Source organism: Eulemur rufifrons, chromosome 1, assembly GCF_041146395.1.
Source record: "Eulemur rufifrons isolate Redbay chromosome 1, OSU_ERuf_1, whole genome shotgun sequence".
Lineage (NCBI taxonomy): Eukaryota > Metazoa > Chordata > Mammalia > Primates > Lemuridae > Eulemur > Eulemur rufifrons.
In genome coordinates this window covers 203,769-347,947 of record NC_090983.1, presented here as the reverse complement: position 1 = coordinate 347,947, position 144,179 = coordinate 203,769, and the positions used below count along the sequence as shown (strand labels likewise).

The window sequence follows — 144,179 nt, the reverse complement described above, 5'->3', positions numbered from 1 at the left end:
CACAGTGGAGCTGCGGGATGCCTGTCCCCGCGGAGTCACACCTGCCTCCCTGCTGGCAGCACGGCTCTGTCCCCACCTGCACCGTTTCTTCATCTCGACAGAGGCGTCACACGGATGGCAGGGCTGTGTCCTCTCGGACCGACCGTTCCACGAATTGTGGTGCCCTGGAAATTTCCATGTTTCAGGCCTGCTCCCGGTCACCGCTGAGCCGCGTGGCCTGCGGTGTGGACAGGCACGGGTGACGCAGCCCCCCTTCTCTTCAAGTCATGCGGCCTTCACTGTAAGTGACGGCCACAGGAGTTCTCTGTAGGGCAGGGCACCCCGGAGGCCGTGGGGGGCAGGCTGGAGCTCTGAGGCCGCGGCCTGGGACACGCTCTTGCCCTCAGGATGCCGCGGAGGGTCCCCCTGGCCGGCACCCCAGCCGCTGGTCCGAGAAGAGGAGCTGTTGTTTCCAAGGCGTTGGCCTGGAGGTCACGACACGACACTGGCACCTGGCAGCTGCCGAGCGAGGGCGGCGTGTGCGGGAACATGAGCCAGCACAGATGGAAAGTTGGGGACGGGGGATTCCCCGCGCTCTCTCGAGGCAGGGGGATGTTTCCGTCCACACGCGGACAGGTCCCCGGGAAGCACAGGAAGCAGAAGGATCATCCGGAAACCGCTGCCACAGCGCAGGCGGAGGGCACCAGCGCCGGTGCCACAGCGACGTCCGCCGTGGCCGCCCTGGGCGAGGGCTTGGTGGCCAGGAGGCAGCAGCCCGGTTCTCAGCTGCTTCTGAGGTTGAACAGGAAATGGTTAATTGTGTTTGCAAATAAAAACTTTCTGTTCTGTCCTGTTTTTGAAACGTTTCCCAGAAGTCAAAATAGAACGCTTGATTTATCTGCCCAGTTTAAGAACAAAATGTTTAAGAACCGAATGAGATAGTTCCACAATTTATCATACACAAGAATGAAGCTAGATGGGCTGTGTGTTAAGGTGGGGTGTCACAGGTGATTGCTACCCTCCCCGGTATTTTGTAAACTTTCTAGAATGTGGTTACCAGTTTAACTGTGAGTATTTTACATCTCCCAATGTGTGTGCGTGTTTGTGTGTGTAGGAGTGTGCAGGTGTATGTGTTCATGTGTATTGCGTGTGTTGTCTGTACTATGTTTTCGTGTGGTATGTGTGCATAGTGTGTACAGTGTGTTTGTATGTTGCGTGTAGCTGTGTATCTGTGGTCATGTGTACAGTGTGTGTTGTGTACAGTGTGTGTTGTGTGTAGTGTGTATGCTTGTATGTTGTGTGTACCTGTGGTCACGTGTACAGTGTGTGTGGTGTGTGTGGCACTTTCCTGCCCTCTCACCCCACTGCCATGAGTATCACTCAGGCTCCTGCTGGTGACCCAGGTGGCCGAGGTGCATCCCCGCCTGAGCTCTGACATGCAGCCATGCCCTGCGAATGCAGAATGCCCCCCAAAAGGCTGCCGTCCCCACCCAGACATGCAGAAGGGCCCCTGTCCTGTTGCTGCTGGGGAGGCTTCCCCAGCTCTCAGGGCCACCGGCTCAGCTGGATGCAGGGCAAGGGCCCCCGGGTGCAGAGCTGGCTGGACAGAAGCTGCTCCCCAGCTGTGGGCTCTGGGACCCCCCTGCCTGGGGCAGCCAGCGGCAGCAGCCACACAGCACGCTGGACCAAGAACACGCACCTGCCCACGGTGGGCCACCAGCCTGGGCCCAGGCAAGGTGGCCCGGGTGTTTCTGCAGCTGCACCCCTCTGCTGAGGTTCGCGGAGCAAGGGCTCGGTGCATGCTGAACTGCCATCGTGCCCCTGGCCTCGACCCTCCTTGCTGTGCTGCCTCACCACACGCAGGCCCAGGGGGACGGGCCCCTGCAGGGACTGGCCAGACACAGCTCGCTGCGGCCCAGTAGGGAGAGCTGACCCGCCTGCCAGTGGCACCCAAACCCAGAGGAGCGGGCGGAGCTCTGGTGGGTGAGGTTCTCTGTCTTCCTCTGGGTCTGCGGTCCCCAGTGCCCAGGCTGTGGACTGGCACTGGGCCATGCCTGTCAGGGACTGGGCCTGGAGCTCCGCTGCCACCCAGCCGCCCTCACCCCTGTCCGTCGAAAAATTGTCTTCCATGAAACTGGTCTCTGGTGCCAAAAAGGTTGGGGACCACTGCCCTAGGTGACCCAATTTTTATAATAATTTGTGAAGCTGCGCATTCATGGTTTAGGCATTTTTATGTAAATGTTATATATTTCCCACTAATAAAAAGTTTAAAAGGAAAAACCACGGGAACATGTGCAGTGATACATGTTCCATGAAGCTCTTCACAGCTTTGTCTGCAGTGGCGAGAACAAGCGTGGCCGGGCGCGGGCAGAGCCGCGTGGATCACAGCACAGCCGTGACCCGGACAAGCTCCAGACGTTCCGGAAGGGCTGAGCACGGAACACGCGTCGTGATACGCTGTACAGTCAGAAAAACAGGCTATAGCGTGATGTGTTTAGCATGATCTCTACTTCTGAAGACAGACGCGACTCTTCACGTGCTCTGTGCTTGGAGACACACGGATGTCAGTAGGCGGGCTGCATGTCGCATGACTGCAGACATGGGTGTGGGATCAGGGGAGGTTTCACTGGACTGTGTTTTCCTTGCCGCTTCCCGTTCTCTGAGACAAACCGGTTGCCATGGAGACCGTGCTGTTGTCAAGGCGCTGATTGGCCAGCATGCAGGATGCAGGGGTGCTTCCTCGGATGCCCCGGTGGGCAGCCCTCGCGGGCACTGCAGAGCACCGCAGCATGGACCGGGCCGGGGCTGACGTGTGGGCCCGCACCTTTGCCCAGCTGATGGCTGAGACGAAGCCCCAGGACGTCTGGGCTCTGCTCCCCCAGGACAGCCTGGTTGCCAGGCGCCTGGACAGCGGTGGGCTCCAGTACCGGCTGAAGGGGCTCTCCAGGTGCGGCCGGGGCCCGAGGGGCCTGGGAGAGGGAGGGGCCGAAGGTGCTTGTCCGCCGGCCCTCGGGTGGTCCCAGAGGGCCAGGCTGGGCTGGCTGGGAGTGGAGGGCTGTCTGCCAACTGGAGCACCCGTCTGGCCAGTCTGGGCCCCCAGGTGGGTGGGGGGGTGGTTCCAGGCGCTCAGCACCGTGGAGCCGAGCCCCTGCCTGGCAGTGCTGACCACATGGCTGCCAGCCGGGGCCCTGGTGGGGTGACCTGGCAGTGCCCACGGAAGGGTTGGTTTCACTCACGCTGGCTCTGTTGGCCAGGCTGTCCTCGGACACGGCTCATCTCCTGTTTCCATGGCACTGCCACTGCTTCACGACCGTCAGTGCTGAGGCGGGGGCGCTGCATTCGCAGGTGCCGTGGGCACTGTGTGGCCGTGTGCTGCGGACAGGCCTGACAGGCGGAGGCCGAGGGGTGTGAGGAGCAGGGCACGCGACCCGAGAGATGGGGTGCTCTCCCCGGCCTGGGCTGCAAGGTGGGGGCCTGGGTGGGAGCCCCGGGGTGGCCGTGGGTCACTAGTGAGCCTCACAGCCATTGTCACGACAAGAGCCACAGGCTGCCCCACCCAGGGAGGCCTCCCAGCTGTGTGGGGCCCGGCTAGGAGGGGACGTGGAAGCTGCAGGGGCCCATCTAGCCCTCGGGCGCTGGCCTGTCGGTCACTCTGCAGGGACATCTCGGACAGAGGGGAGTTGTTCCGCCCTCTGACACGACGCCACAGCTCCCCGTGCCCGGAGCCCCTGGGGTCAGGTGTGTGGGGGAGCCCGGCTTCCTCGGGTGCCGGGAAAGAAAGAACCCACGGCGGGGTCTGCAAAGCCCGGGAGGCCGTCACCATCCCCTGCCCGAGGCAGCGAGCTCTGAACAGCTGGTGCGGTTTCAGGGGGAGGGGATGGCTCTGGGGGGACAGACCGTGAGGGGGCCTGCCCCAGCGACCACCCACCAGTGCCAGGTGGCTTCAACGTGCTTGTCAATCACCCTTAAATAAAGTTAGAGGTTCGGTTCCTCGGGCATGCTCCATGTCCACGGGCTCTGTGGCCACCATGGCTGGAGGCTGCCTGCTGGGCTGTGCGGATGTAGAACATTCCGTCATCTGGAAAGTTCCACTGGACGGTGCTGAAGCAAAGTCTCACTGAGCTCATAGCTGTGCGTCTGCCCAGCAAGTGGTTGCCCCTCTGGTGACCCGTGTTGGCGGGCCACCCCGTCCCCAGCGCTCTCCCCAGGTCTCCCCCCTGCGACGCATGCAGGTGTCCTGGGCAGGGCTCCCATCTCTGTTCCGCTTCAGCTGACAGGTGATGGCGGTGTCACCTCTTCCTCCTTGGGGATGGGGACCCGCCAGGGCTCATCCTGCCGCACCCCACTGGCTGAGCCCTCACAGACGCTTGCCCTCCTCATCGGGAGCGCTGTGCACAGGGTGCCGGTGACACTCGTCAAGCCCCGATGACAAAACAGCAGGAAAGCCACAGAAAGCAGGAGGCAGCTGATACCTTGCAGAGGTCGGGCTGGAGTGAGTTTTGGTGCCAAACTGGTGGGACGGTGTTTGCTTTTCACCTTTCAGATCATGGGGCTGCAGGCAGAGGAGTGGACCTGCTCTCTGTCCCTGTGTGCGCGAGGGGCTTGGGGTGGGCCGCGAGCTCAGGCAGGAGGAGGCTGTGGCGGCCGCAGCCCTGGCCAGCCGGCTGGAGGCTGAGGTTTGAGGTTTGGGGTTTGAGTGTGGGCTGTGGGGTGGGTAAGAGGGCCTCAGCGTGTGCCCCTCACCGGCGTCTCCCCACCCCCGCAGACTGCAGTGCAGCCGCTGCCGCTGGGCCTGGTCCTCGGCCCACGTGCACATGCTCTTCCACCTGTGCTGGGACGGGGACAGCCGCTGGGGGCTGGTGAGGATGCGTGGGGCCAGCGGGGCGGCTGTGTGCCCCGCCCTGCGGCGATTGCCACGGGAGCCCTCTCAACGTCCACATCTTCCTCAGCAGGCTGGTCCTGCACAGCCTCAGCCCAGACCAGTGCCCCGAGATGTGCTTTGGGGACCACTGTGAGGCCTGCGACCTGGGGGTCTGCTTCCTCCAGGGGGCCCCAGACCCCGCCTGTGGGCCGGCGGCCAGGAGCCCCACCATGGCTGAGGGCAGGCGTGCTGGAATGACGGTCACCTCCCCGTTGCCGCCCTGGGCAGCAGCAGCTGCGTCGCCAGGGCCACGGCCCCGCCCACGCCCACGCCCAGCAGCGGCCCCACGGCCGAGTGCGCCAGGGGCCTCGTCACCATCTCGCCCTCTGTGTGCGAGTCCCAGAGTCCCCTCTCTGAGACCCACGACTTCCTCAGCGAGGGTGACGGCATCGTCGCTGTCCCCTTCTCCCTGGTGGACACGGACATGGACCAGGGGCTGGTCGCCCACGGCTGTGCCTCCCCTGGGGGCAGCTCCCTCCCTGCAGCTGGCAGCGGGGGGCCGCGCGTCCTTGGCAAGGGTTCCACAGCCTCGCCTGAGGGCAAAGGCATGGCGGTGGATGTCAGAGACCCCATCTTCAGGGGCAGAGGCCGCCTCAGTGAAGTCAAGACGACCTTCGAGCTCCGGGGCTTCCTCTTCAAAGCCGGGGGCACCTCCTTCCGCCCTGTCAGTGTGGCCAGAGGCCAGGGCCCCGTCTCCTGCAGCCACGGTCTCGGGGTCCTGCCGACAGCCCTGCCAACAGGGTCCTACGTTGTCAGCCTCGGGCCCGATGGGGAGAGCTCCCTCACCTTCCCCCTGTCCTTTGCCAGGGCCACTGGGGACAAGGATGCCTTCACCTGCTGCACAGAGGGCCAAGGGCAGAAGGGTGGCCGCCAGGGCCCTGCCAGCGGAGGAAACACCCCCCTCCCGGAGACTGCTGTGGACAGCCCCACGGCCAGCGGGGAGCACTCGGTCACACTCCCCTCCACCTTTGCTGAGGACGCAGATGCCTTTGCTGGTGTTGCCCAAAGCAACGGGAAGGAGGGTGGCCACCAGGGCCTCGTCACTGCTGGTCGTGACCCCTGTCCAGAGACCAACGCCAGTGGCCTCACTTCCAAGGATAAGGGCTCCCTGGCCGCCTCGTCCTTTCCTGATGACATTAGAGGCAGAGACTCTTTCATTGACGTCACCGAAGGCAGAGAGAAGGAAGATGGCAGCCAGGGCCCTGTGGGCCACGAGTCCCGCCCTCCAGCCAGTGCCCACGGCCCCATCCGCGTCAGTGAGGGCTCCAACACCATCCCCTTCTCAGTCCTGGATGTAATTCGCGAGGGCCCCGGCCACATCGCCCACGGCCCCCAAAACCATGGCTTGGTCACCTACGGCTATTACAGGAAGGGACGGCTGAGGTCCAGGCTCGGCAAGTCCAGCCGTGGCAGCCGCAGAGAGGCAGACCTCTGCTCTGGCCGCGCCTGCCGAAGGCCACGTGCTGAGCCCTACGAAGACGTGTGGATCTGGGTTTCCATGACCCTCTGCATCCTCTGGCTGCTGTGCATGTGCAGACTGAACCCCAGCATCTTCTCCCGGCAGGTGTGACACCTCCAGCTGTGCCTGCCCTCTGCCCCCCAGCAGGTGCTGCTGAGCCAAGCCACCTCTAAGCGCCCCTACCCCGCCAGCAAGCCCGGGCCCCAGCCCCCTCCTCCCACCTCTTGCCTTATGGTGGTTTTGTGGGTGTCTGTTGTGATTGTTCTTTGAGCTGCACGTGTGTGTTCCGTGTTCGGAGAGCTTTTCTGTGTGTGTGTTTAACCCCAATAAAACAAAACAGAACCAAATGCATAGCTCTCCATCCAAGGGGACTGCGGCCACCGCCTGAGCTGGGAGGAGCGTCATGGGCTCATCCTCCCCATCTCTGGTGCATCTTCCCTCAGTCCCTGCAGGGAGCCCCCCATGCCCAGCACTTCTTCCCCCCAAGAGAGCTTCCCCTTGGGGAGTTCTGAATTCCTGGTCACATGTACGTCCTGGGACGGGACAGGACGCTCTGGCTGGCAGGTGCAAGTTAACATCCTTTCTGTGTTGACCCATGGGGTTATCCGGGACAGGCCACCTGCCCCGCTCTGGGAATGATTAACGTCCCGAGCCGAGATGTGGTTGGTAAGCCTTTCCCTGCTCCCTCCAGCTTTCGGGGAAGGAGCCACAGGAGGGCCCAGAGACATCTGGGTTTCAGAAATGCCACACAGTGCAGAGGACACATATCTAAGAGCCCAGTTTCCATCTCCAAGGAGCAGGGAGCTGTGGGGAAACATACTGTCTCAGCCAGGCAGGGACCTGACCAGAGCCACAGCCGTGGCCTGCCACCCTGTCCCTTCTCTCCCGGGGCAGGGCTGGCCCCAAGGCTCAGACCCTGGGTCCGAGATGTGGGTGGCCTTGAGGTCTGCTGAGGGACTTGGGAAGCCTCGCTCTGCAGAGGGAAACCTTCATCCTTTGTCGAGAGCAGAGAAGATTCTCCCTGTTGGGCTGGCCTGAACCGCACAGATGTGTGCTGAGTCATAGCGGGGAGGGGGTGGCTCAGACGGGGTGGGGCACTGGGCAGATGGGCTGGAGAGGGTCCCCAGGAAGGAGCCTACGTCCCCGCCCTCTCACCAGCCAGTGCAGTGTGGCAGCAGCTGCCCTCACCCTGGGGTAGGTTTGGGAATCTGCCCTGAGCCACGGACCCAGCGGGGTGTGGCTGGGCAGACAGCAGCGCACCATCTGCACCTGGCCAGGCGCTGGGCCTGGGAGGAGCACCTGGTGCCCGGCAGGGGCCACAGCACCCACGTCCTCCGCCTTCTGCGGCCCGCCAGGCCACCGCGCCACCTGAAGCCTTAAACACGGAGGAGGGAAAGGCCCCGCCTCCCGCTTCCCAGCGCTGCCTGGGCTTTCCCAGGTGGGCCCGGCGCCCGCAGCTGCACGCCCGGCTCTGGGACCCTCTGCCGGCGGCCCGGGGCGGAGCAGCCTTGGCAGGAGCTCCCGAGACCCCGCACCCCTTCCAGGGGGCCGTGGGGCCCAGCGCACCCCCAGCACTGGGAGGGTAAGGCCGCGGGCTGAAGGCTCCGCTCCCGGGGACCCCTCAGGGCTTCCCCCCAAGTTTCCCCCGAGGCCCGACCTCCTGGGCCCGCCTCCACCCCACCCTCACTCCCCGGCGCCGCCTTCCCCGCCCCTCCCCGCCTCTCCCCGCCCCTCCCCCGCTGCCCCTCCACAAGCCAGACCCCCCCCCTCCCCGGCGCCGCCTTCCCCGCCCCTCCCCGCCCCTCCCCGCCCCTCCCCGCCCCTCCCCGCCCCTCCCCGCCCCTCCCCATCGCGGTCCTCCCGCCCCGCCCGGCCCCGCCCGCTGTCCGGCTGCGCCTCCGTGTGGCCGCGGGGGGACGAGCGGAGACGCGGCGCGGGGCTGGGGTGGGGGGCGGACGGGGAGGGGAGGGGGCGGGGCCGGGGCGAACACGGAAGGGGAGGGGCGGGGCGGGGCGGGGCGGGGCGGGGCGGGGCGGGGCGGGGCGGGGACGGGGCACCACGCGGTCCCGGACCGGCCGGCGGCTTCTCCGCCCCGTGGGCGACTGGGCTGAAGCCTGACGCCACCCTGGCCGGCTGCACTGCGGGTCCCTTCCACTCCCGAAGCGCAGGGGGGCGCCCTCCACACTAGGATGGGGGTCCCGGCAGGCGGGAGACAGGGCTGGACCGAGCACCTGGGCCCGCCCCCGCCCGGCCGCAGGGGACCAGGCTGGACACAGCAGGCACAGGTGGATCCTTCTGGCTGGGGGCTGAGGCGGGACCAGCTGCGGGGCAGAGTCCCGGGTGCTGGGTGGTGCCGGCAGCCCAGTCCCACACGGTCCCAGAACCATCCTGAGTGGGCTGTTCCTCAGCTGAGGCGCTCAGGTGTCTCCAGGCCTTGCCGTGGCCGGAAGCAGGTGCCGCTTCCCGGCTCCCCTGCTCTGCCGGCCTGGCCTGCGGGTCTCAGCCTCGGACGGCAGGTGGGAGGACGGCTGCTTCCAGGACCCGGAACGCCGCTGCTGGAGGCTGCAAGCCGCCGCTGGGCTCTCCCCGGCCGGGGGCCAGTGGCCCCGTCAGCTCGGCTGGCCCTCTCCGCACACCGCCCCGGATCTGACCCCTCCTCCTCCACCCGCCGGGATCGCCCAGGGCCACGGGATCCCGCAGGGCCGCCAGAGCCTCCTTATTCCTGCTAAGGTCTACTTAGCGTTTGCAGGGGAGGGTGGTCCACACAAGACGCAATCCTAGCCTGCCCTGGAGAAGTTGTGTTTATTTTCCGCCAGGGAGCTGCGCTGGAAGCAGCTGCTCAGGAAATACGCAGAAGCCCCTCTGATCCAGACCCTGGCTCCCCACAGAGGCCCCCGCCCGCCTGCGACTGACCCGGTGCCGGAGCCGGAGCCGGAGCCTGTCAGCTGCAGTTTGCGTTTCCTCAGTGACCACTGAGTTGAATAGCTGTTCCTGAGCTGATCGGCCATTTGTATACTTTCCTTTTGCAGTCTCTTTTGTATTTCAAGTGACAAATCTTCCTTTCACATGATGCCACAAGTTTTATGTATTTTGACTAATATTTGAACTCTTTGCTAATTTTTCTTGTGATTTCTTCTTTGAAGAGGGGCATCCGGGCTGACTGGCCTCCTGGTCAGGCACGGAGCTAAGAAGAAACAAAGAATCAAAAGTCAGAAAAAGAATCCCCACCGCACGGCGGCCTCGTGGCCGGGCTGCCGCCACGGGCAGGTCTCTCTCCTGCTCCCGCTGCGTGTGGGGTCACACACACTCGCCCGTGCTGGGCAGCAGAGATAACAGGTCCCACAAATGCCTCCGTGTCCCCAAAACGCAGGTGATGCAAGAGCCACATCTGGTCGCTGATGGCATTTCATTACGCTGCCGTCTGAGGCCACCTCACGGCGATTCATGTGTCATTAAATAGCTCATGTTGAGCTTTGTTTAGTGAGCAGGAATTTTGACAAAATACCTGAAATTAAAGAGGGCAGATGGAGGAGGAAGCTCTAGATAGAATGTCATTTTAAAAAATAAATTTGACTTTAAGATCATAAGAAAAATGGTGTCTAATCTTTATTCTTTGGTATTTATTAGGCTGATATTTATTGAGCATCTGGCGTGATGGCAGAAGATCTACCCGGAAGGATTAGCAGTAACGAGCCAACGCTCACCAGGCAGACAGAGGAGAACACGTGATGCACAGCACTGCGGACATGCCTAGAAGACCCTGCCTGAGCGTGGAGACGATTAACCCCCCAGGGGAGGGCCCCACCTAACATATCGCAAAGGATCCAACTGTTTCCAAGAAGCCCAGCTGCATCCCAGAGCAAACTGAGGGGTCTTCGTAGCCTCATAAGAACACTTGGCACCCAACAAGGTAAAATTCACAAGGTCAGGCATCCAACGAAATGTCCTGCTTGTCAGTGCAGCTGAATCCTGATTGGTCAGTGTGGCTGAATCTGGTCAGTGCGGCTGAGTCCTGATTGGTCAATGTGGCTGACACTGATGGGTCAGTGCGGTTGAGTGTTGATTGGTCACTGCGGCTGAGTCCTGATTTGTCAGTGCAGCTGAATCCTGATTGCTCAATGTGGCTGAATCTGGACGGTGCTGCTGAATACTCATTGGTCAGGGTGGCTGAATCTGCTTGGTTAACGTGGCTGAGTCCTGGTTGGTCAACGCGGCTGAGTCTGATTGGTCAATTTGGCTGAAATTCATTGGTTAATTGGACTGAGACTGATTGGTCAGTGCGGCTGAATCAGATTGGTCAGTGCGGCTGCTTCCTGATTTGTCAGTGCAGCTGAATCCTGATTGGTGAGTGTGGCTGACTCTGGTCAGTACTGCTGAGTCCTGATTGGTCAGTGTGGCTGAATCTGATTGGTCAGGGCGGCTGAATCCTGATTGGTCAACGTGGCTGAGTCCTGATTGGTCAGTGTGGCTCAATCTGATTGGTCAGGACAGCTGAGTCCTGATTGGACAACGTGGCTGAGTCTGATTGGTCCATTTGGCTGAGACTGATTGGTCAGTGTGGCTGAAGCCTGATTGGTCAGTGCGGCTGAGTCCTGATTTGTCAGTGCAGCGGAATCCTGATTGGTCAGTGTGGCTGAATCTGATTGGTCAGGGTGGCTGTGTCCTGATTGGTCAATGTGGCTGAGTCCTGATTGGTCAGTGTGTCTGAATCCCACTGGTCAGGGCGGCTGAGTCCTGATTGGTCATTGTGGCTGAATCTGGACAGTGCGGCTGAGTCCTGATTGGTCAGTGTGGCTGAATCTGATTAGTCTGGGCGGGAGGAGTCCTGTTTGGCCAAGGTGGCTGAGTCTTGACTGGTTAACGTGGCTCAGTCCTGATTGGTCAGTGTGGCTGAATCTGATTGGTGAGGGCGGCTGAGTCCAGATTGGTCAACGTGGCTGAGTAGATTGGTCAATGGCGGTGGGGGCGGGGCGGGGGGCGGACACGGGAGGGGAGTGCGGGCGGGGACGGGGCACCGCGAGGTCCAGGGCGGGCTGCCGGCTTCTCTGCCCGATGGGCGACTCGGCTGAAGCCTGACACTCCCCGCGAGCAGCATCGTGACGGTCGTTGTAATGAGTCGCTGAACGTCGCTGGCCGAAACGGATCATGCAGCGCGTGCTCGTGGTCCACGGGGACAGCGCTAACACGCACTGGCTATTCTGGTCATCCTTGTGGGGAAACTGAGGCACAGAAACCAGTGAAAAGGCCAAAGCGGGCCTGTGCTCAAAGCCTGGACAGCATAAACCAAAGCTGGGCCTGAGCCCTCACCCAGCCCTCGCCTGACCCTCGTCCGGTCTGAATGTCAGGTTAGACCCATCTAAATGTGGCGCAGCAATAACTACTGTTGACGACTGAACGGACAGACTCTTGGAATGTCAAAGTCTCAGGTAAGAGTAAAGGCAGACACGTTTTTTAAACGCAATTACTATTAGTTTAGCCAACGTTGAGGGGACTCAAAGTGGTGAGCAAGTTCCTGATTTTAGGTCAATTTCCTAGTGACAGGGGATCAGCCTGCTCAGGGTCAGCCAAGTCCACCCAGAGCTTGAGACAGAGCCCGGGCTTTGGGTGCCTTGGACGCATCTGGCGAGAACTTCGATCATAGCTTCTGTCACTGCTGGGGACAAGAGCCAGTGCAGCCCTAAATGCCCACGTGTGTGCCCGTTGCAGGGCTGGAGTCAGGGCCAGGTTGGTAGCCCTGTACCCTGGGGATGGGATCCGTGCTGGCCCTGCGGTCATTCATGGGGTGAGGCAGGCAGTGGCCTGGGACAGTGCCCCCCACCTCCCGGGAGCGTGCAGCCCACCCTGGTAGGTAGGGGCTGCTCCATCTGCAGCGTTCGCTGAGGGGGACAGAGGCCAAAGAAGTCCTTGCGGGGAGCGAGGTGGGCAGAGCTTTGGCCTGATCCCTGCCACAGGCTGGCTGGAGGTCCGTTGCCTAAGAGAACTGAGGGTCACACCCCCTGGGCCAGAGGTCTGGCTGCAGCGGAGGTGCAGGGATTTCCTTCCCCGGGCTGCTTGGGGCCTGGAGACTCTGCACCTGTGTGCAGGAGACCAAGAGGGGCTGGGACTCGGGCGCCCCCAGCCTGCTTCCTTGGTCTTGGAGGAGTGTCTCCATCTGTTATGGCAACTGTCCCAGTTTGCCTGGGACCTTTGGTGCTAAACTGGGGGCTTTCCCCTGTTCCCCCAAGTTCTGCAACACGCTTAGAAGCAGCTACTGACCGCCTACACTTGACTACAGATGTAACTGTAGGTGACAATTTTAGTATTTTGCCACTATTTGCCAGTCCTGTGGGCAATGAGCACCCAGGACCTCGGGAAGCAGAGTGTGAATGCCCTGCAGGTCGGAGCAGAGAACCTATTCCAGACACCGAGAGGTGATTCAGAGAGCCTGTGCCTGGGGTCCTGCCCCAGGACCAGCCCTGTGTGTGTCCAGGTGCAGTCAGGGAGCGCAGCGAGGGGTGTGGATGTGGGGTTGGCACAGGACTTCCGCCCACAGGGTGGGGCAACTGCAGCCTTTACAGCAGGCTGGGGTTGCTGGGGTCACCAATGCTAACCAGGCCTGACCCTGCTTAGCGGCTGAGATCAGCCAAGACCGGGCGCGTTCAGGGTGGTACGGCCATGGACAAGGAAGAAAAGGTGGTGCAGTGCTGGGGAGAGTGAGGGCACCCTGGGGCCCACATCTGAGAGCAAAAGGACGTCACCGCTCTTCTGCCCGAGGTGGCCTTGGTGGGGGCAAGTGGAAAATGACTTTTTCACACCGAGTTGTAACCCAAGCTGATTTCCAGACCCAGAGCCCACCCAGGGAAGGGGGACCAGGGTCCCGCAGCAGTTCCTGCAAGGACAGCGCGAGGTGACTGGCAGACCCCGCCCCTGGCTCACCTGCGGACACCCGTGGGCCCTGGGCGAGTCTCTCTGCAGGAGAGCGACGGGAGGGGTGCTGCTCTGCTGTGGGGGCTCCTCTCACGGGTAGTATTTAAAATAGCAAATGGGCCGTGAACATGGGCACCCACGCCGCCTCCCCACGCCTGAAGGACCTGCCACCCCTTCTCAAGGCCCTGGCAGCCCCCTGGTGGGGGTCACACATTGTTAATAATGTGTCAGGCTGTTGACAGCCTGGTCTCTGGTCCCCGAAGTAAAAGGCGTTTGGAAATAAGACACCTTCCCCCGATTGTCTGACCCTGTCATCCTGGACACTTATGGCAGACCGTGTCCTGCAGTCCCAGGAGTCCCCATCATGTGCTCTGTGACATTGGAAGGATGACTCGCCTGTTCACCTCTGGCGTCACGTTTCTGCTCCTTTCCTTTGCAGCCTCGGTGACATAGGGGCGAAGGTCAGGGTATGGCAGGACCCCCCTGAGGCCTCCCCAGAGCCCACCTGGGTGCTGATGCCTCAGCCCGGTGCTCAGAGGCCACCCTGGCCAGCTGCACTGCGGGTCCCTTCCCCTCCCGGAGCGCAGGGGGGCGCCCTCCACACTAGGATGGGGGTCCCGGCAGGCGGGAGACAGGGCTGGACAGAGCACCTTGCCCTGCCCCTGCCCGGGCTGAATCCTCCTGAAGACGCGGGCCTGGTGTGGCCCTGCCTGTCCCGGGGCTTGGACAGCTCCAGTGCCAGGGGCTTCTCCCATCCGTTTGCTGACCACACAGCAGCTTCCGGTGCCTGTCAGCTCCGCCTGGGCCGTAGACGGGGAGGACACAGCAGGGACCCGCAGGCAGGTCTCAGCAGCCTGTGGGGGAACTCCTGGGTCACCTGGGGAGTTTCTCACCAGGTGTGCGCAGACTCCTCTTTACAAACAGGCACCTGAGGAGGTGAACCTCTCCCTGGCCTTTGAAGGTAACAGCACAGCAAACCTGCAGCTCAGCTGAGAGGCCGCTTTCTGGTCTGGAGGCGTCAGGCACAGGCGGAATCCGGGGCTCGTGGGACAGCCGTGTGTGACCGGCCGGCAGTGGCTGCTGAGAGGCTGTTGTCTCCTCTGCCCTCCTTGCAGTGCGGGTAACGTCTGCCCGATGGCGGGCAGTGGGGGGGGGCGAATGCCTTGGCCTGGCCATGAGGTGGCAGATGGCGCCAGGGTGGGGCCAGAGGGCGTTGCCTCTGGGGCCTCAGCTGCTGGACCACCAGGTCCCTGCCCTGGAGCTGTCCCCTGTGGCCGAGTGACCAGGGGCGGGCAGGGCCCTCCTTGGCTTCTGACTCAGTCTCCCTCTCTGCTTGGCATGGGGGGAGCAGTGTCCGGACGGTGCTCGGCTCTCAGGCTCTGTACACAGCGGGTGTGGCGTTCGCTTCCCAGAGGGCCAAAGCCAGAGCGTCTGGGAGGAGGCGGTACGGCTCAGCCGGCCTTGCCCGTGGCCCCGCGGGGGTGGGGACACACCGTGAAACCCTGATTCCCCCTGGGCTCCGGGGAGGTCGTGTTCTCGTGACCCGTGGGAAGGGCTGAGGCGCCCGGGCAGAGCTGCCGCCCCTGCCTTGACCCGCGACTGCCTAGTCTGTGTCGCCCCGTCGTGGGGGACCAGGCGGAGCCTTCACCAAGGTGGGCATTTGCGCGCGTTTGCGCGCGTGGACGAGCCGGTCCCCGCCTCTGGGAATCTGCGAGTCGGTCTGAAAACGCAGGATCGCTGGATGGGGACAGGGCGTCGTTCCTGGTCATCCTCGTTGTTTTGTGCAGATCCAGCTTTCCAGCTGGTAAATTTTTCTTTTGCTTGAAGAATTTCTTTTAATTTTTTTTTTTTTTTTTTTTTTTTTTTGGTAATGAGAATCTGGTGGTGATAATTTCTTTCATTTTTGGTCCAAAAAAGTTATTTTATTTTCTGTTTTGATGGTGTATCAGATATACCATCTGTTTGCTCCTGCCCTCTGGCGTCACACCCTTCGTGAGAGGACGTGGCTGCCCGTGAGTGAGGCCTTCCCATGCCCAGACCTGTGGCCCCGCAGGTGAGTGCGACGTTCCTGTCCCAGCCCCAGGGGCACCGCCTTCCTATCCGCAGCCGCCTGCTGGGGGGCGGCCGGTCCTCAGAGACCCGGGAGGGGCTCCGTGTGGACATGTGGAAACGGGGCACCCGCACTCTCCACCCCACCGAGGTCCCCCACGCCCAGGACGTGGTGGCCACGGGTGTGACATCCACGCGGTGGCCTCTCCGCCCCAATGGGGTAGCAGCCTCTGAGCTGGACATGGGTCTGGCTCAACCTCTGTAAGGGAGGTCGCTGTCCTCTCTGTGTCCCTGGCTGGGTGTTCAGGTTGTTCACAAACGCAGTTTCCTTACAGACATTTCGTCCTTCCAGGGAACCTGGCGTCACCGCGCACCGTCCTCTGTGTCCTGCCTTCAGAGTCTCTGGCGTCCTTGCCCTGTGAGGTCTGCGACTTCACTGTGAGTCCTCCCGTGTGTTTCACGGTGTGTTTTGTAGCAGCCACATGCTCCCAGCTCATCACCGTTAACCCCAAATTGGGAAACACACTTTTGTCCCCAACTGTCCCATCCCCCAGGCCCACTTCTCCGCCTTCCCCAACTGGGAGAAAAATGTGTCTTTCCCTCTGGTTCCAGTTTTCTTTTCCCGGAACCGTTTCTGAGACTGTCCCTCAGTTTCCCCGCCTTGGCAGATCTAAAGGGCAGAGATGACTCCAAGGTGGGTGTGGGCAGTGTTTCCTCCTGAGCAGACGCAGACCCCACATTCCCGGAACACCCACTGTTCGTGCCCTGCTCTCTCAGCACAGCCCCCCAGGGGGAGCGCAGATCCCCCCTCACTGAGGGTCCCAACCTGACAAAGGCAAGCAGCGCTTCACAGACTCAAGTCTCGTCATGTCGCTCTCCTGATTTATAACTTTGCCAGTGGTTTCCTACTGGCCTTGGAGAGACAACACAGGCCTGACCATGGCCTGCAGACCCTGAGCGGTCCTGCCTGCTCCCCTCTCCCACGCGGTCTACCCCAGCTGCCTGCAGTCTACCCTGCTCTCACTTTCAGGGACACAGCCGGGTTTTGGTGTCTCAGGGCTTTTATTCAGGTTCCTCAACGCATCCACCCAGTGGACACCCTTAGCAAATTTTCCAAGGGTTTGCCCAGCTAGAGCCTTAAAGTCACAGCAGTTTGTAGTATCCAACAGTAGAAAAGTTGATAATGTGATTTTTCAAAAGACAAAAAAATTCATTATTTAGTGTATCATTTGTGAGACTCAGCTTCGATTTATATGTAGACCAAGGAAACAGTAGCTAAAAACAGTTTATAGTTTAGATCATTAGCAAAGAAAAATTAAATCTCACTGCCAAATGAAAGGCAAGTGGCCTAATTGGTCACGGAAATTTCGTAAGAATTTACTGACCCACGTTACCTTGCTGTGTTCTCCAGCCGTGTGTGCACATGTGTGTCCACCGGTTGTGAGGTATCTCAGGTTTGCACACTTATGTTTACATCACCAATCAATATGACAAGGTCCTAGTCCATACTATGACGATGTATATAAATATTGGAAACCACCATTTAAAACTTCACCATTTTTACCATTTGTAAGTATATAATTCAATGGAATGTCGTACATTGGCCGTGTTGTGCAACCATCTATTTATTAATAGTACCGGATGTTTTTTTTCTTCCTCTGAAGGAAACTCAGAGCCCATTACAAAGTCACTTTCCTTTCCCGGTCCCCCAAGCCCCTGGCAAGCACTAATCTAGTTTTCATTGCCATGGATTGGCCTGCTCTGGACATTTCATACAAATGGATTCATATAATATGTGGCCTTTTGTGCCTGGTTTCTTTCACTTAGGACGTTTTCAAGGCTCATCCATGTTGCAATATACATCAGCGCTTCATTCCTTTTTTCTGTATGATTAAATACATACAGCATTCACCATTTTAACCATTTTTAAGTGCACACTTTAGTGGCTTTAACCACATACACGTTTTTGTGTAACCATCACCACCATCCATCTCCAGAATTTCTTTCATCTTCCCCAAGTGGAACCCTGTACTCATTAAACACCCACTTCATATTCTCTCTTTCCCCAGCCCTGGAAACTACTCCAGGTACCTCATAAGTAGAGCGTACTGTATTTGTCCTTGTGTGCCTGGGTTGTTACACTTAGCACGATGTTGTTACGTATGTCAGAATTTCCTCATTTTTAAGGGTGAATTATATTTCATTGTGTGGATGGACCACATTTTATTTATCTACTCATCTGTCAGTGGACACTTGTGTTGCTTCCACCTTTTGGCACAGTGAGTAATGCTGCCATGAACGTGGGTGTTCAAGTCCCTGTTTTTAGTTCTTTTCAGTATATGCCCAGAAGTGGAATCACTGTGTTGTAAGTGAATTCCATGCTGAATTTTTGAGGTACTGCCATATTGTGTTCCATAACAACTGCTCCATTTCAGTTTTCTCCTTCCTTTTTGTGGCTGAATAATATATCAGGTTTTGATATACCTAATTTTGCTTATGCCTCCATCTGTTGATGGACGTTTGGGTTGTTTGCACCTTTCAGCTATTGTGAACATGGCTGCTATAGATGTTCATGTACAAGGTCTCGTTTGAACCCTTGTTTTCTAATCTTTGGAGTATATACCTTGGAATGGAATTGTTGAGCTATGGAAATTCTGCATGTAAATTTTTGAGGGAAGATTCAACTAGTTTACACACAGCCTGTACCATTTTATATTTCTACAAGCAGCGTTTAAGGGTATCCAGGTTTTCTGTATCCTTGCCAACAGATATCTTTCATTTTTTTTTTTAACAATAGTCTTTCTAGTGTGTGTGAGTGAGTATGTCATTGTGGTTGGAATTTGAATTTCCATTATAACTAATAATGTGTAATATCTTCCTATGTGCTTGTTGGCCAATTGCTTTTCTGTGTGTGTGTGTGTACGTGTGCAGTATGTATTTTAAGCTGTTTATCCATTTTGTTATTTGGTTGTTTGTCTTTTTCCTGTTCAGGCTTAAAAGCTACTTATATATTCTGGATAGCAGACCCTCATCGGATATATAATGTGCCTCTGTGGGTTGTCATCTTACTTTCTTGGTGGTGTCTTTGGATTTCCAAAAGTTTTTAATTTTGAGGAAATTTTCTTTACTGGCTGTGCTTATGGTGTCAGTTCTAAGAAACCATTCTTACGCCCAATGTTATGAAGGTTTTTCTCCATGTTTTCTTCTAGGGTTTGTGTTTTTACCTCTTACATTTTGGCCTGTGGACCATTTTGAGTTCAATTTTTCTGTGTGGTATGATGTCAGGGTACAGTTTCATTCCTGTGCATGTGGATAGTTGTCTGACGTCACTTGTGGAATTTAGGGACCTTGGGGCTGGCACACAATCAATTGACCATAGAGGCATGAATTTATATCTGGACCCTCAGTTCAACTTCGTTGATCTACATGTTTACCTTCATGCCAGTATCATCCTGTTTTGATTGTTGTTGCTTTGTAGTAAAATTTAAGATTTAAAATTGGGAAGTGTGAACTTCCAAGTTTGTCTTTGTTTTTCAAGAAGGTTTTGGTTATTTGTGTTCCCTTAAAATTCCATTTGAAGGCCAGGTGCGGTGGCTCACGCCTGTAATCCTAGCACTCTGTGAGGCCGAGGCGGGTGGATCGCTCGAGGTCAGGAGTTCGAGACCAGCCTGAGCAAGAGTGAGACACCCTCTCTACTAAAAATAGAAAGAAATTATCTGGCCATCTAAAATATATAGAGAAAAAATTAGCCGGGCATGGTGGCGCATGCCTGTAGTCCCAGCTACTGGGGAGGCTGAGGCAGTAGGATTGCTTAAGCCTGGGAGTTTGAGGTTGCTGTGAGCTAGGCTGACGCCACGGCACTCACTCTAGCCAGGGCAACAAAGTGACACTCTATCTCAAAAAAAAAAAAAAAAAAAAAAAAAAATTCCATTTGAATGTTAGGATCAGTTTGCCCATATTCTGCCGAGAGGCCTTTTTGGATTTTTGTAGGGATTGCATTGGGTTTGAGATCACCTGTCTAGTACGGCCATCTTGAAACATATTAAGTCTCCAGTCGATGAATGTGGAGTGTCTCGACATTTGTTTAGATTTTCTTTAGCTTTTTTCAATATTGTTTTGTAATTTTCCACATACAGGTCTTGCACCTTTGTTAGTTTTTTTCCCAAGTGGGTTATTTTTATTGATATAATTCAAATGGAATTTTTGTCTTAATTTTATTTCCACGTTCTTGATTACCAGAGTACAGAAATAAAATGGATTTCTGTGTATTGAAATGTTGTTCTGTTACTTATCCGTTTTTGTTTGCTGGTTCAAATAATTTGTTTTTAATTCTTTGGGATTTTCTATATTTAAGGTGATGTGATTTGGAATCTGAATAGATTTACTTTCCTTTCAGATATGGATGTCTTTTATTTCCCGTTCTTCTCTAATTGTTCTGTATAGAACTTTCAGTGCAATCTTATTTTTTTCTTTCAAAATACTAATTAAGGTGGTACAAGTATTTTTGTTACATGGCTATCTTGTGTCGTGCTGAAGTCAGAGGTGTTGGTGTGTCCGTCATCAGAATATAGTGTTCATGTGGGCAAGTTTTTATCCTACACCCACTGTCCATTCCTCCCCTTCTAGGTTTTCATGTCCTTTATATTGCCATGTGCCTCTGTGTATCCATGTAGTAGCTCCCACTTATTTGTGAGAACATATGGTGTTTGGTTTTCCATTCCCAAGATAGTTCACTTAGGGAAATGGTCTCCAGTTCCCCCCACATTGCTGCAAATGACATTATTTCATTCCTTTTTGTTTTTAGAGACAGGGTCTCCCTCTGGTGGCCGGGGTAGAGTTCAGTGTCATGATCATAGCTCACTCCAACCTCACACTCTGGGCTCAAGTGGTCCTCCTGTCTCAGCCTCCTGAGTAGCTGGGACTACAGGTATGTGCCACCATGCCTGGCTAATTTTTTTATTTTTTTAGAGACTGGGTCTCGCTCTTGCTCAGGCTGCTATTTCATTCCTTTTTACGGCTGAGTAGTACACCGTGATATTTATACATGTATGTGTCTACACAGACACACACAGATTTTTGTCCCCTTATGAATTGAATGGCACTTAGGTTGATTCCACATCTTTGCAATTGTGAAGTCTGCTGTGCTAAACATTCGAGTGCAGGTGTCTTTTGGATAAAATGACTTCATTTCCTTTGGGTAGTTACCCAGGAGTGGGACTGCTGGATTGAATGGTAGGTCTACATTTCTTTCTTTGAGGATGGCCCATAATGTTTTCCATAGAGGTTCTACTAGTTTGCAGACCCAGCAGAGTATCAGCGTTCCTTTCTCTATGCTTCTGTGGCAGCATCTGTTGTTTTTTGTCTTTTTAATAATGGCTATTCTGATTGGGGTGAGATGGTACCTTACTGTAGTTTTAATTTGCATTTGTCTGTGATTAACGATGTTTAGCAGTTTTTCATGTTTTTTGGCAATTTGTCTATCTTCTTTTCAGAAACTTCTGTTCTGGTCTTTTGCCCACTTTTTGATGAGGGTGTTATTTTTTTCTTGCTGATTTGTTTGGATCTTTGCATATTCTGGATATCATCTTTTGTCAGATGCATAGTTGCAAATATTTTGTCCTATTCTGTAGGTTGTGTATTCACTGTGTTGATTATTTCCTTTGCTGTGCAGAAGTTTTCTAATTTAATTAGGTCCCATTGATTTATTTTTGTTGTTGCTATGTTTGTCTTTGGGGTCCTAGTCATAAATTCTTTGACTTGGCTGATGCCTAAAATGTTTTTCCTACTTTTTTTCTAGAATTTTTATGGTTTCATGCTTTTCATTTAAATCTTCAATCCATCTTGAATTGATTTTTGTATATAGTGAGAGAGCAATCCTGTTTCTCTCTCCTTCATATGAATATCCAATTTTTCCAGCACTACTTATTGAATAGGGCTTCCTTTCCTCAGTGTATGTTTTCTGCTTTGTCAAAAATCAGTTGGTGCTAGGTAGATGGTTTTATGTCTGGGTTCTCTATTTTGTTCCCTTGGATTAGTCACAGTTTTTTACACCAGGACCATGGTGTTTTGCTTACTATGGCCTTGTAGTATAATTTGACGTCAGGTAATGTCACACCTCCAGATTTGTTGTTCAGTATAATGTTGCATGCAGAGATGAAAGTGAGCATATTTGCTTTGTCCCTGATCTTAGTGGCAAAAGCTGCGGTTAGGGGTTAGGGTTTTTAGAGTTAGGGTTGCTGTTACAGTTGGGATTGGGTCCTGTTAATAATTATCTTGTGGTCACAAGGATTCTGGGTTTTTTTTTTGTTTTTTTTTTTTTTGAGACAGAGTCTGACTCTGTTGCCCAGGCTAGAGTGAGTGCCGTGGCGTCAGCCTAGCTCACAGCAACCTCAAACTCCTGAGCTCAAGGGATCCTCCTGTCTCAGCCTCCCGAGTAGTTGGGACTACAGGCATGCACCACCATGCCCGGCTAATTTTTTCTATATATATTTTTAGCTGTCCATATAATTTCTTTCTATTTTTTAGTAGAGATGGGGTCTCACTCTTGCTCAGGCTGGTCTCGAACTCCTGAGCTCAAACGATCCACCCACCTCGGCCTCCCAGAGTGCTAGGATTACAGGCGTGAGCCACCGCGCCCGGTCAATGATTCTGTTTTGTTAGTTTTATGATCTCTGGTTTTTTTTTTTTTTTTTTTTAAACATAGATACTTGTCAATTGTATCTAAACTCCTGGAACTCAGTTGTAAGGTTTCTCTGAGGTTTGCTTGGCTAAGAGGGGTCCATTCATTTGGCTTGGGGATTAGGGTTTTATTTTACTTTACTTTACCATGCTTTCACTAGTATAATTTAGTAATGCTTTCTTTATGTATGCATGGGAGGAAACAGCCAGGAAGAATAAGTAAATCTCCAAGAGGTGGCTCTGAGTTCAGGCTTACACACTATCTTCAAGTGAAACAAAGAAAGAATGGGTGTGGTTGGGGTCAGCAGTGGGGAAGTAACCAGGAAAAGCAAGGTAAGCAAGAGCAAGCATTGTTGTTCAGACTTAAGTGGTGCCTTCCGCATTGCTAAGAATCCCTCATGATTTAGTCATCCTTCTCGTCTTGCTATGAGAGGGAGACATGTTTACAAATGGAAGTAGGTCTCCTTCACAGACGTAAATTTCCCTGACAAAAAGGTAACTTCTGGCCTGTTTTCAGAGCTTCTCCTGTGTCTGCAGTGTCTCAAAATAATCAGCTCAAAATAATCCTTATGCTGGGCTGGGCATGTTGGCTCATGCCTGTGATCCCAACATTTTGGGTGGCCAAGGCAGGAGGCTCCCTGGAGCCCAGGGGTTCAAGACTAGCCGGGGCAATATAACAAGGACCCATCTGTACACACACATACAAAATTATTTGGCAGTGGTGGCTCATGCCTGTAGTCCCAGCTACTTGGGAGGCTGAGGATTGCTCCAGCCTGGAAGTTCAAGGTGGCAGTGATCTGTGTTTGTGTCACTGCACTACCACCTGAGATGACCAGCGCCTTGCCCTCGACCAGCCAGTGTACCTGGCGGACCGCCTCCTGGGCGCTCCTGTCTTTGAACCGCTTCTTGCCGAGCTCCTCCAGCGCCTCCTGGAACTGCTGCAAGGTGATGGTCTGGCAGGACTTCCCCTGCGGGCGGGGCCTGGAAGCTGACAGGGGACAGGAGGGGAACAGCCCCCAGCTAAGTCCAAAGCCAGCGGGCCCAGGGCAAGGGGAGGGCCTTCTGCTCACCGAGGCACCTGCCAGCCCCGCTTGGGCCACAGTGAGACCTGGGGACAGTGAAATGGAAAGACCACAGCAGTCTGGAGTCGGGGAAGGGAGGCTCCCTACTGCCCTTGGTGGGAGGAAGTGGCCGGCATCCCTGAAGAACTCGCCTCCCCGTGCTGCGTCCCGAGCCCAGCGCTTCCCGGGTCCCCAGGGCCCCAGTGAACAGGCCCAGCGGACAAAGGCCGTTCGGAGGCTGTGGGCGCCCCGGGCGGCACCAAGCTCCCCACACCGGGCATTCTCAGCTCTTCTGTCCAGTCCAGCTGAGCGCAGTGGCCCTGGGGCGATTGTTCGTGTTTCCATCACAGCAGGGCACTCCTCCGCCTCTCCTCGGGACACTCCATGTGAGTGGCCACTTGTCATGGCTACGGCCGCTGCCCCAGACAGGGAGAGCTTCCCAGGGCGGCACCAAGCCGCACTGGCTGTCTGTGCCTCCCCCGCACACCCAGCAGGAGCCACAGCGCTGTCCCCGCACCCTGCAGGCACAGGCCACCCAGGGGCCAGGCACAGCCGGGCTGCTGAGCTCTAGCCCAGCCCAGGGGCCCAGCCTCAGGCTGCTCGCTGGCCCAGAAGGTCGCTGGGATGGGGTCTCAGACCCCAGTGAGGCCCCAGCCCCGCGAGGGTGCCGGGTGTGCCGGCCCTTCTTCTGGGCAACCTGGAGGCTGGAAGGGACGAAGCCCCGCAGGTCTCCTTCACTGTTCCCGCGGAAGTGAGAGGGAAAGGGTGGAGCTGGTGTCCCGAGCAGGTGTCCCCAGGACATCTGCACACGCCCAAGGACAGCCCTCGCCAGGGAGCACACCCTGGGACCCCACTGCTCGCCAGAACCAGGTGTGGCCTCGGACCCGCTTGGAGACCAGGGGTGGGCAGTGAACGGGACAGGACAGGCGGGAGAGGGAAGTCCAGGCAAGGAGCCTTCCAGGAAGGGAAACTGAGGAAGGCAGGCAGGCAGGGCCTGCGGCAGGGGTGGCTGGTGGCCATCTTCCATCCCCAGCCCCTCGGAAGGAGATATGGATGCGCAGGGCTTCCCTGGCCCACAGAGGCCTCCCGGCACCCAGCCGCCTGGCGCCCTCAAGTCCCCAGGAACCGCACTTGGGGCTGAGAACAGGCTCACGGCAGGGGTGACCGCTGGAGCCACCTGCGCCCAGACCTAAGGTGAGAAAGCGAGGACAGCCGCTCCTTCTCAGGTTGTGGGGGCCGAGAGGAAACCCTGCCAGGTCACATGGCAATGCCCTGTCCCTGCGTGGGAGCATCAGGATGGGAAGGTGGAATGTTCCAGCACTCGAGTGACCCACCAAGGCTGTCCTCACTGGTCTGTTATCCAGCCCACAGATGCCCAGGCACCTGGGACGCCCAGGAGCACCAGTTACATCACTAGGCGGCCACAGAGAGGGGACAGAGCTGCGAGAGAGCGTGAAGACCTCTCTGCAGGTGGCACTATAGCCCAGGGCCTCGTGCTCGAGACCCACAAAGGCAGCAGAGGATGATCGGATGCTGAACCAGAAAAGGGGTGAGGGGTGCTGGCATCCAACAGGCCGTGCCACCTGCGAGGACCAGCACTGATGCCTCGGGAACCTGGGGGCAGCGTGGCCACCACAGCGGCCGGGCCTCAGCTTCCTCTCAGCCCCTCTGGGGTCTGCTTCTGCAGCCGCCGCCCAGACTGACCCTAACTCTTGCTGTTCTGAGAAGTCCCCTCCAGAGCGCAGGCAAGGCACAGAGCAGCAGAGCGCGAGTGGGTGGTGTCACACCGGGCCAGTCCTGTGACTCAGTTTCTTTTTACATCTGTTGTGGCTGGCTGCGCTTTCTTTATGGCCTACGGAGCCCTGGGCACCTGCCTTCTGGAAGTTAGTATTGACAATATAAACCAGGTAGTGAAAAGATCAACCCGGTTGCGTTCCTTTTACCATTTTAGTCAAAAGGTGACTCACTGGTCCGTTTTTCAAAACGAGTACGAGTGCTCTTGACATAAATTCAGTGATTTTATCAATAGAATCACAGCTAGAGGTGGCCTCGGCTTTGGGAGCAGAATTATTCCAGGACAAGCAGGCAGACAGTCGCTGTCCAGGGAGCTAAGCGAGTCCCCTGCCCAGAGGAGAACCAGGCCGGCCATGCAGCGCCCCCGAAAGCCCGGCCCCGCTCCCGGACAGGGCCCCGGTGTCACGCCAGGAGCAGCCAGCTCATGAAGACCATTCCTGACTCTCTGCGAATGGAATTGATTTTAGATGGCAGGTGTGTCATTTCCTAGCAGGCAGTCAGCTCAGTCTGCACTTAGAAAATCACCTAAAATAGTGGCATAGGGCCTTGCTCAGCTAGGAAAATTAGATCCTGGTTTGGGAATTAGTGGCCCTTCACCAGCCATGGCCACCTGACCAGTGCTCCCTTTGACCCTGCTCTGGGCTCTTGGTCCATTGACAAGACCTGGACAACGTCCACGGATTTACCTTCCAGTTTTTAAGGACCGATTCGCCATCAGTGAATGAACTTCTTCGCAGAAGTTGTGTTTGTAAAACGGGGTGGCTTAAACAACAGGAGCTTCCTGTCTTCCAGCCAGCAGGCCAGACGTCCAGGGCCATGTGCTCCCTGGAGGCTCCAGGGAAGGACCTTCCTTGTCTCCAGCATCTGGTGGCTCCCTGCATCCTGGGCTTGTGGCCGCCAGCTCCTCCTCTGCTCTGTCCTCATGGGGCCTCCTCCTGGGGTGTCTGTTAAAAGGACACTTGTCACTGGATTTAGGGGCCCCCATCTCAAGATCATTAACTTAATTACTTCTACAAAGATCCTATTTTAATATAAGTTCCTATTCTGAGGTTCCTGTGGACGCGAATTTGGGGGGCGCTATCACACCAGCTCTATCAGCGGCACGAGCAGTTGCCGGGGGTGTTCACCGGAGGGCCAGGTCCCCAATGGCCCTGCTCAGCTCCCTGCCCAGAGTTCCTGTGCACAGCTGGGAGCTCAGAGGTCCCTGCAGGAGGCCGGCTCTCAAGGGTGCCCATTCCCCTGCCCTCTGCTCACACCTGAGCTGGCTGGGCCAGACCCACTCCCTGCCTGTCAGGTTCTGGACTCTGCGGCTGGCCTTGCACCTCCTGAGAGAGACAGAGACAAGAGAGTGAGAGAGGCAGAGACGGAGAGAGAAGAGAGCAGGGGAGACAAAGAGGCGGAGATGGACACACAGGCAGAGGAGGGAGGGGGCAAGTAGGAGGTGTGGCCACCTGGGAGGCACAGTGACACCACATGACATCTTCGGAGTGCCACCTGCCCTGGAGCTCCGTGGATGGAACGGACTCAGTTTTACTAAAGGATGGTCACAGAGGCCCACTGTCCTCCCCAACCATGTGAACCTGGTAGAAAGTCCCAGGGCCTTCCTGAACCAGCGGAATCTACACAGCCAGGTGTGGGGCAGGCCCTGGTGGGACCAAGCCTCCCAGGGAAGCCCAGAGAGGGGAGCGGGGGGACCTGTGTCCACACCTGTCCTACCCCTCCGCCCTCTGCAGCAGTGTGGGGGGGGCAGCTCTCCCTCCTGGAAGCCTCTCTGGCTGACCAGGCCCTGGGCTACTGCTTTGGGCCAGGAGGGTGTCAGGACACTGACTTGGCAGCGGGGTGGGGTGTGGCTGTGGGGTGCAGGAGTCTCGGGGACACAGGGCTTCTGGGCAGCTCCCTGTGCCCAATCCACAGGTATGGGACTGTGCAGGGGCTAAGGGGCTTCTGCTCACCCCCCGGGCCCTGCAGGCCCCTCTCTGTCTCTCCTGCATGGTCTGACTCCCCCCTCAGCATTCACCCCCTCCCCCGCCGGGGTCTCCGGGGTTTGGAGTTTCATTGCAGGTGGCCTGGGGCTGCTGGCAGTGGGCAGTCGGTCATGCTCGGCCACAGCAATGCCTGGACGTCTGTTCAGCCTCTTCCTGGAGAGGCAGCACCATTCACACCCTCCCCCTCCGCAGAGCCAAGGCAGGACCAGCCCCGTCAGACAACACCCAGCCCACAGCACACCTGGCCCCTGGCCCTGGGGTTTGGCTGCCCGCAGCCTCGGGCCTGCTGAGCCCCTCCTGGGGACCTGGCCCAGGGCAGGCTCTGTCCTCAAGCGGCAGTGCCAGGGCCCTCTCACTGGAGTCACGTGGGGATCGAGCAGCTGGATGCCAGAACAGAGGCCTCTCGACCTGGTTCCTGTTTTGGGCACAGAACCACGCAGCTCAGCGCCTCGCCTGCCTGGTCCCAGCCCTGCCTGTGTTCCTGGTCCTCCCCAACGTGCCCCATCATTTTGTTTGGAGTGGGCAGCTGCTGGGGGTCAGGAGGCTGAGGTAATGTGGCAGCGATCAACAGCTCCTGCTTGTGAGCACTTGTGAGCACCTTGCGAAGCACCTCAAAATCCACCAGGGACACAAAAGCCAAACTCAGGAGATGCTTGAAACACACATGGGGGCCTCTGACCCTGGCAGGCGGGGACTTAGTGGGAATTGGCTGGCCGCAGGGCAGACAGCTGACCCTCGACATCGGACGTGCCGAGTACATGCAGTAGGCTCACAGCAGGCCAACAGCCCCCCACATGCCAGGGCTGCGAGCTGGCCCGACGCCTGCCAGCCTCAAGATGCCCAGGCCCCTGGAGAGGAAGCTACCTATGCTAGAGCACCGGCCTGGCCAAGCAGGATCCTGGCGGGAAGCAGCAGAGGTGTTGGGGAGCAAGGGGAAGTGGCCCCTGGGATGTTCCAAAGTCCAGCCAAGGACACCGGCAGGAGGCAGTGGGGAGCTGTGCGGGTTGCAGGCAGGGGCCCCACATGGCAGAGGAAGCTGGCACAGCTGGCAGCTTTCAAGCTGCATCGCAAAAGGTCACCAGCAGGGGTCCCAGTGGGGACTCAGGGTCTCTGGCCTTGAGCAAGGATTCTCAGCCGGGGTGCGGTGGCTCCCCAGTGTCCCAGGCGGCCAGAGGATGGGCCCTTTGATGAGCAGGAGCTGGGCAGCCTCTGCCAGGCACCGCGACCATTCAGTCCACTGCCGAGCAGGTGAGGTCCGTGCCCTCGGATCCAGTAGCTCCTGTGGGGCCCGGCCAAGGATGAGCTGCAGCCTGAGCGGGAGGTCTGGGGAGGGTGCAGGGCAGGGCTGGGCGGGCCCGCGGTTATGGATAGCTGGGGGGAAAGTATGCGGGACCCACGCGTGCCGGGAACAGAAGTTCTCTAAAAAGGAGTCTGGAGGAAAGAGACTCATTCCAGAGACCCCACCTTCCGTGTGATAGGGTGGCCATTCCCGAGACCAAAAGGAAGGCTCAGGTTACACAGTGGAAGTTCCAGCCCAGGCTCCAGTCAGGTTCATTATACAAATGAGGGATTCACTGGCTTGGTCTGATAGACTAGTGCAGATGAATCCTGATTGGTCAATACAGATGAGTCTGATTGGTCAATGCAGCTCAGTCTGAGTGGTCACTGTGGCTTACTTCTAATTGCTCAATGCAGCTGAGTCTGATTGGTCAATGCAGCTGAGTCTGATTTGTTAGTGTGACTGAATCCTGATTAGTCAATGAGCTGTGTCAGATTGGACAGTGAGGCTGAGTCCTGATTGGCTAGTGCAGCTGAGTTTGATTGGTCAGTGAGGCTGAGTTGTGATAGGTCAGTTCACCGGAGTCTGATTGGTCAATGTGGCTGAATCCTGATTGATCAATGTGGCTGAAGCTGATTGGTCAGTGGGGCTCAGTCCTGATTGGTTAGTCTGGCTGAATCTGATTGGTCAGAACAGCTGAGTCCTGATTGGTCAGTGGTGCTGAGTCTGATTGGACAATTTGGCTGAGTCCTGATTGGTCAATTTGGTAGTCTGCTCCATTAGTGTGGCTGAGTCTGATTGGTCAATGCGGCTGAATTCTGATTGTTCAGTGTGGCTGAATCTGATTGCTCAGTGTGGCTGAGTCCTGATTATTTACTGTGGCTGAATCTGATTGGTCAGTGTCACTGAGTGCCGACTGGTCAGTGTGGATGAATCTGATTGGTCAGTGCAGCTGAGTCCTGATTGGTCAAGGTGGCTGTGTTTGATTGCTCAATGCGGCTGAATCCTGATTAGTCAGTTTGGCTGAACCTGATTGGTTAGTGTCGGTGAGTCCTGGTAGTCAGTGTGACTGAATCTGATTGGTCAGGGCTGCTGAGTCCTGATTGGTCAACGTGGCTGAGTCTGAATGCTGAATGAAGCTGAGTCTGATTAGTCAGTGTGGTTGAATCTGATTGGTCAGTGTGGGACTCAGCCACACTGACCAATCAGCTTCAGTCACACTGACTAATCAGGACTCATCCACACTGACCAATCAGATTCAGTCACACTGACTAATCACAGGCAGCCGCATTGACCATTAACTCAGCCACGTTGACCAATCAGGACTCCGCAGCACTGACCAATGAGATTCAGTCGCATTGGTAAAGCAGGTTCAGCCGCACTGACCAATCAGTTTCAGGCACACTGACTTATCAGGACTCAGCCACAGTGACCAATCAGATTCAGCCACACTGACTAATGAGACGCAGACGCATTGAGCATTCAGACTCAGCCACGTTGACCAATGAGGACTCAGCAGCACTGACAAATCAGATTCATCCACACTGGCTAGTCAGGACTCAGCCACACTGACCAATCAGATTCAGCCACACTGACTAGTCGGGCTCAGCCACACTGACCAATCAGATTCAAACACACAGACTAATCAGACACAGCCGCATTGAGCATTCAGACTCAGCCACGTTGACCAATGAGGACTCAGCAACATTGACCAATCAGATTCAGCGACACTGACTAGTCATGACTCAGCCACACTGACCAATCAGATTCAGCCACACTGACTAGTCAGACGCAGCCACGTGGACCAATGCGGACTCAGCAGCACTGATCAATCAGACTCATCCACACTGACCAATCGGATTCAGCCACACTGACTAGTCAGACACAGCCGCATTGAGCAATCAGACTCAGCCACGTTGACCAATGAGAACTCAGCCACACGGCCCATTCAGATTCAGCCACACTGACTAGTCACAGACTAGTCAGTGTGGCTGAATCTCATTGGGCCGTGCGGCTGAGTCCTGATTGGTCAACGTGCTGAGTCTGAATGGTCAATGCCGCTGCCTGTGATTAGTCAGTGTTGGTGAATATGATTTCTCAGTGTGGCTGAGTCCTCAAGGGTCAGTGTGGCTGAATCTGATTGGTGGTGCTGCTGAGTCCTCATTGGTCAATGTGGCTGAGTCTGATTGCTCAATGCAGCTGCGTCTGACTAGTCAGTGTGGCTGAATCTGATTGGTCAGTGTGGCTGAGTCCTGACTAGTCAGTGTGGCTGAATATTATTGGTCAGAGCAGCTGAACTGCTAGCTCAATGAGGCTGAATCTGATTGGTCAGTGTTTCTGAGTCATGATTGGTCAATGTGGCTGAGTTTGATTGGACAATTTTGTTTAATCCTCATTGGTCAATTTGGCTTAGTCTGCTCCGTGAATGTGACTGAGTCTGAATGGTCAGTGTGGCTGAATTCTGATTGGTCAGTGGGGCTGAATCTGATTCGTCAATGTGGCTGAGTCCTGATTTGTCAGCATGGCTGAATCTGATTGGTCAGTGCTGCTTAGGCCTGATAGGCCAACCTGGCTGAGTCTGAATGCTCAATGCGGCTGCGTCTGATTAGTCAGTGTGGCTGAATCTAATTGGTCAGTGTGGCTGAATCTGATTGGTCAGTGCGGCTGAACGTGCTTTACCAATGCGGCTAAATCTGATTGGACAGTGCTGCTGAGTCCTGATTGGTCAATGTGGCTTAGTCTGATTCGTCAGTGTGGCTGAATATGATTGGTCAGTGCTGTTGAGTCCTGATTGGTCAGTGTGGCTGAGTCTGATTGGACAATTTGGTTTAGTCCTGATTGGTCAATTTGGCTGAGTCTGTTTCGTCAGTTTGGCTGAGTCTGATTAGTCAGTGTGGCTGAATCTAGTAGTGCGGGTGAGTCCTGATTCGTCAACGTCGCTGAGTCTGATTGGTCAATGTGGCTGGTCTGATTCATCAGTGTCGCTGAATCTGATTTGTCAGTGTGGCTGGGTCCTCACCAGTCAGTGTGGCTCAAACTGACTGGTCAGTGGTGCTGAGTCCTCATTGGTCAACGTGGCTGAGTCCGAATGCTCAATGAGGCTGCGTCTGATTAGTCAGTGTAGCTGAGTCTGATTGGTCAGTGTGGCATAGTCCTGTTTGGTCAATGCAGCTGAGTCTGATTGGTTAATGCAGTTGAATGTGATTGGTCAGTGGTTGAGTTTGATTGGTCAGTGCAGCTGCGTTCTAATTCCTTAATGCAGCTGAGCTCCAGACGTGCTAAAGCTGATCCGAGGCTCAGGTTTCTGGGGAACTCCAGTGCGGTGCAGGCGCGGCATGGGCGCGGCCTCCAGTCAGCAAATGGCCTCGGGGCTCCATGTTAAAATCAGACTCTGTGATGCTCGGGGTCCGTCTTGAAGGATGGGCTTTCAGGTACAAATTTGTCCCCATTCTCCCTCTGAGCCGGACCCGTCCGGGGCAGCGGCTGCAGCTGGCCCGGTCCCCCTAGTCCACGGGGGACCCCAGTGGCAGCGCAGGGGCTGGAGAGCGCCACCAGCCCTGTGCCTGGGAAGCGCGCAAGCGCCTGTGAAATACGGATCGGTTCCGGGTCGCATTGGCTGCGGGTCCGGCTGCGGAGAGTCGGCCGGCGCGGTCCGGGGCCTCCCGCAGAGGCCTGTGACAACGGCTGAGGCAGGGTGGGGAGGACGCCAAGCCCAGCCCAGATGTGAGGAGGCTCATTAGGGCCCGAGGGGTGGGGCGTCAACGGGACCTGGAAACAGCTGAGAGCGGGAAATTGAGTCCAGTGCGTCGGGCCTGGGCCGGGAGGCTTTCTGAAGACGCGTCTGTCAGAGCGTCGCTGCTGCAAGATCTTAGGTTTGTCACGCGACCCAGGTGCGGTGGGAGTGTGGGCAGCGGCAGCGACACCACCTGCGCGGTGGGGCTGGTCTAACGCAGGCAGCGGCTGGGCTGCAACGACTGGCGAGGGCGTCTGGGGACCCCGCTGCGCCCTGGTGGCTTCGGCAGCTCTGTTCACGGCATGGGAAAGGTTTCTGACCACACGGTCATCCCAAGCAGAACCTCGTCCAACGCAGGACCGCAGAAACCTTCCCCGTCTCGCTCCTTCACTGGGGTCGACTCCTGGGGTGAATCGCGTCCTCGGGAGTGTACACAACTGTCATCTTCACAACCTGAGGGTTATCATTGGTGTTGGATTGTGCGCAGACTCCCACCTAGCTCTTATGGAGCAGGGTGGGTAGTGGAGGCGAGGCTAACTGACTGGATGGGAATTTGGGTAAAAGCTGTTGTGTGGCAAAGTCTCCTGGTGAAAATAACTCAAGCATTATTTCCCCTAGTTGGGAGAAGGACGTATGGGCCTGGTAGGTTTTTAAGAAGTCCCTGTCCAGGAGATGTATGGGGGCTGACGGGACAAGCAAAAGGCCACGGCTGTCACGAGGGGTCCTAGTTGGAGGATAGGTAGAGATTTAGGAACTGTCATAGATTCGTTGGCCACTCCAACCATCTAGATGAATTCAGAACCCCAGGGAGGGCACAGAGACAGTGTGCCGGGGATAAGGATAGACAGCGTAGCCCCAGTGTCACCCACATCTCCAGTCTTCATATCTAACTCCTCTCCAATCTTAATATTTAATTCTGTTAGTTGGTTAATCATGATAGGGGTTGTGTTCCATGAATGGCCCTGGAGTATCCCTGCTTTGCTGCTGGGAGAGGTCCCGGGGACTTTAGCAGGATTTAATTGTAGCCAAATATTGGAGGAAATCAGGGGATTTAGGATCCATTCCAGGCCACAGGTAGATAACAAGGACTCGAACACAGTGCACAGGGCTTCAATCTACTAGCAGGTGTGCTTTAGTTTTCCTTAGAAGCATGATTTTCTCTGTCCACGTGATCATATAGGAATTTCAGATTTTAGAACTTCTTGAACCATGCTTGGCTAATTTTTTTTTTAACTTTTTGTAAAGATGGGATCTCACTGTTGCAAAGGCTAGTCTTGAACTCCCACCTGGGCTTCCCAAAGTGCTGAGATTACAGGTGTGAGCCACTGAATGCGGGAAATCAACAACTTTTTAATTAATGCCTTAGTGTTCTAGCTGAGAAATCTTTGCCCACCCCAAAATCATAAGTATATTCTCCTATGTTTTCAGAAATGTGATAGGTTTGTTTTTCACATTTAGAAACATGACTCATCTTGCTTTTATTATTGGGTGTGGTATGAGATACAGGTCTAGGCATTTATTTTCCTCTAGAAAAAAAAAAAAAACTACATTGTAAAATCTAGGTGTGCCAGTACCATTTATTGAATATACCTTATGCTTTCTTTTCCACATTGAATTGAAATAGTGACCGTCTCAAAAACAAAGTGACCATACACATGTTGCTCTCTTTCTGGACTCATAATTTGTTCCATTAATCTTTTAATCTGACATACTATACTGTCAATAGCTATAGCTTTACAATTCTTGAAATATATGTCATCTAACTTCTAGATTGTTTTCATTATTGTAGGTTCATTGCATTTCCGTATTAACTTGCAATAAATTTGTCAACTTCTAAAAAAATTCTTCTGCAATTTCGATTGTAACTGTGTTGAATCTACAGCTCCGTTTGTGGAGAACAGATCTCAGCGGCGTTAAGTCTCTTGGTCTGTGAACATGGTATAGCTCTTCCTTTATTTTAGTTCCTCCTTAATTTCATCAATGTTTTATAATTTTTAATATAGAAGTCTTGCACATATTTTATTACCTTTAATCACCAAATATTTTATGTTTTTATAAATGGTAGGTATTATTTTACATTTTCATTTTACAATTGTTGCTAGAATATAGAAATATAGTTGATTTTTTTGTATATTGACCTTTGTATCCTTCATCCTTACTAAATTGACTTATTCTTTCCAATAGTTTCTTTGTATGTCTCCGTTTTTTCTCTGTACATTATAATGTGACCTGTGAATAAAGGCAGTTTTACCTCTTTTCCATTGTTGCACTGGCCAGGACCTCTGATATAATAAATATAAGGGGTAAGAGAACAAATTTATTGTTTTTGACAGAAATTATTCAGTATTTCAGTACCCAGTGTGATGTTGGCTATAGGTTTTGGGGTTTTTCTTGTAGATAGCCATCATTAGATTGAGGAAGTTTCCTACTATTCATGATTTGCTGAGAGTTTTTTGTCATGAATTGGTTTTGAGTTTTAACAAATGTTATCAAAATTCTTTTTCTCCATCTGTTGAAATGATCATGTGATTTTTTTCTCCATTATTCTTTTACTGTCGTGAATAACATCAATTGATTTACAAATTTTGGACTGCCCTCATCTTCCTGGGGTAAACTCCACTTGATCTGGACGTACTAGCCTTTTTTTGCTTTGTAAAAAAATTAGCATATAATAGTCTGTGTATAAAAGGTATTGCTTTTTTTTTTTTTTTTTGGAGTGTTCTTTTCAGGTTTTGGTATCAACATTATGCTGGCCCTGTGAAACAAACATACTGAGAAGTCTTCCCTCTTCCTCACTTCACTAATGGAGTTAGTTAAGATTGAATTCCTGCTTTATTTCTACATTAATTGGTAGATGGAATTCAATGAAACCATCTATGCCTGCCATTTTCCTTGAGGGGGAAATTTTTAATTACAGATTTAATTTCCTTAAGAGACAGGACTGTTCATATGATTTATTTCTTCTTGTATCCATTTTCGAAGGTTGTGGTTTTCAATGAGCTTATGTCCATCTGAGTTATAGAATTTATCAGATGAAGTTGTTTATTATACCTCCTTATTTTAATGTCTATATGTTCTGTAGTAATGTTCCCTTTATTGTTCATGACATTCATAATTTGTGTTTTCTCTTTTTCTTAGATAAGTTTTGGGAAGTGTTTATAAATTTTATTAATCGTTTTAAAGAAACAACTTTTGGTTTTGTTTATTTTCATCTATTCATGTACTTTTGTGTACTTCTCCTTTTTCTATTCCCATCCTACTTTTCTGGGCTTAATTTTTCTGCTTTTTCTAGTTTCTTAAGATAGAACCTAAGATCATTGATTTTTAAACCTTTCTTCTTTTCTAATATAAGCATTTAAAGCTATAAACCCTCTAAGCACTGTTTTAGCTGCAGTCTACAAATTTTGATATATAGTATTTTCATAATCATTTAATTCAAAATAATTTCTTTCATTGTGATACATTCTTTCACCCATGGATTATTTATAAGTGTGTTGCTTAATTTCCAAATATTAGGGAAGTTATTATCTTTTTTTATTCTTAATTATACTGTAGTTAGAGCACATACTCTCAAGCATATTGAGGCTTCTGTCCATGATAAACACACCAGACAACAGGCAGTATAGGACCGTGATCTCTGAGAGAAAGGAAACATCCACCGTTAGCCCTGTGGCAGTGTGGCTTCCTGCTTGGAAGCACCCTGCAGACCGTGGAGCAAGGACAGACTTCAAGCAAAGCAGAGGTCTCCCTGAGTAAGGCAGAGATTGGAGTTCAGAAAGGCTAAGGCAGCTAGAAATTGTAGGGTGGTGTTCCTGAGAGAAGGGAATTATGTAGAAAAAGAGCTCCAGAAATCTGCAGGGAGACCCCCTTGATCCTTGACAGATACTAATGTGTATATTTGTAGTTAAAACTCCATGAAGCTATTCTATGCTTTAACCTTAAAATAATGTACATTTCTTCTGCTCAGAGTGCTCTGCCGGGTAGTCACACGGCAAGGAGTTTTGAAAGTGTGGTGGGGACTATGGGGAGCAAACAAAATGTTTTGAGTCCCACTGTTGCTGCCGTAATGTCTACTTTTTAATATTTCTCAATTTTGTAAGGTTGTTAAATCATTTTCATAAATTCTCTAAAATGCCCATTTCTGTTTATAAGTGAACTTAATATTCTAAAACCAGATCATTTAAACATTTAATCTTTAAATCAAGAGATTTTACTTGTGTCACATAGGAACTGTATTTAAATTTTTAAAAGTAAGGATAATGGCAGGCTAAGTAATTAGACCTCCTACCCATTGAAGACAATTAAAAAACCTAGAAAAAATATTTTTAAAATCTTCCTAAAAGCATCTAAGAACTGGTCAGATAAGGAGAAATTGCCAGGCCACAACCTGGGAAAGAATGGGAACCCCGAGAATTAAGCCTAGCATTAGGAACAATTTTGCCTTGAAAATCATAGCCTAACAGAGTAGGCTACGCTTTTGACAGCCTTCTGACAATAAAAGGACAAAAATCAGAGTCCTTGGTCTGTCAAGGGTGGGAGCCAGGTAAGGTACCCCTTCCAATGTGCTTACGAGGATGGGATCCTAAAGGGCTGTGCCCTAGAATTAAAGTAAACCAGCCCTTCCTCAGACTATAGTTATCTGAGTAGCCTAGAGAAATCTCAAATTTTGGTCAGAATAAAGGGATTCTACATAACTAGTTCCCTGTGCCACCTGGCAGTAGCAAACAAAATTTCTCTCTGAGGAAAAGTGACATCATCCTTGGGTTCAAATTATTTATGTGCACAACTTATCAAATACAGTGTCTAGCACTTAATCAAAACATAACCAGGAACCCAAAACGACATCATGAGCCAGAAAACAATAGACAATACAAACAGATCCACAGGGATTTCACTTACTGGAATTATGAAATACAGGCTGTAAAAGAACTATATTTACTATCTTTTAGGAGAGAACAGCTAACGTTAAAAAATTTACCACAAACTAGACAACATTAAGAATGGCATAACAGACTTGGAAAAAACTGGGTAAAATTCTAGAATGGAAAAATTCAGGTAAACAAACTTAGGAACTTAATAGATGGATTCCACATCAGAATTAGTTACAACTGTAGAAGGAATTTGTGAAATGGAAGGTAGGTTATAAGAAACTGTCCAGACTGAAGCATGGGGGAGACAAAAGGATGGAAAAATACAGAAGCAAAGAGATGTGATGGGTACTGAAAAGATCTAACACGGGTTTAACTGAAGTCCCATGAAGGAAATTACTTCTAAAAATCCTCAGTATTTTATAAACATGTTCCATGTCAGTAAATAAAGATCTATCTCTTTTGTTTATATAAGCTGCATGATAGGTATTCCATTATATTTAAAAGGGTTGGGAGAATTTAAATTCTCATGATGTATGAATGTCCATTTCATCACCCTTAATAATACAACATAAGATCAGTCTTTGACAATTTGATAAGTAAAAATCCATCCATTTTAATTTGCATTTTTGATAGTAATGTGTTTATACATCTTTTAAAAATATATTTGAGCTTACGAGTCTTAGAAGTTGTCCAAACACAGATTTTATATATTTTTGGCATATTACTAGTTTGCAGGAACACTTTCTGCATTAAGTCTATTACCTCCTTGTTTGAAATAATTTTCCTTAGTTTAGCATTTTGTTTAATTTTATTCTTGGTTCTAATTGTTTCAAAGAAATTTTTAAATTGTTCTTGAACTCCCTTTCACATCTCCTTATTTCTTTGTTTCCCTTTACAGCAAAAAATTTTGAATGGGTTGTGTGCACTCACTGTCTCAGTTCTTGTGAATCTCCTCCCAGCAGGCGTTCGTTCCCATCATTTGACCAAGTCAGTTTCTGTGGGTTATAAATGACTCCTGTGCTGCCAAAATCCGTGACGAGTTCCAGTCTTCATCTTACCCCGCAATCATCATCCGCTCCTCCTTTACACACCCTCTTCTGTTGTCCTCCACTGTTCCATGTCTGCATCTACTGGTGTTGCTCTTACTACACATATTCTTCCTTCTCAGTCTCCTTTGTTAGTTCCTTTTCATCCCTTCAACCTTTTTCGACTTTGGAATGCCTCAGTGCTTAATCCTTGAGTCTCTTCTGTCTTTCTGCAGTCAGGAGGCGATTATATTCAATTCATAGATTTAAATCTCCATTCTAATGAATCCCAGATTTACATCACTAACTAGGTCAGTGTTATCTAGTGGAAATATAATATAAGCAATATATATGACTTTATATTTTCTAGTAGCCACATCAAAAAAGGTTAAAAGATATGGGTAGAATTAATTTTAATATGTTCTGTTTAATCCAGTATATCAAATATTATTTCAACATGTAATGAAATAAAAATGAGATTTTATATTTTTTGTCGTATTAAGTCTTTGAAATCTGGTGTGTGTTTTACATTTACAGCACATCTCAATTCAGATTAGCCACATTTCAAGTGCTTAATAGCCACATGTGGCTACCAGACAGTGCAGCTCTTGTTAACTTCACTGATTTCCAGACCTCTGTCTCTCCATTTGAATGTCTAATATGTATCTCAGCATTAATGTGTTTCTCGGAATTCATATCTACACCAACAGAAACAAATCCTGTAAGTTCTAACCTCAATAGATCCAGAATCTAATCAGTTCTTACCTCCTCTGCTGCAGTCGCTGTGGTCCTGGCCATCACTGTCTCTTGCCTAGGTTATTACACTAGCCTCCTGACTGGTTAGATAGCCACATGACTCTCTTCCTCTCCTCCTTCAGTTTTTTCAAGTCTCACCTTATCAGAGAAGTGTTCCTTGACTCCCTTGTTTAAAGTGCAAACCTCACTGGGCACAGTGGCTCATGCCTGTAATTCCAGCACTTTGGAAGGCCAAGGTGGGAGGATCACTTGAGACCAAGAGATTCGAGACCAGCCTGGGCAACAAAGCGAGACCCATCTCTGCAAAAAATTAGCTAGGTGTGGTGATGTGCACCTGTAGTCCTAGCTACTTGGGAGGCTGAGCCAGGAGGATTGCTTGAGTCGAGGAGTTTGAGGTTACAATGAGCTATGATGACGCCACTGCATTCTAGCCGAGGCAACAGAGTGAGACCCTGTCTCAAATAAATAAATAAGAAAAAGTGAAAACCTCTTCTCCTTACACATATAAATACGTACCCATGTAAATTGGTATTTCCTTCTCCCTTCAATGCTTTATTTATTTATTGTTTTAGGGTTTTTGTTTTTGTGGCAGTTTCGAACTCCTGGGCTCAAGTGATCTTCCCACCTCAGCCTCCCTGGTAGCTGGGACTACAGGCACATGCCACCCTGCCCAGCTTAGTTTTTAAGGTTGCCTGTCACCATTTCTCTTTGTTCAAAGAAGGTTTGATAGGACTTTTTACAGGACATATCTTTAGCCTTTTCAGTTCTCTCTGTGGTTGATTCTGTGTTCACCTGTTTCTGAGTCTTTTTAAAAATTTGTTTTCCTGAGCAACAAAGAAGTGTGGCTTGTAATACAGAGTGGTCATAGGGTCAAGATTGTGCAGATACTCAGGCGGCTGTGATAGAAGGATCAGGAAAATCTCCCTCAGTTGACAGTTTAAAACCTAATGGAAATTTTCTAAATAAGGTAAAATCAATATGATTAATAACAAAATTTTATTTGACTTTATAAAGAGACAGTATATGCCAGCAAATGTTTTTGGTTCATTGATTATATTGAGGCTTTTGTGAGAAAATGCTAGAAGAGGGAAAGGGTACATAGATGTTACCAGCTCTATGCTCCCATGGCTGCTATTGCCACAAAGTGCATTAGAAGTTGAATTTTACATTTTATTAATACTAGTTTGGAACTCCAGATAGACCATGTGTTATTTATCATATATTTATAATTTAATTTAAAATCATGTTTTCAGGATTCCCTGGAATTAAGAAAAAGATCTGATATCACAGACTTAAAGAAACATCCTGAGAGGCACGTCAGATGTATGAGCTTGCAGATACCTGTCGGGGGAAATTGAAATAGTATTTGTTTTCTGTGTAGCATATGTATCCATACAGAATAATAGCTAAAAGGGACCTTAAGAAATCATCTGCTTTAGCCATTTGCCTTCAAACAAATACATAAAACAATATAGAATATTAAAGCTCTTCATTTATTGAGATTTCAGTCTCGGTTTCATCAGAAACTCCTGGCATCTTACCTGTTCAACCGAAACTCATACTGATTGAATTTTCCATTTTCTTTCATTTTATTCCCCTATAGAAAAAAGCAAAAAATGTTTTTTGAAAATGTCATAAATTTGAAGAAGTAGCTACTTTCACTGGTGCATTTTAATCTTGATTTTAATTTATTATATAATTTGCTTTGCATTTATTAAGATACCCTTATAATTCAGAGCACAATGAAGAATGAGGAAGTGGGAAGGTAGAGAAACAGGGAGGTGTTTAAGAAGCCAAATTAGTTATAATGTTCTGAGGTCATTTATGTTTTCCTTCCATCATTCATTCTTCTGATGAGTTTATTCTGGCATCTCAACTCCAGAAGCAGAAGTATTGAGAACAGCTGAAAGTGGCAACTGGAAACAAGGGAAGACTTCCAGTAACAGTAATACTCAAAAAGATGTAGTGACTTGGGGCTTTTCGATGGATATATTGTAATAGCACAGCAAAATATTTGCTTATGTTAAGGAAAATGTAAATTAGTTTCTGTTAAAAAGATAATATGTTTAAGAACAATTTTCATGCAAAGTGCTTACAACTTAAAAAAATCTTGGCCAAAGTTTGATTTAGGTTGAAAAATACATTGATTCTGGATAAAGTTACTACCTTAGATTGGAATCCTTTTTTGGTAAAAGAAAGTATGAATTTGAGAATTGTTTACTTCCTTGAATTCTAGAAAGAATATATTTAGTCATAATTCTTGATGTCCTTGTTTTCTGAAGCTGTTATGTGTTCCCACAGCCTCTCTATCCTGAGTAGAATCCATTTAAACTAGACAGAGAAACGCAAGAAATTTAAAATGTTTCTAGAGGCCTGTCATTGCTATAGAAAAATGTTTGGAATCTTAACCTAATCCTTTTTTTTATTTTAAAGGGAATTTCAACTTTTTAAAGAGATGGAGAATTTGCCATCAGTGTGCTGTCAGAAAGTAATTCAGAGAGCCACGAAAGCAGAGCTGCAACTTTTAAATGTTCACTATCAGACGTGTCATCATCATTGTTGTGATATTTACAAACTTGTAATGGAAAATGGGGAGGGATTAAATAGGTGTTTATTGATTTTAAATCTGCATTTTTTAAGAAATGTATCACTACCTTTAAGTTTATTCTGGAAATTTTTCTTAATTTTCATTTGTGAAGGGCAGAATGAGGGGTAGATTGTAACTGGGCTTCTTAGCTGGCCTAGGGGTAACGGACTTTTCCTAGAAAAAGCAATATATTTGAACTTTCTGTAACGTCCAAGTAAGAATGAAGTCGGGGGGGGGGGTTTGCATGACATTCTACCACATTCTCTCTGATTTATCCATTGAGAGATGTTTGTGCTGCCCTTAGAAAAGCACATTAATTGTGGTTCACTTTCTTTTACTCACCATTTAAAAGAAAAAAATTTAAGATCTAGAGAGTTAGCACTAAGCGTGTACTATATTAATATTAGTGTTCAATGGATGACTTAGGCCGAAATAATTTCGTTTTGTGAACTTACATTTTGAACAGGAATTTATAAAGTAACTCTGCTAAGAAGGAATTAGGATCGGCACTGCTGTCTTTTTTGGGAGACGTAGACGTGTGAGTTTGAAAGAAAAACCACGCGCGGGCGCAGCACTGGGAGAGCTGCCCCCCGTCAGTGGGATCAAGGTCGCCATCCGCCTGCTCTGCTTTCGCTTCCCGGGTATGTGTGTGTGTTTTGGGAGTAAAAACTTTACTTCATTTAGACAGAAAACAATTTAAACAGAGATTTTTCTTTTCTGTCTTTACAGCTGATGAAAGAAGAATCACATGTGTGAGTTGATTTCATCTAATTTAGAACTCATTACATCTTTAAAATCACTTAATCCAGTTAACTTTAAATTTTCTGTTTTGGTCCCTATTGAAAACATTGGTGGATTCTTTAATGAAGTCTTTATTATCTTTTTTACTGATATGTAATATTTGTACATATTTATAGGGTACATGTAATATTTTGTTACATGCATAAGATGTGTAATAATCAAGTTCAGGGTATTTAGGACATCCATCACTTCATATATTTAATATTTATTATTTCTGTGTTGGGAACATTTCAAGTCCTGTCTTCTAGCTATTTTGAAATATAAAATATATTGTTAACTATAGTCTGCTATCAAACATTAGATCTTATTCCTTCTGAAGTGTTTATCTGTTTAGCTTTTCAGGAGCAGATTCTGAACTAGATGATCAAACTGCTCAGGATGTTGATGTTTCTTTGAGCCTAAAAAAGACACTCTCTGAAGTATGATTTTTAGAAAGTTCATCTGTATAAATCTTTAATTTTATGGCTTCAGCAAATTATAATTTTCAGAGACTCTGACATCCTTCTTTTCACTCAACTAGCTTACTTTATATGCTTACTTTATAGCTTACTTTAGTTAGGAGGAACATAATGGTGTATTTAAGCCTATTCAAACAAATCAGCAATATGTGTTGAGTAGAGTAAGCATATAGTTTATCACCAAATCAGTAGACTTCTGAGGATGAAAGAGAGTAATAGTAATGTTAATCATTCACCACAGCAGTAGGTATAAATCTGGACTGTCCCAGGCAGATCCATGATACATGGCCACCATCATGTCGCGTGAGTGCAGTTAAAACTAATATCTTGCACCTTCATGTCATGAGGTAGAATAAAGTAATGTTCTATTTGTTTTAGGCAGGGCAAAGTTTTAATTTCTCCTTTGTTGAAATGTTCCCTAAATCCCTGGAGGGACTGGCCTACAGACCAGGCTCATCTGTGGGACGTCCCAGATTCCCTAAATATCTGGGGAGGACAGGCCTATAAACCAGGCCTCATCTGTAGGATGTCCCGGGTCCCTAAATCACAGGGGGGGACTGGCCTACAGACCAAGGCTCAACTGTGGGATGTCCCAGATTCCCTAAATCCCAGAGGGGACTGGCCTACACACCAGGGCTCATCTGTGAGATGTTCCAGGTTCCCTAAATCCCTGCAAGCGACTGGCCTACAGATCAGGGCTCTTGTGAGGGATGTCCTAGGTCCCCTAAATCCCTGGGGGCGACTGGTTTACAGACCGGGGCTCATCTCCAGGCTGTCCCAAGTTCCCTAAATCACCCGGAGGGGGGACTGGCCTACAGACCAGGGCTCATGTGTGGGATGTCCCAGGTTGCCTAAATTCCTGGGGGGGGGGCTGGCCTACAGACCACAGATCTTTTGGGGACTCTTCCAGGAGTCCAAATGGGTGGGCGACTGTGACAGCCACTTAGGTTACCTTAATGCATGTCTTTCTTTATTTTCTGTAAGAGATCAGGAACTCGCTGGGCAGGGCATCTAAGAAGGCTTATTCTCCCTGGCTCCTGCACATCCCAGGGTGGGGTCTGGACTAAGTGATGAGCAGAGGGCCGCTGAAATTCCTGGGCTGACCTGGAAGGGAGGAGCAGCCGTTACCCATGTCTTCCTTGTTATCAGGTGTGGAGCCTGTGTGTGATGGCCAGAGCCCCTGCTGCTGCAGTGGGCCAGGAGGCTTTTCCAGCGGGAGCTGTGGGAGCTAGGAGGAAGGCGGCAGGACACCGGGGTTGGCTCTCCCTGCCCACACAGTGCGCCTCAGTCATTTCTGGACACATCCAGGCTGCTGTCTCCCACCCTGAAGTCTCACTCCTCTGAGCTCGTTCGTCGGGAATGTGGCTACATCTACCCTATGTGCTGTACTGAGGGAGGTGAGTTGCGTTAAAAACCTCAAAAACTGTAGGTAAAAAGGCTCCTCATCTGTTTTCTATCAAAGTGTCTTCCCCAAACTTCACTTGAATTCAGAAGAGCAACCTGCAGGCAGCTCCAGGCCCCTCCCAAAGTCACACAGTCCTGGGTAGCTGCGGGAGCCCCGGGCAATGGAGCTGCCGGGAATTTGCAAACCGTGGGCACCCCGCTGGCTGAGAGTGGGGCTCTCTGCCTCCTGGTCACTCCCTCCGGGCCACCCTCCTTCCCTACCGCTTCCCCACCTCCCCTAACCCCCACCCCCGGCCCTCCCTAGTGCTCCTCCCTACCCCTGCCCAGTCACTCCCTCCCACCCACCTCCAGCTCTCCCTACAGCTTCCCCGCACCCTGCACACCTGGTCCCCCAGGCCCCTACCCAGTCACTCCCTGCGGGCCACCCCCCACAACCCTGCACACCTGGTCACTCCGGCCCCGCCCAGCCACCCCCTCCGGGACCCCCTGCCGCCCCCTCCCTTCCTACCGCTCCCCCCAAATCCGGGCCACCCGGCCCCGCCCTCATCGCTGCCGGCCGCCCCGCCCGGCCACTCTCCTTTCCTCCCTCCGTTCTTTACGTGCATCCTCGGAGCCTGGGCTGCAGCGCCCGCCGCACGTCCGCCGTCCGGCTCTCTCCCTCGTCCCTCGGCGGTTTCCGTCCATCCTCGGCCCTCTCTGTCCTAACTCGGTCCTCGCTGAGGCCTTTCGGCTCTCTGCGCCAAACCTCTTCAGCCCTTCCCGTGGTCCCCCGGCCTTTGTCGCCAACTTTCGGCTCTTTCCGTCACCCGCGGGGTGCACAGTCCCGGCCCTGGGGTCTGCTTGTGCAGGCCCTGCGGTTTCTCGGTGGTCTTGGTGGCAATGGCACCTTCTGGAAGAGTCTTCCTGTTGTCCAGACTGCGGGGGGTTTGCGCCTAGATCCAGGTGCTTCTCGCACAAAGATCCAATGATTGAGAGAGGGCTGCCAAGGAAGGAAGGAATTTTTAACTGGACAGACCTGGAGAAAAGCAGCTGCTCAGATCCGTCTCTGGCTAGCGGAGCTCTCGGGCTCTCAGGGAGGGGACACGAGCCCCGGCAAGTGGGGGGGGTCAAGTGGGGGGAGGCCGGTGAGTCCCGGGGGCGACGGAGGTGGGGGGATGGCGAGCCCCGGGGCAGGAACTCTGACCCCTGCAGTCCCAGTTACCCAGAGGCTGAGGCGGGAGGATCGCTGGAGCCCAGGACTTCTGGGCTGTGGTGCGCTGTGCCCATCAGGTGTGCGCACTAAGTTCGGCATCAACATGGTGACCTCTCCGGAACGGGCGACCACCAGGTTGGCTACGGAGGAGTGAATGGGCTCAGGTCGGAAACGGAGCAGGTCAAAACTCCCTGGCTGGTCAGAATCTCAAATCCTTTGTCTTGCAAAAAAATCCTTCTTTTCTTGGAAACTCCAAAGGTCCAGGAGTTAGTTAAGGGAGAGGATTACATTAGGGTCGCAAAAATTTTCTCAGTGAGGGGCAGGTATAGTCTCTGGCCACACAGCTGTTGGTGTCTCTGTCAACTAAACTAAAATCTTAAGTCCCCCTCCCCCACCTGCTGACCGAATGGACCCCTCCTGGCCAAGCGGATGCCCTAAAACATTCTGTGCAGAACCACCATTGTTTCCCTGGGCCATATTTAGTCCAGAATCCTCTTTTCTAGACCCACACAGCCTAGCTGGCTTCTCTGGAATCTTCTGGGCATTGGAAGTGATGAAAACTAGATGGAAGAGAGAAAGGAGATATTATCTCTTGTTTTCCCCTGGAGCAGTAGGTGCCAGGGGACCCTGGGGTCTGAAGCCACCCTCAGAGGCCTGGCGGGCAGCTCAGAGCCCACCTGTGAGCAGGGGTCCGCGCCAGCTGAGACTCTGCCCTGTGTCGGGAGCCCCCACTCCTGTTGGGAGCTGGGTTCTCGTGCAGATGGGGGGGGCAGATGGAGGGACCTCCCGGCAGGCGGGGCCTTTTCCCCTTTGTTTCCTGCACTGCAGTGTGTGTGTGTGTGTGTGTGTGTGTGGGCCTGTCACCCTCCCTGGAAACTACACCCCCTCCCCATTGTCATGTGGGGGCTGAGCCTAGAGACTGGCTGCCCCCCAGGTGGATGGGACGTGGGGACATCTGCATGAGACATGCACACCGGGGGTGTGACGGTGGGGTCCCACCCGGGCACTCGCCCTCTCCTGGGAGGATCTCTGTGCCCCCTCCCCGCCCACTCGATGGTCAGCCTGTTGCCATTGGCAGTTTTTAGGGGCCAGAGACCTCTGCTGGGGGACTACGGTCCCCACCCGCAGGGAACCACTCCTGTGGAGGGTGGGGGTGGAGCTGCCCAGTGCTAAGTCCCTGGGGGCTTTTGGGGGCACCTGTGGCAGCATGAGCCCACCTCCAGCCCCCAGCCCAGAAGGACCCTCAGCCCCCAAGAGCCTCTGCTGCTTCAGGGGCTCGTCCCAACAGCCCTGGGTGACCTGAGGAGCTGGGCCCAGCATACGCTGTTGGGCTGATGGGCGCGTGTGCACCCCGGATGCAGGCATGGGGTCAGCAGGGCCATCATGGGTGGGTGCGGATGTCCAGTTGGAGCAGTGATGACCAGCGGGGGGCTGCCCAGGGCCAAGGGCGGGGTGGATGGGCTGCAGTCAGGGAGGGCTTCCCGGAGGCAGTGTCCAAAGTGCCCTGTGAAGGCTGTGCTGAGGAAGGGCCTTACTAAGCCCCAGGGGCACAGGCACATGGGACAGCCCAAGATGTGGTCCTCCAGCCAGAACAATGAGAAATGAGGCTACGGGCACCTCCCTGGGATCAGGCAGGGCCTTGGGGAGAAAGCAGGAGAGGCAGTGCAGGCCCTCTGGGCAGGGCCTGGGGGTTCCAGGTGCCCCTGGAGGAACAGCTTCCCTTTGCCCTGGGCCAGGGCTAGTGGGGCCCCCCAGCTTGGCTCAGCACTAGAAGGGCCCATTTGCCAGTCTGTCTCCCCCCAGGGCTCTGATGGCAGCACTGGGTCCCAACTCGCTCCATGCCACCTGGCCCAGGACTCAGTGGCTGGGGGCCAGTCAGTGGATGACAGGACAGAGCCCGTCCTGGGACGGCACTGACTGTCAGATGTTCTGGGGGCTGGACTTGCTTGGTGGTGGGGGCACTGCCTGGCCACCTGTCCTGGCTGGACATCATGCTGTGGGGACACTGGAATGTGCTCCTGTCTCCACCTTGGTCAGGCCCGCTGCCTGGGACCTCCCCCCATGAGCCCTGTCTGCAGCCACAGAGCCTGAAGGATCAATGTGGCCCCGAGCTTCCAGCCAAGGCACCCCAGGCTCAGGAGGGGGTTTCTGAGAGGGCTGGTAACTATCTTCATCACTGTTCCCAGTGCAGGCCCGTCCCCTGCGTCCTTCTGCCCCTGGCAAGCAAACCCACAGATGCCCCTGTGGGGCACCTTTGTCTTGCGTCACCTGCTGTGGCCCTCCCAATGGGCAGGGGCACCCTGACACCCTGGGTCCCAAAGGCTTTCCACGTGGCCTATGTGCTCATGAAGTTTGCCAACTCCCCCCCCCCGCCCCGGGCCAGACCTCTGGGTGCTGGAGCAGTCCAGGGACTTCAGCCACACCTACCAGCTGTGGCAGTTCTTCGCCTGTGAGTCTCAGGAGCTGTGGGACCTCGGGGGTGTCCCCAGCGGGGCTGCTGTGACCATGGCTTCTTGAGGTCTCGGTCACCAGCCCGGCCCTCATGCCCAACCTCTGTGCGGGTCAGGATCGTCTGTCTGAGGACCGGGAGGCAAAGGGGAATTCATCAGGTCACCCCTGACTTCCGGCACAGCTGGGCCCAGGGGCTGGTGGTGGCAGGAATCTCGGTGCCATCTCCTGGCTCCGTCTGGGCTGGCTTCATGTTTGACAGCTCCCTGTGGTGGTGACACAGGGCCCTGGCGGCTCCCAGCTCGCTTCCTACCAGCTCAGATGCCTGTCAGGAGAGCCGGGTCCTGGCACTCACGGTGCACGTCCAGCATGGCCAATGGGGCAGGAGCGCCTCCCTCAGCAGGGCTCAGTGACCTCTGCCCCATGTCCTGCTGGCGGGTGGAGCCTTGGCTGGGTGACCCATCGAGGGCGCAGCTTTCCCACCTCCAGATGAGGTGGCCGGGCTCAGGCTCAGGTGACCCGTCCCAGAGGCAGCCTTCCGGGTGGTCAGGCTCAGGGAAGTCAGGGAGCCCAGGGGCCCCGCCTCTGGGCCTGCGGGCTTTTCTGGTGGCCTCAGCTGTCCCTGTCCGCCCTTTCCTGCGGCCTCCAAGAGGGACTGCCTGGAGCGATCTGGGCCGCGGACGCTGGAGCCCATCACGCGGGATGACGACGCCATCTGCCCCACTGAGCACTCGCGCTCGCGACCTGGAGAACGGCGAGGTGGGCCGGGGACAGCGTGGTGGCCGTTCTGCCGGTCTGCTCCTGGCGGCCACACCTGGCCTCACCGCCCACGCCTTCTGCAGACCGTGGTGTCCCTGGGGAACGGGCTCCCAGGGGACCATGACCTGCTCCCACTCGCCGCTGCTGCGCAGCTTCACCAAAGCCACCAACGTCCGCCTGCGTTTCCTGCGCACCAACACGCTGCGGGGTCACCTCACGGGCAAGGCGCTGCGGGACCCCACAGTCACGCCCCGGGTGAGCCCACCCTGTCTGGCGTGTGGGGCAGCCCCTGGCCAACAGGGCAGGAGCCGGCTCTGGGGGCAGCCTGGGCCCGAGGCCCTGGGACTCGGGGGCGGGTCTGGGCCTGGCGCTCGGGCCGGCAGGGCAGTGTTATTGCGGCATCAGGGACGTCGGCGTGGGCGGCCGCTGCGTCTGCCACGGCCACGCGGATGACTGCGATGCCAAGGGCCCCTCGGACCCTCGCAGGTGAGGCCCTTTCAGCCAAGGCCCCTTTTACACGAGGCTCCTTTCTGATGAGACCCTTAAAGGTGACCCCCCCAAGGTGAGACCCATCTTAGGTGGGGCCATGTCAGCACAGGCCCCTCCCAGGGGCCGCCCCGTTTTTCTGAAAGACACAGGACAGTGAGCCCATCTGACTTTCCATTTCCAGATCCTGGCTGGGAAGACGCTGAACTCCGAGTGTCACTGGCTCTCCGGCAAGGCCCCGAGGGCGAGTTCGCCGCCGTCCCCGCCCCGATGAGCAGCGAGGGCTGCAGTGCCGGCGCGGGCCACCAGAGGGCGCAGCGCCCTTCATGTCCCGCGGCGGCTGTGCCCGCGGCGTGAGAGGACGCGGTGCCCCCACGTTAGCGTCGCCCCGCAGGCGCTGCAACCATGCCGTCTGCCGGCCTGGCCTCAGACCCGAAGCGCCCGCGACCTCCTCGTCCGCCCTCAGACGCGAGGCCCCGAGGGTGAGTGCGACCTTCCCGTCCGAGCCCCGCGGGCACCGCCTTCCCGTGCGCAGCCGCCTGCTGAGGGGCGGCCGGTCCTCAGAGACCCGGGAGGGGCTCCGTGGGGACATGTGGAAACGGGGCCCCCGCACTCTCCCACCCCACCGAGGTCCCCCACGCCCAGGACGTGGTGGCCACGGGTGTGACGTCCACGCGGTGGCCTCTCTGCCCCAATGGGGTAGCGGCCTCTGAGCTGGACGTGGGTCTGGCTCAGCCTCTGTGAGGGACGTCGCTGTCCTCTCTGTGTCACTGGCAGGGTGTTCAGGTTGTTCATGAACGCAGTTTCCTTACAGTAATTCCATCCTGCCAGGGAACGTGGCGTCACCGCGCAACGTCCTCTGTGTCCCGCCTTCAGAGTCCCCGGCGTCCTTGCCGTGTGAGGTCTGCGGCTTCACGGTAAGTCCTCCCGTGTGTTTGACCGTGTGTTTTGCAGCAGCCACACGCTCCCAGGTCGTCACCGTTGACCCTAAATCAGGAAATACACCATTGTTCCCGACCGTCCCATCCCCCAGGCCCGCTTCTCCGCCTTCCCCAACTGGGGGAAAAATGTGTCTTTCCCTTTGGTTCCAGTTTTCTTTTCCCAGAACCGTTTCTGAGACTGTCCCTCAGTTTCCCGCCTTGGCAGATCTAAAGGGCAGAGATGACTCCAAGGCGGGTGTGGGCAGCGCTTCCTCCTGAGCACACAGGCCTGGCCACGGCCTGCAGACCCCGAGCGTCCTGCCTGCCGCCCTCTCCCGTCGCTCTATCCCAGCTGCCTGTGGTCTACTCTGCTGTCATTTTCAGCTGCACAGCAGGCTGTTGGTGTCTCTGGGCTTTTATTCGGGTTCTGTCAACCTGTCCACACAGTGGACACCCTTAGCAGATTTTCTAAGGCTTTGCCCAGCTAGACCCTTAAAGTCACAGCAGTTTGTCATATCTAACAGTAGATAAAGTGGGTGATGTGATTTTTCAAAAGACAAAGAATTTCTTTTTTTCTTTCTTTCTTTTGAGACAGAGTCTCGCTGTGTTGCCCGGGCTGGAGTGCCATGGCATCAGCCTAGCTCACGGCAACCTCAAACTCCTGGGCTCAATCCGTCCTCCTGCCTCGGCCTCCCAAGTATCTGGGACTACAGGCATGCGCCACCATACCCGGCTAATTTTTTCTATATATTTTTGTTGTCCAGCTAGTCTCTTTCTATTTTTAGTAGAGATGGGGTCTCGCTCTTGCTCAGGCTGGTCTTGAACTCCCGATCTCAAACAATCCGCCCACTTCGGCCTCCCAGAGTGCAGGATTACAGGCCTGAGCCACTGCACCCAGCCCCCTCCAAATTATTATCTAATATATCATGTGCAAGAATCACCTTCAATTTATACATAAACCAAGGAAATAGTAGCTAAACACAGAGTTCATATTTGGGATAATTAGTAAAGAAAAATTAAATCTCACTGCCAAATGAATGGCAAATGGCCCACTTGATCATGGAAATTTCATAAGAATTTACTGAACCACATGTTACCTTACTGTAATTCTCTAGCCATGTGCGTGCACACCGGTTGCAAGGTATCTCAGGTTTGCCCACTGATGTTTACATCACCAATTGATATAGTTAAGTGACAAAGTCCCAGTCCATATTATGACAACGTATATAAATATCTGAAGGCATCTTTTAAAATTTCGCCGTTTTTACCACTTCTGAATACATAATTCAATGGAGTGTCGTAATTGCCCGTGCTGTGCAACCATCTATTTATTAATAGTTCCAGATGTTTTTCTTCTTCCTCTGAAGGAAACTCGAAGCCCGTTACGAAGTCGCTTTCGTTTCCCTGTCCCCCAAGTCCCCGGCAAGCACTAATCTGTATTTCATCGCTGTGGATTTGCCTGCTCTGGACATTTCATACAAATGGACTCATACAATATGTGGCCTTTGTGCCTGGTTTCTTTCACTTAGGACGTTTTCAAGGCTCATCCGTGTTGTGATATACATCAGTACTTCATTCCTTTTTCCTGTATGATTCCATACACACAGCATTCACCGTTCTTAAGTGCCCACTGCAGTGGCTTGAACCACGTGCACATCGCTGTGTGACCATCACCACCATCCGTCTCCAGAATTGCTTTCATCTTCCCCAAGTGGAATCCTGTACTCCTTAAACACCCACCTCGTATTTTCTCTTCCCCAGCCCCTGGAAACTACTCCAGCTACCTCATAAGTAGAGCACACTCTATTTGTTGTTGTGTGCCTGGGTTGTTTCTCTTAGCACGATGTTGTTACGTATGTCAGAATTTCCACATTTTTAAGGCTGAATTATAGTTCACTGTGTGGATGGCCCACGTTTTATATATCTGCTCATCTGTCAGTGGACACTTGCGTTGCTTCCACCTTTTGGTACCGTGAATAATGCTGCTCTGTCCTCATGGGGCCTCCTCCTGGGGTGTCTGTTATAAGGACACCTGTCACTGGATTTAGGGGCCCCCATCTCAAGATCCTTAACTTAATTACTTCTACAAAGATCCTATTTTAAAATAAGTTCCTATTCTGAGGTTCCTGGTGGACACGAATTTGGGGGGCTCTATCACACCAGCTCTACCAGCGGCACGAGCAGTTGCCAGGGGTGTTCACCAGAGGGCCAGGTCCCCAATGGCCCTGCTCAGCTCCCTGCCCAGGGTCCCTGTGCACAGCTGGGAGCTCAGAGGTCCCTGCAGGAGGCCGGCTCTCAAGGGTGCCCATTCCCCTGCCCTCTGCTCACACCTGAGCTGGCTGGGCCAGGCCCACTCCCTGCCTGTCAGGTTCTGGACTCTGTGGCTGCCTTGCCCCTCCTGAGAGAGACAGAGACAGGAGAGTGAGGGAGACAGACAGAGAGAGACAGAGAGCAGGGGAGACAAAGAGGCAGAGATGGACACACACACAGAGGAAGGAGGAGGCAAGTAGGTGTGGCCACCTGGGCGGCACAGCGACACCACATAACATTTTGGGAGTGCCACCTGCCCTGGAGCTCCGTGGATGGAACTGACTCGGTTTTACTAAAGGATGGTCACGGAGCCCCACTGTCCTCCCCAACCATGTGAACCTGGTAGAAAGTCCCAGGGCCTTCCTGAACCAGCGGGATCTACACAGCCAGGTGTGGGGCAGGCCCTGGTGGGACCAAGCCTCCCAGGGAAGCCCAGAGAGGGGAGCGGGGGGACCTGTGTCCACACCTGTCCTACCCCTCCGCCCTCTGCAGCAGTGGGGAGGGGGCAGCTCTCCCTCCTGGAAGCCTCTCTGGCTGACCAGGCCCTGGGCTACTGCTTTGGGCCACGAGGGTGTCAGGACGCTGACTTGGCAGCGGAGTGGGGTGTGGCTGTGGGGTGCAGGAGTCTCGGGGACACAGGGCTCCTGGGCAGCTCCCTGTGCCCAATCCACAGGTATGGGACTGTGCAGGGGATAAGGGGCTTCTGCTCACCCCCCCGGGCCCTGCAGGCCCCTCTCTGTCCCTCCTGCATGGTCCGACTCCCCCCTCAGTGTTCACCCCCCTCCCCACCCGGGGAGCTCCGGGGTTTGGAGTTTCATTCCAGGTGGCCTGGGGCTGCTGGCAGTGGGCGGTCGGTCATGCTGGGCCTCAGCAACGCCTGGACGTTTGTTCAGCCTCTCCCTGGAGAAGCAGCACCATTCACACCCTCCCCCTCCGCAGAGCCAAGGCAGGACCAGCCCCGTCGGACACCACCCAGCCCACAGCACACCTGGCCCCTGGCCCTGGAGTTTGGCTGCCCGCAGCCTCGGGCCTGCTGAGCCCCTCCCGGGGACCTGGCCCAGGGCAGGCTCTGTCCTCAAGCGGCAGTGCCAGGGCCCTCTCACTGGAGCCACGTGGGGCTCGAGCAGCCAGATGCCAGAACAGGGGCCTCTCGACCTGGTTCCTGTTTTGGGCACAGAACCACGCAGCTCAGCACCTCGCCTGCCTGGTCCCAGCCCTGCCTGTGTTCCTGGGCCTCCCCAACGTGCCCCATCATTTTGTTTGGAGTGGGCAGCTGCTGGGGGTCGGGGGGCTGAGGCAATATGGCTGTGATCAACAGCTCCTGCTTGTGAGCACTTGTGAGCACCTTGCAAAGCACCTCAAAATCCACCAGGGACACAAAAGCCAAATTCAGGAGATTCTTGAAACACACGTGGGGGCCTCTGACCCTGGCAGGCGGGGACTTAGTGGGAATTGGCTGGCCACAGGGCAGACAGCTGACCCTCGACATCAGAAGGCTCCGAGTACATGCAGTAGGCTCACAGCAGGCCAACAGCCCCCCACGTGCCCGGGGCTGCGAGCTGGCCCGACGCCTGCCAGCCTCAAGATGCCCAGGGCCCTGGAGAGGAAGCTACCTATGCTAGAGCGCCGGCCTGGCCAAGCAGGGTCCTGGCGGGAAGCAGCAGAGGTGTTGGGGAGCAAGGGGAAGTGGCCCCTGGGACGTTCCAAAGTCCAGCAAAGGACATCGGTAGGAGGCAGTGGGGAGCTGTGCCGGTTGCAGGCAGGGCGCCACATGGCAGAGGAAGCTGGCACAGCTGGCAGCTTTCAAGCTAGATCGCAAAAGGCCACCAGCAGCGGTCGCAGTGGGGACTCAGGGTCCCTGGCCTTGAGCAAGGATTCTCAGCCGGGGTGCGGTGGCTCCCCAGTGTCCCAAGCGCCCGGAGGATGGGCCCTTTGTTGCGCGGGAGCTGGGCAGCCAATGCCGGCCAGGGCGACCATGCAGCCCACTGCCGAGCGAGTGAGGTCCGTGCCCTCGGGGCTCCAGTAGCTCCCATGAGGCCCGGCCAAGGATGAGCTGCAGCCTGAGCGGGAGGTCTGGGGAGGGTGCAGGGCGGGGCTGGGCGGGCCCGAGGGTGTGGACAGCTGGGGAAGGTCTGGTGCATGGCAGGAACAGAAGTTGTCTGAAAAGGAGTCTGGAGGAAAGAGACTCATTCCAGAGACCCCGCCTTCCGTGTGATAGGGTGGCCGTTCCAGAGAGCACAGCGAAGGCTCAGGTCACACAGCGGAAGTTCCCGCCCAGGCTCCAGTCAGGTTCATTATACAAATGAGGGATTCACTGCTTGGTCTGATTGATCAGTGCAGCTGAGTCCTGATTGGTCAATACAGATGAGTCTGATTGTTCAATGCAGGTGAGTCTGATTGTTCACTGCGGCTTACTTCTAATTGCTCAATGCAGCTGAGTCTGATTGTTCAAAGCAGCTGAGTCTGATTGGTCACTGTGGCTTACTACTAATTGCTCAATGCAGCTGAGTCTGATTGGTCACTGTGGCTTACTTCTAATTGTTAAATGCAGCTGAGTCTGATTGGTCACTGTGGCTTACTTCTAATTGCTCAATGCAGCTGAGTCTGATTGGTTAATGTGGCTGAGTCCTCATTGGTCAATGAGCTGAGTCGGGTACGCCGGTGAGGCTGAGTCCTGATTGGGCAGTGCAGCTGAGTTTGATTGGTCAGTGAGGCTGAGTCCTGATTGGTCAGTGTGGCTAGGTCTGATTGGACAATTTGGCTTAGTCCTGATTGGTCAACTTGGCTGAGTCTGCTCCGTCAATGTGGCTGCGTCTTATTGGTCAGTGCAGCTGAATACTGATTGGTCAATTTGGCTGAATCTCATTGGTCAGTGTGGCCGAGTCCAGATTAGTCAGTGTGGCTGAATCTGATTGGTCACTGTGGCTGAGTCCTGATTAGTGAGTTTGGCTGAATATGATTGGTCAGTGTGGCTGAGTCCTGATTAGTGAGTGTGGCTGAATCTGACTGGTCAGTGCGGCTCAGTCCTGATTAGTCAGTGTGGCTGAATCTGATTGGTAGGTGCGGCTGAGTCCTGATTGGTCAACGTGGCTGAGTCTGATTCCTCAATGCGGCTGAGTCTGATTAGTCAGTATGCCTGAATCTGATTGGTCAGTGCGACTGAGTCCGGATTGGTCAACATGCATGAGTCTCATTGCTGAATGAGGCTGAATCTGATTTGTCAGTGGGGCTACGTACTGATTGGTCAGTGTAACTGAATGTGATTGGTCAATGCAGCTGATTCCTCATTGGTCAGTGTAGCTGAGTCGGATTGGTCAAGCTGGATGAGTCCTGATTGGTCAATTTGGCTGAGTCTGCTTCGTCAGTGCGCCTGCGTCTGATTGGTCAGTGCAGCTGAGTCCTAATTGGTTAATGTGACTGAGTCTCATTGGTCAGTGTGGCTGAATCCTGATAGGTCAGTGTGGCTGAATCTGATTGGTCAGTGCTGCTGAGTCCTGATTGGTCAACGTGGCTGAGTCTCATTGGACAGCGAGGCTTAGTCCTGATTGGTCAGTGTGGGTGAGTCTGATTGGACAATTTGGCTGAGTTTTGATTGGTCAATTTGGCTGAGTCTGCTTCGTCAGTGTGGCTGCGTCTGATTGGTCAGTGTGGCTGAGTCCTAATTTGTTAATGTGGCTGAATCTGATTGGTCAGTGTGGCTGAGTCCTAACTAATCAGTGTGGCTGAACCTGATTGGTCAGTGCTGCTGAGTCCTGATTGGCCAACGTGGATGAGGCTGATTGCTCAATGCGGCTCAGTCTGATTGGTCAGTGAGGCTGAGTCCTGATTGGTCAGTGTGGCTGAATGTGATTGGGTAGTGTGGCTGAGTCCTTATTAGTCAGTGTGGCTGAGTATGATTGGGCAATTTGGCTGAATTCTGACTGGTTAATTTGGCTGAGTCTGCTTCGAAAGTGTGGCTACGTCTGATTTGTCAGTGTGGCTGAGTCCTGACTAGTCAGTGTGGCGGAATCTGATTTGTCAGTGCTGCTGAGTCCTGATTGGTCAACGTGGCTGAATCTGATTTGTCAATTTGTCTGAGTCTCAATGGTCAGTGAGGCTGAGACCTGATTGGTCCGTGTGGCTGAATCTGATTGGTCAGTGCGGCTGATTCCTCATTGGTAAGTGTATCTGAGTCGGATTAGTTAGTGTGGCTGAGTCCTGACTAGTCAGTGTGGCTGAATCTGATTGGTCTGTGTGGCTGATTCCGCATTGGTCAGTGTAGCTGGGTCTGATTGGACAATTTGACTGAGTCTGCTTCCCAAGTGTGGCTGCGTCTGATTGGTCAGTGTGGCTGTGTCCTGATTGGTCAATGTGGCTCAATCTGATTGGTCAGTGTGGCTGAGTCCTGATATGTCAGTTTGGCTCAATCTGATTGGTCAGTGCTGCTGAGTTCTGATAGGTCAACGTCACTGAGACTGATTGTGTAATGCAACTCAGTCCTGTTTGGTAAGTGTGCCTGCGTCTGATTGGACAACTTGGCTGATTCCTGAATGGTCAATTTGGCTGAGTCTGATTCATCAGTGTGGCTGCGTCTGTTTGGTCACTGAGGCTGAATCCTGATTGGTCAATTTGACTGAATCTGATTGGTCAGTGGACTGAGTCCTCATTGGTCAATGTGGCTCAGTCTGATTGGTCAGTGTGGCTGAGTCCTAAATAGTCAGTGTGGCTGAATCTGATTTGTCATTGTGGCTGAGTCCTCATGAGTCAGTGTGCCTGAATCTGATTGGTCAGTGTGGCTGAGTCCTCATGAGTCAGTGTGGCTGAATCTGATTGGTCAGTGTGGCTGAGTCCTTATTGGTCAACATGGCTGTGTCTGATTGCTCAATGCGGTTGAGTCAGATTGGTCGGTGAGGTTGAGGCCTGATTGGTCAATGTGGCTGAGTCTGATTGGACATTTTGGCTGAGTCCTGATTGGTCAATTTGGCTGAGTCTGATTTGTCAGTGTGGCTGCGTCTGAGTGGTCATTGTGGCTGAATCCTGATTGGTCAATGTGGCTGAATCCTGATTAGTCAGTGTGGCTGAATCTGATTGGTCAATATAGCTGAGTCCTGATTGGTCAACGTGGCTGAATCCTGTTTGGTCAATGCAGCTGAGTCTGATTGGTCAGTGTGGCTTAGTCTCATTGGTCAGTGCTGCTGAGCTCCAGAAGTGCTAAAGCTGATCGGAGGCTCAGGTTTCTGGGGAACTCCAGTGCGGTGCGGGCGCGGTGCAGGCGTGGCCTCCAGTCAGCAAATGACCTCTGGGCTCCATGTTAAAATCAGACCCTGCGGCTGCTCGGTCCGTCTTGAAGGATGGGCTTTCAGGTACAAATTTGTCCGCATTCTGCCTCTGAGCCGACCCGTCCTGGGCAGCGGCTGCAGCCGGCCGGTCCCCCTAGTCCATGCGGGACCCCAGCGGCAGTGGAGGGGCCGGGCAGCGCCACCAGCCCTGTGCCTGGGAAACGCCCAAGCGCCTGTGAAATACGGATCGGTTCTGGGTCCCGTCGGCTGCGGGTCCAGCTTCGGAGAGTCGCCTGGTGCGGTCCGGGGCCTCCCGCAGAGGCCTGTGAGAACGGCTGAGGCAGGGTGGGGAGGACGCCGAGCCCAGCCCAGATGCGAGGAGGCTCATTAGGGCCCGAGGGGTGGGGCGCGGACGGGATCTGGAAACAGCTGAGAGCGGGAAATTGAGTCCAGTCCGTCGGGCTGGGCCCGGGAGGCTTTCTGAAGACGCGTCTGTCAGAGCGTCGCTGCCGCAAGATCTTAGGTTTGTCACGCGACCCAGGTGCGGCGGGAGTGTGGGCAGCGGCAGCGACGCCACCTGCGCGGCGGGGCTGGTCTAACGCTCACAGCGGCTGGGCTGCGACAACCCTCGAGGGCGTCTGGGGACCGCTGCTGCCCCCTGGTGGCTTCGGCAGCTCTGTTGACGGCATGGGAAAGGTTTCTGACCACACGGTCATCCCAAGCAGAACCTCGTCCAACGCAGGACCACAGAAACCTTCCCCATCTCGCTCCTTCACTGGGGTTGACTCCTGGGGTGAATCGCGTCCTCGGGAGTGTACACAACTGTCATCTTCACAACCTGAGGGTTTTCCTCGGTGTTGGATTGTGCCCAGACTCCCACTTAGCTCTTACGGAGCAGGGTGGGTAGTGGTGGCGAGGCTAACTGAATGAATGGGAATTTGGGTAAAAGCCGTTGTGTGGCAAAGTCTCCTGGTGAAAATAACTCAAGCGTTATTTCCCCTAGTTGGGAGAAGGACGTATGGGCCTGGTAAGTTTTTTTTTTTTTTTTTTTTTTTTTTTTTTGAGACAGAGTCTCACTTTGTTGCCCAGGCTAGAGTGAGTGCCGTGGCGTCAGCCTAGCTCACAGCAACCTCAAACTCCTGGGCTCAAGCGATCCTCCTGTCTCAGCCTCCCGAGTAGCTGGGACTACAGGCATGCACCACCATGCCCGGCTAATTTTTGTCTATATATATTTTTAGCTGTCCATATAATTTCTTTCTATTTTTAGTAGAGATGGGGTCTCGCTCTTGCTCAGGATGGTCTCGAACTCCTGAGCTGAAACGATCCGCCCACCTCGGCCTCCCAGAGAGCTAGGATTACAGGCGTGAGCCACCGCGCCCAGCTTGGGCCTGGTAAGTTTTTAAGAAGTCCCTGTCCAGGAGATGTATGGGGGCTGACGGGACAAGCAAAAGGCCATGACTGTCACAAGGGGTCCTAGTTGGAGGATAGGTAGAGATTTAGGAACTATCATAGATTCGTTGGCCACTGCAACCATCTAGATGAATTCAGAACCCCAGGGAGGGCACAGAGACAGTGTGCCGGGGCTAAGGATGGACAGCGTAGCCCCAGTGTCACCCACATCTCCAGTCTTAATATCTAACTCCTCTCCAATCTTTTTTTTTTTTTTTTTTTTGTTGAGACAGAGTCTCACTTTGTTGCCCAGGCTAGAGTGAGTGCCGTGGCGTCAGCTTAGCTCACAGCAACCTCAGACTCCTCGGCTTAAGCGATCCTACTGCCTCAGCCTCCCGAGTAGCTGGGACTACAGGCATGCGCCACTATGCCCGGCTAATTTTTTCTATATAGATTTTTAGTTGTCCATATAATGTCTTTCCATTTTTAGTAGAGACGGGGTCTCGCTCAGGCTGGTCTCGAACTCCTGACCTTGAGCAATCCACCCGCCTCGGCCTCCCAGAGTGCTAGGATTACAGGCGTGAGCCACCGCGCCCGGCCCCAATCTTAATATTTAATTCTCTTAGTTGGTTAATCTGGATAGGGGTTGTGTTCCATGAATGTCCCTGGAGTATCCCTGCTTTGCTGGTGGGCGAGATCCCGGGGACTTTAGCATGATTTAGTTGTAGCCAAATATTGGAGGAAATCGGGGGATTTAGGATCCATTCCAGGCCACAGGTAGATAACAAGGACTTGAACACAGTGCACAGGGCTTCAATCTACTAGCAGGTGTGCTTCAGGTTTCCTTAGAAGCATGATTTTCTCTGTCCACGTTGATCATATAGGAATCTCAGATTTTAGAACTTCTTGAGAGGAGGAAGCCAAACCAAGGCAGGCTTTAGGTTTTACTTATAGTCTTAAGGTTCTCGGACCTGCCAGGAAGTGACAATTTTTACTCATTCACTGTAAGTCTGGGAACACTGGCATTTTATGCATAGTCTTAAATATGACACTTCAGTCAAATCCTTGGCAATATGGCCAGTGTTTCCAATTGTATCCTGCTTGTAAAGAGACAGCATATTTTTATTGAACTTATATAAATAAAGATAAGGATATTCACAAATACTTCTGGAATTTTGAAGGAATCGAGTAGGGAGAAAAAGCAAATGCTTTCATCTTTGTTCACAATAGGATACTTTACGAAATTGTTGCAAACTATACAGAGCTTATGAAAGAAAATTTCCTTGACTCTGGAAAACATTTAGGTAAAGAATCAACATTTTAAATAAAGGCATAAAAGCAGTATTGTTATTAATTACTTAGTTTCATGTAATCAAGATTGTTTTTCTCAATCTTGATGAACAATTTTGGACTATAGCTGATTGAAAATGCTTCCATCAAAGAATTTAAAATAGTAACTGTGGAAACCCAGAACAGCCATGGTCAAAAGTCTGATGAGAGTTTACAATTGGCAAGAAAATTTAGGTATTTCTGTGGCATATAACAGTTTAACATAGTAATCATAATGACTGATAGCACATAACACAACACATTAGAATTTTCAGAATCACATATTTTTGGAATACATTTTAATAACACATTTACACAAATATGACCAAGTTAAATATCATTTCTTATTTGGCAATGCTTCCTATACGATTTACCAAATTAGCCTAATAGTTTAATATCTCCACAAGAAGAGATATACATTCTTTGATGCTCTCCTGGGGTCCAACTGGAAAATCCCAAAGTTAATTTTAGGTCAAAAAGATTTAATTTAGGATTTTGATCCCAGGAAAACCTGCCAAAGATGTTAAAAGGTTTCAGGTACTTCACTAAACAGAGTCATGGGTCACTAACAGACTCAGATAACTTTTGTTTCTTTGAAATAAGAAGTCAAAAGTATATGAGTCTAAACTCTTATTCAATTAATGTTCAATTACTGTTTTAGAATTATCTTATTTAGATAATATCTATATATTCAATGAATATTCATCATTTAACTTCACTTAGTAAAACTCTAAGGCTATATTTACTTAAAATATTTGAGAAACCTCCCCAAATAAACATGTTACAAAATATAACCATCATCAAAAATTTATTTACAAACTTTTTTCCTAGCCACATCTACCCAATTTATTCATTCTTAACAATTATGCCTGGAAAATTTCATGAGACAGACAAATATAGCCATCATCCCAGGCTAAATTTTCATGCCAAGAAAGCATCATAAAAGTAAGAAACTTAAAGTTAAATATATGCATATTTAGCTGAAGACCTGGCCATTCCCATCAAACCAATATTAGACCAGTCTCATCTGCCAAAAGATTACTAAGTCCTGTGCATTTGAATAGCATCTGGGCTTATTTGCATAATTTATGAATACTCATTTATTTATAAGCCAATTTGGTACTATGGACGATATACAAACAGACCTTTGTAGACAGTCCCATTTGTTGAAGCTGTCATTTCTCCCCATCCAATTATCTTGATATCCTTGTTTAAAATTGATCGACCATAAATGAAAGGTTTAAGTCTGGACCTCTATTCTGTTCCACTTCGCTGTAGATCCATCTTTATGTCAGCATCACACTGTCTTTATTGCCATAGCTTTGCAGTAAAATTGGATGTCTGGTTTTGTAAGTTCTTCAATTTTGTTCTTTTTCAAAATTGTTTTGGCTGGTATATTGTCTAGATGCTCTGAATTTCCATACACATGTTAGGGTCAGCTTGTCATTTCCACTAAAAAGAGGCGCTGCCAGGGTTCAGTAAGGATCCTGGTTAGTCTGTAGATCAGTTTAGGGGAAAACTGCCCCTTAAAACAGCCAGACCCCCGCCTCCCCGGCGCCCCCTTCCCCGCCCCTCCCCATCCTCTCCCCATCCCGGTCCTCCCGCCCCGCCCCGCCCTCGCTGTCCGGCTGCGCCCCCGTGTGGCAGCGGGGGGAGGAGCGGAGCCGCAGCGCGGGGCTGGCAGGGGGCGGACGGGGAGGGGAGGGGGCGGGGCCGGGGCACGGTATGGTGGCTCACGCCTGTAATCTTAGCACTCTAGGAGGTCGAGGCAGGAGGATCACTTGAGGTCAGGAGTTCAAGACCAACCTTAGCAAGAGTGAGACCCAGTCTCGACAAAAACTAGAATGAAAAATTAGCCAGGTGTGGTGGTGTGTGCCTGTAGTCCTAGCTACTCAAGAGGCTGAGGCAGGAGGATCCCTGGAGCCCAGGAGTTGGAGGTTGCAGAGAGCTATTATGACACCACTGCACTCTAGCCCAGGTGACAGAGCAAGACCCTGTCTCAAAGAAAGAAAGAAACAAACAAAAAAAAAAATCCAAACTGTACTGTATAATCTGTGGCTTTAAATTGTTTTATTTTAAATCTTAAAGGCTACATTAAATATGTAAAGAGAGTGTTATGAATATAATATTGACCAAATTAACTGATAGAAATTGAAACCAAGAGGAAATTTAAAATACAAACCGGGTCATTTTTTGTTGCTTTACACTTTTTATTATCTAAGGGAATTTAAAAATTTTTCATTTATTCTAGGGACTTGGGTACATCAGTTGAACAAAACAGACAAAAATCCCAGCTTCTACCAGCGAAGACCAGAAAGACACTAAAAGATAAACATATAAAATAAATACAGTCATACCTCAGTATCTTTAGGGGATTGGTTCCAGGATCCCCATCAACACCAAAATCTGCGGATGCTCAAGTCCCTTATATAAAATGGCATAATATTTGCGTGTAACTTATATATATTCTCCTGTATACTTTAAATGATCTCTAGATTACTTACAATACCAAACGCAATGTAAATGCTATATAAATAGTTGTTATACTGTATTTTTTGTGTTATTTAATTTTTTTTTCCTGACTATTTTTGATTTGCGGTTAGTTGAATCTGTGAATGCCTAACCATAGATCCGGAAAGCTGACCATAGAGATTGCTACCAGGTGTGAAGTGTCATGGGATGAAAAGAAAAAGAATGAGGTAGGAAGGATCGAGAATTGGTGTCTGGCGGTTGCAATTTTAAATACCTGGCTCAGCCTAAGTATCAACACTAAGTGACATTTCCTTGTGAGAGGATATTCCGGCTGTTTTGACAATAAACAGAGTAGATGATGGGCAGGGAGGCCCTGCGGTTTAGTAGGCCACTGAGGTATCACTGAGATGCTGGAAGTAACGCAGGTGAGAACTAGTCTGATTTATTTTGGAAGTGGAACCAACGAGCTTTCTTGGCAGATTGGAAGTGAAAATGAGAGTGTGAGAGGGACCAAGGATGACGCCAAAGTCTGTGGCCTGAGCAGCTGGAAGGATGCCCTGACACCAGCACCTGGCTCTCTCTGTCCTTTGACCACAGGCAGAGTTTGGCGGGTCCTTTGGTGGAGTACTGGCCGCTAGACTGGGACAATGTCACGTGTCCCGACTTCTGGGATGTATGCGATCCGGGGGAGGAGTCACAGAGGTCTGGGGCACGAACAGTTTTCCCATTGCAAATGCCAGCTGGAAGTGCCGGGCCTGAAGCCAGTGAATGACAAAATGATTCTGACTGTGACATTGAAAAAAACAATGGTCGGAGGGTTTCAGGACCTCGAGGTCTCAACTGCGACCGACAGACACCTCGCCCCCCGCCAGCTCGGCACCCCGCTTCCTCCTCAGGGCGCGGCCGCGGCCCACACCGCGCGCAGAAACCGCCCCTCCGCGGCCGGGCGGGCGCGAGCCGCAGCCGCCTGCGGGCCGGGCTGGGAAGAGGCTCCCGCGCGCTCCCGCGCAGGCTCGGTGGCCATCTTCCGCGCGCGCGCTCCCGCGCAGGCTCCACCCCCTGCTGTGGGTGGTCTGTTCGCCACAGCAGCGGCCGCCCAACCTTCGCGGCTTAAGGTGGGGGTGGCACCGCCCGCCGGCCGGCCCATCCCGGGGACGGGGCCTGGCTCGGGCGGCCGAGGCGCTTGCGCGACGAAGCCCCGCCCCCCCCCCCTCGGACCGCGCAAGGCCTCTGGCTGCGGCGGCGCACGAGTCTGGGCGGGACGGAGGGAGCCGGGAGCGCAGCTGCGGGAGTCGGGGCGGCAGGAGCCGCGGAGCCGCCCGAGAGCGGTGCTGCCGGAGCGGGCGGCCGAGACAAAGGCGAGGGTGAGTGCAGCGCCGGTCCCCGCGCCTCGCCCTCTCGGGCCCTTGGGCGGCGGCCTGAAGCCCCGAACCCCGGTCCCCGAGGGCTCCGCCGTGAGCGCGGCCCGGCCCTGCCAGCTGCGCGCTGTGGGCTGCGGGCTGCGGACCGAGCCGGCGGCTCCGTTTCCAGGTTTGGGCGAGGTCCCTTCCCCGAGGACCCGCCCTTTGGGTTTCGTCCCTTTCCTCTGAGGAAGGGACCCGAGCTCAGCTCGGAATTCAGGCAGGCGGCGACCGAGGCGCCGACCACCCATCGCGGTAAAGCGGAAACGCAGACCCCTCCCCCCACTTGGCGGGTCTGGCGGTCGCGGGGGTGGCGCGAGGGGCGGGCGGGGACGGCCCGGGGTCTCCAGGTGAGGGTTGGCGGGGCGGGGACCCAGCTCCGGAGCCCCGACAGTCGCCCGAGGCGCCCGGCGCGTCCCGCCCGCGGTCCCGCAGCGGAGCTCGCTGGGCTCGGAGCGGAAGTCCCGGCTGCCTCCTCGGAGGAGGAGCGCGGGCGACTCTCACAGGTGGTTTCACCGGCTGTGGCTCCTGGTTGGGATTTTGGTCCCGGGTGTGGTCGGTAGCGGCTCACTGATGTCGCTTTGACGGCTGAAAAAGGGCCCCAATCCACTGACTTAATGTGTACAAGAAACGGTGTTGAGATTCCTTATTACCTTGCAATTATTTTAAATGACAAGGCTTCGTAGAGGAATTCGGTGGTGGTGTGCAGTTTGCAAATTTAAACGTTAAAGGGCTTGGAATACAGTAGATGCTCATTAAAATATTTGTTGAATGAATGAATCTGGAAACATCAGACAAAGCTGGTCTCACATCTAGTAAAATTTAGGCACATACCCTTTTGACTAAGATTAAGGAAAAAACGTTGGCAAAAAACATGTAATTTTGTTTTTATGCTTGTTTTTGATTTTTACCCAATATATGCATATTTTGGAACAATCAGTTGTTAGTACTACTAACAGAAAATAAGTTTGAAATGTGAATTTTTTATTTTGAGAAAAGTTGGTATACATTATCTATTTCTTAAAAACAGGCTTTATTTCTCATTTTCTTTAAAAATAATGGAGAACATAAAGAGGCGCTGGGATTGTATTTTGAGACCCAGCTTTATTTTTCATTGTGAATAAAGTTGTTTATGTGTTTTTGAGGGACTGCTATGGTCTTGAGTTTCTTTTCCAACAAAGGAGAACTCTAAATTGAAGGAGGAAAAAAAAAAAAACTAATGTTGCACTAATACAATTAAACATTACCATTTACTCAAGAGATATTCATTAAACATCTATTATGTGCTGAGATCTGTGTTGAGTGGTGTTTGTTTCTGGGGACGAACAAAACTCACAATAATCCTTTTTTAAAAGGAGCATAAAGTTCTTTCTTATAATTGATGTTGCAAGTGGAGACTGTCTTCAACCCCTAGTGTCTGCTTTAAGTTGGGAAAGGTGGCAGGTGAACTGCAGGAACTGTAAATTCATAACAGTCTATTGAAAAGTTAATAAGTAACTTAAGAAGGCTAAGATTATTGGGTTACACTTTCATATTGTCAGTTTAGTAAAATCTATCTACATTTTAAAAAGAAGGGAGGAAGAGATTTAACAGACTGATGTTTTTATTATCTCTCTCTTACAAGAAGATTTTAGTACAGTGTATTTATTGAAAGGTCATGGACTTCTGGTTCTCTGTTCTGTAAATCTTTGCAACAGCATTTTCTATTTTTAAAAATCACTGATGATAAACATTAGATTTCTTTTCCATAAGAAACGTTTTTAAGTGAAGCACCATTTCAGGAATTTTATTTTGTCCTTTTCTTTACTATTTACCAACAAATACAGTATTAACTTGATAGTGCTGAAATTGGAAGGATTATTAGTAAGAATTTGTGGTTCCATATATGGACTTTACCTGTAGTTTTACTACGGATAAAACTGCTTTCTAAAAAGAGGATGAAATTTTTAGTATTGCATTTATTCTAAGGTTGCATTGCCTATTTTTATCTTATTTATATATGTTTAAAAACAATATTTGGCCTCTTCAGAAGTCTGAGTTGATGTACTCCAAAGCCAATCTTGATCTTTACAAAATAATGTAGATTACTAATTTTTTTGCAGTTAGCTTTTGAATTTTGGTGGACCCTTTTGACTTGTCAATGCTTATAATAGTTTATACATTGTTGAAAGTAATGTACACATTCAAATAGAACTTTCAGATTTTAGACTTACTGGCTATTAGCTTTTTATGATTGTTGTTCCTAGGAATAATAAGGGAAGGAATCCCTCAAATTTTAGTGGTAGAGAGTTGTGATAGTTTTTCTTTAAATGTGTATTTCTTGGAGGAAGAAATGTGTATTTCTTGACAATTTACCACTATCAGTCTGGTGTTGATAAGAAATCTAATAATGATGATAAAGAACAATGTAAGCAGGCTGTGATATGTTAAATAAAAAATGCCTGGCATTTTTTTTTTTTTTTTTTTTTGGATAAGCACATCATCAGAATTCTTGACAATCAACAGCATTGAGACATGTTAAAATAATTTTTCCAAGAAATCAGGATTCATAATGAATAGTTTTTGTACTTTAGAAAACACTGTAAATGTTTTTAAAGTATTATTCCTGTGTTGGAGTAGTTCATGTTTTGAGGCTGAGTAAATTCCAGGATTATCCTATTTTGTAATTGTTGGAATATTTGAAATGTTGGTGTTTTCTTCATCGAGGTAGATGTGTCTGCTGTGGGGAGTGGTTCATTTTTTTGTAACACCCTTCAGAGTGATCTAGAAGGAATTTCTTTTCTCTCAGGTGTAATTAATCAAGTGATGAAGAATGATGCTAACAAGGCATTTGCAGCAGTGCCCATGTTTGCCTGTGTAGATTGTGAGAGTTTATTAATTAGCATTTGTAAGAAACATTTTTGAATTTTAAAATTTTTATTTAAATGCTATATAACAAATTTCTCACGTTTATCGTCTAGTATAGGTTGCTATTATGTTTTTCATTCCCAGTTGTCTTTTTCAAAGACATGAAAATGTTTAGGTTTCTCATCTGTTTTAGGATGAATCTGGGACTTTTTTAAGATTTTATAAGATTTTTCACTTACAATGAAACATGCTTATTGGTTTTGATTTATTGTAGTGTTTTTTTTTTTTTTTTTAATTTTAGAGACAGGGTCTCACTCTGTCACCCATGCTGGAGTGCAGTGCCATGACTATCACTCACTGCAACCTCAGACATCTGGGCTCAAGCGATCCTCCTACCTCATCCTCCTGAGTAGCTAGGACTGCAAGCTGCACTGCCATGCCTGGCTAATTTTCAAATTTTTTGTAGAGACAAGGTGTTGCTATGTTGCCAAGACTGGTCTGAAACTCCTAGCCTCTGCGTTCCAAACTGCTGGGATTACAGGTACTGGCCACCCCACCTGGCCTGTTTTAGTGTTTTCTTATCTCAGTTTTTATGAAACAAATATTTTAACATTTTATTGAATGTTAAGTGTTAGTAATGTTTTAGGTCTGTGTCAGAATGGGGCATTATAGGTTCCCTGTGTATTCTTGAGAGGAACTGAGTAAAACATGTGCTTATCCTTAATGCTTGCTTGCTAGTTAGGTGATAGCATTTTTTCTGATTTTTTTTCATACTTCCTGGAAAAACTTGGAATTTAGCATATTAAATATTGACTTGCTGCCTCAGTTCAAAGCTTAAGTATGCTTGAATCTTTCTGTAATACTACCAAATTATGAATGGACTAGAATTTAGTTGAGACTGCTCTGTGACTGCATCCAGATGGGGTTTCTGAATTGAAATGCCAAAAAGACTTGGTAATAAATTGTCTTTATTGTCTTTATCTTGACACTATAAAATACCTGTAAATGTATTTCAGGCAAAATTATAGTAACACATACTCCTTTTCCTAGAATGCATTAGATAAGTCCACATTAAATAGAGGTGACTTTGAAAATGACTAAATGGTGAGCCCTGATATTTCTATGTTGTTGCTTGCCCGCTTAGAAACTCATGCTAAGATTTCTTATGACATCTTCCATGATCAAATTTTGTAGTTGTACTCAAACATAAAATGACTTTTGTTTTATTTGACTTAATAATTGGCTTTCACTTTTTGCTTAGTAAAGCAAAAATGAATTTTTACTACATCTAGCATTGTGTATATTTTATACCTTACATGTAGTGGGAATTTATGGGTATCTGTGGAACTAGTATGTTCAGTGGATGGGACTTGGTAAGGTTAAGCAGAAAACAGTTTTCACTGTGCCTTCAACCCTCTATAGATTCAGTCTCTACCTCTGGATCAGCTCTTAGTAAGATCAGATAACTTTTCCAGTAATTTTCAGGTAATAAAAACTCTTGTGGTTACTTGTCATTCATAATCTTATTTTAGTCATTAGAAGGTGCAGTTCAGTATAATCAGTGTTGAGACTTTCACACAATTCTGAACGCTTCTTTGGTTTCCACTGTTTCAGACCTAGAAGCCTGCTTTGGAGGAAGATTCCTACTTGATTTCTCTTGTTACTTTGCCAGATTCTCTTCAGTATGACATCCTCGCCTGCTCAGGGTCCAGCTCAGTGTGGAAAAGGGATCGAGGGGAAAGGTATGGTTTATTTTAGCTCATCTGATTGTGATCTGGCATTTTTGCCTTCTGGGTTGGACAGGTTCAAAGCTGACTCCCTGGGACTGCTGGAAATAGTTTTCTTGAGAATTTTATGTCTCGGACCCCTAGCTACAATTCCTGTGATATAATTCTCTATCTTTAATTTCACTTCCCAGCTTTCCTTATCTGCGGGCCCACTTTGCCCAGGGTGATGTTTTGCTTTAGTGTTTAAGGTAGTTCTATAACATTTTAACCAGAACTGCCCATACTTTACTAAGGATATTTCATTTGGCATAATTCCACTGGGGCCTCCACATCCTCTATTTCCAACTTCTGTCAAATACAGTAGACCCTCTGTGTCTGTGGGTTCCACATGTGAGGATTCAACCAACTGTGGGTCAAAAATACTAAACTCTGTCTCTAAAACAAAATACAAATTTAAAAACTACAGTATAACAGCTACTTACGTGGCATTTACATATAAGTAATCTAGAGATGCTTTAAAGTATATGGATATGTATAGGTTATATGCAAATACCTACCCATTTTATATCTGGTACTTGAACATCTGGGGATTTTGGTATGGTGGGGTTCCATGAACCAAACCCCCGTGGGACAACTGTAACCCCCCTTGACAGCACTTCTGTCTGTTTGGGACCTGCAGTCCATTGCTTCTGCCACCTCTGTACTGTCCCCTTCCTGCACATCCTTACTTGAATATTTTCCCTGCCTTGAATCCATGATCCACTATTATAATCTCTCCCTTTCATGCGCCCTCAGTTCCATGTAGGGCGCTCCTCCATTGCACTCCACTGGCCAGCCCTCCACCCCACACCGTTTACATGCAGTTCTCCGTCCAGTTCAGCCTGCACCTGGGCAGGTGACCGTGCTCTGAGGAAAACACAGCCATGCTGACCTGGGTCTCCCGTTCAGTGCCTGACCGCTGACCTCAGGAAGGCCCTTTGTGTTGCTGACAGTGGTGTAATCCCAGGACATTTCCCTGGTTGAATGACTTTAGCATTCCCCTAAATGACTATTTTCACCTCTCTCCTCAAACCTCTAACCTTTTCTCCATTTTTATCTGATAACGTGTTTCCTGTGTGTGAAAAATGAAAGCGATCAGAAAGCGTTTCCATGTCCCTCAGGCCTCTGCCCATGCTCTTTGCATTTCCTGCTGTTCTTCACCACGGCTGCCCTGGGTTCTCTCCCTTCCTCCTGTCAAGGACACTGCGTTGCTTCCATGTCCATCCCCTCGTACATGCCAACGAGATGCGTCCGTGTCCTGTTTTTACCAGATCATTCCTGTCAGCATATAGATATATATGCAGCATATAGATACTGATATCTCCCGTCTTTAAAAAACCTTGTTCAACACCACATCTTTCTTTAGTTACTACTCTCCAGAAAAGTTGATATTTGTGGTCTTTAGTACTCCCTCTCTCTCTTGGATCCACTACAGTTGAGGGGTTTTTTTTTTCTCTTCCATTCTACCATAGCAGCTCATTTTTGATGTTACTAGTGACCTCTTTGGTGAATTCTAATGTCAGTGAATATAGCAGCAGTCACAGCATTTGATGTGGTTGATAATGTTCTCTTCTTTGAAACCTTCTTCCCTTTGCTTCTGGGATATTACTGCTTATTTTCAGTTTCTTTTGCTGGTTCCTTTTCATCACTCCAACTTCTAAAAAATGAGGCAGTGTTCCAGGGATGTATGTTTAGACCTCTTCTGTATTTATATTTAGTCCCTTGTGATCTCATCTTATCTAGCTAGAATTATATATTTCTAACAAAAACTTTTGTCTTTAGTCTGAATTTCTTTCCTAATCTCCAGACTTGTATGTTCATCTGCGTACTCAACATTTTCAGCTAGATGTCTAATTTAACTAGACATCTAGATGCCAAATTTAACATGTCACAACTGAACAACTCGTCGCCTCCTTCTTCTCTCCTACCCCCTCCAATAATTGTTTCCATTCCATTCTTCCTCATCTTTTAAATGTCCACTCCCTCTTTCAGTTTCTCTGGCCCCAAACCTCATAGACATCTTGATACTCCCTTCTGATACTTCCACATCTAATTCAAATAATTATCACGAAAGTACATTCTTTATATACTTTAAATGCTGCCTTAACTATAAATGGAACGACAATTTGCTGCCACCCCTGTAAGCAACCATAACCTCTTGCTTGTGTTATTTTCATAGTCACTAGTCTCCCCGCTGCTTCTGCACCTTTCTATTCTCAACCCAGAAACCAAGGTGATCCTTTTAACATGAAAGTCTGGTTATTTCACTCCTGTGTTCAAACCGTTCAGTGGCTTTTTATGTCCTCGCGAGTAAAAGCCAGAATATTTACTGTGCGAATAAGAGCCTCCTTTGATCTGTACCTCCTACCTCTCTGGTTTTGTGTCCTACACAATCAGGTTTCTCCTTGGCTTCCTCTACTCTGGCCCCCAGGCATCCTCCAGGTGCAGTCTTGCTTTCGTGCCCTCAGGGATAGAGCATTGTTTTATTCACTGCAGAGTCCCCAGGACCCTGGCTGGCTCCTGATGGGCACTCACAGTTCCTGAATGAATGGCTGCTTGTCTTGTTACTCCTGATGCTGGTTACAGCCTATATGCATGTTTCTATAACAAAAGTATTTGAACTTCACCTAAAACCGTATAGTCCTCTAAGAATTAAGTAGAAACAAAGAAAAAGGAGAAATTACTGAGAAAGCCTAATGGTATTCTTAGCAGTTTTTATTTTTTTTGTAGAAACCTCCAATAGAAGTCTCATAGTTTTAGGGAGGGATTTTCAGTGTGCAAAAATGTATTGGTATGCCTGTCCTCTTGGTACTATGCCACCTATTTAGTCCCCCTTTAAAAAAGGAGAGGAATATAAGTACATTTATTATTTTGCACGGTAAACTAGCAGCTAGCTACAATAATCACAAGTTTATTTGAGTAGTATTAAATGCATATACTTATTTGTGCTCTTAATTAAAAAAAAAAAGAAAAATGCTTGTACAGACTTAAATGCATAGTCTAAAAATGTAGTTTTATACTCTGGTTTCTCTTTAGATCATATAAATATTTCACCTTTTAAAAATGCAGTTTAACTGATATTTAGTTGGGAAATGAGAGCGCAAGGGGAATTAATGATATGCAGATTTTTAGTATTTCATTCTGCTGAGACAAGATTTTTTTTCTTTTAACCTTTTTTCCCTGAGCTGTAGGTCTCCTTTCCTGTTGGTTGATTAAAAAGAAAAATCTTTTAGATAAATTGTTGAAATGAGTAGCTTAGTAGTTCCTGAATGAATAAATAATTTTATGTGCAAGTATAAATTCTCCTCAAACTAGTCTACACAGTTTCCTTTTTTTGTGTAATATGCAAAAATTTGTCTTTGTTGACTTGTGGGACTTTTATGTGGCCATAATGTGGACTTGGTTTTCACGGCTATAGGGAGTGTGGGTGTGTATGTGTGTGTATATTTCTTTGCAGTTTTTGTAATATGAACATGTAATTTAGACTGATATGCTGATATTTTACTTTAACTCCTAAGCACTAATTTGAACAAAAATCAGATTTGGTATTATATTTTTCTTTTACGTTAAAATAAACATGACCTTTATAATTCTTTTTTTTTTTTTTTTTTTGTTGAGACAGAGTCTCACTTTGTTGCCCAGGCTAGAGTGAGTGCCGTGGCGTCAGCTTAGCTCACAGCAACCTCAAACTCCTGGGCTCAAGCGATCCTACTGCCTCAGCCTCCCGAGTAGCTGGGACTACAGGCATGCGCCACTATGCCCGGCTAATTTTTTCTATATAGATTTTTAGGTGTCCATATAATGTCTTTCTATTTTTAGTAGAGACGGGGTCTCGCTCAGGCTGGTCTCGAACTCCTGACCTTGAGCAATCCACCCGCCTCGGCCTCCCAGAGTGCTAGGATTACGGGCGTGAACCACCGCGCCCGGCCTTTTTTTTTTTTTTTTTTTTTTTGACAGAGTCTCACTCTGTTGCCCAGGCTAGAGTGAGTGCCGTGGCGTCAGCCTAGCTCACAGCAACCTCAAACTCCTGGGCTCAAGCGATCCTACTGCCTCAGCCTCCCGAGTAGCTGGGACTACAGGCATGCGCCACCATGCCCGGCTAATTTTTTCTATATATATTTTTAGCTGTCCATATAATTTCTTTCTATTTTTAGTAGAGGTGGGGTCTCGCTCTTGCTCAGGCTGGTCTCGAACTCCTGAGCTCAAACGATCCGCCCACCTCGGCCTCCCAGAGTGCTAGGATTACAGGCGTGAGCCACCGCGCCCGGCCTATAATTCTTAAAAAGTCTATTTACATACCAAATAAAATGATTTTGGATGATACACTAGAAGTGTTTGCCTATGGTTTTGAAATAGTCCTAACCTGAACAACATAGTGAATCTATTTTATAGACTATTAGGTCATCTTCATTAGAATTCAACATTGACGTACTTGGATTCATATGTTAGCATTTCACATATGAAGTAACCATCTTGGGTTAATAAGATCCTTATTTCTGAGCTGGTGTGTGGTCCTACCACTAAGTTTATTTCAGCTATAGTCATGGTTGTTTTTTTTTTAAAGAGACATGGTTTTGCTCTGTTGGCCAGGCTGGAGTGTAGTGGTGTGATCATAACTCCTGGGATTGTTGTAGCTAGCTGCTAGTTTACCATGCAAAACAATAAATGTACTCATATTCCTCTCCTTTTTTAAGGGGGGACTAAATAGGCAGCACAGTACCAAGAGGACAGGCATACCAATACATTTTTGTACACTGAAAATCCCTCCCTAAAATTATGAGACTTCTATTGGAGGTTTTTACATTGGCAATCTCCTGCCATTGCTTCTTGAGTAGCTGGGACTGCAGCCATGTACCACCGTGCCCAGCGGAGCAGAATTTTTTTTTTTTTTTTTTTAGAGATGGGGTCTTGCTGTGTTGCCCAGGTTGGTCTTGAATTCCTGGGCTCAGGAGATCTTCCTGCCTCTGACAACCTCTCAGACAATCTCACCTTTGCTCATTAGGCTCTATCCAAGTTAGTCTGTTCACTTTTTCAAACATGCCATGCTTGGTCTTGCCTTAGGACTTTTACACTAGTCGTTTCCTTTGTCTGAATGGTCTTTCCCAGATCTTGAGCCTGGCCCCTTAACTTTAAGGTCTCAGCTTAAATATCACCTAATTCACCACTCAGTTTAAAATAGCTTCCCCATTACTGTTTTAATTTCTTCATGGCATTTCTCAGTCCTTGAAATTATGTATTTTTATATATATTTCTTAGGAGAGCAGGGACCTCTTTTGTCTTGTTCCCTGCTGTCCACAATGCCCAGAACGCTACCTGGCACCAAACAGGTGTGCAGTAAATTGTTGAATGGATGAAACCAGGTACCAGTCTCATCTGTTCTTTGTTATGAATGATTTTAGTGTACTAGTATTTTAAACTGTCAACAGCATATTTCTTCTAACCTAGGGAAGACAGAAACTGGATCAATCAGACAAAAGCCTGGTTTTAGAAAAGGGTGGGACAGTTTGGGGACTGCTCTGGTCCTCAGCGTGTTCTGTGGAGCCAGTGGTGTGCTGGAGTTGGGGAGGTGCCTGCGCCTCTCGCTCCGACTCCGCGCTCGGTGCCATCGTCTGGCAGCTTGAAACTGGCCATGGTGGGACAGTTCCAACATGGGAATGGGCAAAAGCTACCAATCAGGGCTCTTTTTTTCAAAATAGCTGGCCGTTCAATATTTATCAGGAGACCACTGGGTGGGCCCATGTGAAATTGCTGGTTTTTGCTTGAATATTGGCAATTTCTTATGTTTTATCCTAGTAGAGTTACCTGTTTTGGTTTAAAGGTAATTTCTTCATAGGAGTTACTGAAATTACCTCAGTGCTTTACTTTCTTTCTTTTTTCAAAATTATGTTCTCTTCACATCTGACGATTACTTTGAGATTCAATTAATGCATAAAATTTGCTATTTATATGTTTGTATGTTAATTATTTAACTGTATATCTAATAGTTTAGCTTATTCCAAAGCAGGCACAGAAGATCTTCAGATTCCTCTGAGAGTGTTTTTGGTTTTGCTACTGAGCAGAAAATAAGCCTTTTGAAAGGTGTTCCTTTTCTTGTCAAGAAAGCAGATCTGATTCAGTTAGTGATATAGCATTATCTACCCTTTTTTCCCCCAGAATGATTTACATAAATATGTCTGAGTTCAGTTCTTTAGGGTTTTTTTTCTGGCTTTTTTCTTCTTTTGCCCATTATTACTCTTGAAGTGCTTGCTTACATTTTCTGATCATTTACTTCTGCTACTCCGTGATTTCTTCTACAAATAAATGTCACTAAATGAATGAAATGATTTTGTCTTGTTTCTCGAGTTTTTTCCTATTATCTTTCCTATGGTACCTGGACATTCCAGCCCATTTCCAACCCTCCCCCCAGCTCTCCAGTAAAGAGACATGAAATTACAGGCATCATTTTCTTATCTGAGGAAGTTTATTGTTTAAAAATTGAACTTTGTTGGCTCAGGGGAATTTATTGATATTTCTTGAGCAACATTTGCTTTATGTTAATTCTGAATAAGTGGATTTGAACTGGTGGTATTGAATTATTATAAAATATGACACCTACGTTTCCTATGCTCTAACTCAAATTGTTCTCTCTCTTATGTACATATGAAAAAAAAGTGTTTAATAAAGAGCATCAGAAAGTACATATAAGGTAAAGAAGAAACCTTTACTCCTACCACTGCAAGATAACCAACCACTGGTAATATTTTGATGAATGTCCTTCCAGATAAATCAGTGAATATATGCTTTTTCACAAAAGTAAGATCTTACTATACATACTATTCTATAACATTTTACCTTAACAAATACTATGATCATATAAGCATTGCGTTTTATTACTTCAGTTTGAAAGGGTCTTATTGGAAAGTGAAAATTTTGTTTGACAAGGGCAAAGCTGTCAGCAAAGTTGTGATTAAAAACAATGGTGTTTATGGAGAGCAGAATGTGGCAGAGTCAACTGGAGACAAGAATTACTTAAGCAGTAATTTTTTTCTCAAGAGCTCTGTCACCATTGTACAATAGCCTGATTGTTTTATACTAGCTAACAAAAACCGTTCCTGACTCTATCTATGTAAAGTAGAATTATTTTAAATAGCCCTATGGTGAAATATGGGCCTGTAAATACGTTCATATTTTTAAGACTGCCCAAGTCCTACTGATGTCTTAATATTAAAATACTTCTAGAAGAAAAATGTGTTTTTTTTGACAGCCTTCCTCTATGTGTAGTATGGCAGTTTTATTAGATATTGCTGCCCTTGTTATGTGTCAGAGTGAGGGAGTTCTTAGAAAAAGAAAATTTAGCATGTAAGAATTCTTATGTTAATGTTTGATTTGACTTTTGTTTTATGACTGTGAAAATTCTTGTGGAAGAATTGCTGAGATGTATTGGTGTATTGCATCCTTGGAAATTACCAGTCCCAATCTTGTCAAGTAATTGTTTGGGTCTTAAGGTAGCAATTTTTTTTTTTGAGACAGGTCTTACTCAGTTGCTGGGGCTAGAGTGCCGGTGGAGTCATCATATCTCACTGCAACCTCCTACTCCTTGGCTCAAGTGATCCTCCTGCCTCAGCCTCCCAAGTAGCTGGGATGACAGGCATGCGCCGCCATGCCCGGCTAATTTTTTCTGTTTGTGGTAGAGGTGGGGTCTCACTCTTGCTCAAGCTGGTCTTGAACTCCTGAGCTGAAGGGATCTTCCTCCTTCGGCCTCCCAGAGTGCTAGGATTACAGGCGCCAGCCACTGTGCTGGGCCTTAAAGTAGCAATTTTTAAAGCCAATCAAAGATCCTTTAAGGGTTTTATAATTTAACTGTTTTTTGCTTTGCCACAGGAAAGGCACCTGTTACCTAGGGTAGAGTAGGCTGTCGATGTTTTGCCTTGTTTTTAGCTATGCCCTTTTCTGTGCTGTATTACTGCTTGCTCGCAAGCTCTTGTAGTCTTTTTCTGTTCAGTGGCCATTTCTCTTACCCCGCAATGCCACATCCTGGACAGTGTGTGTGTTGCGGAAAGCGCTTCTCACAGGGTAAAGAAGAATAAAAAGCAGTGTAGTCAATGTGGACTTTTTTACTGAGAAATGATGTATTTCTTGTTTAGAGACTGGCAGTGTAGTCACTAAAAAATGTTTTTCATCCACATTCTATGTTTGTGAATGGATATGGAGGTGTCTCTGTTTGTTGGAAGGTAAAGTGAATCTTGAGATAAATTCAAGAAAAGTGTTTAGAATTATTCCATACATTTTGCTGTTTTAAAAAAAATGTTATTTTTTAAAAAGTGTCATTCCACAGTGAGTTTTTAGCCTCCTCTTTTTACATTTATTTTGTTTTTGTAAACTGTTCTAAAGAAGCTTAGTACCTAGTCACACAGTAAGTGGCAGAACTCACGTTTGAAGTCCTTTCTGATTTTTCAGAGTCAGTAAGCTTGGGAAGCGCTGTAAAGTGGCAGAAAGAATATGGACTTTGGAGTTAGACACACCTCAGTTTGATCCCTAACTCTGGCACATATTTGCTGCATGGCAAGTTCTTACCCTGGGTGATTTTTATTTTCCTTTTCATTTAAGTGAGGGTAATAGGCTTATTAAGATTAAATGAAGTAATACACATAAAGCACTTGGCTTGTAGAAAATGCTAATAAATGTTTCATTTCCTTTCTGCTACACCTTATGGTTTTAAAATATCTTGGGAGCCACTTGGACATTTCACTTGAAAGTGAATTGCAGTCAGGAAACTGGAAATAGACGTAACCCAGGTGGACTCGTATTGTAGTGACCTTCTTAATTTCCCTGTCTGAGAAGCAGAGTGGTTCTTATAACTGTTCAAAATAGTTGACTTCAAGGCAGGTTTTATTGTTAAAAGCTGAAAAGGAACCCATTGGGATGAGTTAATTATTGCTGACCAAAATGGCAAGAAAGTAACTGTTTCTACATTTCCTGAGAAATTGAAGCATTTGTGCTGTATCCATAAGGATGGTAAATTTTAAAGGCTAAGAACTGACCCTTTGGAAAGAAATATATGATGAAAATAGGAGGGGAAAGTGTTCAACCAATAATAAAAAATTTTTTCTCCGATTTAAGAGATGCTGATTCAGACATGCACACAGTGACACAGGTGCTAAATGCAGTGCTGGAGGGAGTACAAATCTGTGGAACCTGTTTCAGAAGCACTTTGGCACATGTCACAGAGCAGAACTTAGTACTTCCGAGAGTACATCCTAAGGAAATAACCCATTTTTCTGTTTTGCGGGAGTGAGGGGAGAAATTATTTCTTTTATTGTAACAGCCTTACTGAGATTATTCATATAACATAAACACCTTTTTAAAGTACGTAAGTCAGTGTTATACAGCCCTTGCCACTATCTAATTTTACAATATTTTCATCACCCCCCCCCCAAAAAAAAGAAATTAGCAGTCATTCCCCGTTCTTCCCTCTCCTCAGCCCCTGGCAACCACTAACATATTTTGTCTTTCTAGATTTGCCTCTTTGGACATGTAATATAAATGGAATTGTATGCTGTGTGGCCAACTGGCTTTTTTTCATTTAGCATAATGTTTCAAGTTTGATCTGGACAGTGTATATCAGTACATCATTCTCTTTTATGGCTAAATATTATTCTATTGTAGGATATACAACATTTGACTTATCTATTCACTAATGAATAGATAGTGAGTGAGTGAACCCAAACAACTATGATGAACAACGCTGCTATGAAAATTCACATACAGGTTTTTTTGTGTTGATATGTTTTAATTTATCTTGGATATATACCTAGGAGTGGAATTGCTGGATCATATGGTAATTCTACGTTTAACATTTTGAGGAGCTGCTAGACTGTTTTCCAGAGTAGCTGTACAATTTTACATTTCTGTCAGCAGAGTAGGTAATATGCGGCCTTTTGTAACTGTCTTCTTTCACTTAGTATGTTCAAGGTTTATCCATGTTGTATGTATCAGTACTTTCTTTTCATAGCTTTATAATAAACCTTGAATTCACATAGTATAAGGTTTCTTTTTTTTTTTTTTTTTTTTTTTTTTTTGAGACAGAGTCTCGCTTTGTTGCCCGGGCTAGAGTGAGTGCCGTGGCATCAGTCTAGCTCACAGCAACCTCAAACTCCTGGGCTTAAGCGATCCTACTTCCTCAGCCTCCCGAGTAGCTGGGACTACAGGCATGCACCACCATGCCCGGCTAATTTTTTGTATATATATATTTTAGTTGTCCATATAATTTCTTTCTATTTTTAGTAGAGACGGGGTCTCACTCTTGCTCAGGCTGGTCTCGAACTCCTGACCTCGAGCGATCCACCCGCCTCGGCCTCCCAGAGTGCTAGGATTACAGGCGTGAGCCACCGCGCCCGGCCAGTATAAGGTTTCTAATGGTATTCTTTTTCAAAGTTATTTTCACTATTCTATCTTTTTTGCATTTCTATGTGATTTTAGAATCAATGTGTCAATTTCTACAAAAAAGTGCTGGGATTTTAACTAGAATTGCGCTGACTCTATTGCTTAAATTGGGGAGAATTGACATGTTAACACCATTGACTGCACTGATCTATGAACATAGTATCTCTCTCTATTTGTCTTTGCACATCATTTGATAATTGATTATAATTCATATTTTTCATATTATAAATGAACTTTTTTTTTACAGTGTCAGTTTCTGATTGTTCTTTGAACAATTGTTTTATAGAAATAGAGTTCGTTTTTGAATATTGATCATGTATCCTGCAACGTTCCTAAAATCACTTTAATTCTGCTAACAGTAGTCTTTTGGTTTTCCCGATTTCATTATAAGATTTAGTATAGCCTCTGAGTTCCTTGTCAGCTTAGAGTTGAAGAATTGCGTAAGCTTATGAATTGTGATGGCAGTACCTTGCAAGGAGTGATGTGCAGCATCCCCAATATTTGTCTTCGTTTTCCTTTTAATGAAATATTAATATTCCTCATAATATGGAACCTTGACATTTCAAGCTACTATTTAAGTAGTTGAATTTATAGGCAATTTCAGCAAAGTATTTGATTTGAGGGAGGAATTGCTGTTTGTTTTCATGGCTAGAATTCTAACTATCGGTTCAAATTACGTATTTTGGAGGGCGAATCAATTGCCTTGTTGATGATTTGGGGGGACAAGGAGAGTATATGGTAAGGACTTTCATGTTTGTGGCTTGAGCAGAACTGTGTGGATCATGGTATGATTTATTGAGATGAGGAAGAATGAGGAAGCAGTGGATTTAAGATTATCAATTCAGCTTGGACAGGTTAGATTTTAGGCCTGTTTGCCTACTGTGTTAAATGCTTATAGGTTTATTTAGGTGCTTGTAAATGAAGGAATATATTTTAGGTTAAACACAGGCCTGAGGTCCCATAGCTAGTCATTTACAGAATTAGAACTGAGGTCTTGGGTGCTCTGACTAAGCCCATGTTGTTATTCCCTTATGCTATACTATGTCCTCAAGGCAGAAAAACATGCCTGGCTTTGGCAATAATAAAATGTTCCCTGGGAGCTACTAGAAATACGTAGCGGAGTGGAAGCTCAGCTGCCTGTGGAGTCCAGGCAGGTAACTGTGAGCCAGGTTGTAACACGAAAGAGTGGCGTTGTCTTTGGAGAACGGCGAAGTCCATGCCCCACCTAGAGGGTTCACTGTTAATCGGCTCCAGCAGATTATTACCATGTGGGAATGTGGGTGCAGTATTGCCAGATTTTCTGATTTTTCAAGAGAGCTAGAAGTGTTGATTTTTCACGTGAAGTCTTCTGATTTATAAATGTAGGTAGCTATCCTTTAACACACTGTGGAGACCAACCTTGTGTGGGTCCAACAAAAATATCTGTCTGCTGAATTCTGCTTACTGGCAATGTTTGGTAGGGTTGTACCTGGTATACTGTGGAAGCAACAACAGATTTGCATCATGGGAAAACGGTGGTAACCACATATAATAAGCACATTACAAGTGTTGAAGTGTAGGTTGCTTAGTTTAAACATGGTGCTTAGTCTGATGTTTGAGTTCAGTTTTCATATGGATCAGTTAATTATAGATGGGGGAGGGGGAATTGCTCCCTGCAGCTTTTTGCCTCCTAATTGCATGCTTTCATTTGCAGATAGGGCCGGTTTGGAGTGTGTGGATTTTTGAGTGAAACCTCTTCCCCAGATGAGAAGAAACCTTCAAGGAAGAGCTACTGGCAGTGAGTCTGCAGAGTCATTTGGATGCATAATGTGGAATGTTCTAAGCCCAGACGTAGCTGAATGGGTGGCTCCACTGATGAGGAGTGGTAAGTCTGATTGTCCCCACGGATAATTAAATAACCTTAATCCTTTCCATAAAAATAAGACGACTTCTGCATTCTTAGCATTTACTGAGGAACAGTAAGTTAATTTTTGTATCACTGGGAAAGACAACAGTGCAGTTTAAGAGAATTCTTTATCCCTAACAGTGTATTTTTCTTTTTTATTTCTTCTTCATTCCAAGGCCAGAAATATTCTTGAAATATTCAGTCAACACTGAAGTGATGGTCATGATGGTTACCGGTATCCATGGTAATCTTAGTTGTAGTGGATCTCATTCCCTCTGGAAGTGATTGTTCTAGTAATGGATACGAGAGACAGTTTTGGCTGATGGGAGATAAAAGAGAAACCTGCAAGAGGCTTCTGGGGAAGGTTTTCTTGCATTTGAGAAAAGGAAGAAAAAAGATGATCCCTCTTCTCTCCAGGGCTGGTTTTATCTGGATGTGACATCTGAGACTGCTGTAACTGTTTTTCTAGTAGCTCGAAGGCGATGCCTCCATGACGGAGGGCAGCACCAACAGGATTGCAGAAAAGTAGAACTGGAGCCCCGTTTACTGTGCCTACAGCCACCCTACCTGAATTGCTTTATTGTTCAAGTAGTTTTGCCTTGAGATTTTCTGTTATTTGCTATAGAAATCATCCACTTTCATTTGGTTTCTTCCTTTTCTGATTACCCAAAGCCCTATCTTTTAGTGTCTCAGGCATTTCTACTTGATTATGTTTTATGCTGTTCAGGAATGTTTGAAGTCAAAGGCTATGTTTATATCCCTATCATGTCTGACATTAATGCGCTCTTCTTAGTGAATTCCTAAGTCCATATTTGTTGAACTGAATTATTTGAATGGTGGAGTATTTGAAAAACCAGTCCACGGAATTGAATAGAGATTTTCTTCTAATTCACGTCCTTTTTCTTTAACCACACTACTTCCCTCTAGGATTATTAGTGACGTTTGACTTTTTATTTAAGATGACTAGTGTGTAATATATGTTCAGGTGGTTAGTTCTACTCTAAAACATATTGCTTGGATTTTGCCTTTTGTTTTGTGCAACTTTACCATCAGAACCAGAATTCTCGTACATGTTTGAGTATTGGCTTTCAGTCTAATAAAGGCAATTTTGCTTTCTTCTCCATTATAAAATCTGAGAATAAACTTTGTGTTTTCTGTGCTAATTGTAAGAATGAGGGACGTGAACATTAGAAAACATAGTTCAGGAATGATTTGTATTTGGCTTTGGAGTGAGCATTCACAGTAAGATTCCCTAAAGTGTGCATCCCCCACTGTGTTCCTAGGACCTGTGTTTTGGGCGGGGCAAGAGAAGAGGTGTGGTGGTGAGTATGGTAAGAGGGGTCTTGAGCCATAGGATGGATTATCTAGTTGCTTATATTTTAAGGCTGTATGAAGCAAACCACTTCTTTTTTTTTTTTTTCTTTCTTTCTTTTTTGCCAAACTCAAGATATTCCTGTACTCTTCTATCTTTTAAGTTGTTATTATAATCTCAAAAATGTATGGGGTAAGGACCTCTTTTTCTTCTTGAAAATCTATGGTGTTGCTTTCAGTTATGTTAACAAGAACAATCATGAACTTGTGGTTTTGATTTTACCAGGTAATCTAGTAGTACATTTTGAATCCTTCAAAAAGTGATTTACATTAAGGGAAAATTTTAATTTTTTTTTCTTGATAGGTTGTGATGAAAATCTGAGAGAGTAATTTTTAAGAAGATAGGGAAAGTTATATGATGTGCTTTACCCGTCAGTTTAAATGCAGTAATATCATTGTTTAGTAATATAAGAAATTTAAATCACTAAGGTCAACTTTAATGTGCTTTGTTTCATATAAGTTTTGATGGGTTTGTAGGAATGGAACATGTGTCTTACCTAAACCAATCACAGCAGGCATGTGACTTAAGCCTGATCAGTCAGAATGAATCTTAGGACATTTGCTAGGAATGCTGGGATGAAGGCAATTTTTTTCTGAATTTCAACCTGAAAACGTAGTCATTGAACTCCTGGCAGTTATCTTCTGACCATCAAAGGAAAGCTAGTTGAATAATAAGTCAACACTGAAGGAACAGAGTGGAGAAAAACCATGCCCTGGTCACCTCAGTTGAGCTGCTAGCTTAAGCCTTCCGTGAAGGTGCTATGCCTTTACACTGTCAGTTATACGAGTCAGTAACACCCTGTTAAATCCAATTTGCTTTGGATTTTTCTCTTACATGTATGTGAAAATGTCCTGATACATCCTTCTCATCACTCATTCCATACCTTTATAATAAGAGCTCAAGTAACTCACTAAATCTTGAATTGTGAATTAGGCAAGTAAGTCTCTAATACAGTTATGCCGGGTAGCAGATAATGCAATCTACTCACTGATTTTTTTTTTTTTCAGTGCCAAATACAAGGACTAAGGTGGTAAACAAATATGTAGTCCACGCCATTGCAAATGGAGTTTGTTGTTAACTCGATGAGACTGACGTTATGTGAACAGTCTTACTATGAATGTATTCTTTTTTTTTTGTTGAGACAGAGTTTCACTTTGTTGCCCAGGCTAGAGTGAGTGCCGTGGCGTCAGCTTAGCTCACAGCAACCTCAGACTCCTCGGCTTAAGCGATCCTATTGCCTCAGCCTCCCGAGTAGCTGGGACTACAGGCATGCGCCACCATGCCCGGCTAATTTTTTCTATATAGATTTTTAGTTGTCCATATAATGTCTTTCTATTTTTAGTAGAGATGGGGTCTCGCTCTTGCTCAGGCTGGTCTCGAACTCCTGACCTCGAGCGATCCACCCGCCTCGGCCTCCCAGAGTGCTAGGATTACAGGCGTGAGCCACCGCGCCCGGCCTGAATGTATTCTTATCAACGGAAGTTAGGGTTCTAGAAAAAAGGAGCATGTGTTCATCTACAGTGATTGGCCCTTTGGCAGGGACTCCTGCTGAACCCATGGCACCTCTAGAACCATAAAATAAACAATTATGGGCAACTTGGAATCTGACTGACTTAAAAAAATAAACACAATAAGTCATTATTAATTATTATTATTATTTTTTTTTTGAGACAGAGTCTCGCTGTGTTGCCCAGGCTAGAGTGAGTGCCATGGCATCAGCCTAGCTCACAGCAACCTCAAACTCCTGAGCTCAAGGGATCCTCCTGTCTCAACCTCCCGAGTGGCTGGGACTACAGGCATGCACCACATGCCCGGCTAATTTTTTCTATATATATTTTTAGCTGTCCATATAATTTCTTTCTATTTTTAGTAGAGATGGGGTCTCGCTCTTGCTCAGGCTGGTCCCGAACTCCTGAGCTCAAACGATCTGCCCACCTCGGCCTCCCAGAGTGCTAGGATTACAGGCGTGAGCCACCGTGCCTGGCCATTATTAATTATTTTTTCATAAGAAGAGTTTATAAAGGTGCAGGACCACAATCACTTATTCAAAATCTTGGGGCCCACATGTGTTTTTAAATTGCAGAACTTTTTACATTTTAGAAAGTTTAATTTGGTAGACATCCCTCATTATCTGTGAGAAATTGGTTCCAGGACCACAGGTGCTCAAATTCCTTATATAAAATGGCATTGTAATTACATATAACTTACAAACATCCTCCCATATACTTTAAATCATTACTTCTAATACCCATTATGATGCCTGTATATCACTTTATTCATGTGACAAATTCAAGGTTTCATTTTTGGAACTTTGTGGAATTTTTTTCCCTGAGAGGTTTTCTATCCATGCTTGGTTGAATCCCTGGATACAGAACCCCTGGATCCTGAGGGTGGACTGTACATACTGTGTATTTAATGTGACTTCTCTGCTGTGGTTTGGATGTGATTCGTCCCTGCCAAAAAAATCAGTGAGGCAGTGTTGGGAGGTGGGGCCTGGTGGCAGATGTTTGGTCAGGGAGGTGGATCCCTTCTCAGGAGACTAATGCCCTCCCCAGGGAGCATGTTCTCTCCCTTGTGGGAAGGAATGGATCAGTTCCCCGAGAGTGGGTGCTGTAAAGTGAGGGTCCTCTCCTGTGTGGTCCCCCTTCACACATGCCTGCTTGCCTTTCCGTTTCTCCACGTGCTAGTGCAGCTGAGGCCTTTACCGGCAGCTGAGCTGGTGCTGGTGCTGTGCTTTTGGTCTTTATAGCCACCAGAATTGTGGGCCAAATAAACTTCCTTGATTTAAAAATTCCCCAGCCTCAAGTATTCTGTTATAACAACACGAACAGGTAAGACAATCTTTTTTTTTAAGGAATGGACAGGTGGCTTTTTTTTTTTTTCCTAATACAGATAATAATATCTTAACATTAGTTGAACTACTAAATAAATGCCAGGCTCTGTGTAAAGTACTTTTCTGTATTATCTTAACTTACCTGTTTAATAAATTGTATTCATTTATATACTTGAGAAAATTTAGAGAGGTTAAGTGACTTTATCAAGGTTTATTCAGCTAGGAGATAGGAGAATTGAGGTTGTAACCTAGAGCTTTTGGCTCTGAGGTCTGTGCCCTTAACCGCTGTTCAGACTGTGGATTGTGCTGTGCTGCTCAGGGCCAGTGCGGAAGGCATCATGTCTTGCCCACTGGGTTACTGTTCTTTTCAGCAGGGACTTTCTTGAGTACATGGTGAGAGAGGAAGGGAAGGGGGAAGAAGGGACTGTCTTGAAATCTTACTGTACAGGGAAAAAGAAAATTTTTAAAATGCACTTTTAACCCAACACATATGACAGCTACACGATGGGTTAAAAAAATTGAAACATATCTCTGATGCCACATTTTCTAAAATAAAATTCCATCAGTGTTGTCTATCAGAAACATGGGAAGGGTAATCGCAGCCCAGTGTCCACTCCCAGGTTCAGTGTGGGCACATCTGTGAGTATTTTCTGAAACTTGATTCCTGGGATTGGGATTCTAGGGGTAAGAATAGCGGCATGTTAGTCTTTTAAACTTTAATTATGAAGTTCTGGTCTGTAATCCTAGGACTATTCACTGAACTCATGAAATCTTTAGAATTATAGTATTTTTTAAGTCTGCCAATTTGAGCAGAAAATATTTGTTATTTTCTTCATTTTTACTTCTTTAATTGGTATTGAGATTTAACATTTTTTTATGGTTTTTTTTCCCTGTTTTCATTTTTTCTTCAGGATTTTAAAAGATTTTAAGTGGTCTTCACAAATCTATTATTCTTTTGGAAGAGAGATGTAGAAAATTAAAAGGAATGGACTCTGGAGCCAGATTGTTTATTTCATTGGCTAGAACTTCTAGACCATTGTGATTATAAGGAGCATCTTGTCTTGTTCAATAATTAATGCTTCTGATGTTCCATTAAATGCTTACATTTTTGGAAGGTTTATAATATTTTGACATAGAGCATTTTTTTTCTTTATTAAGATGCATCTATGTCCTAGGAACGATTAAGCATTATGTCTGCCTTTGAGTGTGCTTTATAAATGTGAAAGAGATCGGTTTGCTGGTTAAGACTTTTTAAAATCAGAAGTATATGTTGAATATTGTCAATTCAATTTTGACATCTGTATAGGCCAGGTTTTAAAGTGTGTATAAAATGATCTTAAAAAGTGTTTAATTGTCACTGTGTTGCAGTTGCTACAAACTAAAAATAGTTACTTTTATCTAGTTAAACTGCACTGTAGTTAATCTCTGGTAGTCTACAAATATTTAGCTTCTATGGTAGTTTCAAGAATATAGTGCTTATTTTATTTTTGTGCTTTTAAAAATATAGTTTTATAATATGTTGACTTATATTTAATTTATATATGTTTTATTAAATATCTATGTGGTCCTAATATGTAGGAGCTCAGTGAATATTTGTTGAATAAGTTAATTTTTGTAGTTATCTGATTAGTGAGTTATCTTGATAGCTTATTTTTTCACTGGTGATAGGAAAAGAATATAGCAATTTTAGAGATGGAAAAAACTCAGAAACTATTTATGCAGTATTAACAGTTTTAGTTTCCTGGTTTCGTGGTCATAGGGCTGACTTCTGATCCTGATTTCCCATTCTGACTTGATAGCATCTTGCTATGCGTACCAGTCTACTAGAAGCAATCTGTTGGGTTTAGGTATTGAGCTCCACCCCCCACAGAGACAAAAGGAATAATCTGTTAATCAAATGTGAGAGAATGTACACATTGTAGAAATTGAAATTTTTTAAAACCCAGAAATACAATGGGATATTTTTTCACACATCAGCCTTAATGGCTCTGAGTTTCTCCCTTTCTGAATGTTAATATCTATAAAGAAAGAGTTTGGGAAACTTTCAGAGAATAGAATGATTGGTATTAGCTCTTCAGTTTTGGGAATTTGATCCAATGTGAAAATCTTCATCTATAGCTAGAAAAAAATGTATATAAATACATATATTTTTAAGAGACAAGGTCTTGCTCTGTCATCCAGGCTGGAGTATAGTGGTACAATCATAACGCACTGTAACTTTGAACTCCTGGGTTCAAGCTATCCTCCAACCTCAGCCTTTCATGTAGCTAGGACTACAGGCATGCACCACCATTCAGAACTAATTTTTAAATTTTTTTGTGGACATGAGGTCTCACTATTTAGCCCAGGCTGGTCTCAAAGCAATCCTCCTGCCTTGGCTTCCCAAAGTGCTGGGATTATAGGCATGAGCCACTACTATGTCTGGTCTATAGAGAGAACATATTTTAAAGTCTGATACTAGTTTAAAGTTTAGGGAATGGAAACTGATATTAAATTTCCAGTTTTTTAGTTGATGGTCCAGTTTAGAAGTATCTGGAAATAATTGCCATCTAAGGGGATATGCTTATGTAAATAGAGTTGGTGACCTTAATTAATTAGCTGGCCATTGTTAGGGTGAGTGCTTTTTGTACACTAAAGCTCTGCCTGTCACTTCAACAAGCCTTTTTGGGGCAAGACATGGTAGCTCACACCTGTAATCTTAGCAGTTTGGGAGGTGGAGGCGGGAAGATCACTTGAACCCAGGAGTTTGAGAACAGCCTGGACAACAGCAAGACCCTGTTTCTTTAAAAAAAAAAAATTAGCCGGGATCATGGCGCATGCCTATAGTCCCAGCTGAGCTAAGAGGATTGCTTGAACCCAGGAGTTTGAGACTGCAGTGAGCTATGATTGTGCCACTGCAGTCCAGCCTGGGCAACACAGCAAGACACTGTCTCTTAAGAAAAGAAAAGTCTATTTTTTTTTTTTCCTTGTGAGACAGAGTCTCACCCTGTTGCCTGGGCTAGAGTGCCATGATGTCAGCCTTGCTCACAGCAACCTCAGACTCCTGGGCTCAAGCAATTCTTCTGCCTCAGCCTCCTGAGTTGCTGGGACTACAGGCATGCGCCACCATGCTCAGCTAATTTTTTTCTATATATTTTTAGTTGGCCAGATAATTTCCCTCTATTTTTAGTAGAGACGGGAGTCTCACTCTTGCTAAGGCTGGTCTTGGACTCCTGACCTCGAGTCATCCACCCACCTTGGCCTCCCAGAGTGCTAGGATTATAGCTGTGAGCCACAGCACCCGGCCTAGAAAAGCCTTTTTGAGCCCATTCCTTTTAGCTGGGACTTACTTAGTCACATAGGTTTTAATTTTATGCAACTTAGTATATTTACCTGAAGTGCTGATTTTTTTAAGTGAATTAGGAGTGGAAGGTGGGAGAATGATCTTTTCAAGTCACAGTGTTAATTTTTCCTTCCCATACCCAGGGTCTCATGTCATTCTGGTTCTCTTAAACCTATAATAAACCACTGAGTTTTAAGCTCCTGTATAGAATGGAATTCTGAACCTCTTACTTCAGCTGCAGTTGTTCTCTACCCTAGGGACATAGAAAGTGGTTTGGAGTGCAGTTTCTGCCGCTGGGAAGAACTATTGATCTCCCTAACAAGGATAACTTGCTGCAGCCCGCTGCTAGACGCGGTCTGCACTGTGTGCAGTGGCTTCCCTCGCCCCTTGTCAGGCACCACTGTTCTGCAGTTGGACGGGCAGGGCTATTTCTGAAAATGCAGGTCACCTATAGCAAAATCATCTAAAACCTAAAAGATGATATAGAGAGTCACCATCATGATTCAATATGTGAAAAATGTTATTCTTCTTTAATCAATAATATAGCATGATCCCAATAAAAATACCAGCAGGATTTTTAAGGATTAGACCAGCTGAATCTAAAATTTTGTAAGGAAAAAATAAGATTATCCAGAAAAATCCTTAAAAAAAGGAACTTTTAAAAAGAAACTAGTTCTCCCAGACATTAAAAGTATATTCTAAAGTTACAGTAGTCAAAACATCATGATTCAAGTATATGACTAGATAGATTAGTGGTATAGAATAAAAGTATTCCCAAATTCATATGGAAATTTAGAATATAATGAAGACATTTCCGTGTGAAAAGGAGATAAAGATTTGGGTTTTTCTGGCAGTATATATAGCTGGGAAGTCATCAGGAAGAAAATCAGATCCTTGAGAGAAGGAATACAGATTTTTTTTTCCTTTTTATATTTGAAATTAGGGAAGCCTTTTAAGAAAATATTTTTTGAAAGATAGAAAATACAGGTACTCTGATGCATTGTTAGAGGAAGTATAGGTTGGTACATTCTCTTAGGAGATTTGGGAAATATCTGCCAAAATTTAAAAATGCCTACCAAAGGTTAAATGTATGTGTCCTTTGATTAATCATTTTCACTTCTTGGTATTTATCCTGCAGATAAATCCTTTAGGTTTGGATTTACTTCATCATATTTCCACATGTGTGAATATACAGGTTATTCTTCGCAGCATTTCTTATAATAGTAAAATATTAGAAACAACTTACTTTTCCATCTCTCAGAGACTATTTATACTGATATAAAAATGCAGCCTTTAAAAACTGAGGGAGGGCCGGGTGCAGTGGCTCACGCCTGTAATCCTAGCCCTGTGGGAGGCCAAGGCGGGCAGATTGTTTAAGCTCAGGAGTTCAAGACCAGCCTGAGCAAGAATGAGAGTCTGTCTCTACTAAAAAAATAGAAAGAAATTAGCCACACAACTAAAAATATATATAGAAAAAATTAGCTTGGCGTGGTGGCGCATGCCTGTAGTCCCAGCTTCTTGCGAGGCTGAGGCAGGAGGATCGCTTGAGCCCAGGAGTTTGAGGTTGCTGTGAGCGAGGCTGATGCCATGGCACTCTAGCCCAGGCAGCAGAGGGAGACTTTGTCTCAAAAAATAAATAAATAGATAAATAAATAAAAAATCGAGGGAGGTAGTTTTTAAAAAGTTATTGCTATTGCCTGATTTTCAAGATGTAGTATGAAGTGAAAAGGTAGGGTGCCAATGATTTACGTAAAAATATTTTTACATATACTGAATACCTGTGAAAGGCTACAGAAGAAGTTAATATTCATGGCTGTGTTAGAGGAGAACTGGGTGGCTAGGGGTAAGGTGGGATGGAGATTTAGTTTTCATAATTAATATCTTGAATCTTGAGTTTTGTGCCATGATGATATAAGACCTATCTGGGGGGAAAAAAGTGATAGTTGGTAAAAGCAAAAAAAAAATTCCACCAAATTTTCATCTTTATCAACTTATCAGAATCTCCAAGGGTGAAATCACACCGAATCTCCATTGGGAAAATGTTTTACATAGTACTGGTAAAAACCACATAACATTGGTGTAGTTGAAGAATAAATTTTAAAAAACTCCACATAACATGAGATTTATCATGGTAATCATTTGTAAGTGTATGGTTTAGTAGCGTTAAGCATATTTACATTGCTGTGAAACAGATCTCCAAAACATTTTTATCTTATAAAACTAAAACTCTGTACCCATTAAACAGTAACTTTCCTTTTCCCCCTACCGCCATCCCCTGGTACCCACCTACTTTATGTTTCTATGAACTTGGCTACTTTAGAGACCTCACTTAAGTGGAATCATGCAGTATTCGTGACTGGCTTATTTCACTTGACATGATGTCCACAAGGCTCATTCATGTTATAGCATATGGCAGAATTCCATTCCTTTTTAAGGCTGAATTACACTCCATTGTGTATGTACCGTATTTGGTTTATCTCTTTATCCCTCAATGGACGTTTGGGTTGGCAATTGTGAATAGTGCTGCTATTATCATGGGCGTATGGACATCTCTTCAAGACCCTGCCTTCAATTCTTTTGACTCTATCCCAGAAATGGGATTGCTGGATCATGTGGTATTTCTATTTTTAATTTTTTGAGGACCTGTAATCATGTTTTCCATGGCACCTGCACCATTTTACAGTCTCACCAACAGTGCACAGGGTTTCCGATTTCTTCACATCCTCACCAACACTTATTTTTTGTTTTTTTGGTAATAGCCATCCTAAGGGGCATGAGGGGATCCTAATCTATATTTTTAACAAGCATTTTGATGTATTTCTCAGTGAGCTATGATGGCGCCGTTGCACTCCAGCCTGGGTGCCAGAGGAAGACCACGTCTCTTAAAAGAAAAATCATGTATTTCTCATATACTTTAAAAAAGCTTTATGAAGTTATGAAGTACACTTAAAGATTTTATGGTTTGATTACCTAAAAAATGCAACTCATAGTCACTTTTTAAAACTGTTATCTGTGTGCTTTGTTTCTGTAATTTAAAGTACATGTTGTATAATCAGATTGTCTAGGGATAATACCCTTCACTCTCCCCCTCCCCCATTTTTTTCTTTTATTTAGTTAGCTGTAAAGGAATTGCCTGGGGAACAGACTCAGCTATGTGTACTTAACCCCAAGATGTTTTGCTCACCTTAATTCTTTTCTCCAATATAGTAAAATTCTAAAGTTCTACATGTTATAAGAATTCCAATGGTATACCAACATTCAAAATATTATGTTTTAATAAAAAACTGACTGTCCTTTTTACTTGGCATGAGAGAATTTGAGCTGCTTAGTTTTAATTGAAAATACTAAGATCGTAGTAAAAAAGGGAAAAGAAGTATAAATTGTCCTTAAATTTTTTTCCTCCATTTCCAAGAAAATTTTAGGGTGTGAGTGTTCTACAACAAAATTAATAGCTTATGGAGTATTTTGCATTTGGAGTAAATTCCTTGCGGTTTTTGTTTTCCTGACTTGAAGTTCCTGAAATTGTTATTCTGGAACTGTTATTGCAGAGTGCCCATTCTTTCTGGCAGGTATTTATTCTTGAGAAGTATTGTTAGAGCCGGTTCCCCTCGGCCCCAGGAACAGAGAGGCAGAGTCACTGAGGCTGCAAAAAGGCAAAGTTTATTGGCTAGTTCGAGCTAGGGTCCAAATTCCAGAGCACCAACACAGTGGCCTCTCCAGGAACTAGGACCCCGCCCTGGGGTAAAGGTTAAGCTTTTATACTTTTCTGTATGCTAGTTTTCACACGACACAGTCTGCACACGACATACTAGCCTGCACATGACATACTGGTCTGCACACGACATACTGGTCTGCACTCCATCCCCCTTTAGTTTATTTGTTCTTTTAGAAGTGGTTGATTGCGTTGGCTCCTGATTGGTTGACTCTAAGCTTCGGGCTTTTCGCGCTGGCACCAGTTGTAGTTAACATCATTTAGGGGAAGAGGAGGGTCTCCGACGTGGAGGGGGGCTGTTGTTGCATACCTTCTAGGTTTTGGTTACAAGCGATACTGGGAACACACACCCTGCACAAGCTGTTCATGCGCTGACCATGTCTTGCCCTTCTTATCTACTTAGTTGGTTGCAGGGCCCCTGGACTCTCCAGCCCTTTATCAGAAAGTAACTTGCAGTTACCACCCCAGGGCCTTGTTTTCCTTAACTTTAGTGAAGCCTGCCATGGCTCCACTTACGCTAAGCACCAAGCCAGTAAGCCTTATATACGGAAGCAGAACTAGGCTGTTAGCTTCTCACATCCAGGAAGCCTAGCCTATCATGGAGTTACCCTTGCTCTTATACCTGTTTTTCATTCTGATTAACTATATTTATTGAACAACTAAAAGCAAGCATAGTCACAGAAGCGAATAGCATCAGTTAGAATCAAAGAGAGCACACATTTTCCTACTATCAATTCCTGTTCTTCAGTATTATTTCTAAAATCACAGGACTGTATGAGTATCCAGCTATAACCTATGACTACATCATGAGTATTAGAAGTCATTTTGAAATAACTTTACCAGACTTTAAGGTTTGTTACTGTGCCATTTTCTCCTTTATGACTTTTTATTTGGATATTTAGGACTGAACTGCTGCATTTATTATATCTGATGTGTGAGTTGGTAGAGGAGGGTTCAGGTAGTTGTATGGCTTGGGAAGAGTGGGAGTTCAGTCCTCACTGTGAATTGTGAGAAGATAATGAAATCCTTTATATCCATTTCCATAGACCTGCATTTCATAGACTCACATTTTAACGAGAATTGGTTGTGCAGCTGCAAGGCTGGCAACAAAGCCTAGGAGAAAAGCATGGGAGCAGCATTCCAGAAATCAAGGCAGGCCCTGGTCTCATGTGGAGCTGAGCCAATGAAACAGATAAAATATAAAGCATTTAGTAGAAATAAGACCAATACTTTCTTTGACATAGTGGAGTTGAAAATTTTCCACACGTTTTATTTAAGAAGTCCAAAGCTGTCATAAGTTGCACACTCAATAAGAGTAGCTATATTATATTCTGTTTTAGTATAAAAATAAAATACTTTTGGAAGTTAATATTTCTGTGAATTATATCTAAAATGTGATTACTGGCCCATTCTTGGTGAAGTCTAGATGTTTTCAAAACAAAGGGTACGAAATTTGTCAGATTTTTAAACACAAGCTTTGAGGTTTTAATAACTTTAAAAATTAAGTGGTCATAGCAGTTTTAATGTGAATGTCGCATGGTTATTGGACTCCATAGATTCCCTTAAATAATACAATTTATTAAATATATTCCCCTAATACTATGACAGTGACTATATAATCTATCATTAAACCATAATTTCATTATTACCTGGTTTTTATACAATTATGTTGCATCTGGGTTTTCCCTCCTCTTATAATAGGAAATACTACAATAAAACATTTTTGTCCATATAAGTATTTTGCTTTCTTTTGGATTACTCAGGATTATTTCTGTATTTCCAGAAGTGTTACTAATGCATTAAATGTAAACATTTTCAATAATTTCTGACAGTGTGTATGCAATTAGTAGTTTCTCTACTTCTTTCCCTTTATTGATTACCACATTTTAAAATTCATTGAATAGATGTGAAATGGTAGTTGCATTTTTTGTTTTTAATTTTAATTTCTTTAATTAGGAACTTTGAACATTTTAAAAGAAGCCTACCAGCTTCTCCTCTGTGGATTGTAAATTTTACATCGTTTTCCCATTTATCTATTGGAAATCCATTAGTTGTTTTAGGTAATAGCCCTAAGAATCTCTCAAATTGAATGTGGTAAACTTCTCATTCATTCTGTACATACATACCAATATGTGCCAGACCCTGTTATAGCTTGAACAAAACATCATGATGTAATTGGAAACTCCTTGAGCTAAAAGGACTCTTAGATAGTGTTTTCATTTTTCACCTAAGAAAACTGAGATCCCATCCCAAGTTACATGATCAGTAATTAACCTTAGGGAATCGTGGCCGAACTGGAATTAAAGCTCTGTAGGCATCGTTGCCTCCATTCTCTTCCATGTATCTCCTCTTTGCTCTTCCAGATATGATACCAGATTTCTTCCCACTGCCCCTGCTGCTTCTGCTATCCTTGTGGATTCCTGTGGCCTAAGCAAATCAGCCTAATCCTAGTCTTGTGGTTTAAAGAACCCATTGGTTTTTACCATTCCTTTGGCCGCAGTGATTGGTTTGGGAATGACAAGTCAGCCAAGTTGATCCAGTTAGTAGCCTTGAATTTTCATTACCATTAAGTGCTAATAAGTATTTTAAAAAATGTTTACATGTTTTTACCTTTTAATTTGAATTATCTAGTTAAATGCTTTTCAAACATGAGATTTTAAAAGCCATCTTTTTGTCATTAATTTCATCCTATTTTTGTAAGAGAATACAGTCTGTCTGGTATTGATCCTCTCAAGTGTTTTGAGACTGCTTTTTCTGTTATATGACCAGTGTGTGTATGTGCTGTATGCTCATGAATATAATAGGTATTCTGTAGTTTTTTTTTCTGGGATCTTCAATATCTCTACTTATATTGTTCTCTTCTTGATGAATTGATGTTAAAATTCTCAACTACACTTGAATTTTTACACCTGTATTTGTGGTATTTATTCCTGACGTATACTGAAGCTTTCTTGTTTGCTGTGGATGTGTTCATGATGATGATACATTTCTGTTCTATCAGTATATAATATCTGAATTTGTCCTTTATGATATTTTTTGCCTTAAATTTTATTATGATTGTTACCGTAGCTTTATTTTGATTCATACTTATCTGATGTATCCTTTCTTTTCTTTTCTTTTTTTTTTTTTTGAGACAGAGTCTCACTCTGTTGCCCAGGCTAGAGTGAGTGCCGTGGTGTCAGCCTAGCTCACAGCAACCTCAAACTCCTGGGCTCAAGCGATCCTCCTGTCTCAGCCTCCCAAGTAGCTGGGACTACAGGCATGCACCACCATGCCCGGCTAATTTTTTCTATATATATTTTTAGCTGTCCATATAATTTCTTTCTATTTTTAGTAGAGATGGGGTCTCGCTCTTGTTCAGGCTGGTCTCGAACTCCTGAGCTCAAATGATCCACCCACCTCGGCCTCCCAGAGTGCTAGGATTACAGGCGTGAGGCACCACGCCCGGCCGCTTTCTTAAATATGTCTCTTGTAGGGACTATATTGCTTTATCATTTTTTAACCCACCATAAAATCTTTGGCCTAATTTGTTTTTAAATTGGCAAGTTCAATGCATTTACATTATTGTAATTCTTTTTTTTTTTTTTTGAGACAGGGTCTTCCTCTGTCTCCCAGGCTAGAGTGCCATGGCATCATCATAGCTCACAGCAACCTCAAACTCCTGGGATCTAGTGATCCTCCTGCCTCACCCTCTGGAGTAGCTGGGACTATAGATTCATGCCACCATGCCCAGCTATTTTTTCTATTTTTTGTAGAGACGGGGTCTCGTTCTAGCTCAAGCTGATCATGAACTCCTGGCCTGAAATGATCCTCCTCCCTCAGCCCCTGTTGTAATTACTCTAACTGGGCTTGCTTTTGGTCCTTTCCCCCTTTCCTGCCTTTCATTGCATAGGTTGAGTATTTTTTTCTATTATTGTTCTTATGCTGGTTGTCCTTTAGACCCATTCCTGTTTATTTCTGCATATTGGTTACACTGAAAGTAGCTTTTTCTTCCCCCACATATGACAGATACTCTAGCGCACTCTTATGTTCTCTGGGTGTGTGTCCTGACTCCTCGTCCCCAGTGAATGTATTGCTAGTATTTTAGGTCAGAGTTTTTTTCGATATCAAGGCATTTGACTACTTTTACTTTGTCTCTCCCTTTTTCTTTTTCTTTTCAATATTCCTCCAAGATTGTGCTTAGTGGGCTTTATATGACATTCTGAGGCTTTGTGTTCTTGGGAATATTTTTGCCTAACATATTGGAATGATATTTTGTCTGGATTTAAAATTCTAAATGTAAAGTTCTTTTAATTCAAGACTTTGAAAATAGAGGTAACAATCCCTTACCTGGAATTCCAAAATCAAAAAAAGATCTAAAAACCAAAGGACTTTTTGTAACTCATTTGGCAACAAAACCCAACAAGCTGACATGAGGCTATTTATGGCTCATTTGGCAGAAGAACCCAACCTGAACTGTCATGAGGGTATTTATGGCTTTTATTCATCTCATTTAGTGTGAGTATTTACAGATTTTGCTTCAAAATGTTAATGAGTTCAATTATGGGTTAGTGCCTTAGACACTGCTCTGGATGCTACATAATATATGATATATACCATATTACTGTTGTAAAATCTGAAAAATTCTTGTCTTAGTCTGTTTTGTCTGTCTGTAACAGAACACCACAGACTGGGTAGTTTATAATGAATCAGAAGTTTATTGGCTCACAGTTCTGGAGGATAGGAAGTCCAAGAGCAAGAGGCTGGTATCTCGCTGGACAGAGAAAGCGAGGCAGTGGGGGAACTCGCCCCTTTACAAGGGACCCTTCCTGATGAACGCACTCTCAGTGCAGGGCCAGCATGAATCCGTCCATGAGGGCTGATCCTTAGTCCCAATACTGTTGCATTGGATATTGAGTTTCCAACACATGCTTTTTGGAGGATACATTCAAGCTATAGCAATTTTAAATTCTGAAAAAACCCTTGCCTCAAGAAGTATGGATTGTGAATTTGGGTTACTCCATCTTGTATCCAGTGTTACTTACTGCGATATATATTAATCTCATTCTTTTACTTTGGCATTGGTCTATTCTTTTCTTTCAGTGTTTTCGAATTTTTTCTTTGGTGAACTTAAATTTTCTAGGAATAGTTTCCTCTGTTATTTGGCTCTTTGAGCCCTTATAATATTGACTTCTTTTATCTTTAATTCTGGGAAAGTTACCCTCATTATTTCTTGAAATGCTTTATTTCTTCCCTCCTTCTGAAACTCTGATTATCTGGATATTGTCTCTTTTTCATGCTCAATATTTCTACTTGATTCTTTTTCGTTGTTTCTTCTTCTGGTTTCGTAGTGCTTACATCTCTCATTGACTTCTCAGGGCTGTATTCTTGGATCCTCCATTCCAGTAATTCTACTTCAGATGGCATAAATTGTTTAGTGTGTTGTCTTTCTTTTACAGTAGTTTTATGCTCCAGATGTATCTGTTTGTCCATGTCCTTGGGGGGAGGGTATTAGTTACTCTAATGTCTATTGGAATTTGTGTCAGTCCAGGTGAGTTTAAGGAGAGGAAGGGCTTGAGTCTCAGGGCAGCCAGCCACCTGGCACCGCTAAAGTGCTGTTGAGTCTCCTCTTGGCTGATGCTGCATCAGGCAACTTCTGATGAGGGTTTGCTTCGTACACTCTCAGAATGAGCAATATCAGGAAGAGGCAGTGTCCTTAGATCATAACTCCCTCTCAGCTCCGTACCCCTGGCCCTTGCTGTGGGAGCCTGAGTGGGGGCAGGAAGGGTGAGCGCCGAGGGCACTGTACCTGTTTCCACAGCTTTCCCCCACAGGGCTTCTGTGTTGTCTGCATTTTATCTTGCTGCCAAAGACATCTAGGCTGTTGCTGCTAATTTCTGTGGTGAAGGGACAATCAAGGAGGGGCAAGGGCAGAATTCAAAGAAGCTTTTAGCTAATCTGTCTTTTAACTCCGACCTCTGCTGCCCTTTGCTTCTGGTCACCAGTTTCCTCTCAGATAAGTTCAGTACAGCTTCTGGTATCTCCAGCAGTTTCTGTTTGTTTTTGTTGTTGCTGCTGCTATTACTGTTCCTGGAATCTGGATTTACTTCTATGTGTTTTCCTTCCCAGGGTTGATTCTTTTGGGACCAGAAGCCTGTGACAGTTTGCAATCTGGATAGGAATTGGATGACCTCATTTGGGCCAATAAGGATAGTTGCACAAAGATTTCCTCAAAAACATGAAAATCTTTAGTTAAAAAGTGTATGCAAACAAAATGTATACAAACTAAATGAAAATAATGCTATCTTAGAACTTAGTGGTTTTAACGAGCAATTCTTTTATTAATAATTTACCTCTCATTTTTGAAGGTCAGGAATTTGGGCAGGTATTGGCACTTCTTCTTTTATTTATTTATGTTTTTTTTTGAGACAGAGTCTCACTGTGTTGCCTGGGCTAGAGTGCTGTGGTGTCAGCCTAGCTCACAGCAACCTCAAACTCCTGGGCTCAAGCGATACTATTGCCTCAGTCTCCTGAGTAGCTGGGACTACAGGCATGTGCCACCATGCCTGGCTAATTTTTCTATTTTTTTTCTAGAGACAGGGTCCCACTCATGCTCAGGCTGGTCTTGAACTTCTGAGCGCAAGCAATCCTCTTGCCTTAGCCTTCCAAAGTGCTAGGTTTATAGGCATGAGCCACAGCGCCCAGTCTCATATTCTTTTAGTAAAGTTGTAAAATTTTATTTTGTAAGTTTGCATATTTCTTGTTAGATTTGTTCTAAATATTTTATGGATTTTTTTTTCTGTTTGAAGTCCTATTTTTATATTTTTCTAACTGATTAGTATATAGGAACCTAATAATTTTTATATGCTAATTTTTAATCCAAACACCATACTGAACACTTGAATTAGTTTTTTTAATCTTATTTTTATTATTATCATTTTCTTTTTTGTGACGGGATTTTGCTATGTTGCCCAGGCTGGTCTTCAAACACCTGGATGCAGGTGATCCTCCGTCCTCAGCCTCCCGAGTAGCTGGGACTACAGGCATGCACTGCTGGGCCTGGTTTTCAATTAGTTTCATAGTTGAAATGCTTATTGTCTTCCAAATATCTCCAAATAGTGGCATTTTTTAGTTGTTTTCTGATATTTAATCTGTTATCCTTTTGGAATCTTAACTGAATTAACTAAGACCTCTAGTATAATGTTGAATAGTGCTAGTGTTGGCTGAATATCCCTGCTTATCCTCACTTTTTATAATTGACCATGTTATCAAAGATTACATTTTCAACAGTGTTTTAAAAGATTGTGGAACACTTGAGTCCTATTGCCATATTAAGTATGCCTTGTAATTTTTTGTTGAACATGATGGTATACTGGGTAAAAGGAGCCATGGTAAATAGGCATTTGTTGTGAGGTTTTATGTTTATCTGGTTGGGGTTTAGGCCGTTTTACTATTTACTATTTACTAGCTTTAGGAGTTGGAGGATAGTTTCCTCTTGTGCCCTTATGTTTGTCCTCTCTTGTCTTTGAGTTTGAGACTAAGAAGGTGCTTGTTTCTTTTGTCATCCTGTTATGTGGGAGCCCTGTAGGTGTGTGGCAAGGTGTGGGGGAGGGGAGACATTAGATAGTGCTGTGGTTAGTTCTCAGGTTTTCAGTGAGTCTGTGTCCCTGTCTGTGACCTACACAAAAGTGCTTCTCAGTTTTGTTTTGTTTCTACCCCCAAGTGAGACAAAAAGGCTGGAGCAGACTGGAGTGGGATATTTATTTCCCTTCCCCCAACTAGGTTAGTTTTTGGTAAAACCCGGTTGGTTAGGCTCTGGTGAAAGTTTCTCTCGAGGGCCAGCCTCACTAGGAGAACAGAATGCGCTGGTGTGTTTCACCATGGCTGCCTTCCCTCCCTTTGCTGAGGCACAGGAGACTTTCTCTGACCTTCACTGTGGGAACCTGGTAGGACGGTTCCTGGAGGTGAAACCCACAGACGTGTGGGGGCCTGCCTAAGACCAGGCACCCCTGGAGTCCTTAACTCTTAAACTTGTCTACGTTGAGCCTCCAGCTAGTCGTAAATTACAGTTTAGATTTTCCTGCCCTGGTACTGGGTCCTGTAGAGTTTCTGCTTGTGGGTTTCTGTTCTGGCTGAGTTGTGGTTCTCTGTGTCTGCCTGCCTGTCTCTCTCGTTTGGGGAGCAGCAGTTTTCTGTGTACCCTCATTTCTCCAGTGGATCTGAGATGTTGGGTTTTCCATTTGTTCAGCCTTTTTCTTGTTCTGTGGATGGGAATGATGACTTCTAAGCTCCTTACAGATCGGAAACCAGAAGTCAAATTGCCATATTTTTTCAAGATTGATTGATTGATTGTTTGCTTGCCAGTATTCACATTATAATAAAGTGACTTCTATTCAGGCATGTTATAAAGGTATACTTATCAATAGCTAAAGTAGAAAGGCACAGATTAGAAATTTAAGTAGCAGGAACATGAGGCTTTAGAGTTGCAAGAATGAAACATCAGAAATACATTATCTGCTGAGAATTTGCAACTTGTTTTTTTGCATACAATATTTAACATGTCAGCATTGTGTTGTTTAATAAATACATGTTTATGTGAAATATTCCACATAAACTCCATGGACATCTGATTTCTTAACCTTTTTGGCCTGCAGGGCCTGTGGTCATCATAGTGGAATAATAGCTTGTTTGTTGGCATCAGGAAACAGATTTAAAGAAAGCATTAATAATTTTATGTCTCTTTACATTCTGCAAAAATATCCTCAATGTTCTACTGGACTGTAGCAAGACTGCCTTATCTGAAAGCTGCTTGGTCATCTCTGAAATTATCTTTCTAAAGTATTTACTGAAATAAAGTGCTGCGTGCCAATTCTCCCACTTGTTCTTTTATCACCCCTGCTCTTGCACATTCCATGTGTGAAAAAGGAACAACCTGATATTGGGAAGAAAATAGAATGCATTTTTCTAAGTAGTAGCATAAGAATCATTTTTCTCTTCCCACTCCTTCATTTTAACACAGTACAATAGAGAGTATAATAAGGTCCCAATGTTTTGAGCCGTGGTAATCTGAAACTTTTTCACTGACTGTAAGTGCTGGAGTTGCTGTTGCTAGATACAGCAAAGGTTATGGATTTTAAATTGGGTGGTTGCTGCCTTGCAATTTAGTTTAAAACAAAAGAGAAAGATCTGTTAGCTGTTTACAGAACTGTAGTGGATTCTTTACCCACTTACTGTTGTGCATCACAGTGCTGGTGAACTTGTAAGGTGAGCTTAAAAACAATGAACACTGATTTACAGGGAAAAAAACGCCACTTTTCTGTTTATATTATCTGCCTTCCCATCTAATGTTTCCCCACATGGCACTGATATTTTGTGATACTGCTTGTCTCTGAAATGTATCATTTTAGACACATATGCAGTTACCATACATTTGTACAATTAGTAACACTCTGGTATTTCTATAATGAGCCAGGTACTGATGAAATAATAATAAAACAGACATCATTTCTCCCCTCGTGGCGCTCACTCTAGTGGAGAAGATGTTTACTGTACAAATGTGTATGTGATATCAGGGGATGATAACTGCTCTGTGGAAAAAGAAGATAGAGAATGACAAAAGCATCCATGTGACCAAAACGTCTGTACCCCTGTAGTATTCTGAAATGAAATAAAAACAAGGAAGATAGAGAATGTGGGAGAGATGGAGATGTTAATTTAAATAAGGTGTTCAGGGAAGGCATCAGTGAGGTGAAACACAGGCAAGGGTTTAAGGGCGTCAGCCACAAAGCTCCGGAGGGCGGAGCATTTTCATCAGGGATTAGGAAGTGCCAAGCTGTGTGTGCGAGAGGAACACTGAAGAAGGCAGAGTGGCTGCGAGCCGCGGGGCCAGGGGTGGGAGTGAGGCCAGAGAGGTGACCAAAGGCAGTTCATGTTTGGCCTTCCAGGTCATGGAACGTCTTTGGTTTTTATTCTTTTTATCATTGAATGGTTTTGACTAAAAATGAAGTGGAAGGACATGCACATTTTCTAGTGGTTGGCTCACCATGCGTCCGACTGAGAACCAGCACTGACTGGCCACGCTGTCCCCTCTGGCCACGCGAGCCACCTTGCTCCTTCCGCACACTCCCCTGGGACCCCTCAGCTGTCTGGAACTGAGTGTAGAGCACGTTCTGCAATAAGGTTGTTTATTCTTGGTGGCGGCTTTTGTTTCTGCCATTTATTGTTCTGCTGTACAGTTTTAACCTATAATAACGGGGTGTGCAAATGTGTGCTGGTGCCGGTGGAGGACCTGCCCTGGTGAAGCAAAGGAAGAGCACTGTGCTCACTGTGTGGACAGCTCGAGTTTTCTTCAGGGGAAGCGACTGAGGAAACGGAGGGGGACGGATCAGTAGAGAGCTGGGGTTGCTGTAAGACCATTAGACATTCTGGAAACATCAGAGCCATTCGTGCAGCCCGAGGGGATTAACCAACAATTCTATGACAGGTGGCCAGAGACACTCTAACTGGGGCGTTCCCTGATTTCAGGGATTTGTGTAAAGCAGAGGAGCGGCTGGTCAGTGCGCTGTGTCTCCGTAGCGCTGTGCTGAAGGCGCCCCGGATGGCGCAGGCTCGCTCAGCACCTCCACTTTCGGGAACCACGTTCCACACCCTAAGTGAGGCGTGAGTGTAATAGAAATGTCTTTTATTCTTTTTCTGAAAACACAAATGTGCGTGTTCTTGATTTGTTTAATTTCACACAAAACCACATTCTATAACCAGTCATCTCAAAACAAATAAATGAGTTCACTTAATAAAAATAGAAAATTATCAGTTGGGAAATGAAAAAGAACCGTACTTTCTAGAAAGGCATCTTAGAGGACCGATTGAAATGTTTTACCTGCACTGTTAAACCTAGAAGTTCCAAAGGCCATTTAATATACTGGAACTGTCTCTGCTGCCTTAGGAGTGGCCACCGTGTTTTGTTGCAGACAGTCCCTTTGGGGTGTAGCAGATGGTATTCCTTGTGGATTACACCTCTGCAGCTCCTTTACTATAACTGTGAAGAAAGTTCAAATTTGGCCATATGTACTTCAAAACAAACCAGAAAGTCTCTTGGCAAAACAGTGGAGCAGACAGGTTTTGGTGTGCCCACCCTTGTTGTTTGTGTCCTTAACCAGCTCGGAGCTGTCCGTTGGTGATCTAATGTCCACAGCATTCAGTGTGAGTTCAATATGGGGAAGGGGGTAAGAAGTTAGTAGAAAGCCTTTTATTTTTTGAAATCCTAATGTCTTTGTAGGTTTCTAAGTGTCAGGGGAAATTTTGCTTTAATGCTTTTCTTAAATTGATCTTTATTCAGTTCAGATTAGAGTTTTTAAACTACATACCTCAAAATGAAGCAAGTCTTTTTTTTGTTTGTTTTGTTTTGAGACAGTCTCACTCTGTTGCATGGACTAGAGTGCCGTGGTGTCAGCCTAGCTCACAGCAACCTCAGACTCCTGCGCTCAAGCGATCCTCCTGCCTCAGTCTCCCGGGTAGCTGGGACTACAGACATGCGCCAGCATGCCTGTTTAATTTTTTCTATTTTTAGTTGTTTGGCTAATTTCTTTCTATTTTTAGTAGAGATGGGGTCTCACTCTTGCTCAGGCTGGTCTCGAACTCCTGAGCTCAAGCAGTCCTCCCGCCTGGGCCTCCCAGAGTGCTAGGATTACAGGAGTGAGCCACCGCACCTGGCCAAAGCAAGTCATTTCTTAGCAAACATGAGGTTGTTGCAATTTTTAGTTACTTAAAATGTGACATCAGATAAAGCAATCAATAATATTTAAAAGAAAAAATTTAATTCCTTTTGAAACTTTTATACAAAAAAAAATAAAACTTATGTAATGATGCACACCAATAAACAGGTATAAGCCACCACCCAACACAGATGTCCTAGTGGCGGACAGTTGAGTAGTTTCTAGTTTTTAGTTTTTTCTGTTACAAACTATGCTGTAAATTCTTGTACCTATATCTTAGTACCCCCCTGACTTTTAGTATCCTTGTTTCTCTAACATATATCTAGAAGTAGAATTCTCAGTTGTGAGGTGTGGGCATGATCAATTGTACAAGACAGTGCCACATTATTTTCCAAAGTGATAATTGCTCCCACGTCACTGTGTGTAAGTTCCACTTTCACATCTTCATCAATGCTTGATTGTTTCCGACATTTAAATTTTTGCTAATCTGATTGGTAAAATGGAATTTCATGGACTTGTTCTTTTCTGATTGGTAAGAGGTTAGGCATTTCTTTATGTGCTTAATTGCTTGGTATGGTTTCTTCTGTGAAAGACATGCTTGTTCATGTCTTTTGCACATTTTTCTGTTTTTCCATAAGCCTCCCTTTATGTTCTGAAAACAAATTCTTTGTTGGTTATATGTGTTAAAACATACTTGACTAACATCTTCTTGGCATATGTTTTTGTGTTTAAGAATGTTTTCTTACACTCGGTAATAAAGATTTCATCCAGATTTACTTGTAAAAGTTGAAAAATCTTGCCTTTTACATAGAAGCCTGGAAATTATTTTTGAAGAAGGGATTTAATTGCCTTTATTTTCTATATGGAGAACCCTCTGTTTCACAACTACTTACTGAGTAGTCTTTCCTTTCACCACTGGTATGCAGTATAGAATAGTGTATCAGGCTCCCATCCATGATGCGTTCGATTATAGACTGTATTAGCCCACTGGTTCATCATCGTGCCAACTCCACAGTGTCTTCTGCAGTTTGCTTTATAGTGTCCTGATACCTGGGAAGGCAGGTCCCTTTCTTTTGTTCTTCTTTTGTAATGTTTTGGCCATTCTTAAAATGTATATGGCCACTCTGTATAAATATTTATACAGAATATAAATATTATTTATATTTATATATTATATTTACACGGAATGTCCATGTAAATTTTCAAATTAGTTTGTTAAGTTTTCCAAAAGCCCTGTTGGACTTTGGATTAGACTTGCACTAAATCTATAGTTATGAGTATTCCTATTTATGAAGCTAGTGTATGTCTTCATTGTTTAGTTATTTCCATAAAGGCTTTTAAAAAACTTTGTACTAATGAAAACTTTTAAACATATTCAAAAGTAGACAGTAGTATCATGAGCCCCATGTATCCATCTCTCAGCTTCAACAATTTCAATTCTTATCTTTACTTTATTCTATCCACTCTCTTCCTTTCCTCTATTATTTTGAAGGCAAATCTGAGGCATATCAGTTTATCCATAATTATTTCAATATGTATCCCTAAGAAAGACTTAACCACAACACCATTATGATGTAAAACATTGATAATTTAAAAGGGTTTATTTACACATAAATGTACATATGATAATTATGAAGCAAATGTATTGTGAAGCAAATATTACTCAAGGTAAGAAATAGGACATTGTCAGCACCCCAGAAGCCTCCTGTGTCCTTTCCAATTACATACGTTCCTGTTCCAACATCTGGTGGAATTACTATCCTGATTTTTATGGTAATGACTTCCTTCCATGATTTTTACCATCTCTGTATGTATCCCTAAACAATACAGTTTAGCTTGCCTATTTTGACTTTAAATGGAGTCATAACTGGAGGTGATCCTTCATGTTTTCTTCTTTAATTCAATATTATATTTATTTATAAGATTGATCCATATTCATGTAGGCAGCTAAATTTCATCTTCATTTTTCTTTATTGTCTTGTTGTATGGCTGTACCATAATAGATTTATCCTTTATAATCTGGGTTGATACCCAATGCGACCATTAAGAACATTGCTCTTTTATGCATTTGTGTGTGTGTAGCCTGGTGAACATGTGCATGAGTTTCCCTAGGGCTGTGGTCCCCCATGACCAGGTGGCAGAATAGCGACCCCCGCCACCCAGTCTGTGGGAAAAATTGTCTTTCATTAAACTTAGGAACTGGGGGGCTGCATGGCAGGAGATGAGCGACTTCATCATCTGTGTTTACAGCCATTCCTCATGGCTCCCCACACCCCCCCTCTGAAAAATTATCTTCCGTGAACCTGGTCTCTGGTGCCAAAAAGTGTTGGGGACCCCTGCTCTAGGGTATATACCTAGGAGTGAAATTATTGGCTCTAAAGTCTAAAGAGTTCACCTTGACTATGCAAGAGCAAATTGTTTCAAAGTTGATGTTATTCTTTGACATTCTCACCAGCAGTTTGAGTGTTCCATTATTTCGTATCTTCAGACTTTAAAATCTTTAGCAATTGGAGAAGAATGTAGTAGTGGTTCTTTAAGTTTAGCCTTGTATTGTCTTACATTTTAATATGAGAGTGAACAGGCTGGTCTGAAGGTAATCAGTTATCTCGATTGATTGTTCACTGTCAGTTATAGACTGAACACCTTGTTCTGCTCTTTCCCCTCTTCTCACTACTGCATTTGTCTTAAAAAAAAAAAAAAAAGAAAGAAAGAAAGAAAGAAAAACCAAAAGAGAGAGTGGACAGTAAGCCTGACTTTTTTGACTAATACCTTGTGAACCTCAAGATTATACACATAAATTAGAGATTTCTTAAACTAAAATTCCCCAGTTGAAGTCTTCCACACTTTTGTTCACATTCCATTTATAACATAAAATCAGTTCTTTCAAGGTATAGAAAAAGGCACATTTAGATAAATTGAAGAAGATTAATTTAAGACATTATAAACTATAACATCTTTTGTTTTTATGTTTATTTTCCAGTATGGTTAGGCATGAATCTAATTTGGCACATTCTCCTTATTCTGTTCCTAGTAACTCTTGTAGAAATAACATAGTAGCCACCAGGCATCTTTTTCACTCTATATACTAATCGTTATTACAGCTTAATTTTTTAAAAGATGAAAAATAAAAATGGAAGTTCTTGGTGGCTCATGCCTATAATCCTAGCACTCTGGGAGGCTGAGGCAGGCAGATTGTTTGAGCTCAGGAGTTGGAGACCAGCCTGAGCAAGAGACCCCATCTCTACAAAAAATAGAAAGAAATTATATGGACAGCTAAAAAACATATATATATATATATATATATATATATATAGAAAAAATTAGCCAGGCATGGTGGCACATGCCTGTAGTCCCAGCTACTCGGGAGGCTCAGGCAGGAGGATCGCTCGAGCCCAGGAGTTTGAGGTTGCTGTGAGCTAGGCTGATGCCAGGGCACCCTAGCCCAGGCAACAGAGTGAGACTGTCTAAAAAAAAAGGAAAAAGGAAGTTCTAGTATTTTCCTCTAACTTCCCAGTAGATCATTTTGATCCTCCCTCAGGCGAGCATATCCCACATTGCAAACCATCGATGACAGAAGTCAGAAGTTCAGAGCGCCCAGCCCCAAGTCTTTAATTTTATGGCTTAAGTAAATTATAATTTTTAGAGACTCCAACATCCTTCTTTTCACTCAACTAGCTTACTTTATAGCTTACTTTAATTAGGAGGAACATAATGGTGTATTTAAGCCTAATGAAACAGATATCGGCAATATATGTTGAGTAGGGTAAACATATAGTTTATCACCAAATCACTAGACTTTTGAGGATGAAAGAGAGTAATAGTAATGTTAATCATTCACCGCAGCAATAGGTATAAATCTGGACTGTTCCGGGCAAATCCATGATATATGGCCACCATCATGTTGCATGAGTGTAATTAAAACTAATATCTTGCACCTTCATGTCATGAGGTAGAATAAAGTAATGTTCCATTTATTTTAGGTAGAGCAAAGTTTTAATTTCTCCTTTGTTGAAATGAGGAACATAGTTTTTAAATGCCTCTCATAAGTTTTCTCATTCTGTCTTGGTCCACCAAGGGAATCTTGGTCAGATGACAATCAGGAAAGATGGTTTAATCTATATAGGAACACCCAGCAAATTACAAAGTGTTATAGTAACATAAGTTACATTCCATTATCAAGCCAGGAGGCAATGGGATAGGAAAGTTGAAGTTTATTTCTGCTTTTCTGACTTTGGTCTTAACTTTAAGGTTTCATTCTTTGAGTGGTCTTAGGTAATCCCCCAAGATGGATTCCCAAGTCCAAAGTGAAATACTTGATTAATATATGTTCCTTTCTACTAACATGAATGATAAAAAGTAAATTGTTTTAACAAATTGTTGTATCGTTAAATTCATTTTTTAAAAAACTCAGTTATCCACAAAGAATTAACAGATTCATAACTAGATTTTCATGTATTTAAATTTCTTATGTATTAGTACTTTGCTTAAACAATTTATACATTTAGTACTACATGATAATTCTTAAGGGCTTTATTTTCATTGCAATGGTACCAATGGTATAACCTGCTTATTTAGGAAGAATAAATTATTTTTAAAAGTATAAGATATAGATGTAACTATTTTTATAATCATACTTTTGGCTATAAAACAATATCTATTTTAAGTTGGGATTACATTTTAGTCCCTGTCTCATTAAATTAACTAGTTATGCATGAAAGCCAGTATAGTGTAGTATAGTATTTCTAAATTTCAGCTATTCATGTACCATCTTCACAGTTTACCATAGCCCTATGTTACCTGTAATGTTATTCTGTATTTCTCTTTAAATGATTCTCCTTTTCACAAAAATTTAAGTGTGAAGAATAATTCACTCTTACATATAAGAAAGAAATATTACTTCCCATAAATAAAAGATATACATAAGCAAACACTAAATTAAATACATAACTGTTAAAGGTTAATGTTATCAATATTTATATATACCTCCCAAAGTTATCTCAAGTACTTCTAATGTGTATCTGCCACACTTTCCAAAATACTAGTGTTAGCACAGAGTGACTATACACAGACTGGATTCAAATCCTAATTCTTGTTAACTGTGACTTGGCGCAATGAGTTTCTTAGATTCCGTTTTCTCATCTGTGAAGTCAGGTTGATGGTTTTACTCTCATAGCCTTCTAAGTTATTGTATGGGCTAAATAATGCCAGTGAAGAGTGCTTGTCACATAGTAAGAGCGCAATAATTGCTAGTCCTTATTATTGTTTTTATTATCTTAATCCTCAGATATCTTTGTTATCTGACAGTAGTCATCCTAAACAAAATATGTCACCCAAGAAAGACGGTTTAAAAAATGGTGATATAAATGTTGACTTTGATCAACTGAAAGTTGATGATAAAAGTTAGTATAAAAATATATTATCTTTCATGGTTGCCAGAAAACGTCAAGGTTTAAAATATCTCCAGTGTTTATTCATTAAATCAAAATAAATATTTTTAATTGACTACAATGGCATCATTCTGATTGTGAATGTTAAGTATGTTCTTATTTTTGCTTGACTTGTCTTTAAAGTCACCTAATATATCCGATAATGCTGAATAATAATACGGACTTTTATTCTGCTTCATGTTTCCAATTTGAAAACTTTCTTTCTTGTGTCTAATTGTATCTCTGTAAATTGTGTACTTTTTTTAGTTTTCTCCTCTATGAAAAGAGATTATGGTCATTCCAAAAAGATCATTAATTTTAATGATATAAAGAGCTGCAGCACTACTTAGTCCTTTTAAAGAAGTTTTCTCTTATTCTGTATATAAAGATAATGTCTTTTTTCCAATAAATAACAATTGAAAAATCAGAAGAGTAACAGTTTTAATAAACTGGGAATCAATATTAATTAAACGGAAACTAGGAAGCTGATCACTCATACTGAAAAGAATTTCTTATTTTGGGACTGCTGAAATAAATCCCTTACTCACAGAAGCTTTATGCTTGGTTCTCTTATTTTGCTTAATATTCATCTTTAGATTTGTATATAAAAGAAGTAACTATCATAGTGAGTCATCATGCTTTTTAGATAACTTTTCAGAGGGTTAAACATTGTAGGTAATTCATAGCTCATTGTTTTCAATTTATTAGACTGTAGAAATTACCAAGAAATAAGTGAAGACTGGTTTGATGCTAAAGAAAACCTGACAGGAGTTGACTTCTCAGGAAGGAAAGAAAATTAAATAGAACAAGATAGATGGACTCTGAAGTTTACACTAGGTTGGTTTAACAATTTACTGAGGAATCCTAACCTATTTGTAAATTAATACTTACCTGCTTCTGGGTTGTGTTGGGTGCCTGAGCTGTTTTAATATTTTATTCCTGTTTGAGGCTTTTCTTTATACAAAACGAGAAATTGGCCAGTTGGAGGTCAACTTTTTAAAGAACAGAAAATTGCTAAAAGCTTAAACCCAAGATTTAGTTAGCAAGTAGATAAGCTGCATTCTTTTCCACTGAGCCCTCACTGGACACTTTCCAGGTGCGGTTACCTGGTGAACAAAACCAACTTCTTAGTTTTCCTCGGGTAACCAGTACTAATCTATCAAATCGGTATTAGTGATGGAAACTATTTGCTTTCCCTCACTTTAATAATTTCATCTATTTCAGGAGTATTTTCATCTTTAGATAGTCCTTAAATGCTTATAATAGTTAGAATAATCACAGGCACTAGAGAAAATTCTATCATTTGTTGTGATAGTTATGCTACCTCTCTTTATTTGTATCTGTATGTTTCTGTAGGTTTTTTAATTTTCCATATTAGCAATGGTTTTATTTTTTTCTGCTTGTATAAATAATGGCTTACTAAGATTTTTAAATAAAATATGAAAATATAAGAAAATTAAAATTACCTGAAGTTTCTCCAACATTCGCTAACCACTATGAATATTTTAGTGAGCATTTCAATGCATTTATTTATGCATATATTAATACATATACACAACTTAAAATATTATATCATCTGATTTAATTGTAACTTTTTTTCTTTCCTTGCATTATTTTCCACCATATCACTTGTCACAATACTGTGTGTTTTGCTTACTTGATACTTGATTGATTACTTGGTTCACTGCCTTCCCACCCTTACATACTAGCTCAGCAAGATCAGGGATTTTGTTCACTGCCAAGTACAGCGTGCAGTCCATAGGGTATCCAGTAGATATTTTGTATCGAATTAGTGAAGGGTTAGGTGATGGGTGTAATGTATACCTTCTGACTCCTTTAGTGTACTATAGCTCTTTACTTCTTTTTCACTGCAATATTAAAATGTAAAGTTAGGTAGTTTCACTATTTCTCTGTAGAATACATTTATAATCCAAAGAGATTAACAAATTAAATGAAGTAAGTTAATGAAGAAGGTTAGATATTGATTACCTAAAGATGAAAGACTCTGCCTGAATTCTAGCACCAGATTTGTGACCTAAACTCCTCTGACCTCAGTATCATCATCTGTAAAATGGAAATAATATTAATAATAGCTCCCTCACGGGGTGGTTGGGAGAATCATGTGAGGTGATGTGTATATAAAGTGCTTACCATGTTGCCTGGAGCAGAGCATTCAATAAATGCTAGACTACTCTTGTTACTATTATTACTTAATGAACACAATAAAATTTACAAATCTCCCATTATTATTTAAAAATTATTAAAACATAAGTAAAAGTACTCATGGATTCATTCGACAATATTTGTGTACTCCCTATGTGCCAGGTACAGGATTTGCTAGTAATTCAAATCTCAATTTAGTGAATCTTTGATTTCAGACCAGGTTCCCTTCACAATATTGACTATGAGATGACAGCCTAAGAATTTTGAATTTTTTTGTCAAGCAAGAAAAAAAATTATCTATAATCCCAGTATTTGTGGTTTCCAAAATCATGCTGTCTAACTCAAGTAATTTGTCTGTTTTTTTCTTATCTGCTCTTAACATTATCACAAGCTACATAATACCTGCTGTTGATATTTGTCTGATTGAAAGGTTTTCTTGGTACGTTATTTTCCAAACAAAGGAATGTGTGTAAAGAGGTCTCTGAAACCACTAGCTCTAGCCAGCACTAACACTAAGGAGTTAAGATCCTGTGTACATCCAGTGTTCTCATAGCACTTCTCTGAACCAGGGACAAATGACAGACTTTTTTAGTCGTGATGTACAGTCAGCCCATGGGTTCTGTATTCATGGATTCAACCAACTTTCTTGTCATTATTTCCTAAACAATGCAGCATAACAACTATTTACATAGAATTTACATTGTATTAGGTATTGTGAGTAATCCAGAGATAATTTAAGGTATATAGGAGGATGTGTGTGGATTATATGCAAATACTATGCCATTTTATATACGGGATTTGAGCATCTTCAGATCTTGGTATCCGCAGGGAGTCCTAGAACCAGTCCCCCAGGGATACAAAAGGACAGCTGTAACTGATTACTCCATTTAGATGTAATTTATTCATTTGAGCTATGAGAGACTTAATATCAACTAATCCATACCCATTTATTTTTCAAGATGATACGATTAAGGCCCAGAAATCTTAACACTGTACTCCAGGCTTTTGGTCTTCAGTCTGGTCATGCTGATATTTGTTGATAACTTTTTGATAAGCTTTGTGATAGTAAAAAGAAACCATGAAATATTTAGCAAGTTTTCATTTTTGCTTAAACATCTCAATACAATGATGATCATTTCTGTGGTATATTCTGTTTTCCTACAAGCAGAAATGTATGCTGAACCCTTATGAAGAGATAAAGGTTATTTGGTACATGTTGGTGGTCTCTGCCCTTCAGTATCTGAGGTATGCCAAGATTTCTTTTTGAACTTCATATTATTTCTCTTTTTTTAGGCTGATTGAAGGTCTCATTTCCAGAAATACCAAGTTTCTGAAATTTCAATTTATGATTCTTCTACTAATTACAGGTGTGTTTCCCAAATTCAGTCCAATGTGCATTACTGTGTGCCTGCTGCTCACTAGAGGTTCTGTACCAGACATCAGCCACAGTGGGGATAAAGTCAAAGGCCATTCCCACAGGAGGGTCCCAGGCTAGTATAGGGGGCCATGCAGACAAATAGTTGCAGTCATTATAGACAAATAGCTGCAGTCATTGGTTCGTGCTGTTCTTAATCAGATCTTTCTTGGATTATACTTTGTAGCTTGTTACTAGTGGTATGTAGTGACTTACTGACTTCCGTGTACTTTATCTTGTTACGCACTGTTTCACAGGGAATGTAGAGTGCCTTAGTTAAGGAGAACGGGCTCCAGAAAGAGATAACTTTGGCTCAATTCCCAGGTCTGTCAGCAACTTGATGAATAAATTTGGGCAATTTACTTGACCTTTTTGTACCTCAGCTTCCTCTTTGTCTATAAAGTGAGGTTGATAGTACTGTCATAGCGATGTTGTGAAACTACTATGAGTTAAGTATGTAAAGCACTAGGAGTAAAGCCTGGCACATAGTAGATGCTCAGAAAATTGTATTCTATTATTTCTGAGTTTAATTACTTTTTAGATGACACTTGTATACTTTTTAGGTAGATAGCTACATCATCTGTATATAATCTCTTCCAATCTGTATGTTGCTACTTTCTATTTTGTGACATTGTCAGATCATTCAAATCACAATGGTGATGGAAATACCTTTACTGTCTGCTGATAAAAAATGATGGCTGTTCATTTCAGATATGAAAATCTTTATCAATTAAGAGAGAATCCTGTTTGTAGTTGGGGTTGAAATTTGTTAAAAAATAGGTGTTTAATTTTATTTAATGGACTCACCTAAGAGTATATGCTTTCTAAATTTTACTCATCAATGTGGTATTAATACAGTTCATTAAAGTAGTATTATAATCCTAGTAGTATTACCTGATGTGAAAGATTCTTTTAGCATCTTGTTGAATCCTTGAAACAAACTGTGGGGTTTTCTTTTATTAAGTATTATATGTACTGTGTGGAAATTTAGAAAATACAATTAAATGGAAAAATACAAGGAGGTTATAAAAAATTATCCATAGTCCCATCATTTGAAAACAACCACTTTTCAGATTTGGTATGTATCCTTCCACTGACACTCTCTGGGTCTGGTGCTTTTATAGGAATAGCTCTTGCCTGACTTTCTCAATTATATGGTTAAAGTTCTGATTCGATGTTCCAACTTTTTTTGTTTTTTTGGTCTAAATATTTCCCCACAAAAAGGCCATAAAGATATTCTCTTAAATATTCTGGTAAATGTTTTAAATTTTGACTTTCACATTGCAAGCCTTTGAGTCATCTGGAGGTTATGTTTGAACATAGGAATTAATTTTAATTTTTTTAGTATAAATAGTCCCCAGATTGCTAATCTCTGGAACTTTATCATATATCAGCTTTGCAAATGTTTTACATTAAATTTTAATATAAAATTAATAGGAGATAATTCATGAGAAATGCTTAGTATCTTTTATTTCTCATCTTTAATTTGGTTTTTATTTAGTTGTCCTAAATAAACATTCTTCCTGATTTCAAGCTAAGTATATCAACCTTTTTTTTTTTTTTTTTTTTTTTTTTTTGACAGAGTCTCACTCTGTTGCCTGGGCTAGAGTGCCGTGGCATCAGCCTAGCTCACAGCAACCTCCAACTCCTGGGCTTAAGCGATGCTACTGTCTCAGCCTCCCGAGTAGCTGGGACTACAGGCATGTGCCACCATGCCCGGCTAATTTTTTCTATATATATATTTTTAGCTGTCCATATAATTTCTTTCTATTTTTAGTAGAGACGGGGTCTCACTCTTGCTCAGGCTGGTCTCGAACTCCTGACCTTGAGCGATCCACCTGCCTTGGCCTCCCAGGGTGCTAGGATCACAGACGTGAGCTACCTCGCCCGGCTTAGTATATCAACCTTTATAAGAGCATTTATTATTGTGAAAACTATATTTGAGCCACTGATTACAAAATTAAGTTTGAGGTAATTTAAAGTCAATGAAAAACCTTTTGGTTTTCTGCTTTTCTATTTTAGATATGCATCTCTTGCTTTCCAAAAAAACGAAACAAGAAACAGTGATATAAAGGTGGCTGTGAAGGAAATGAATGGTGCCAAAAAGGTGGGGGCCTGCTGCTTTTCAGTCTTTTTTTTCTTCTTTATTCTTGAATAGTGCTACTCTGTAAGTAACTAATTATTATACTTTCATGACTTTTTATAGCTAATGTTATCTCATAATTATTAAAACCATAAAACGTACTCATTTTATTTTTTTATGCCCTCATCTGTACCTCACTGAGGTTTTATACATGATGTGGAAAATGATGGAAGTTTGCTCTGCCTCCTGCTCATCCTGTGACTCTGGGAGAGCTACCTCACTCTCTGAGCTTTTTGTCTTAAAATGAGGACAATAATTACCTCAAATATTTAGAAGTTTAAATGAGCTTAATATGGAAAAATTCTTAGTACAATGTACTGAGAATGGACTCGGTAAGTACAGCTATTATCGTTGCTGTTACATACCAGTAATTTGGCTTTTTCTTGGAGAGGTCATTTTTTCTGTGGTTTCAACTATCACTTTAAACTATCACATTCCAATCTTTTCACTTATTTATTGAACAAAGAGTTATTACATACCAACTGTGTACATTATTCTAGGAACTGGGAAAGCAACAGTGAACAAAATAGACAAAAATCTGTGCTTTTATATGAAGCTTAAATCTAGTGGGAGAGATAATGGCAATAAGTAAAATGTAATATTCTGGTGTGACAGAGCTAATATTTTATGTATTTTGCCCTGACTTTTCATCTAGGATTTAAAGTCTGAGCCATTCCTTTGTTGAATTTTTACAGGATTTACAGTGGTTTCGCACCATTTATAGTCTACTTGCATGGTTAATAGTAACTAATTGATCATTTTAATTTTATCTTTCACAAGTGAAGGAGGCTGTACTTTATATTACTAGTTCCCTCCCCCCCCAATAACCTGTGATACAATTCTGGGCATGTAGTTTGTGTTCATTACATACGGTATTTAGTAAATAAAATATAGAATATTTATATTTACTCTTCAGACCAGCCTTTATCAGGTGGGTTGATTAAAAGAATTAAGCTTTAATACCCTAACCCCAAAACATTCATTTTATTTAATGGGTTAACCCCTCTTCTTGGCATCTAGAATGGGTCTCATTATGTCCTGTCTTTGGGAGGGTGGAGAAAATAGTTACACCATTTGCTGTGTTCTGTGGTTCAGAGGAAGAATCCCAGTTGAGAAAGGCTGATTTAGACATAGTCTCATAGACTTTATCATTACTATAAAAAATTATGTTGGGCATGTTTTCTTAATACATAGCCCTCAACACCGCTGAAGTAAATTTACTTGGTATAAATAATCTTAAAGTAAAATTTTCAGAGCAGTTTATTTTATTTATAATTTTAAAATTTATTTTAATTGAATAAGCTGGATTATCACTATGTAATGGTTTTAAGAAAACTTTTAAAATGCTTATTTAGGGTGTCAAGAATTGTAAACAAATTGAATCTGCTAAATTATTACCTGATGCACCTGTTAGATTCATACCTCCAAATACTCTGAACTCGTGTTCACCTAGATCATGAAGTGACTGGCTGAACTACATCCAGAAGTCAGCAGGTAAGAACTAAAATTATATTTTAATTGGTTTTAAGCTTTTTATGTAAAAGCATAGTTCCATTCAATAACTTAGTTATAGTCAGATTGTGTTACTTTGGAAAAGACAAATGCTCGCGTATGTTTTCACTTTGCCTAGAGACCATATTATAGAAGCTCTTCAGGAAGTAAGAATAAATCCTAAAGGGTTTCTGAATGGCTTATCTGTTAATACTGTTGTGGAAATGACTTCATCCGTTCTGAAAAACTCTTGTTTTTATTCCTAACTGGAAGCAGAGATCATACAACATATTCTTTTTTATTTAAATATTACTTTAAAATTTTAAGCTATTGATTTCATTTTTCACACAAAATGAATATTAAATTAAAAATAATAAAATTTAAAAACAAACATATTACTATTTATATAAAACCATTTACCCCAAAATTGCTTGGTTTAACATTCGTCATCTCACAGTTTGCAGATTAAGATTCAAGGAAGGCTTAGCTGGGTAGTTTGCGTTCAGAGTCTTTCATGTTGCAGTAAAGAAGTTGGCCTGGACCGTAGTCACCCAGAGGCCACACTGAGCCTGGAGAGTGTCCTAAGACGGCTCATTCACATGGCTGTTGGCAAGAGGCCTCAATGCCTTACTGCATGGGCCTCTCCACAGGACTCTGAATCCCTTTACATTGTGGCAGCTGGCTTCCCCTGAGCAAGAGAGCAAGGGGGAAGCTGCTCTGACCCACCCTCAGGAGTCACAATCCATCATTTTGCCACATTCTATTAGATGAAGGTCACTACATGCAACTCATACTCAAGGGGAGGGAAATTTAACCCCACCTCTTAAAGAAAGGCATATCAAAGAATTTGCTTATATATTTTAAAATGACCACCAGTGAACATATACAATACCTTTTTACAACATAGGTGAGACTTCTGTTTCCAGTTATAGGTGTGTAGATGACTCAAGCCAACCGTTCACTGAGAACAACTAGAAAACCTGAATAAATATTAAAAAAGAAAAAAAAAATCTGCTTGAAGGCACTGATGAGCTATCAAGATAATGATGAATTACTGGATCAGGGTACAAAGGGGAGTCTCAAAGTATGCCCAGTGTTTGGGGGTACTTTCCCCCCAGTATTATTTGCAGAGGGGAAGCTAGGAGGGCATAGGCCATTTTCATAGCATTGCAGCCAGAGGGATGGGTGTTGAGCCTAAGAATACTGAGTTATAGAAATGCCCCCTGTATTTCTGGAGACAAGATTTGATTTCAGAAGTCAAATAAGGCTTTACCTTAAAGAAAAAATAAATGTGTTGGTTCAAAAATTAAAAAAGAGAAAAAAGAAAAAAAAGGGGGGGTTAAACTTTCACCTTAAGCAAGAGCGCTCTGCGTGGCTGGCCAGCGGCTTTAAGCCTGGGAACTGCTGCTTTCTAATGTAAACGATTCCCAGAAGCATGATCCACCCTTGAGAGAGGCTGATAAGAAAAAGAAAAACTTAAAAAAAAAAAACTAAGATCTTAAAAAAGATGATCAAGTTATTGCTCAAATTCAACAGTGCTATATTAGAGCATAAGAGAAAAGAGCTTCTCCTAAACAGTCTGTGTTTTCTTGTGTAAAATGTTAATAAAACTTGTGCAGATTTCATAAGTTTTATTATGAAACTTATGAATTACAAGATGTTGTGCAAAAAACGGTTAGTCCGCCTGACTTGAAAAATTTAATGTTACATATATTGGCTTTTAATAATGCTAATTCAAAGTGTTAGTGGCTTTTACATCCGCCGCTGAATATTGGCAAACTTTTATTAATGACCAAAGACCTTAATTAGAAATTAAGTTAAATGGCAAATCTTTTGTTAGACTTATAGATACTGGAGCTGATGTTACAATTATTTCTAAAAGTTTTTGGCCAAAAGCTTGGCCTTTACAACAAGTTCCTACTGTTCTTACTGGAATAGGAACGATGACTGACATATTTCAAAGTCGACAAATTTTAAATTGTTCAGGCCCTGATGGACAGACAGCCACTTTAAAACCTTACGTGGCTAACATCACTATTAATTTGTGGGGAAGAGATTTGTTACAGCAGTGGGGAGCATATATCAATATACCTAATACATCTGCTAAACAGATTATGCTAAATATGAATTATAACCCTTGTTTTGGTTTGGGTAAAAGGAGCCAAGGGGCTAAGACTTTCGAGGCACCAAAGGCACATAATTCTCGGCATGGTTTATGCTATCCAAATTTTGGATAGCGGCCACTGCTACTGAAAAGCACCATTCTGCTCTGGCTTTAAATTGGATGTCATAAAAGCCTATGTGGACAGAGCAGTGGCCACTAAAACAAAACAACAACAAAAACAAAAAAATTGGGTGCTCTTCAAATATTAGTAAAAGAACAATTACAAGCAGGACATATAGAGGAGTCCACCAGTCCGTGAAATTCTCCTATATTTGTTATTAAAAAAGAAATCTGGCAAATGACAAATGTTAACTGATTTAAGAAAAGTCAATGCAATTATACAATCAATAATCAAGCCAAACATATTGTTTCTCATTGTCCCACTTGTCAATTAATTAATCAGCCTAAATTTTCTGCAGGAGTTAATCCTCGGTCTCTCACCAAATAAATTATGACAAATGGATGTTACACATATTCCTGAATTTGGCAAGTTAGGTGTTGTACATGTTACTGTAGATACTTATTCCGGTCTTATTATGGCTACTCCATCCTCTGGAGAAACTGTTAGACATATGTTCTCACACTTACACTCCTGCTTTATATACATAGGAGTCCCAGCCACCATTAAAACTGACAATGGCCCTGCTTACACTAGTCATTCCTTTACAGCATTTTGTATTACATGGGACATCAAACACATTACTGGCATTCCTTATAATCCTCAAGGACAAGGCATTATAGAATGTACACATCAAACTTTAAAAAAACATGTTATTAAAACAAAAAGGGGGAGGTACACAGTCTCCCAAAGATAGAATAAATCAAGCCTTATTTACCTAAAATTTTTTGAATATTCGTAAGGAAGATAAATTAACAGCAATAGAAAAGCATTGGAATAGGAGTCCACAATCAGACTCTTTCCCTCACCAGCCTATCTGGTGGAAAGATGATGGAGAAAATAAATGGAAAAAAGGATGTGCAAAGGTGTGGTGGAGAGTTTTTGCTTGTGTTTTGACAGATGACACACCAACAGTCTGGATTCCAAACAGAAGAATCAAACCCAGAGTGGAAACTCGAGGAGAAAAAGCGGAAGACACGTCAGGCACAGACCATGACGTGGGGACAGCTGAAGAGAAAATACAAAGAAGCAGACGGGATATTGAACCGGACATCTGTACCTAAAACATCTGTAAATCTTTTTCTTGCCATGATCTGCGTGGTGAGCATGGTGGTAAGAGTGTCTGGCAACCAGACACATCACTATTGAGCATTCTAAAATTGCACCCACAGATATACCCCTTTGTAGGAAAGTAATAATTTCTGACCCTAAAACTTGGGTACAATGGGACAATTGTAGAGCTCACACGGGGCGCATTCTTGCTGGGTCCACATCTTATGGTGTTGTCCTAGACTGGAGTCCCTATGGACATCCTGCCTCCTCTCACAATTTTAAAAAGCTTCATTGGAATAAAACTGCCACCCCGATGTCTGTAAAAGACACTGACCTTAAAAGTCATATTACACGGCTCAATGATGGTATGAGCCCTCCAGCTCCTCATATTTTAGATGGCCCTATTCATGATCAATTGTGGAAAATATCAGCTGCTTTGCACCCTTTGCAGGCCTGGATTAGCACACACACTTTGGATACAAACAATAGCCGAGAATGGACTTTTAATTTAAATTCTACTCATTATATTCAAGTTTGTGTTAGACTGCCTTACTTATTTATGATTGGACATGCTGTTTATAACGAACCTTCTTTCCTAGAGACCTGTGACAACTGTTCTCATTACACCTGTATTAACAATTCTATAAAGTTCAATCCTTATAAAGAAACACTTTATATTCTCAAAGCCAGAACAGGACTGTGGTTACCTGTTAAAATGAATACAGTCTGGCAAGAAACACCAGCAATGTTCTAACCACATTCTTAAACGTACAAAAAGATTTATTGGTCTCTTAATAGCAGCTATTTTGGGAATCATTGCTGTCACTGCTTCTGTGGCCACCGCAGGTGTGGCTCTGCATCAGACCATTCAGACCACTGAATTTGTTCAAAATTGGCACCACGATTTAAATCAATTATGGTCTACCCAAAATCAAATTGATTCTAAATTAGCTATTCAAGTGGCTGACTTACCACAAGCAGTCACCTTGTTGGGAGACCAGGTTATAAGTCTACAAAAGCAACTTAGACTTCATTGCGATTGGAATATCACTCAATTTTGTGTTACACCTCATATATATAATCAAACTCGGTTTCCTTGGGAAAACATCAGAAAACATCTACTTAACCAAGCAAATCTGATTGAAGAGATTGGAAACTTGCAACAAGAAATATTAAGTACCTTCAGTCACAAACTTAAATTGCTCTCTGAAGCTGACATTATTAATGACATCTCTTCTGGTTTAGAGTCAGCTGATCCACTTTATCATCTTAAGATCTATGGGAGTTCCACTGTTGTAACTTTTGGCATTATTTTAACCCTTTGCTTGTGTTTATTTATAGTCTGGAGAAAAGAAGACAAGAATCTGGAGACCAACGCCTCCCTGTGATGGCTGTCCAACTCCATCCACTTTCTTCAAAAAATAAAAAAGGGGGAGATGTTGAACCTAAGGAGTTATAGAAATGCCCCCTGTATTTCTGGAGACAAGATTTGATTTCAGAAGTCAAATATGGCTTTGCCTTAAAGAAAACATAAATGTGTTAGTTGAAAAGCTGCCTCATCTCAGGAGGGCATGTCCCTGGTCAGTAGAAGCTGCACTTCAAAGAGACAGCTGTAAACTAGGCCTTTGGTTCTCACCTGTTTTGAAAGACAAGGCATGCCTTCTCCTTAGGACCAAAAGGTTGCCTGAGCTGACAGGTAGACCCCCCCCCCAGATGAGAGCTGATCATATAGACATGCTAATGCCCAAGCCGGGCCCAGATGGTACCATGCAGTTCAAGTAATTAACACAAAGCACAGCTCAGGTTGACTTCTGGGATCATCTGTGTCTCCAAGAACACAATCACCAAAGCAACGATGTCCCTGTTTGTTGCTAAAGTAATAGCCTTATCATAAAACTTAGAAGTTTGCCCCAAGACGATTTTATAACTCATTGTTCCCCTAGTTAGAGTTAGTTAAAGGAGCGGTAGTAGCCTTTTAGGAGACTTTGACCCTAAAACAAACTGCCTGTTAGTATGCAAATCCCGTTGCCCTTGGCAACCGGAGCCTGTATGTACCCTATAAAATACCTGTGTGGAGTTTCAGTTGGGGAGATATTTTATGCGGGTAAAATATTGCCATCCGGGTACCCTCCTTTATCTATTTTCATAAACTTTTACTTCATAAACTATACCTTTGGCTCTGTGTATTATTATTGCCATTACTTTATCTTTTATTTCTGTTTCCTACTATATTTTTCATCCTTTGCGATGACCCCTGCCTGAGAGACCTGATCTGAAGAAAAAAACCTCTTTACGGGGAGCGTAGTTAACTTCCCGCAGTTGGGGTCTTGGTAAATTCTCAGCATGGGAGTTCGGACCCCAGTGGGCTGTACTTGAGGAGAACAAGTTTGAACTAGAAATACATGTTCCCCAGAAGGGCTGTAACTCAGCTTCAGAATTTAATCCCTAAATCAGATTGAGAATGAGTTCTGCCCAGCAGCTGGAAGAAATGAAAATAAGACTTCTCTGGAAGAAAATAATATCATTTTAGGCCTCAAATTATTTATGCCAACAATTTTGTATTTGTTAGCTTATTTTATAAATAAGAGCATACAGTCAAAATCATGGCCAGTGGGCACCGTGGCTCACACCTGTAATCCCAGCACTTCAGGAAGCTGAGGCAGAAGGATCACTTGAGGCCAGGAATTTTGAGACCAGCATGGGCAATGTAGACAGACTCCATCTCTACAAAAAATGAGGAAGACATTTCAAAAGCTCAGGGAAAGCTAGACCCCCCACACCAGTTAGCCCAGCTGTGGCTGCAAAGGACAAGTACTTCAAGGAAATGCAAAGTGCCACTCCAGTGAACACATGAATGACAAAAAAGCAAAATAGCTTTATTGCTGATACAGAGAAAGTTTGTGTGCTCTGGATAGATCACCCCAGCTACAACACTCCCTTAAGCCAAAATCTAATTTAGAGCAGGCTCCTCTCTTCAATTCCATGAAGACTGAGAGAGGTGAGGAAGCTGAAGAAGAAAAGGATGAAGCTAGCAGCTGGTGCATGAGGCTTAAGTAAAGAATCCATCTCCATAACTAGAAAATGACTAACATCCTAGAAGAATATGATTATTGGGATTTTGTTTTGACTAGAATTTCTGTCCCTCTCGGAGACCAAAATTTAGCCTGTTGCATATTTTGGAGCAATGTTTTTTAATAAATGTACTGCAAACCAGGTGTAATTCAACTCAATGAAAAAAACCAACTGAAATCTCAAGCTATTTTGAAACAGGAAGGGGAAAATTTGCAAATAGAAGTTTTTCCTAACTGAAAAAGAGACGGCAAAACAAATGAACCCTTTGGAAGGTATTAAAGAAGCTGTCACAATCCGAGTGCCAAGCAAGGTGATTGTCAGTCCTCAAATGCCCTTGGTCTCTGCCTCCAAAAAAACCAAATCATTTTATCTAAGTTATACTAGTCAAGCCTGTAAATAAATATTTTTAAATTTCTGAAGCTGTTCCTCCCCACTAAAAGATGCTCAAAATTAAAAAAAAAAATCAAAATATTTTTTAGCTAGTTTTGTCAGAAAGGTAAATGTTTCATAAGGTGTCACCATGCATGTTGGCCCTCAGTTTATCACGCTGTAACACACCATCTCTCAGGTTTGCCGTGACAGTACCTAACAAGGCTTCCAGGCTCTCTTCAACACCTCCAAGCTCCCCTTTCTCCAAACACAAAAGGAAGAAGAAAACTACAAACCCCCATCTGCCCGCCCTACAGTTCCTGGGAAGAGACGGTCCTCAAATTGTTCCTGCTTAGACCCCTGAAGCCTGGAGAAGGAGACGGGGACAGCTGTGCCAGCGGGCGAAGACGACGTCCAATATGGGGGAGAAAATTTGGCCGAGGGGACAGATGGGAGAAGGGACATGGAGAGGAGGGGTCAGTGGAGATAAAAAGGTGAGGGGGGTGAGAATAAAGAGCAAAAAAACAGGGAGAAAGGAGTGAGGATCACACAAGACAGAAAAAGATAAAATGGAAGAGAAAAAGAAGGAAGGGTCAGGGTTAAAGGACGCAGAGAAGGTGGCAAAGAGAACGCGGAAAAGGCTGTCACTGGGAGGAAGGGAGATTAAGGGCTTCACCCCGGCAGGTGAATGCGCTGCACGGGGAAGGTGGAACTGGAAACCGAGCGGGTGGCGATAAGGGGCTGTGGGCGAAGGCAGGAGCCTGAAGGGGACGCCGGAGCGAGGGAGCGGCGGGGACGCGGGGACAGCAGCTTGGGCCGGCCTCGCTCCCTCGCCGTGGCTGAGCCGGCCCGATCCTCGGGCGCAGCCTCTGCCCCGGGTGCGGCGGTGGCCGGACCGGAGCCCGCCCCCAGGCTGAGCCAGCGCTGGGGCTCCGGGCTCGGCCCCAGCCTAGGCCGCTTTAATTCAGAAGCCGGAAGTGCCGCAGCCACAGCCTGCCCTGGAGCGGAAGCTCCGCCCTGCGAGGCCCCGCCCCAGCGTGAGATCCGCGCCTGCGCGTTCCTGTTTCCGTTGCCGGGTCCTGGGGGGGCGGTGTCTATGTCACTGAGCAGCCAGCAGAGGGCAGGCTTCTAATTGTTCAGAGCCCCGCAGTGTCTGAGCGTGTCCAAGGGGGTTGTGGGGACCTGTCACCTGGGCGCTGCTTGGTGAAGCCTGGGGGACTCCAGGGGACTGCCACAGTGGGTATGGGGAACAGCCCTGCTCCGATGGCCAAGAAGCTGATGAGCCTGATCTAAGACCAGGAGGGAACACTGGGTACCGACTCCCAGCCCAGGCATCCCATCCTCCATCCCCCTCGCCTCTGAGAAACTGGAACCCTCATACATTGCTGGTGAGAGTGAAAACTGGTACAGCTATTGTTGAAACACTCTGGTGGTTCCTCAAAAGGTTAAGCATAGAATTACCGTATGACCCAGCAAGTCCACTTACAGGTGTGTAACCAAAAGAATTCAGAACAGAGACTCAAACCTACACTTGCACACTAATGTTCATAGCAACTGTATTCACACTGACCAAAAGGCAGAAACAACCCAAATGTCCATCAACAGATAAATGGATAAAGAAAATGTGGCAAGTACACACACAGGATTACTCAGCCATGAAAAGGAACGGAGTGATGACACCTGCTACAGATGGGTGAATCTTGGAAACATTATGATAAACAAAATAAGCTAGGCACAAAAGGACAAATACCATATGATTCCACTTCTGTGAAATATCTAGAATAGGCAGATTCATAGAGACAAAGTATGTTAGAGGTGACCCGGGGCCGAGGGCGGGGGAAATGGGAGTTATCGCCTAATGATTACAGAGCTTCCGGTTGGTATAATGAGAAAATTGGAAATAAATAATGATGATGGTTGCACAACATTGTGAATGTACTTAATGCCACTGAACTACACTTACAAATGGTTACAGTGGCAAATTGTGTGTATCACAGGAAAAATAGGTTTAAAGTAAAATACTTTTTAAGATACACAAAAGCTGAAAGAATCGATCAGCAATAGACTCTTAAACTGCAAGAAATGTTAGACGTACTTTAGGCAGGAGAAAAATGATACCAGATGAGATTATGTTTAGAGATCTGGCCATGGTAACCAAATGGGTAGTATGTGACTTTTTCTCATTTTAAAATGACTTTAAAAGATAATTGACTGTTTAAACAAAGAGAACAATAATGAAATTGGGGCGTATAACACATGTGTAAGTAACATGTATGACAATAGCACAGAGACCCAAGGGGAAGCGACGGAAGGACGGAGCATGCTGTACGGCTCTTACGCTGCACAGAAAGTGGTGTCATATCACTAGAAGGTAGAAACCAATGGTATTGTGACGTATCCTACGCTGCACAGGACAGCTTCCCACACAAAGAACTATCCAACCCAAAATATCAGGTTCAGAAACCATGCCCTAAAGCTAAATAACAAACAGTAAAACAAAAAGTTATAGCTAATGGGACACAAAGGAAATAAGAATGAAAAAATACTCAATGGAAAAGAAGTCATAAAAGAAAACAGAGCAAAGAGCTGATGAGATGAAGGGAAAACATACAGGAGGGTTTGGTGAATGGAACATGGTGGAAATGACGTGGTGCCAGCTTCCAGGCCCAGGACTCATAAAACCGGCAGCTTCCCCTGTCTGTCTCTCGGAACATTTGCTCTGGAGGAAGCCATTGCTCACATCGCCACCTGGGCTCCACCTCTTGTCATACCAGTGGTGGCATTAGATTCTCATAGAATCTCGAACCCGACTGTAAAATGCACGTGGGAGGGACCTAGGTTGTGACTTGTGATGAGAATCTAATGCCTGATGGTCTCAGGTGGAGCGGAGGCCATGATGCTAGCGCTGGGGAGCGGCTGCAAATGCAGATTACCATTAGCAGAGAGGTTTGACTGAACAATGAATGTGATGTGCTTTGGGTTTTTTTTTTGTTTCTTTGTTTTTGTTTTTTTGAGACAGAGTGTCCCTTTGTTGCCCTGGCTAGAGTGAGTGCCATGGCATCAGCCTAGCTCACAGCAACCTCAAACTCCTGGGCTTACGTGATCCTACTGCCTCAGCCTCCCCAGTAGCTGGGACTACAGGCTTGTGCCACCATGCCCAGCTAATATTTTTCTCTATATATTTTTAGTTGGCCAGATAATTTATTTCTGGTTTTTCTTTAGTAGAGACGGGGTCTCGCTCTTGTTCAGGCTGGTCTCGAACTCCTGTCCTCGAGCGATCCACTCGCCTCGGCCTCCCAGAGTGCTAGGATTACAGGCGTGAGCCACCGCGCCTGGCCTGATGCACTTGAATCATCCCAAAACCTTTCCCCCCTCCCCTGGCCTCTGGAAAAATTGTCTTCCGTGAAACCGATCCCTGGTGTCAAGAAGGTTGGGGACCGCTGGGATATAAGACAAACATACAAAAATAAATTCTATTTGAATATACTAGCAGTGAATGATTGGAAATTGAAATTAAGAATGATACCACTTGCAATAGCATTTAAAAAGAAATATTTACAGGTAAATCTGACAAAACTACAGAAGACCTGTACTATAAAAACTGTAAACATTGCAGAGCAAAAATAAAGGAGACCTCAGCAAAGGGAAAGATACACATTCTCAGCTCAGAAAAACACTCAGACATCAATTCTGACCAAATTGATCTGCAGATTCAGCAAAAGCCCAGTCAAAATCTAAGTGTCCTCTGTTGTAGAAATTGTCAAGCTGATTCTAATATTCATGTGGACATGCAAATGATGTAGAATAAGTCCTCCAGAAAAAAAAAGAACAAAGTTGGAGGACTAATACCACTCAATTTCAAGATTTTGTATAAAGCTATGGTAATCAAGACAGTGGTAAAAGACAGACAAATAGATCAATAGAATGAAATAGAGAGGTCAGAAATAGATTCATGGCCGGGTGCGGTGGCTCACTCCTGCAATCCCAGCACTCTGGGAGGCCGAGGAGGGAGGATCACTCGAGGTCAGGAGTTCAAGACCAGCCTGAGCAAGAGTGAGACCCCGTCTCTACTAAAAATAGAAAAAAAAAAAAATTAGGCAGGTGTGGTTGTGGCACCTGCAGTCCCAGCTACTCCGGAGGTGGAGGCAGGAGGATCACTCAAGCCTAGGAGCTAGAGGCTGCAGTGAGCTAGGCAGACACTGTGTCACTCTAGCCCAGGTGACAGAACAAGACTCTGTCTCAAAAAAAATAAATAAATAAAAATAAAAGGAAAAGAAATAGACTCACTCATGCATGGAAAACAAATGTGTTACAGATGAGCAAAGGCCATGCAGTGGGAAAAGGATTGTCTTTTCAATAAATTGTGCTGGAAAGCATGGCTAATTATGTGTCAAAAAAAATTTAACTCATTCCACACCTCATACATATATGAAAATTAACTTAAAATGGGCCATAAATATAAATGTAAAACTATAAACTTCCAGAAGAAAATAGAATATGTTTGTGATTTTGGGCTAGGTGAAGATGTCTTAAATATAACACCTGAAGCATGATTTTCTGAAAGAACACGCAGAATTTTATCAAGATTTTAAACTTAGACCAGGCGCGGTGGCTCACGCCTGTAATCCTAGCACTCTGGGAGGCCGAGGCGGGTGGATCGCTCGAGGTCAGGGGTTCGAGACCAGCCTGAGCAAGAGTGAGACCCCGTCTCTACTAAAAATAGAAAGAAATTATATGGGCAACTAAAATATATATATACAAAAAATTAGCCGGGCATGGTGGCGCATGCCTGTAGTCCCAGCTACTCGGGAGGCTGAGGCAGTAGGATCGCTTAAACCCAGGAGTTTGAGGTTGCTGTGAGCTAGACTGACACCACAGCACTCACTCTACCCCGGGCAACAGAGTGAGACTCTGTCTCAAAAAAAAGAAAAAAAGATTTTAAACTTATATTCCTCCAAAGGCACTGTTAGCATGAAAATACCAACCATAGACTGGCAGGAAATATTTGCAAAGCCTGTACCTGATAAAGGACTTGTATCCAGAATATGTAAATAGGTCTCAAACTCAGTAATAAAAAATAAATAACCCAATAACAAAATGAGCAAAACATTTGGCCAGATACTTCACAAAGAAGATGCTCAGAAGACAGGTCAGTATGCTCAATGTCATTAGTCGTGGGGGAAACGCGACTTACAACACAGTGAGAATTGCTGCGCATCTACCCGAGTGGCTGAAAGAAAGAGACTGGCGGGCCACGCAGGGCTGGCTTCGCGGGCCTGTGACCTGTGTGGCGACACAGAGCCCCTGCATGGAGGGCCCTGCGCCTTGTTTCATGCCCTCCTGTTTTCATCTTGAAATCCTTGATGATCTTAGAACACGGAGCCCGGCGTTTCCATTTTGCCCCAGACCCAGCAAATTATATAGCCAGTCTCCACACCACACGTTAGCAAGGATGGGGGAAAGTGGAGCTCTCACACACTGCTGGTAGCAATGTTAAATGGAACCACCGCTTTGGAAAACAGTTGGGCAGGTTCTTAAAAAGCTAAGCGTTTACCTCCCATAAGACCCAGCATTCCCACGCTTAGGTGTATACCCAAGAGAAATAAAAATATATGTGAAAGATTATATAGATTTTATGGGGATTAACTAACCAATAAAACCCCTTTTCTTTCCATTATATCTTTCATGAATAGCAAAGGCATTACAAATACTTTCTCTTTAAAAAGTTTCTCTATTCATCTGTCCCAAAGGTCACACTGTAAATAATTACCTTAGATTTTGACCTCTTATTTATGCAGTGACAGTAATTAAAATTAGAAAAGTAAAACATTTATTTATTTTAAATCTACTAGAGACTTAACTATCCCCTCCATAACAGGCAAAGTTTTCATTTGGGGGAAATAAACCGTTTTTACTGTGACACATACACTACTTATATTATTAATATTGGTTCCATTTTCTAAAAAGAGAGTTTTTTTTTAATTCAAAGTTGTGATTTCAATAATGATGAATTGTACATTTTATAGCTTGCTCTAATCTTTTAACACAATTAAATTGGACCTATCCCCAAGTTTTACCAACTTCTTAAAAACTTACCAGTCTGTAACAATGACACAACTGATGAAAATGACATATCTGTGTAACGATGCAAAACTCACCATAGGTTCAAGAATAATGTACTTGTTTCATATCTGAAGATTAAATATATTGTAAATTTGGGGGGGAGGTGTCTTTTTTTTTTCTTTTTTTGGAGACAAGGTCTCGCTCTGTTACCTGGGATACAGTACAGTGTTACTACCACAGCTCACTGCAACTTCAAACTCCTAGGCTCAAGTGATCCTTCTGCCTCAGGCTCCACAGTAGCTGGGACTACAGGCACATGCCACCACGCCTCGGCTCTCTCCCCCCATTTTAGTAGAGATGGGGTCTCGCTCTTGCTCAGACTGGTCTCGAACTCCTGGCCTCAACCAATCCTCCCTCCCTGGCCTCCCAAAGTGCTAGGATTATAGGCACGAGCCACTGCACCAGGCCTAAAATATACTGTAAGTTGTACTGTCCATTTCCTTGGTTGTTGGGAAAAAGAGCACAGGCAGCAGCAGAGGACTGTCCTGGGACACTCTTCATCACACAGCAGTAACAGTTTAGTCAAAATCATACCCGAAAGCCCAACCTTGACTACTCAAGACACAGGGCTACGCTCTGCCATCAATTAGAAAATGGTTACCTTTCTGAAAACCCTCAGGATAAATTTCCTTCTGGTTTCAGTACTGTGAACAATAGCTATGGTTCACCTGGGCAACCGATTTGCTTTATGGCCATCACTAAAATGTTGAGCCTGTCCTTTTATACCAAAAGCCAAATTTGTGACACATCCTTAACAAGCTGTAGGAATTCACGGAAGACTTTCTTGTATTAGGTTTCCTCCTGGCTCTATTTTAGATCCTAAACTTCATTTCTCTTTTCATCATCCTTCTCATCCCCTTCTAATATATATAGCCTTACTCTGTTTCTTCTTTTCTAATTGTCCTCAAAATATTTTTGGAACAAAAGAAGTTCTAATAAAATATACCGTGTATACTTATTGATACACATGAGGACAATGTGCACACATGCACACACATAGATTAAAAGCCAATTGAATTTTATTCTTTCTCCAGGATGATGGGGGACCCTGCTTCCTGCGCTGTGTGGCTCGCGTGTTGCACCGACAGCACTGGTGACAGCCCCAGTCTCACTCTTGGCCAGCAGCAAATATTCCCATCTCTTCTGTTTCTCCATTCCTCAGCAGTTGAGAGTAGGAGTTAATCAACATCTTATAATGAAATGGGATGTTTCAAAATGTTACATTAAAGCTCAATTCCACCACTGAAAACATTTGTTATGTTTTTCTTATTATATACATTTATTAGCCCTAAACCAAATCTAACTGTATTTTGTACAACATTTAGTACACAATCTATTTTAATAGAACTCTAAGGCAAACTTTCAACAATTAGCAAAGTTTATGATGTATAACCTACTAATTTTATTGAATGGGTTTTCTTTCAAAATAAATTATGTAATTAAAAATTAGAAAATTACATCTTTCTAAATCATATACATTTTTAAAACTTCTATTTTCATTTTAAACTCAATTATAAAAAATTATCACAATAATGTACATTGTACCCAAAAAGCCCTAACCTCAGCATGATATAATTCATCCATGTAACCCAAAATACTTGCACCCCCTAAATCTATTGAAATAAAAAAAAAAACCTAAAAAACATGGTCACAATAAAATTATATGCTTTGTCCATTTGTCAGAGAAAAATAATTAACGGTAAATACTAGGCCTTCTTTTTCAATTCTGTATGAAATGCCTTTTGATAACACTTGATAGAATTCTACTCACAACAACACTCAGCCAAATACACTTCTTTCTATAGTGCTAAGTGTTCAGAAACACACAGCATTCAAATAATGTAAGTTTCCATGTAATTAGGATATCATTTTCAGTTTGATAATCCGGCATAGAAAAGTCTTCTAGTGGAAGAAAAGAGAAATAGCTAAAAAGAAACAGTTGACTTAAATGATGATGATTACTACTGCATGAACCAGTTCCCTAAAATGTAGTGGAATGGGCTGTCAATGCCTGAAAGTGACAGAGATGTACACATCTGGGAACAGAAGGAAAGATCTGTTGGCAACACAATAGTGATCCGACCAGGGAAGATAATCCATTTTTTCATTACATATCTATCCCACCTCCCAACCCCTGTTTATCATCCACGTTCCCCAACAGGCTTCAGTGCCATCCACTTACTCCTTCTTTGTTTAAAAATTTTCATTTAGAAATTACTCATACAAGGAAGTATTTTAAAATATGTGCAGTTTGAAGAATTAGAAACACCAGAGAAACCACCACCTCGGCTCAGAAAGGGCAGAAGCTCCTTGGATAGGCCCCTCCTGCCGGCTCCTGCCACCACCACCAGTGTCCCCAATTCTGTGTTAACCGTTTCCCCGTTTTTGTCTTCATACCGTTCAGTCCTGTGTATGTGCATCCCTTAAAGCACGTTGCTCTGTGCTGCCGGGTTTTGAACTTTACAGAAATGGAATCATTCTGCAAGTATTCTTTTGTAATTTGATTCCTTTCTTTGATATTACATTTTTGCAATTAATCCAGACTGATGTGTGAGGCGACAGTTTATTTTTATTGTAGTGCAATAGCCTGTTATATAAACATACGACTATCCGTTCTGCTGCTAATGACCCTTTGTAATGTTTCTATATTCTGCTGCTGGTGTTACAGTTGCTCTGGCCTGATTATTTTTCACAAATTGAATGTTATTTTTATATTTTATAGTTCATGCTTTAATTTTAACTGCACTTATCAACTTTGTTCCTTATTCATTCTTACATTTCAGAACTTTCATTTGGGATCTTTTTTTTCTTCCTAATGTGAACCATTAAGAATTCTTTTGTCTCAGACTTTGTCTAAAAAAGCCTTTATTTCAATTTCTTCCTTGAAAGGTAAGTAATTCTAGGCTGAGAGTTAGTATCTCTCAAGACATATTGAAGCTATTGTTCCAGTCATTTGAATTCCGGTGCTGCAGTTAAGAAGTCAGTCGTGAGTCTAACTACCACACCTTTATAAATGATGTCTTTTCAAAAATCTATTGACTTGGCCGGGCGTGGTGGCTCACGCCTGTAATCCTAGCACTCTGGGAGGCCGAGGTGGGCGGATCATTTGAGCTCAGGAGTTCGAGACCAGCCTGAGCAAGAGCGAGACCCCATCTCTACTAAAAATAGAAAGAAATTATATGGACAGCTAAAAATATATATAGAAAAAATTAGCCGGGCATGGTGGCTCATGCCTGTAATCCCAGCTACTCGGGAGGCTGAGACAGGAGGATCGCTTGAGTTCAGGAGTTTGAGGTTGCTGTGAGCTAGGCTGATGCCATGGCACTCACTCTAGCCTGGGCAACAGAGTGAGACTCTGTCTCAAAAAAAAAAAAAAAAAAAAAATCTATTGACTGTATTTAAGGTTTTCTCTTTCCCTCTAGTAAATTCTGCAGTTCTCACTATAATATGGCTAAATGTGGATACCTTTTTTGATTTGTTCGTCACTGGGCTTGCTGGATTGAGTATCTTTTACCCAGTATCTCTATAAATAGTGATTCTTCCTCATTTCCTCTATTATCTCCTTCTAGAACCATAGCTATATAGATCTGTCAGTGAACTCGTATCCAGCATATATAAAGAACTCTGTGACACTTCAGTAAGAATACTGAAATAAACCAATTCAGTAAGAAACGGGCAAAGGAACTGAACGGACACTTTGTGAAGGAAGATATCATTGATCGATAGGCACATTAAAAGATGCTAACTTCAGGAAAATGCAAACTTAAATTTCGTGAGATGCCACTAACAAACCCACTGGAATGACACAAATTTTACAAGGCCGACAATACCAGGTTCGGAGAACTTGGAATTCTCATATACTGCTGGTGGAAGTGTAAACTCTTCACTTTGGATAACAGTTGTGCTGTTTCTGATAAAGTTAAACATACATTTATCATATGGCCTAGCAATTTCACTCTTAGGTATTTATGCAAATACACGCCTACGCCTGTACATAAAAGCACACTCTATCTTATGTCATGATAACCCCCAAATGTCCCTCCAGCACATAAATGGATTTAAAAAATCATGGTATATATGCACACAATGGCCTACTCAGCAATGAAAAAGAATGAACCACCAACATCTGTAAGCAGATGAATCTCAAAACATGCTGACCAAAAAAGCCAATCGTGGAAAGTAATACACTATATGATTCCACTTATATAAAATTCCAAAGCAGGCAAAGCTCATCACTGTGACAGAAAGCAAATCGGTTACGGAGTGGGGCTGGAGGGCAGGGTGGGCTGAGCACACAGGAGCACAGGGAACTTCCTGTATCTTGACTGAGACAGTGGTGACACAGAGGCACTGATTTACAGATGAAGTAAGAATAACGACTTCCTCGAGAAAACACAGCCAGTTAATAGAAGAGCAATATTAGCATTTGTCTCGGTCTATTAACATTTTCAAGCTTTCTCTCAGAAGTACAAACTGGCTGCAGGAAAAGAGCTCACATTCACCCAGCATTTAACAAATACTGCTGGGTGAGTGCCACATGCCAGCCACATGCAATAGAGACCCCGACCTCACAGAGATCACAGTGGGGGGAACAGGTTTTACGGCAGAGGGCAAAGAACGCTATGGCACCGCCAACAAGCAATTCAACCACATGGTCTGCTACATGGGCCCCTAAAGTACCTCCGACAAGAGTTTTTAAGACCTTTAAGTTTAAAGTCTAAAGAAGAAGATAGAGTCACAACAAACAATAAGGTAAGGTAGATCCTTACCTAACACATAAAAAGATAACTACAGATGGTTTAAAGAGCTAACTATAAAAGGTAAAACCATAAAGTTAGCAAAGGAAAACGTAGGCAATATTCTTGCCTTAAGGACTTCTTTTTTTTTTTTTTTTTTTTTTTTTTTTTGTTGTTGTTGAGACAGAGTCTCACTTTGTTGCCCAGGCTAGAGTGAGTGCCGTGGCGTCAGCTTAGCTCACAGCAACCTCAAACTCCTGGGCTTAAGCGATCCTACTGCCTCAGCCTCCCGAGTAGCTGGGACTACAGGCATGCGCCACTATGCCCGGCTAATTTTTTCTATATAGATTTTTAGGTGTCCATATAATGTCTTTCTATTTTTAGTAGAGACGGGGTCTCGCTCAGGCTGGTCTCGAACTCCTGACCTTGAGCAATCCACCCGCCTCGGCCTCCCAGAGTGCTAGGATTACAGGCGTGAGCCACCGCGCCCGGCCCAGGACTTCTTAAATAAAATTTCAAAAGCATAAAACAGTAGGCAAACTAGACTGAATTTGATCACATCCAAATTAGAATTTTCTGTTCATAAAGAAAACTATGGAAAAAATTAATAAACAGATGACAGAAAGAGAAAAGATATTTACAAAGCATAAAACCTGTAAAGGAACTAATGTCCAGTGTAACAAGAGCTTCTGCAAGTCAACAGAAAAGACACAATCCCAGTGGGAAATGGGCAGAAGGCAGTAACAGGCACCCGCAGCAAAGGAACCCCAGAACCATATAAGAACACCACGAGCTGCCTAAACCAAATACAGAAATGCAAATTAAAACATCCCTCCGAATGACAAAATTTGGGCAAGTGAACATCAAGTATATGCAGATGTACAGGAAAACAAAACCCAATGTGCACAGCGCTACCGAACTTGTAGACTGAGGCATCTTTCATAAGAGCTTAGTCAAATTAATTACCCATATGCATACGGTATCACCAAGGAGGAATTCTTTCTGGACATACATCCCAGTGAGTGGCTGTGAAGAGCTGGGGACAATGCACAGTCATCCGTGCCGGAGGGAAGCTGGAGACACTCACCTGAGTGTCCACGGTAGGGAAATCATTCAAAGCACGGGGAAAGGGTATGATGCGAGGAGACACAGAGAATGGCGAAAACACCCAGGTTATCCTAGCATGCGACGGTGACGGCATGGCGAAGAAAAAGGCAGAGGACACTCCCCTTAGGGTTGTAGACAGAGCCAGACGAGGTCATGCACGGAAAGTGCCCAGTCCCTTGCCCTTCGTCCTACGAAATTAATTCCTGCTACTTGGTATAGGTCACCCCCTAAGCTTTCACCCCACTGTTTATTTATTTGTGCAGCCGGAGCACCGAGCTTTGTTACGAGAACTTAACAGAAGACGCGGCGGCAACGTGAGAGCCTGGGGGAGGCGAGGCCTCCAGAGTCTCGCGGGTCCTGTGTGCACAGCGGCTGCTCCCCGCGCTGCTGCAGGCGGGACAAGCCTCACCCCACCCGCATCTCCATCTGCGCATCTATAGAGTGGAACTGTTAAAGCCAATGCCATGTGGCTGATTTGAGGGTAAATGAGATAATGTGAACCTCGTAACAAGTGATCGTTCCCCTCGCTTCTCCTCCCTCCCAGGGATGTGAAGGTGCCATCTCACCAGGGGGAGCCCCGTGCCACTGTCCCATGTTGCGGTGACCATGCAACAACATGGAAGAAGACTGAGCCATGCTGAGACAACACACACCTATACAGAAAATGACTAGAAAGAAGAAAATCAAAGTGAGTACCTTACTTGAATTTGGGTAGAGAAATTATAGGTGGTTATTTTTCTGTTTTTCTATTTTCCGAGTATCCCATAATATGGTTACATTACTTTTAGAAATGGAATATTTCATGGCAAACAAATATTTTACTTTAAAATTGCATTGAACAAAAAGTGTTAAACTTTAAAACCTAAACAGCATCTTTATAGATCTTCCATCAGTGGAGTTAATTTTAAAATTCTAGAATATATTGGGAAGCACTAGGTTCTTCTTAATTCTAACACTTAACCTGGGACAAATAATTTACTCTGAGAGCTGCATTCTTCACCTATAAAGTGGGGCTAAATTTAACTCACAATTGTGAGGATGAAATGAGATAATATGTAAGTACCATGGAGACGATCATGTTTTAAAAACTTCAAAGTTTTCAAATATATAAATATAAACCCATTAAATACCAGAAGAAAAAAATTTTAATGTTTAGTAGCTTCAACTCCAACATCAGATAGACCTATATTCAAATTTTAGCTCTGCCACCAACAACCTGGATGACTTTGGGCAATCTACTTCACCTTCTTACTACAGCATCTTCTCAGCAGTGTGGGGGTAACGACAACATGCCTGTGTTGCTGTGAAAATTAAATAAGTTACTTATATAAAGCACAGTGCTTGTCAGAAAATAATGGCTCATTTAATGTTACCAATTATAATCCTCCTTAAAACCACTTCTGCAGTTAATGAAACTGAATATTATTATTAATGTTCCAATCACTGTTTCACATTAATATACAAAAAGAGAAAAGACATATTCCCTACTCTTAAGGTTCTCACAGTCAATAAAAGAAATGGAAATATATTTCAAAGATCATAGGAGACTTCAATAACTAATAAAATCAAAGTTTATATCTATTACTAGGGGAACAAAGAGAAAGAGGAACAGGATTGGCTACAATGAGGAATGTATCAAAATCTCAAAGGAGAGCATATTTGAGTTGGATCTTGAAAGCCTGGGTATGATTTTGTCCATTAATGAAGGAAAAATACAAAATTATAAATCTAAGCCAGGCATGATGGCACACGCTTGTAATCCCAGCTACTCAGGAGGGTGAAGTGGGAGGATCATTTGAATCCAAGAGTTTGAGTCCAGGCTGGGCAACCTAGCGAGATGCCATCTCTTAAAAAAAAAAGAAAAAAGCCATAGAGTGCTCAGGCCATTGACACTTGTCTCATCAGATGGAACACTGAGAGGGGAAAGGCTAGCTGTAAAAAGAAGAAAGAAATATAATGATCTAATTGTGAAGAGCTTTATACAAATGCCCTGCTCCATTATTTGGACTTTATGCACAATAGGGAAATCAAAAGAGGATTTAAGAACACAATCAGACCTAAAATTTAGAAAAATAACTGGTAAAATTAAGTTGACTTAACGGTGTCAGGAAAGACTTCTCAGGAGATGACGCTTGAAAGAGGAGTCTGGGAAGGTCATCCCAGGTGGCATGTGAGAGACACAGACCTGAGGACCTGCCAAGCGTATCTCCGATTTCTGGAGCGTAGCAGAGTGGGGGGTGGCAGAGGTGATGTGGAAGACACGGGCCGAGACAGCGACACCTTTGCACAGGAATGGGGGCTTCGAGGGCAAGAGAGAAAGGCCTGCGATGGTAGAGCGATCTGAGATGACATTGTGGAAAAACAGGGGCTGGAGGAACAGGCAGGAAATCACAAGAGTGAAAACCCAGCCCAGAAGAGGGAAGAGCAGATGGACTCAAGAGACATTTGAGGGGACCATTCAGTCTAGCCTGGGAGGGGAAAAAATGAGTATGTTCTACTTTTTACCATTTCCCTATTCAAAAAGCACTCACTATTCCCCTCTACCTATAGATTAAAATGTCAATGCTAGCATTCTCAAGGCCTTCCTAGTCTGACCCTCCCTACCTTTTTATCCACTTTTCCTTAAACCCCACAGTCCCTCTACTTGGACTCTCCTCTCTGCCGCGTCAAACCCTATACAACGACTGAGGCCTGACTGATTCCATGCCACCCACAGGGCCTTCCGAGCTCTCCTGGTGTCTCTCCCCTCAAACAAAGCCTCCAGTGTTGTAAATTAATAAACCCTCATCATGTGGTAACGACCCTCTCCTATTACTAGGTACTACTGTCTCATTCTTTAACAGCTGTTTACATTTCTATGTGCCTTGTCTGTATGTTTCCTTCGCAGAACTGCAAAGAAATGTCAAGCACACAAAAACACCTACACAACAATCCAAGGCAAGATGAATGTCAGAAGATTTTGACATCCTGGAAAAAACTCACCATGCACTTTGGTTATTCAGAATTAGCTACTTCTTGTATAAGACTATCTTGTAAAATAAAATAGTAATGATAACAGTGGTAAAGTATACCTGCCAATCCACTTTCACAATAAGATATGTAAGAAGAATAAATCAATATAGATTGATGTTGAGCCTAAGAATACTGAGTTATAGAAATGCTGCCTGTATTTCTGGAGACAAGATTTGATTTCAGAAGTCAAATATGGCTTTGCCTTAAAGAAAACATAAATGTGTTAGTTGAAAAGCTGCCTCATCTCAGGAGGGCATCTCGCTGGTCAGTAGAAGCTGCACTTTAAAGAGACAGCTGTAAACTGGGCCTTTGGTTCTCACCTGTTTTGAAAGACAAGGCAGGCTTGTCCCTTAGAACCAAAAGGTTGCTGGAGCTGACAGGTAGACCCCCGGAGCTGACAGGTAGAGCCCTGGAGATGAGAGCTGATCATATAGATATGCTAATGCCCAAGCCGGGCCCAGATGGTACCATGCAGTTCAAGTAATTAACACAAAGCACAGCTCAGGTTGACTTCTGGGATCATCTCTGTCCCCAAGAACACAATCACCGGAGCAAAGATGTCTCTATTTTTTGCTAAAGTAATAGCCTTATCATAAAACTTAGAAGTTTGCCCCAAGATAATTTTGTAACTCATTGTTCCCCTAGTTGGAGTTAGTTAAAGGATCTGTAGTAGCCTTTTAGGAGACTTTGACCCTAAAGCAAACTGCCTGTTAGTATGCAAATCCTGTTGCCCTTGGCAACGGGGAGCCTGTATGTACCCTATAAAATACCTGTGTGGAGTTTCAGTCGGGGATATATTTGATGTGGGTAAAAATATATCCATCCGGATACATTCCTTTATTTATTTTCATAAACCTTTACTTTATAAACTATATCTTTGGCTCTGTGTATTATTATTGCCATTACTTTATCTTTTATTTCTGCTTCCTACTATATTTTTCATCCTTTGCGATGACCCCTGCCTGAGAGACCTGATCGGAACAAAGAGAAAAAAAAACCTCTGATCCAAAGGAGAATACAATGAGTAATTCCAAGAAGAATCCTTGGAATTACATAAGCAGCATAGTAACTGGTAGTTTTTCAAACTAACTTATTTACAAAGAAGTAACTTAGGAATGGCCATTCTCTTCCTCTCTAATAATTCTAAGACAGAGAGACATAGCAAACTTTAACTTAAATAAACTGCTCCTGGAAATTGGGCTTCAACGAGTTAAATTATAATACATAAAAAAAGAAATAATATGTACCTAGTTGCAACTTCAGAGTCAACATACACACGAAGAGGACTTACAGTTTGGGCTTATGTATATCTGTAGTGACAGGAAGAACTCCAGGAGAACTCAGAAATTTCAATGCCAAACATGTCACAAGAGGTCAGAGGTCACATTTTTCTAGCTGGGGTTTGACCCTAAAGTAAGCAATACATGTAATTAATTGATGCCTTATTCTGAAACATTAACTTGAATGGGACTAGTCTACCAATCCACTGCTAGTCTAATCATGCTAGTCACAATGTGATCACCTCTAGAAACACAAAGTCAAAGTTACTCAAGACAGAAAGGAAACATACAGGTTGACTATTTTGATTGCTTTTTCCCAGTAGTCAATAAAAAATAAGTTAGACTCCCCAATCACACTGCCTAGGTAATAATGCCAGTAGAGACTAGTAAAAAATCCATATCTGTTTCAAAAGCATGTCTTTAAACTTTAACTATTACTTAAAATAATTATAAACTTCTAATGCCATGTTATAACTACCCAAATTAGATGTGCATAATTTGTTTGGATTAAAGAAGAAAAGGAAGTGATACATGTAACTTGATTTCATTGGACATTAAACTATACATGGTATTTAGGGAAATAACATGACAATGAGTTATGAATCATTAGGAATCTGCATGATTGAAGGCTTAAATTTCACTTGTTACTGATTTTTTGTTATATGATTCTTCACCTTTTATATCTGGATTAGAAATCTGTAAAACAAGGGCTAACATCATCTTAAGCATAAAAATATTTTATAAATATTTAATAGAAATGTTAAGTAACTGAGTATTTCAAAGCTTTAATGACACCTATCCAAATTACATAAAAGTGATGAATTCATGTGACAACTATAATGTTACAGACATTTAAACTGAAAAGAGGACTATTACCTAGGCGTGTCTTCACACAACCCTCAACTGACTACTGTATTTCCTTTTTTAATGATAAAATCACTCAACTGTTTCAATTTCATGATGATTAAACATTAGAATACATCCTTCCATTTCTAGAAATGTAAAACGTTTTTACTGAGAGTCCAAAATTCATGCTTACTTAGTTCCCAAATGAAGTCATCTATAGAATTTATGTTATCATTAATTTATAAACATGAGCTTTAAATCAGAGGGACAGCTTCACCATTAATCAAAACATCAGACTTTATCCCAGATATGTTTTTTGAGCTCAGATTGATCTTTTCAGTAAAAATATTTTCCATAGCAAAATAATAAAACTTGTGAAAGAAGTTTCCCTTAGGTATATTTTTTTAAAGATTTGAATTATTGAATAAATCTCAGCAGTGATTCTGTAACTTACAGCACCTTTCCTACTTTCTTGGATACACTAGCAGTTCTTTTAAAAAAGGAAAATTAAAAGAAAGTGGTAAAAAGGACTCAGAACACTCTTTCCTGGGGAGGTATCATGGACAGGTACTGCTATGAACTCTGAATGTTGGATATCATCATACTTAGGTGGAATAAACGTCTAGAATGAACCCAGATACATACTCCTATTTTGTTATTGAGATAAGATTATTATTAGTTGCTAAGAGTTCAATCAATTATGAGGATCTGAGGCTTAACTGCTTTAAAAGGCCACAAATTCTACTCGTGGAATTTCCTTTTAAAATTGCAACGTCAGTCTTACTACATTAAGGATCCTGTATTTGATGGTGATATTGCTGTGGATTCTGTGGTGTCCAGTGTTATATACAAACATGAAGAACATGCCTTGGGTTTGTTTCTGCTAAAAGGGATTTTTTTTTTTATTGCTTTTAGCTCTGCTTTTGAACTTCAGAAAATATCCAGTGCCTTTACCAACAACTTTTTTTTTTTTTTTTTTTTTGAGACAGAGTCTTGCTCTGTTGCCTGGGCTAGAGTGAGTGCCATGGCATCAGCCTAGCTCACAGCAACCTCAAACTCCTGGGCTTAAGCAATCCTACTGCCTGAGCCTCCCCAGTAGCTGGGACTACAGGCATGCGCCACCATGCCTGGCTAATTTTTTTTCTATATATATTTTTAGTTGGCCAGATCATTTCTTTCTACTTTTAGTAGAGACGGGGTCTCACTCTTGCTCAGGCTGGTCTCGAACTCCTGACCTCGAACTCCTGACCTCGAGAGATCCACCCGCCTCAGCCTCCCAGAGTGCTAAACAACTTTTTTTTTTTTTTTAAAGAAAAATCGCAAGATTTTTGTCAGCTGGGAAGATGGTGGAGGTAACAGTTTTAAACTCACCCCCAAACCTCCTAGACAGAGTTACTGGAAGAGTAGCAAACAAAACAAAGCAAAAGGCCCTGGGATAACATATACAGTACCAAAAAAATTAAGCGATAAGGAGTCCTGTGAATCCCAAAATTTGAGCAGTCAGGACAAATCTGCAAGAGCTACAGTTGCAATCGGTACTGACAGCTACGAGGGACAAGGAGGGACACGGCGGGGAATCTAGGGGAGCTGAGCACAGGAGGACCAAACTCGCAGCTGCAATGGACAGGGTGAGACACCCTGACGTGAGACGATCCACAGTAACGCACGGATCCATGGTAAAGTCCCGAGGAGCTGGAGCACGACAGCCCTCTGACACTCAAAATTAGGCAAAGCTCCCTTCCAGGACAAAGCCCCATATCATAGAGAAGTGTGAGGAATTAAAGTATCAAATACTACTGGAGTCAGTTAAAAAGACCTTTAGTATAAGAAAGGGTGGTTCAAGGAAAAATGGGGGGAAGATAGAGAAAAACCTAGGAAATCTCAAGAAATATGAGGCCATATTTTTCGCACTTCATAAAACTGGCATAAGAAGAGCATTAGAGCAATGAATCTAGTAAAAGGATTCAGACCCACTTCTCCCTGCTACAAGTTTGGGAAAACAGATTTTCACACCAGAATGACAACAGGAAGGACTGCAGCTCACAGGACAGAGTGACACCCTTATGATGAAAGCGTGTCAGAAAGATACGCCTACAAAACAGAAGAAAACCAGGATCCACTGTTTCAAGAAATGAGAAAAGACATTAAGAAAATGATATAATAGGAAAGCTGTAAATCAGAATTAGAAAAACTCAGGAATGAGTTAAACATTTGAAGTAAATGGAAAAGAAATCACTTCAGAAGTGAAGTCTAAACTAGAAGCTACACAAGAGTGATTATACAGCAGATAATATCAGATAAACAGAAGTTGAAAAGAACGAAAAAATTAGAAATCAAAAAGAAAGAAGATGAAAAGAATTCAATTGAAAATTACAAACACAGAAGACAGGAAAAGAAGACTAAACACACTAAGACAGGCCTCAAATAATAAAAACTAAATATATATAATAGTAATATAATCATAACTATAAATAATTTTAAGTTTCTTATTCTCAGATAGCTGTGAATATAATGTTGAATAAAATATTGACTAATTATATGATATTCTAAAATTTTATTGTTCATGATATCCACGATTCTCACCATGTCAGAGGAAAGGTAAGATTTTAGATAGAAGAGATACATAAAACCCAATAGCCATAAATTTGAATGGAAAATAGTATGAATTAATGAGGTGTTTTTATCTCTTAAAAGTATATTGATTTCCTAACTCTGTCCATTCCAAGGCCTAGAGAGACAACACGGTAGCAACACGGAGTGGCCAGAAAGTACTGTTGAAATACAATTTCAAACTAAAAGAAACCGGAGCCCCTGGAAGAAACTAGTGGTTTAGGATGTGTACAAAATGGGCCTTAAACCTTGTCACCCGAGAAAGCAGCAACGAACTTTGGGAGCCAACACAGAGGCTCCCGCTGGTCAAAGCTGGGAAAATCTCAGCATCAGTAAGGGTTTTGTCAAAAACAGACTCAAGTATCTCAAGTGTATTTAAGTCTATGGATTGCAAATGACAACTAAAAGAAAAAACCTAGCTGGTTACCACTGGAGGATGCTATTTTGAAAACTGATAAATACATAAAGAGAAGGATAAACACTTCTCCTACTTTTCCCATGTGAACCATACCACAGCATAACCAAAGAGCAGATAATGGGGAGCCTATATCCTTGCAGAAGCATTCCAGTTAGCAAAGGAAAGATAAAATTAGATTACCACCATTTTGCAATTCTTAATGAATTACTGGATCTAGCATCAATAGCTACCTATATCACAAAACGAGACGACTGACACATGTGCCTCCTGAAAACACAACTCTCCATAGCCTGTGCAGCAGCCTCAACCCACCCACAGCCCCTGGACCAACCATCAATTTCCATGAAATACAGAGGACTGAGCAGCAGGTCAAACTGGGCCACAGGGCTGCGATCCTCGAAAGCCAGACTGCGAGAAACCAAATGACCCAGTTTCCCCAATCAATAAATCCCAAATGAAAGCCACAACAAAAAAGATGGATGAGAAATCCACGGATCAAAAGAACAGAAACAAGCAGAACGAAGCCATTATACCAAAGTAAACAATAATGTTTAGGACGCAGGATGCAGGACTGCCTAAGAGGCAGTCACACCAAACCCCATAACTTTGAATGCATGACTAAAACTATGTAGCTTTCAATTTTTTTTATAATGGAGTCACCAGTCAAAATAAAGAGTGAAACTTAATGACTACATATGCAATCCTAACAATAGTTCTTCTGCAGCCTTCTGTAACTTCAGCCATTTCTAAAGTTTAAAAGTCACCTCTATGTTCAGACTTAACTGTAAATAAGCAGAACAACTTGACTTAAAATGAATCCAAGGCTTGAAAGTACAGAATAGGAATATCAGACTTTACAGCAAAAGATGGGACTTCCTGTCCTTGTCCCATGCCACCTCCTAACTGATCTCAGGCAAGCGCAGCAGGCAAGAAAGTTGACGTTAACCAAGAAGCAAAGGCACTGGGTCAGGCAGTTCTCTGCACAGTCCCCCCTGGAGCCAACTGTCCAGCAGGGAGATAGTCACGACTGTGACTGATGTTGGGAAAGAAGCACAGAACGCTCGGACGTGAGCCAC

General features: G+C 44.9%; 1 long non-coding RNA gene across 6 annotated transcripts; it reads left to right on the top strand.

Moving 5' to 3' along the window:
• Positions 1 to 49,051: 49,051 nt before the first annotated feature.
• Positions 49,052 to 130,223, top strand: LOC138373711 (uncharacterized). 6 transcript variants are annotated; one of them, XR_011234520.1, is made up of 7 exons: positions 49,052 to 49,113; positions 49,463 to 49,548; positions 80,438 to 80,608; positions 112,316 to 112,392; positions 114,584 to 114,668; positions 116,060 to 116,198; positions 119,378 to 120,670. It is a non-coding gene; the product is annotated as an uncharacterized lncRNA (long non-coding RNA). The 6 variants fall into 6 exon arrangements; XR_011233703.1 differs by lacking the exons at positions 49,052 to 49,113; positions 49,463 to 49,548; positions 119,378 to 120,670 and adding exons at positions 63,558 to 63,673; positions 68,171 to 68,298; positions 130,129 to 130,223; XR_011233985.1 differs by lacking the exons at positions 49,052 to 49,113; positions 49,463 to 49,548 and adding exons at positions 63,558 to 63,673; positions 68,229 to 68,298.
• The last annotated feature ends 13,956 nt before the right edge of the window (positions 130,224 to 144,179 follow it).